At 55.3% G+C, this 137,902-nt stretch overlaps 3 protein-coding genes and 1 long non-coding RNA gene across 20 annotated transcripts; 2 read left to right on the top strand and 2 right to left on the bottom strand.

Annotated features, from left to right (window-relative positions):
• Window positions 1-7,415: 7,415 nt before the first annotated feature.
• Slc7a5 (solute carrier family 7 member 5) lies at window positions 7,416-25,230 on the bottom strand. The gene is made up of 11 exons (XM_090357159.1): window positions 24,623-25,230; window positions 15,406-15,531; window positions 12,966-12,980; window positions 12,523-12,628; window positions 11,877-11,921; window positions 11,397-11,520; window positions 10,839-10,942; window positions 10,444-10,540; window positions 8,794-8,943; window positions 7,978-8,155; window positions 7,416-7,521 (listed from the first exon to the last, which is right to left on the bottom strand). Exons 1-11 carry the CDS (start codon window positions 25,155-25,157, stop codon window positions 7,466-7,468), a joined length of 1,536 nt encoding a protein of 511 aa, XP_090213285.1. The 5' UTR covers window positions 25,158-25,230; the 3' UTR covers window positions 7,416-7,465.
• Window positions 25,231-26,027: 797 nt separating this feature from the next.
• Window positions 26,028-29,873, top strand: LOC150046763 (uncharacterized). Its single transcript, XR_016539469.1, has 4 exons — window positions 26,028-26,938; window positions 27,199-27,258; window positions 29,346-29,474; window positions 29,713-29,873. It is a non-coding gene; the product is annotated as an uncharacterized LOC150046763 (long non-coding RNA).
• A 4,629-nt stretch (window positions 29,874-34,502) lies between these two features.
• Ca5a (carbonic anhydrase 5A) lies at window positions 34,503-53,900 on the bottom strand. Of its 3 annotated transcripts, none has more exons than XM_090357157.1 (7): window positions 53,727-53,900; window positions 47,884-48,078; window positions 40,456-40,574; window positions 39,034-39,129; window positions 38,843-38,905; window positions 35,631-35,786; window positions 34,503-34,731 (listed from the first exon to the last, which is right to left on the bottom strand). In XM_090357157.1, the coding sequence occupies exons 1-7, from the start codon at window positions 53,845-53,847 to the stop codon at window positions 34,570-34,572; spliced, it is 912 nt and encodes a 303-aa protein (XP_090213283.1). In that variant the 5' UTR covers window positions 53,848-53,900; the 3' UTR covers window positions 34,503-34,569. The 3 variants fall into 3 exon arrangements, with proteins under 3 accessions (XP_090213283.1, XP_090213282.1, XP_090213284.1); XM_090357156.1 differs by lacking the exon at window positions 53,727-53,900 and adding an exon at window positions 52,415-52,665; XM_090357158.1 differs by lacking the exons at window positions 47,884-48,078; window positions 53,727-53,900 and adding an exon at window positions 52,415-52,666.
• A 105-nt stretch (window positions 53,901-54,005) lies between these two features.
• On the top strand, window positions 54,006-109,760 carry Banp (BTG3 associated nuclear protein). 15 transcript variants are annotated; one of them, XM_090357149.1, is made up of 14 exons: window positions 54,016-54,126; window positions 70,271-70,412; window positions 73,943-74,034; window positions 75,254-75,453; window positions 81,360-81,476; window positions 82,935-83,110; window positions 89,216-89,455; window positions 95,275-95,448; window positions 99,332-99,462; window positions 100,750-100,821; window positions 101,714-101,752; window positions 107,613-107,756; window positions 108,783-108,850; window positions 109,205-109,283. In XM_090357149.1, exons 2-13 carry the CDS (start codon window positions 70,325-70,327, stop codon window positions 108,819-108,821), a joined length of 1,512 nt encoding a protein of 503 aa, XP_090213275.1. In that variant the 5' UTR covers window positions 54,016-54,126; window positions 70,271-70,324; the 3' UTR covers window positions 108,822-108,850; window positions 109,205-109,283. The 15 variants fall into 15 exon arrangements, with proteins under 15 accessions (XP_090213276.1, XP_090213277.1, XP_090213278.1 ...); XM_090357148.1 differs by having other exon boundaries at window positions 54,018-54,126; window positions 109,232-109,760; XM_090357140.1 differs by lacking the exon at window positions 108,783-108,850 and having other exon boundaries at window positions 54,014-54,126; window positions 109,205-109,760.
• Window positions 109,761-137,902: the final 28,142 nt, after the last annotated feature.

The following is a 137,902-nucleotide window of genomic DNA, read 5'->3' as shown; positions in this document are numbered from 1 at the left end:
TGGTTCTTTGGAGATAAGGGTCCCACAGACTTTTCTGCCCAGGCTGGCTTTGAGCCTTGATCCTTAGACCTCAGCCTCCTGAGTAGCCCCTGCTGCCTGGTCCCAAGGAAACTTTCTCAGCACCACTTACCCAGGCCTTGACCTCCCGGTGGCCGGGGCCCAGGCTGTGAACTCCCCTTGCCTCCGCCTTCACCCCATTCAGGCCGGGGGGCCGTGGTGCCCGTGCTGCTGCGGGCGGAGGTGGACAGAGAGACCAGACCACAGCCCTACCCTGGATTTGCAGCTTGGAATTGTCTGAGAAAGAATTCAGAGTTCAAAGGAAGTAAGGACGCAGGCTCACAGGGAGCCATACTGCAATATAAAAGGGCACAGCTTTCCCAGAGACAGGAGAGAGAGGAGGGGGAGGGGCGCCCAGGATTCTGGTGCAGCTCGGGGTGCTGAGATGCCATCGCAGTGGGGTAGACTGTCAGTGCTGGCCCCTGGCGGGTTGGGTGATCTTGTTTTCACTGGTTGTCATGGGACATCCCCTGGCCACTCAGCTCGGTGGGTCCGTCCGTGTGCAGCCGGCCACCACTCTGGCCTTCCTGGGTAGAGCTGAGTCGGGCCTTATTCCACGGCTCCAGGAAACTCTTTCTCAGGTTGCTGAGGATGCCAGGGGTGTCGGCTGCATCCATGTGGGAGGGGAGGGGCTGAGGACAGAGCTGTCACAGGCACAAGGGCACAGGCCCCTGCCATGTTCTCCCTTGGCTGCTGGCCCACACATGGGCAGAAGCCCCCGACACCGCTCTCTCCTGGACTGGCACTCATGTGCCTGGAGATGAGTGTGAGGCCGGTCTATGCTGCCCAACCCTGTGGGATGCTGCTCCCAGCTCCTGCCCGGCTCCTGCCCTGGGGGAGGCATCATTCCGCCTTTGATCCTTGAGGGAACTTGCCTCTCTGCCTGTGGTGGCACAGCGGAGGAGACATTCTTGGCTGTCACCATTAGCCAAGGAGAAGCTGCAGCAGGCATCTTGTGGGCAGAGGCCAGAGGTGCTGGGAAATGTCCAAGTGTGCAGGTCACCACACAAACCTGAGCTTAGAGCGAGAGTACATGAGTGATTGGTGATGTCTGTCACTGACAGGGCAGAGCCACAGAGCTCATCCCTTCATCTGCAGCCCCAGTCAATCTGCCACTGGTTTTTCCACACACAGTACTGCTGTGCTGTCTCCAGGAGGACAAGGAGGGAGGAGGGGAATAGAGGGGAGGGGGGGAGGAGAGTGTCTTTACTTGGGTATGGGGGCTTTGACATGAGCCACAGGGTAGAATTTCAAATACAAGAATGTAGCACTTCTGAACTGAATACTTTAAAATGGTTACTGTGTGTGTGTGTGTGTGTGTGTGTGTGTGTGCGCACGCGTGCACACACATGTGCCAGTCCTGGGGCTTGAACTCAGGGCCTGAGCACTGTCCTTGGACTTTCTCAAGGCTAGAGCTCTACCACTTGAGCCTTAGCACCACTTCCAGCTTTTTTTTTTCTTCTATGTATATGGCACCAAGGAATCGAACCCGGGTCTTCGTGCATGCTAGGCAAGCACTAGGCCACACGCCTGGCCCCCTACTTTACTACGTTTTAATCTTACTTTGCTGTAGAGGTGATGTACAAAGGGGTTACAAGTTACATAAAGTTCTTTTTGAACAATGTTACCTCTCCCTTGGTTTCTCATGTTCCCCCCACCAAGTGGTTACTTTTGTGTTCTATGAATTATACCTCATGTTTGAAAAACCTCCTTTAAATGACTATTACTTTGTTACTTTTTTTGGTGGTACTGTAGTTGAAGTCACAGCCTTGACCCTGCTAGGATCACGGGTGAGCTTCACTTTCAACTTTTTTTCCCAGACCACGTTGGGCTGTGGTTTTATTAATGTTTCCTTATGCCCGGGGATGATGGATGTGAGGCCATGTGCCCAGTGTTTATTGGTTAAAATGGGAGGAAGAGTCTTTTTTCTTCTGTCAGTCGTGGGGCTTGGACTCAGGGTGTAGGCACTGCCCCTGAGCTGTGCTAAGGCTTGCGCTCTACCTCAGAAGTCATAGCAGCACTTGTGAATTTGTTTCGTGAGGATAAGAGCCTGACAGACTTTCCTGCCTGGCCTGGCTTTGAGCTGTCGTCCTCGGCTCTTAGCCCCCTGGAAGGTTAGGGTTACAGATGGGAGCCATTGTCCTCAGCTTGTCCTTTCCATTTTTTTTTTTTTAAGGAATCTGGGAGGGAAGATTCTGGAATGTTTTAGACCTCTGAGCTGAGACCAGTGAAAGGACGCAGAAGTCTCGTGATGTTTGGCACTGGGGTGCCGTCACAGGCAGGCTCAGAGGCCTGGGACCCCGGGGCACCGGTGATGAGAGCTTTGAAAGCTTCCCCCGAATCCAGATCAAGCACCAGGACGGGCAGTGCCTTGGGCTTCCGCCTGTTCCTTGGCTCACAGCTCCTCGGACAGAGCTCTGGCTGTGGGAAAGCGGTGGACAGAGTTGGGGAGGCTCTCATAGGATGTTTGTGAAGTCTCTGCAGACCCAGGCTGGGGCAAAACCCTGATGGCACGGAGGTGATGTGCCTTGTGCCATGGCTGGGTCTCTCAAGCGTGTAGGACTTCAGGGCCCGCGCAGGGCAGGGCCACTGGAGGAGCCGACCGCCAGGAGAAGGGCCAAGCTCCTGTCCCCAGAGCCCCATCTTCCGTTTACTGAGTGCCTCCTGGGTGTATGCAGACTGCTTCATGTCCTCTCACCCAGCCCAGAGAAACGCCACAGCGCAGGGCTGCGGGACAGCTGTGAGGGCCCAGGATGGCCGCGAGCACGCGTGGCACGCAGAGGGTCTGTGCACACGCTGCTGGGCTCACCTGGGTAGCTCCGAGAGGGAGAGGCCTGGGCTCGTCTCAGAAGCCCTGGCCGGGAGCCCCTGAGTGCCAGGCCTCTCTGGACTGGGCAGGAGAGGCAGCAGGTCTCCAGCCCCACCTGTCCCCCCCGGGAGGGGTTTCACTTCCAAATGTCACAGCTCTTGCTGTCCCCAGTGGAGGCATGGTGACACTCAGAACAGCCAGCAGGGAGCCAGTGCCTGGCCCGCCCCACTCCCCACATCTGTCTTGTGCCCAGAGTGCTGCGTGCAGGGGCTGTGGGCGTGCCAGGCATCCCGACGTGTAACCTCACAGGCTGAGGGGGTGTGTGATGCCCTGGGTCTCCTCTCTAGGCAGGCAGGCAGGCAGGCACACGTGTGTGCACGCACGCACACACACACACGTACACTGTAACATGCACATACATACCAAGAGAGCCTCCCTCCTCACCCCCTTGCCCTGCCCCCCGCCCCCCGCCCCCCGCCCCGCCTCGAGGCGGACAGGAGCTGTCAGGGATGCAGGGATTCTCTGGAGGTGCCCGCAGAAGATAGGCTGGCTGGGTGGCTGTGGGCAGCCAGGGCCGCATGTCAGAGTGGTGGAGAGCGGTGGGCAGAGGCCTGTGAGAACTGCTCTGACCATAAAAGGCCAGAGCCCTCCTTGAGGTGAAAGGCAAGCCACATGCAGCCTCACAGTTAGCCCTACATTGGTGAAGCAGTCAGGAGGAACGCCTGGAACCTTCCACCACCTTTCTTGACCGGGGGAGGACCCTGTCTGCGATGAAACAGGTAGAGACCAGTCTGGGAAGGGTCTGTGGCCAGGCTCTGAGTTGGAAACCGTCTTTCATCATATAGTTGTTTGCTACTTGCAGGATTTAAGCACTCTCTGGCTTCAAGGAAAGAACTGCGTCCTGTTAGCCCTGGACCCTGAGAAGCCAAGGTCCAGGATAGCAGTTTGCACGGTGGTGCACAAACAAGCAACAGGGTTGGAGAACTTTCTAGCAGGAGGTGAAGCCTTGCCAGAGCACGAGAGGGCCCCGGGGGAGGCTCTATCTGTTTTCTTCACTGGAGACTTGAGCAGTGGCTTTCCAGGCTGGCCCCCTCAGCGGCGGCGGCCAAGTGGGATCCCCTCACCGCTGTCTCCAGCACCCATCATTCCAGCCGCCCTTCCAGGCTCCTGGGCACGGGACGCCAGGACCTCCGGGACCTCCGGTTCTCTGAGATGGGCAGCACAGCACCTCTGGGCCACGCGCCTGAGGGACGGACCCGCTGTCCCCACTGTTCCCGCTGTCCCCAGGACAGCACCATGCCCCACACGGGGAAGCCAGAGCTCTGGATTCTAGTGGAGGCCTGCAGGCCGGGGTCGGGGTCCTGGGTTCAGACCCCGGATTGTCGCCACCGTAAAGGCACAGAGCAGGAAGTTTCCCTTCACTGAGCTGGGCTTGGTCTTGGAAGGGCTCCTGGGGAGGGGTGAGCTCCCTCCCCTCCCGCTCCCTTGAAGGAAAAGCAGAGGGAGAGGGGGCGTAGTGCCAGGGTGGTTGGCCTGGTCGCAAGTGTCTTCTATTCTTAGAAGCCCGGGCTGGGAGGCCCTGGAAAGCCTGGCTAGCCCCAAGCCTCTCATAGAACAGATGGGGGAGGCAGGGCAGCCCTTAAGTAATCCTTCGGCTTAAAGTCTCTCCTTTCTCTTTTTTGTCCATCATGGGGCTTGAACTAGGGGCCCCAGTGTCATCCCTGATCTCTTCTGCTCAAGGCTAGTGCTCTACCCCTTTGAGCTACAGCGCCATTCCTGGTTTTCCGGTGCTCACTGGAGGTAAATTTCACGGACTTCCCTCCCTGGGCTGCCTTCAAACCACAGCCCTCGGATCTCAGCCTCCCGAGTAGCTAGGGTTATAGGTGTGAGCTGTGAGCACCCAGTTGAGTTTCTTCTTAAAAGAATAAACCCTATATTCTCATTTCCCAGCTACCTGCTCGGTCCCAACTCTGCCCACGCTCACCCTTCCCGGGAAAGCGCCAGCTGGCTCCTCAGGCCAGCCTATTTCCTGGTGCCCAAGGCAGCTGTGGCAACCACAGAGAGCCCTGGCCTCGGCTGGACTTCCAGATCCAGAGTCTGGGGTGCCAGCACCCCACCTGGCTCTGAGCCCAGACAGCGGCCAGCAGGAGCTAGCAGGGTGTGTGGCGGCTTGAATCAAGTAAGACACCAGGGAGGACAGCCATGGAAGCGGAAGAGACAGAAAGTGGGGGACTGGGGCTGGGCCCATGACCTTCTCACCATGGGAAGGTCCATTTTTCCAGCAAGTTCCTAGAACATGAAGCTGGGTATTTGCTGGCCCGGCAGGCAGTTCTCAGAAGTTCAGCATGAATGTCATGAGGAAGCACTGGGGGGAGGGTGGGGGGGCAGGGGCGCTGGCGGAGGCAGGGCGGGCGGGCATGCAGAGGCACGGGCAGGCACCCCTCTATCTGTGAGGCATGGGAGCTCACAACAGCCTCCCGAAGCCTGGCCTTTCTCAGCCCCGAGTCACTTGCAGGGCCACTTGAGCCTCGCCGCTCCCTCTCAGGGCCCTGCCCAGCAGGCACAGCGCGCATGCCTGTGTCTTACCAGCTGTCCCTGGGGACAGGGTCAAAGGCCAACATCAGGGAGCTAGTGGTGAACCAGTCCATTCTGGCAGCGTCCCACAGAGGGCCCTGAAGACAGCCAGCCTCCCCCGCTCAGCCTGCGAGGAGGAGGCCGCTGCTGCGCTGCCCCTGCAAACAGTGCAGCGCCACCAGGCAGGATCTCCCTGCCGAGGCCCGGGCTCCCCGCTTCCCAGGTGTGGGGTACCATCAACTCCTCTAGAACCCACGGCAGGTGGCTGAGGCCACCACAGGCTGCACTGGCTCACTCCACCCCTCCCAGCGGAGCTGTCTGGTGACCCCGTGTGTGGCAGATTCTCTGGGGAATCACTGGGGAGAAGCCACCATCTCAGAACTCCAGGGCAGCAGCCCTCTCTGTAGTAAGGTCCGGGTGCTGAAGGCTGGCCCTGGGGGCTCTTGCCAGCCTTAGCGCCTGGCTCCTGTGTGCTGAGAGGAGACAAGATGGCTCTGGATGGCCCTCGGTTCTGAGCGTTGACCTTGGCCCTCTGAGGAGAAATGAGGACGAAGCCGGGTTTCTTTTTGATGTTGGTGGCCCACGGGTCACCCCAGCCTGCTCACGTACCCACCTCCCCTGCCAAACCCACGGGGCCTCCTCTACCCCTGGCCCTCAGGCCTCTGTGGCCACCGTGGGGAAAGGTGACAAGGAAAAGGTGACAAGGATACCACACCCTGGGAAGGAAACACAGGGGACTTGCGACTTCAAATTCCAATTGCTTCTTTAAAAACAAAATCCCACAAAACAAAACTCTACCCCAACCCACCCTTATGTAACAGGTTAGCCATTAACAACAAAAGAACAATGTCACACCAGTTGTCACCAATGCTGGCTGTCACAGTAGATGCCGAGATGGCGTGAACACAGCCACACAGGCCCACATACCACAAAAACCGTGGCCACGGGGTGAGCAGGTGGCGCCCAGGGCGTCCTCTGCGTCAGCAGGACATCAGGACAAAACAAACAGTGAAGGAATGGAGGCGACGTGGTCACGTGCTGCCACACCAGAACAGCCGTCATCTATAGACGCGCCGGCAGCTGGCACTGGCTGTCCAACCGCCAGGCAGGTCAGAGGTCACGGCAGGGCACCCGTAGGGCAGGGGCTCTGCGTCTTCAAGGTGTTCCGAGCTGCCTTGTTTTTCAGGGCCCTCAGGTTTGGTGTGGCTGGACGAGCAGCCCTCGGCTGGCCGGAGGACCTGGGTGGCCCCGGCACAGGGGACAGGAGAGGCCCTTGCTGCCACAAGGAATCAGGGAGGGGATGAAGACACCTGGGCTAGGAGCTGTGCGGGCAGAGGCTGCAGTTCCCAGGGTCTCCAGAAAGGCGCAGCACCCTGGATGGAGACCCCAGGGTCGCCCGCGTGCCAGCTGCTCCAGTCTATCTGGAAGAGCAGGACGTAGCCTGAGGGAGCCAGGGTGCCACCTCCCCAGGGCGGCACCTTGGGGCTCACAACAGGGCAGGTGCCAGCTATTGCCGCTGAGCCGTGGTCTTCACTCAGCCATGTGGCGAGACCTGTCCCAAGACCCGGGTGAGGGCCCGGTGTACCCCCGCCCCCATACAGCCAGGGCCTGGCAGGCTGTGCAGGCTGGGGCTGTGGGGTCTCAGCAACTTGGCCCCTTGGCCACAGTGATCTGGTCCCAGGCCTGCCACTGTCCCTTTTAAAAACCACCTTGGTGGTCTCCACCAAGATGCTGTGTCAGACATGAAAACTTCAGTTAAAACAAAAACAAAAACCGCAAACAAAGGCAAGAGGAGGGGCCTGGCGAGGCTCCCGGCCAGCGCCCCACGTCCAGGAGCCGTCAGCAGCGATCCTCGACCACAACAGACTCGTACCACAACTTTCCCAGCTGCCTTGAGTGCCCTGCACACAGGACGGTGAGGGAGGCCGGTGGCTGCAGACCCCACGGGTGAGGCGTTGGAGACCCCACGGGTGAGGCGTTGGAGACGGCGCGGTGTCCTCTCCCGGCGGTGCCTGGGCCGCCTGGCTAGTTCTCCTGTGGGACCACCTGCATGAGCTTCTGGCACAGGACAGTGGCCGAGACTGCGGAAGGAGAAGCAGCCAGTGAGCACAGCCCACAGCCCAGCCCCCACACCGCTGCGAAACCCGGAACCCTGACGCGACCCCTGTGCACACGTGTGTGCTAGAGACCCGAGGAACCTTACTTCCCCCAGGAAGGACTGGCGGGGCCTAAACCTGGTCCCCAGCCAGGCCGAGGAAGGCGCTGCTCCCCAGCTCTGCCTTTCTGGGTGGGGCTGGCGGCTGGCGTGGGGTTGGCTACTTGGCAGAAGCTGCCTGGGTCTCTGGAACACGATTCTGAGAACAGCCGGTCCCGAGTCTCCTCCCTGGATCACGCCATCTCCCTCCCTGCCCACACCAGTGCCCCGGAGTCTGCGTGCGGCTGCAAAGCCCACTGTGCAGGAGGAGACGACGGACAGACGGACGGACGCTCTGCAGGCAGGCGGAAGCAGGGACCAGGAACGGGATGGCCACACTTACAGATCCCCTGCAGGAGCCACTTGGGCTTGTTCTTCCACCAGACTCCGAAGTAGTAGATGGGCAGCCCGCTGAGGGTGATGGCAAAGCCGATGCCGCACTCCACGGGCGTCTTCCAGAAGGACACGGCGATCAGGAAGAGGCAGGCCAGGATGAAGAACACGGGCAGGGCCAGGTTCACCTGTGGCACCACGGTGGTGAGGTGACCGCCCAGGACTGTGACACCACCGCCCGCATGCCCCGCTCCCCGCCCCGCCCCTCGTGGAGCAGGCTGGACTTGGTCGAGGTACCCCGTGTAGCTCCCCGGTGTTGGCAGGGAATGAGCACAGCCAACCTGGCTTCCAGACTTGGCAAGGGCGTCAGCGCCTGGCTCCCCCAGTCCCACATGGTATCAGCCACAGTTCCCACCCACAGTGGCCACCCAGGGCTCTGGGCAGGCGCTGGTCACTCTCCAGCAAGCAAGGGCCACGCCTCAGTGTATCATTTGTGATGGACCAAGCCTAAGTCCACAGCTGCAGGGGACAGCAGGCGCCCGCAGGGAGCTGGCAGGGGCTGCGCCTTCTGCTACTGGAGGCTCGCCGTGGGGTCAGAGTTCGGCGACCCTGGGGAATGGGTCACAGGCCTGGATCCCCAGGGGATGGAACAGACTCCCTGCTGAGGCTGCCCGCGCTGCCTCCCTCCAGCCGTCTGGGGCTTCTGATGATCAGAGACGCCCAGGAGCTCGAGGGGCCATCTTCCCCCAGCCCCACCGCGACCGCCCAGCTCTCCCCAGAAGCACCCGAGGAGGACGCGGGGCACGGGACATGGCCAGACACTCGCCTTGATGGGCCGCTCCAGCTCCGGCTTCTTGAAGCGAAGCCACATCATGCCAATGATGGCCAGGGCCACGCAGAGCCAGTTGAAGAAGCTGAAGAAGTTGATGACGGAGAAGATGTCTTTGGAGAAGGCGTAGAGCAGGGTCATGATACACTGGAAGCAGAGACGGGCCGGTGAGCCTTGCCACGCCCGGTGTCTGGCTGAGCGCCCTTGCCCACTCCACTCCTAGCTGCCACCAAGCCTCAGGGGCACCTCTACCTCAGGAGGTGAAGCCTTCTCCTCTCCTGCAGGCCTGCTGCGCAGCGACCCCTGTCTAACAGCTCCTTCACCCCGCCCAGCCCCAAAGCCACTGCACTACTGCCTCCTGCGCGGGGTGACTGTCACACAGCCACATAGACCTGGTACTGGGCACACCAAGACAAGCTGGGAAGAAAGCTGGAGCCCATTAAGGTCAACAGTGGGGCAGCGTGGGACTGCGGCCGAGGCCCTGCAGGCGGCTGCCATGGGGGCTTTGCCTCACAGGCTCTGGCTCCCCAACTCTCACCTGGCCTTGACAAAGCGACATTAAATACAGAATTAAAGCCTCACAATGGCAGAGTGGGGACCGGGAACCACTGGCTCTGGGGATGGGGATGGAGATGTGAGGATGTATGTGTGGGGCTGTGGACGTGGATGGAGGTGGACGGAGGTGTGGGGACGTGGATGGAGGTGTGGGGACGTGGATGGAGGTGGACGGAGGTGTAGGGACGTGGACGGAGGTGTAGGGACGTGGACGGAGGTGTGGGGACGTGGATGGAGGTGTGGGGACGTGGATGGAGGTGGACGGAGGTGTGGGGACGTGGATGGATGTGGACGGAGGTGTGGGGACGTGGATGGAGGTGTGGGGACGTGGATGGAGGTGTGGGGACGTGGATGGAGGTGGACGGAGGTGTAGGGACGTGGACGGAGGTGTGGGGACGTGGATGGAGGTGTGGGGACGTGGATGGAGGTGGACGGAGGTGTGGGGACGTGGATGGATGTGGATGGAGGTGTAGGGACGTGGATGGAGGTGTGGGGACGTGGATGGAGGTGTGGGGACGTGGAAGGAGGTGTGGGATGTAGACGTGGATGGAGGTGTGGGGACGTAGATGGAGATGGAGGGGTGTGGACGTAGACGTGGATGGAGGTGTGGGGACGTGGATGGAGGTGTGGGGACGTGGATGGAGATGGAGGGGTGTGGACGTTGATGGAGATGGAGGTGTGAGGACGTAGACGTGGATGGAGGTGTGTGGGCATGGATGGAGATGGAGGCGTGGGGACGTGGATGGAGATGGAGGGACGTGGATGGAGATGGAGGGGTGGGGACGTGGATGGAGATGGAGGGGTGGGGACGTGGATGGAGATGGAGGGGTGGGGACGTGGATGGAGATGGAGGGGTGGGGACGTGGATGGAGATGGAGGCGTGGGGACGTGGATGGAGATGGAGGCGTGGGGACGTGGATGGAGATGGAGGGGTGGGGACGTGGATGGAGATGGAGGCGTGGGGACGTGGATGGAGGGGTGGGGATGTGGATGGAGATGGAGGTGTGGGGACGTGGATGGAGGGGTGGGGACGTGGATGGAGGGGTGTGGACGTGGATGGAGATGGAGGGGTGGGGCTCTGGCCAGGCTCACCGTGAACACAAGGGACGGCACGGGTGTCAGGAGGTTCGGGTGGATCATGGAGAGGACCGATGGTAAGTGGCCCTCCCTGGAGCCCACAAAGAACAGCCTGTGGACAGAGCAGCAGGCGGTGAGGCCAGGCCTGCCCGCCGGACACACGGACTGGAGAGGGCAGTGGGTGGGGATGAGGCCTCCTGGGGCAGAGCCGGGAGGGCAGAGCGGGGAGGGCTCTGCCTCCCTGTCCCTGAGCTCCGGGAAGGCAGGGATGGAAACGTGGGCGCCCCCAGTCCAGCGGCACAGGGTGACGGCCCTGGAGGAGAGAGGCCTCGGGAGGGCTAGGCCTGCTCCCTCTGGCTCCTGTTCTCCTCGTGCCGCAGCAGATGCAAAGCTCCGCGAGCGGTGCTCACCTGGAGGACGTGAACAGGGACCCGTTGACAGAGCCGAAGCAGGACAAGCCCACGAAGACCGGGATGACCCAGGACATGATTCCCAGGTGGTAGTTCCCGAAGTCCTGGGGGACACCGCGACATGAGCCGTGGCCTCCCCCCGCCCCCCGGACCCCCTCAGTGTCAGATGCTGGGACGCGGGGACCTCCTCGCCCAGCCCTATCCCCTGTGCTTCCCAGAGGGAGGCTCTGCCGGGAAGCAGGCTGCCTGGCTCCGCAGTGCCCAGCACCCCTCGTCTAGAGACCGAGTGTGGACGGGAGCCCTAGGTCCACACCTAAAGACGGCCTCCAGATCAACGGGCAGCCCCCGCCCTCAGTGCTGCCAGGCCCCACAGTGCCAGGGCACAGTTCCTCTGTGCCCAGGGCTGTCGCCTAGACGCAGGATCTTGACAAGGATCCTGATCCACGCAGTGGCGGGGGCCTCCGCGGTCATCTCTAGCCGACCAGCGGTAGCTACGGAGCCCTCGGGGTGAAGCAAGGCTCAGCCTCAGGCCAGGGGATGCTGGCGGCTTCGTCTCACCACGGCCACGGCCTCGGACGTCAGCATCTGCTCGGTGGACAGCGTGGTGAAGTAGGCCAGGTTGGTCAGCACGTACACCAGGGTGACGATGGGTAGGGAGATGATGATGGCCAGGGGAAGGTTTCTGGAAGGAACGGGGCACCCTTCAGGCCTGGGACCCCACCTCCCGGGCCAGTGTGCCTCAGCGGGGGAAGCTGGGAGAGCCGGGCTAACACTTCTGCCCTGGAGGCCCAGCTACCGCCCCAGCGGAGCCCCTTGAGCCCACAGGAGGGGCAGCAGGCGGGGCTGCCCCTGGGGCGTTGGGCGCAGACACTTGTGGGCCACCCTCGGGTGAGTCCTGTTCCAATCACAGTCCTAGGAACCGGTCCTGCCCTGTGCCTTCCTAAGCACAGCCCCTGGTGAGGACATCTGCAGGGCTCTAGACAAAACGTCTCCTCTGAGGGGAAAACCATGAGATGTGGCCGCCCGTCTTGCACATACCTGTAGGGGTTGATCATCTCCTCCGTGACAAAATTCAGGTAGTTCCTAGAATCCAGACAATCGTCAGGTTATCCACCACCCCGGGGAGCGGCTCGGGGAAGGCGGGGGTCCAGGGAGCACCGGGAGGAGCCACACTGGCTGCCAGGAGGGCACGGGCGCATGTGGGGGGGGGATGTGCCGTGCCCACAGCCGCTCACCCACCCACCTCTGTCCTCTGCCAGCCTCAGCTTGAGCAAGCCCCACCCTGCCCAGCCAAATCCAGGCCACTGTCACCAGAGAGCTGGAGCCCCGTGTCCCGACCAAGGGGCCGGCCACCCAAGGGACTTCAAACAGTCCAGATGGGGTCACTCTCCTGCCCCTACCCCTGACCTCTCCTGACTTCCAGAATCTTCCAGTACCTTCTACTGGCATGAGTCTTGAGTCTCCATATAGCACCCTGAGTGCACAGCCAGGGCTGAGCACCTGCAGAAAACCACAGTAGGATCCTGGGTGTGCTGTCACCCAGGGTGCACTGCAGGCCAGGCCAAGGTGCTGCACGGCGCCCTTTTGGGCAAGCCCACCAGCCTTTCCAGCTGACCCAGCGGGGCTGGAGACCTGGGATTCTAGACACGTAAAGGCCGAGAAACCCAGACTTCCTGGAACCTACCATCCTCCATAGGCGAAGAGACCACTGTACAGGGCCAGCACAATGTTCCCCACATCCAGATTGGTGCCTTCAAAGGAGAACTTGGGGTCCAGATTGGACACAACACCTGGGAACACCAGACAGAAGAATTCCGGTCAGAGGTCACGCAGCAAGTTCTGGAATGCACCTGGAGCGATATACTGCAACAAACCAAGTCAGGGCGAGGGCCTTTCATTATGGCAAGCTGACTTCATTTGGTGAGACATCTGATGGCACACCCCACTGTCCCTGAGGAGGAATGTGGCCCAGGCCTCCCCGGGAGGACAGTGCCGCAGACCCAGAGGCTGAGGCAGATGGGGGGAGAGCAGCCCAGGCCCCAGCCGAAGGACGGAGATGGAGAAGGCAGCCCTGTCACCTCCAGAACATTGCCCTCGCCCTGAGCTGGGGCACCCAGGGCTTCTGACCCTGCTCTCCCAGCTCTGAATGAGCTCACAAAGGGAGGGGCGCAGGCCGCCCTGCACCGCGCACGTGAGAAAGAATGGTGAGGGTGGACACACATGGCTGAGATGCCATGAGGCTGTGCATACCAGGCAGCTCCCTGCCCCCACCCCACCCCAGGGCAGGGCGGGGGGGGGTCCTTGCAGCCTTGGCCTCTGCCATCTGCTCCAGAGCCCAAGCAAGCGGAGGCTGCTCACATGAAAAGAGGACAAACTCCAGTGATGCCGTGGGGGGCAGAACAGCTCCTGGCACAGCTTTCCACATGCAAGAGTGCCGTCCACTCTCCTGCCCAGGAGATCAGCCGTCCTCCACTGGTGGGCACAATAGGGCTTTGTGTGTCCTCCTAGGCCCCATGGCCCACCTCAGAGGAAGTCTTCTGCCCCCACTCCCACGCCTGGGAACAGCCTGATCTCCTGCTCCTGATCCCTGCCCAGCCCCTGCCCGCTCAGTGGGCGAGGGGCCAGCTGACAAGAAAGGCATGCAGCAGCAAGGGCCAGCAGGCGCCCGCCCGCCCGCCCGCTCACCATGCACACCCACCTGCCTGGCCTGGCGCCCCAGGCCCTGCCCCAGACCCCTGGGTGCTGACACTCTCCCAGCCCACCGTGGCCGTTGGACCAGAGGCCAGACTGAGCATCATCTGCTTCCAGGGGCATTGGACTGAGTCCAGACACCTGCGCCTGGCCTGCATGTCCCCATGTCACCACCAGTCCCCTGCCCAGCAGAGTGGGGGTCCAAAGTTCCTTCAACACCCCAGTTGCTGCGTCCATGCTGTGGCCACCCCGGCCTCAGGACGCTTCCAGCCTGAAGAGAGTTTTTTTTTTTTTTTTTTTGCCAGTCCTGGGCTTGAGCTCAGGGCCTGAGCACTGTCCTTGGACTTTCTCAAGGCTAGAGCTCTACCACTTGAGCCTCAGCACCACTTCCGGCTTTTTTTTCTATGTATGTGGTACCGAGGAATCGAACCCGGGTCTTCATGCATGCTAGGCAAGCACTTTAACCACTAGGCCAAACTCCCGGCCCCTGAAGAGAGTTTTGCAGGCTCACCCCCGTAGTTCTGCCCATGCATCTGCAGCTATCTGATGGCCACTGTGTGACACCGGCTGTGGACAGGTCACGCCCTCATCAGTGGGAGGCACAGGGGCTGAGGACAGAGTGCTGGGTGGGACAGCGGCCCCCTCAGGACCTTGGCGTCTGTGCACGGCTGCAGCCGAGCCTCTGCCTGGAAGCCCCAGGACCATGGCCACCCTCTGCCCGGGTAGCATTCCAACGCTTCCAAGGAGGCAGGCGTACACAAGGAGAACAGCACGTGGGAATTTCGCCGATGCTGCACTGTGTTCAGTGCTCAGCAGGAGGCTCTGGCTGGGGGGGGCCCTCAGCCCCTCCAGTGATAAACACACCGCGTGTTCAAGCTGAACAAAAGCTCTCTGCCATCTTTACAGTGCTCAGGGAGGCCGCCCCAGCCTAGTCCACTGTGCCCCTCCTGCTGTGAGACACAGGGCGCCCTGCGCCTCCTCCCCAACCCACAGCCGGGCTCCTGTGGCCTGGGGCTGCCTAGACAACCTGCCTGGCATCTGGAGCCCCAGAGGGCCTTGCCTGCCAGTCTCGGGAAAGAAGATGGAACCTGAAGGTGTTCATCACCCTGAGGGGTGAGGGGAGGGGCAGGACGAGCCAGGACTGCAGGTGTCCTGTACCCCAGGACCCCAAGATCACGGATGGGTGCTCACGGACCAGGTCAGGCTCAGAAGCAGGCCCTAGGCCAGGCGCCAGGCCCCTTCTGCAGACCACTGGGGTCCTGGACTGATCCCCCAATGGTGTCAACTGCGCTGTGGACTCTTATGCCTCTGTGGTCTCCACTTTTCACCCTGCTGGGCCTCAGATGATTTTCTGGCAGAGCCCCTGTGCAGGCGGGCACTCACAGACCTCTTCCTCCTCAAGTTCAACAGGGCAGAGCTCCTCGTCCTGACCTGAGGCACGCCCTCACCCTGGCACTGGCTGTTGTCCCCCTAAGCCTGGGCACAAGCAGGTCCCCACCCCAGCCGCCTGTTCTCTAGGTGTCACTGAAAACCCTCTGGGCCTCATTTCCACAGCTAGAGGTGCAGAGACAGCCCCCATGCAGCTCGGTCCCAGAGCGTGCCCCACCCAGAGGCGGCTGGCTCAGCACTGCGGGGGGGGGCCCTCTGAGGCGTCCCCCCCACAGGATTCACCCAAGGGACACTGAGAGGTACTGGCTGCAGCTGCACCAACAGCCCAGAGCGCCAGCACCCTGTCCATGCTGCATGGGCAGGGCTGTCCTGGAAGCTCAGCCACCCCAACCCAGGGGTCAGGGCACAGCCTCACCCACCCCTCCCCGGGGGTCGGGGCACGGCCTCATCCACCCCTCCCCGGGCGTCGGGGCACGGCCTCACTCACCTCTTCCAATCTGGACGAAGCCCAGCAGAATGATCAAGGCCAAGGCCAGCAGCTTGGCGGCGGCGAAGGCGTCCTGCACGCGGGTGGCGGCCTTCACGCTGTAGCAGTTCACGGCCGTGAGCAGCACTGCGGAAAGAGGCCAGCGAGCCTGAGCGAGTCAGGCAGTCACAGGGCAACTTTTCAGCATGGGGTGGGGGGAGGACTGGCAAGGCCAGAGAGGCACAGCTCTAGGCCTTGAACTCAGCCTCATGCTTGCCTGCAGGCTCCTGCTCACGGCTGGTGCTCGGCCACTGCCCCATGCTGCCAGCCCAGCAGTTTGCTAGTTAACTGGAGACCACATCTCAAGGATTTGTATACAGTCTGGCTCTGAACTTTTATCCTCCAGGTCTCAGCCTCCTTAGTAGCTAGGATTACAGATGGAAGCCCCGGCTGCCTGGCAAGATCTCATTTCAAGTGACAGGGACACCTCTGTGACTGCCACGGCCCCTCCCTCCCTGCAGCAGAGCAGGGAAGCCTGGCACCAGCTTCCTTCTGGTTCAACCTGGATGGGGGAGGGGCTGCTCCACCTCTGTCCCCACCCAGCCACACACAGCTCAACTCCTCTTGCCCCAAGACAACAGGCAGCCCCTGCCTCCGCCCCTGGCAGGTCCAGAGGCAGCCATGTCAACCCGGGCTGTGCTGGGTGAGAGTCCCAGGGAGACTGATGTATGCCCCGTTCTGTCCTGGCTGAAAACCACACAGAATGTTTTTCAGATAATCTTAGGCTCTGCACCCCAGAAATAGCAGAGGAGACTCTGCAGACTAGATGCTCAGGGAGCTGTGGCTGCACCCCACGGCCGAGGGTCACAGGCGGACACATGGTCTCATGACTGGGGGGGGGCAGGGGGAGCCCGCCAGCCTCAACAGCTCCACTGGCTCCAGGGCTGCCCATCAAACATGAACCCACAAGACCAAAGCGCTGTCTGGCTGACCCTCCCTTCCCCCCTCGCCACACAGCCACAGCCAACTCAGGCCGCAAGACACCAGGCTAGACTAATTATATGTAACTTTTCTATTTGAAGAGCAGACTTCAAAGAAACAAACGCACACTAATTAACTGGATATGACCGGACATCTCAGGTGAAAAGACAGGAAGGCCCCTGGAGCGGGGCAGGACGCAGCCCGCTGGCACTGCTCCTCTCTGGGGCCTGACTGGTCATGCCCAGTGGTTGGGGACGGGACAGCGGGGCAGTTATTTTAGCTGTTACTCCTCCACCGGCTGGAGGCCTCCCTAGAGCCCCGGGTGTAGCAGGGAGGGGGATGAGCCCCGGAAGTCACACTTCCCAGGAAGAGGAAAATGTTTCTGCTGGGCGCCGTGCCCAGCCATCACCTGGCAGCTGGGGCCTGGGGCCTGGGCCCTGGGTCACCATGCTCTCTGCTGGGGGTTGGGGAGGAGTGGGTGTGACCACACAGCGGCGGGAGTGTGCCAGGCCGTGAGCCCCTCCCCCAGCCGCCCGGATGCAGCAAGCAGCCAGCCGATTGCATCACTTGCCCATTCAGGCCCAGGTGGCAGCAGGGGAGGTGTGGCAGAGCCAGGGTGGGTGACTGCCACCACGCCCACAGGCAGATCCGCTGCCGCTGTGCTCTCCTCCCTCCAGTTTGCCATCTCAGCTCTAAAGGGAGAGGCGTGGCACTGAGCCCTGGCTCAGTCTGAAGGGGCTATCTTTGTATTTCTGAGGAGGCCCTGGGAGGGAGGTGACAGGAGCATCAGGACACAGTGGTGTCACCATGGGCCCCTCCTGTGACACTCCAGGGCCAGTCTTGAGCCAGTGCCACAGGCCAGGTATACAGAGGAGTGTTGACAGCAGGCAGGGCAGGGAACAAAGGAAAGGGCCTCTCGTGCTTACTTCTCTTGGGGAAGCGTTCAGGGTGAAGGCACTTGCTGCTGAATGGCGGAGGGCTGCATTTTCCCCAGGTCCTTTCCTTCCACCCACGTAGCCAGGACGCGCCTGTGTGTGTGTGTGTGTGTGTGTGTGTGCGCGTGCGTGTGTGTGTGTATGTGCGTGCGTGCGCGTGTGCAGCTGGGCCTCTGCACCCTCTGGAAGACGTCCTCTCCAGGGGCACTCCGTGTGGCACCCCCCGATAAGCATGCCATGATGGCCACAGCAGCAGCTGGACGGGGAGATAATGCCCGACACCCGCACTGTGTGTGGACAGCAGGGCAGGCCCAGCCCTGCTCCCACCATCACTGCGCATCTTCCCATCACGTCTGTCACCTGCCTCTAACTTTGCTCTACCATCACAAGGCCACCCAGCTGGCTCCAAGCGGTGACACATCCCCTTGGGGGCAGCAGGCCGGAGGGCCCCTATGGCCAGGATCTGCACTGCCCTGTCCCCTCGGCTTCACCTGCGCGCCCCCCCCCATCTGGCCACAGGGCCCTCCACAGCCGGCTTGCATCTCCTGACTCCCCGTCCACGCCGGCCAGGCCTCCCCTGCTCACACACAGGAGGAACCCGTGGGCACCTGCAGCACTCAGCACAGACAACACAGGCACCAAGGCTGGGCAGGGGGCCTTGATGCGCTATCTGATACGACAGCTGGGCCGTCTCCCGAGCGGTGGCATCACCCTGTGGTGACCCTGCCTCCTGGGGTCAGGATGGCCAGGACCAGCTGTGTCACACCAGAGCTGGCACACTCACTCACCCAGGCTCTGCTGTCAGCACTGCCTCCTAAGGCTTCCCTGGCTCCAGAAAGCACAGCCAGGCTGGTTCCAGGGCATGGGGCACCCAGCCAGAGCAGCACCAGCTGAACACCACAATCACAGCTGGCCGGAGACCTGGGCCCACGGTAAATGGCCATGGCTTTAGCTGAACCTGCCCAGCACATAGGGACTCTGAGTTTAGTGGCTGCCCAGTGACCGTGGGGCTTCTTAAAAGTCAGTCCCCCCACCCTGCTCCGGTGGAGACCTGCCAATGAGGGAGCCCTGCCCACAGGCACTCAATACTACCAGCAGCAGAAGGCACAGCCCTGAGCCAGCCAGCTCTGTGCCACACACCTGACTCCAATCCCCAGGCACTGAATGGCCAGGGCTCCCCGAGCTGCTGGCCAGGCAGGGCTTGGCCCAAGTTCCCAGGCCACTGGGTGCCGATTCAGACATGGTGGGCCATGTCTGGAAGCATTATTTCCTAAGCTCCAGAGGGTGCAGGTGAGAGGCCACACACTGTCCCTGACACATGGGCAAGCCAGCTCCAGACCCGTTGCTGGTCAGGATGAGGGCGGTTTGGAGACCAGAAGGAAACCTAAGCGACTCCATGGCTAGAGTCCTTCCCAGCCGTGCTCTCACACCCCCTGCCAGTGTGTGTGTGTTTCGGGGGGGGGGGAAGGTCTTATCCCCCAGGCCTCTCTCTTGTGCATTTCCACGTTTGGTGGAAACTAGTGACCGACAAGCTGGTGGCATGTTTACATTCTGGCCCCCACGCTCCGTCTCCATAGTTGCATTCCTCATTGGTGCTGGGATGGGCCCAGGGCCTTGAGCAAAGGCATCCAAAGCCCCTTCTCCATTTATCCAGCTGATTCCTGCCTACCCACACACGGCTCCTGCATGCCAGGGGGCAGCAGGGCGTCACCTACACACGAGCTGCATATCACTAAGTCAGCCTACAAAGAGAAACGCCTCGTGAGCCAACCTGGATACGACAGCCACTGCCCTCCCGAGCCCCCGGGACAGGCTCCCTTGGGCACTGCACAGCTGTTAGGAGCTGAGTGTGGGCAGGCTGTGTGGCCTTGGGCGAGGGCACCTGACCTCTCGGAGCCTCCTCTGCGTCCCCCGTCACACACAGGGGACGCCTGTGCGTCCTGCCTCAGCTGTTCACAAGCTCTATCTCCAGAGCACACAAAGCCCTGCGCACACATGATAAGACCTCTTCCTCGCCAGCTTGTGGAAGGCACAGTCCCTGGGAGGAACTGAGGACGCCAAGTCCCCTGAGTCTCCTGGGGCCCAGGGCTTCTGGGAAGCTCTGAGCAGGGCCTGGCTGTACTTTCTGTTGAGATACAAGCCTCCTGGGCTGTGGCTATGGCTGGATGCTTGGTCTCTGGGGCTCCTGCGGGGGGACGGGTGGCAGGCCCGGTGAAGTAGTGGCCAGCAGAGAGGAAGCCTCTAGAGGCAGGCTCAGTGGTCAGCGTGCTGCAGCCATGCCTCTTCCTGAGATGGCCTCCCATCTGGCTCCCGATCAGCCACTCACTCAGCCCGGGCCTCCAGACCTGTTCCCCTTCAAGCCTCTGACTAGACCACCCGCCCAGGCTCAGGGTGCACAGTAGGGAAACCAGTGGCAAAAGGGTGGAAGGCTGGCTGCTTTGATACCCATGGGCAGAGCCAGCCTTCCAGAACTTCTAGAGTTCTAGATGCTGCAGGATCAACACAGAGCTGTGGGGATCAGGGTCGGGCCGGGAACAGGGCCTGCAAAGGAACATGCAGGGGTAGCAGAGCAGAGCTGTCACAGGGCTCTGAGCAGCTCCCATCGGCTCTGTAGTCCCACATCTCAAATCCCAGGAGGGGGTTGGGGGGGAGGGAGAGCACACGGGCTCCCCCCTCTAGGGGGTCCTGGGACGGAGGGTCTGGGGCTCATTCCCTTCCCAGTCCTGCTAGAAGTTCATTTTCATCACTGAGGTGGCCTCTCCCTGCAGATAATGGGGGGGGGTTAGGCAACACTGTGCCCCCACTGGCTAACTAGGCTTCCTGGATATGGTGGCCTAAGCCACTCCAGACCCAGCAGGTGCCCAGCTCTGAGCCCCAGCCTGCTCCTGCTTTAATTTTCCTCGTTCTAGGACCAGGATGAGAACACCAATTTCGACCCTTGGGCAGAGCATGTGAGATGCCAAATGCGACTGACCGAGGCTGGGCCCCCAAATCTGACAGCCCATGGCACCACTCTGCTGCAGGAAGGGCTGCATTTCTGGGTGGAGATCCCGCATGTGCTAGGGGTTTCCCAGGGGTCTACGACCCAGATAATAGAAAGAGTGAGAATGTCTGCCTCACCTCCCACTGCCTTGGGGTCACATGCTCGGCCTTAGACCAGGTCCTGTGACTAACAAGGCCCACTCGAGCGTGCCAGGCTTTCAGGGCTAATGACCAGGCTGTTGGCCTTGAAAACACAGGCCCTTACTTCTCCAGGGTCCCAGCTGTGGCCACAGGACCCAGAAGCCTCATCGGGTTCAGGTTTCCCAAGGTCTCACTGGATGGACCCAGGGGGAGAGCAGGACCCCAATGGTGGCTGACGCCCAGGGGCATGGGGTGGGGGTGGGGTGAAGGAGATCAGCCAGCAGCATGAAAACAGGAAGCCATCCTCTATCACTGGACAGTCAGCTGACCCCAGGGATACTCACTGTGGCCCCAGCCCTCCAGGGAGGGGCCTGACATGTCTCCATCCAGCTTGCCCTGTTTTCCTGATGGTTGTAGATAACATTTGCCCCTTGGGTAAGTCATACCCTGGAGCCAAGGCCCAGGGAAAGGGAGGCCTGTGGGAATCTTCTTCAGCTCTCTTCTCTCCTCTCTTTTGCTCAACAAGCAGAGCCAGTTCTAGGGCTGCTGCGAGGAGCACAGAGCCAGACAGTGTTGAGAATGACAGATATGGCCATGTTGCACATGAATTAAATCCCCATTAGCACCCAGGCAGGGATGGGACAAATCCAGTTTACAGATGTGACAGTGGAGACCCAGAGGCTCCATGGATTTAAGAACATTATTCCTGAAAAGTATCTCCATTCAGGAGTCCTCAGACGGGAAGGCAGGTGAGCTAGCTGGCTCTCCACAGCCCTGCAAGAGTGGCCGCCACCTCAGGAAAGGGCTGGCAGAGCGCTCAGCTAGAAGAGGACCTGTGCCGAGACCATGAGCAAGCCAGAGTGGGGTCACAGAGGCAGGCAGGATCCCACCCTCTACCCACCAGAAGTGTGCGTGTGAGGCATCCCTGCCTCCAGCGTTACGGAACTACGGTCTGACAGCCACATCCCTGCCACCACAGGCTGGCTGAGTGGCTCGGGGGACAGGGAAGCAATCAGCCGCTCAGCCCCCTTCTCCCAAGAGCTCCCCTGGGGGAGGAGCACGGAGCTTCTGAGGCTATGCGCCACTTTCTTTACAGAAATTAGAGAAGCTTCCGGATCAAATCCTGGCCGGTCAGAATCTAAGCTCCAGCTTGTGACTTCCAATGAGGGGGTAAAGCCCAGGACCCCCTACCACGTTTTCATTAAGCGATCAACAAGGGCCCTGCACACGGCCATCAAGAGGGACCTGGGTCTGTCTTTACAGCTGACCAGGACTCGAAGACACCCCAGCACCTGCCACACAGGGACCTCATCCCTGGGCCTCCCACGTCAGCCCCGGGGGAGCGCCTTTCCCGCCCTCCATGCCGAGACCAAGCACCTCACAATGTAATTTTAACAAGCACCTGGAGAAGAACTTTGCTCTAGAACACAAGCCCGCTCCGCAGCCCCCAGGAGCCAGCCACTGCGGGTCCCTCTCAAGCCACCTGGAGTCCCGCTCTCCACAGGACTGCTGACATGCACTAGAGCTCACGCCCAGACAAGTGTCCACGAGCCACAGGGGCCGCCGGCCCTTCAGGGCTGTAGGCTGCCCTCACTGCCACGGAACCTGTTCCAGGGCATCTCGGTGCCCCTGCCCAGGACTTCAGCAGACTTGTCTGAGCCAGGTCTCCCACCTCCACAAGCCTTTGGACATGTCTTCTTTCACGTCTTGGGCAGCTGACAAACTGGGCTCTCCTGCTGCTATCCCATCCAACCTTTGCGATTGAAAACCCTGTTCCAACAGTAGGACAGCCACGACTGCGGGAGCTGCATGGCGTGGGGCCGGGCTCCACAGGGTGGAAAGGCACGGTGGGGGCTGGGCTATCCATCCCAGGATGCACCCAAAGGCTCCACGATTCAGGGGCCACAAAGGACCTTTCCATCTCTCACTGTTGGTGTACCACAACGTTTCTTTTTCTTTTGTCAGTCCTAGGGCTTGAACTCGGGGCCTAGGCACTGTCCTTGGACACTTTTGCTCAAGGCTCTGCCACTTGAGCCACAGCGCCACTTCCAGCTTTTTCTAGGTATGTGGTTCTGTGGAATTGAACCCAGGGATTTGTGCATGCTAGGGGAGCATTCTACCACTAGGCCACATTTTCAGGCCCCACAATTTTTCTTTAAAAATGAAAGATGGGGCCAAATCTCATGAGACTGAGATTTGAGGATCATGGGTTCCAGGCCAGTCTGGGTTGCTCAGCAGTACTTTAGCAAAAAAGAAAAAAGAGAAAAAGAAAGAAAGTGAGCACTGGTGACTCACACCTGAAATCTCCTAACTATTCAGGAGGCTGAGATCTGAGAATCTCAGTTTGAAGTCAGCCGGGGCACAAAAGTTGGCAAGACCATCTCCAAGTAGCCAACAAAATGACGGCTTGGAAGTACAGATCCAGTGTGCTCCAGCCTGAGTAAAAAAGCTGCACAGGAGCTTGAAGCCTTGAGCCCAAGCCCGGGTGTGGGCGCATGCCCTCAACAACAGTGTGCACTCTGAATGTCTGCCTGGCGTGGCAGAGCCTCCTGGGAAGGCGGGTGGCTGATCTTAGATCCCACACACGGTCAGGGTCTGCCTTCTGGTCAAAGCAGGCATGCTGAGCACACTGCTGGGGTGTAAATGAAACGGTTCTGAGGGGCAGGAGCCTCTGTACCGCCATGTTAACACCACGGCGTCACTCCAGGCTTTCCACAAAGCAGGCGAGCATGCTGTACTTTATGACCCAGTTGAGATTGGAGGGAAAACAACTACATGTGGATAGCACACGCACTGGGGAGAACTGTCAGACAGGGCCTGAGTGAGCCGTGTGACCTCGTGCCTGCTCCATGTCCTGCCCATCACTGTTTCACCCCACCACGTACCTGTGTATTACTTGATGTTCACCAGGAGGAAGATTAGGAAACACTCCATCCTAATCCTTGTTGTTTGCTTACGCAGCATTCCCATACCTTCCAGAACACACCCACTGGCAGAAGGCAATCTCAGCTTTCCATTCCTACAGGCAAGTGCACAGGCCCTTAAAAAGCATTCTGCCAGGTGCCAGTGGCTCTTACTTGTGATACTAGCTACTAGAGGCGGAGATCTGAGGATACGAAGCCGGCCTGGACAGAAAAGCCCTTAAGACTCTTATCTCCCATAATGACTCAGAAAAAGCTGGACGTGGCACTGTGGCCGTGTGGAACGTTAGCATTGAGCCCAAAGGGGCTCAGGGACAGTGCTGGGGCCTAGAGTTCAAGCCCCAAAACTGGTAAAAAACTAAACAAAACAAAAAACACTTGTCATGCCACTATCTTATCTGTCGCCAGCATTAAATAACGCCTCCCCCAATGAGGAGAAGAGAACAAGTGAAACTGTCTGTCTTACAGACCAAAAGAGAAAAGGGCTGCACCTGGCACGGCCCCTCATTTCTGAAGTAACCTCACTGCCTGCACTTGCTCTGGCTGTTAGGATGGCTGGCAGGCCCTCCCATCAAGTGTGGGCTCCTTGTCCTAGATGCAGAAGCTCCGGGTCAGGACGACCCTGAGAACGGCCAAGGGCCAAGGAAATAGAGCACACAACCTATGCAACAAACACTTTTCTTTCATCCTGAAATGACACAAGAACGCCGTGTTAGGAAGAAAGCAGTGGTCCTCCTTGGCTCGACAGCCCTGGATCCACCAACACGAGGCTCCCACGCAACTGCTGATGCTTGGCACAACTGGGGACCGCCAAGCCCGTCTCCCCAACACGCTCTGACCCAGCCTGTGGAAAAGCTCCTGTCTCCCTGCCCCTCACAGGATTTCACTGCGGCTGCCTGCATTATGACTCAGCCCGTGCATCGACTCCTGATAGGCCGGCGTGGAGAATAGAATTTTTTTTTAAGCTGCAATTGCCCTTTAACAGCCCAAGGAAGCTCAAACAGGAAGCTGGCTGTTCAGCCGCTCCACGTGGTGCCTTCCTCGCCAGAGGCAGGGAGCGCGGCTCAGCCGGCCCACAAGGCGGGCACCGGGCTGTGCGCTGGAGACGCGCGGGACGCGCCGGCCACCCAGCTCTCGGGTCTCCGGCCCGCCGGCCCGAGCTGACCACGAAGGAGCGGGGGCCCGTGGGTTCTGGAACCTCGGGGCGGCGCGGGGTGGCGGGAGGGGGATGCGGGCACGCGCCGGGGCCCCGGCCCCCCAGGCCCGCCCCGTACTCACGCACGCACAGGCAGGCCACCAGCTTGGCGGCCTCCTCGGGCACCGGGCAGCTGGGGAAGAGCGGCTTGAGCAGGTAGGTGGCGAAGACGAGCGCCACGATGTACTGCGAGGAGGGCCGGATGATGAGCAGCTCGATCCAGAGCTTGAGGAAGGCGGGCAGCGAGCCGTACACCTCCAGCATGTAGGCGTAGTCGCCGCCCGACTTGGAGATGGTGGTGCCCAGCTCGGCGTAGCAGAGCGCGCCCACGATGGAGAAGACGCCGCACACGGCCCACACCACGAGCGCCAGCCCGGGCGAGCCCGCCTCCTTGAGCACGCCGGTGGGCGTCACGAAGATGCCCGAGCCGATGATGGTGCCCACGATGATGGCCACGCCGTTGAGCAGCGTGATGCTGCGCTGCAGGGTCACGCCCTCGGCCGCGCCCGCCGCGCCCGCGCCCTCCGCCCGCCGGGCCTCCAGCATCTTCTCCCGCGCCTGCCGCTCCTCCTCCGCCGGGGCGCCCAGCCCGCGCCGCTTGGCGCCGGCGCCCGCCATGCTCGCCGCACCGGCTGCTCAGGCCTGGACTCGAGCGAGCGAGCGAGCGCGCGCGCGGCCGGCGGGGACTCGGCGCGCCCCGGGGCAGCTGCGTCGGGCTCCGCACGGCGCGCGCCGACTTTTATCCCCGCGCTCGCCGGCCCCGCCCCGGCTGCCGTTAGACGCCGCCGGGCCGCGGCCGTTGGCCCCGCCCCCGGGCTCGGCCCCGCCCCCGGGCTCGGCCCCGCCCCCGGGCTCGGCCCCGCCCCCGGGTTCGGCCCCGCCCCCGCGTCCCGCCAATCCGCGCTCGGCGCTCGGCGCGCGGGCCCCGCCCCCGCCGCGCCCCGGAGGCCGGCCCGGAGCACGTGCGGCGGGGCGCGGCGCCCGGGCGCCCCCGGATCCGAGGCGCGGGCGCCGGGGCCCGGCTCGCGCGGTGGGCGCGGGCCCCGCCCTTCCCTCCCACCTGCCGGCCGGGTCCCCGCGGGGGCCGGTGGTGCGCGGCGGCGCCGGGCCCGGCGCAGGAAGGGTGGGGTGCGGCCTGCGGGTGCAGCCCCGGCCTTTCGCACAGCGGGGCTCCTGGTGCCCCAAGGCCGCCCTGCCCGCGGCCGCGGCGCGGCCCTCGCCTGGAGAGCCGGAACCGAGTGCCACGCCCGGCCGCACGGACCGGGCCCGCGGCCCCCGGGCCCGGGCTTCGGATGCCCCGGATGGGCCCCGAGAGGCGTGCGCGCCCTGGGCGATCCTCTCCCTCCGTCCCGCCTCTCGGGGTCGGGATGCCCGAGCAGGCCTGTGGGGGTCCAGAACCCGGGGACCAACAGCGACCATGTGCGGAGCCGCGGCCCGGCGCCCGGGCGCGGAGCGCTCAGACGCCCGCCAGCCCGGGCCCGGCGCCCGGCAGCCCGGCCCTCGCGCAGTAGCTGAAGCCCCAGCCGCCGGCCGCCGTCGTTCCCTGCCTCCCTGCCTGCCGGCAAGCCCGCCCGCCGTGCCCCATTCAGAAATGTCCTAGGAGGAAAGGTCACCCAGACGTCCACACGGGTGCGGCGGAGGCTGGGGAGATCTCAAAGCTGACCCCTCGGTGGACATCAGGAGGCTGACATGTGAGGATGAAGGTTCCAAGCCAGCCCTGGGGAAAGGCTTGTGAGGCTCTAACGTGGTGAACCAGCAAAGGCTGCAAGTGGAGCTGCAGCTGAAGTGGTAGAGCTCGCGCCTGTGTGGAAAAGCTAAGGACTCTACCCAGGCCCTGAACTTTTATCTCCCCTCTTGCAGCTGTGTGATTTCTCTGCCCTACAAGAGGTCTGGTCCCTCATCCTTTACATCTACCCCCGCAACACACACACTTCCTTTACACACAACCTACAGTCCTTTTACATCCTCTGGCTTCCTTTACCTATGGCTTCTTTACTTTTAGACCTTATTTTGGTTTCACAAGGAAGACAACTGTTTATAAAGCTCAGAGAGGAGGCAGCCCCTCTATGCTGAGGCTGCAGTGCATGGAGCATCTTCTGTACAGGTGTCCAACAGTGAGCTCTGCGTAGAGGCTTTGATGTGAACTGCAGAGCAAAGCCATGGCTGGTACTCTGCCAGCAGAAGCCAAAAACCCTACCAGAGACAGAGCCAGTCCTGGGATCAGAGGGGACAGGATTGGGCCTTCCCGGCACAGGGCCCTGGAACAGTTGGGAGGGTTGCTTGGAGGGCCATGTCCTGAGCAGCTGCTGCAGCCCCTGTGCAGAAAGCGGGACAGAGCCCCAAGAGAGTTCTCAAGGTACCACAGCCTGACACTGTCCCTCGTCACCTGTGTTTCACAGGTAAATTCCCCTAACTTGTTACTGCAAATTTGCTTTGGCGTATGTGTAGCTTTATTTCCCTCCTTTTATCTGAAGTCTGGCTTACTCCTTTCCTCACTGCTTAGATGCTAAAACCTTTGCAAACACCACCATCTAGTGGTGCGTCCCGCTGTCGTCTGCTTTTCAGCAGCCCCAGTGCTGCCACCCTGGTCCCACAGTGTGGGACCCACACTAGTCTGGCTAGTGGCGGTGTTTATGAGACGCACTGTGTTCTTGCTCAGGCCGGCGATGACAGCAACCAGACATCTCCACGCGTGGAAATGGCCATTGCTGTAAAAAGGGTATGTGCTGTACTTTGGCTTCATAGTTATTTACTGTAGCTCTGAAAGACAATACTGGAGGTAAAATGCTAGGTGTATTTTTTTTTTTTTTTGGCAAATGCTACTTTATCCACATGAAAGTGTAGAGTATAAGCCAGCATTAAGCGTTCCACCATAAAAATCTCCACAGGGCCACAGGGTGTCCAGTTCTGAGGGACTGCTGGAGCCTGGGGGAGGATGAGAAAAGCTGTTGCTCTGGGGTAATTTTTGTTCCTGCTGCAGCGAGTGTGGATCTGGGGAAAATGGCCTTCCAGAAGCTTCAGCGACTCTGGAGGTGACTCCGTTGACTGCTGTGTTGGGCTGGGGTTACATCTTTAGGGGCCACAGCTGCTGTCAGGAAGCCCTTTTCATAGTAGCAACAACAAAACCACAACAAAGCAAGCCCCTCTCACCTTATGTGTGCACGTGCGTGTGCATTGGTGCATGTGTGCTCGTGTACATGTGTGCGTGCACATGTGTGCATGTGCGTGTGTGGTGGGGTTCGAGGCCCTGTGGCCTTGCAGGTGAAGAATATGCTGCACCTGAGCACACTGAGGGGGAGGAGTTTCTGCCTCACAGATGAGCTTTTCTGGGTCATTGCCAAATGATCTCCAGATTCTTGATGATGAAGCAGGGCAGGAAGGAGTCTTCCGGCACAGGGTAAGCCCAGCGTGGGAGGCGGGCGTGCCCCCGGGGAGGCCCCTCGGGTGGCCTTTGTGCAAAGCCTCTGAGTCTGTCAGTGCCTCACCCAGTGCCTTGGCCTGGGCAGGCTGGGACCCGCGCCTGCCCAGGTGAACTGGCTCACAGCACTTAGGATGTTCTCAGACTGCGGCCAGCACTCCCCAGCTTGTTCTTTGCGATCTCTCAGTTGCTTCTTAACTCTTCAATGAGCAATGCTTGCCTTGCACCTTGCTAATCGTTCTTTAAATTCTCCTGTGCAGGTCCCCAGTCCTGAAAGAAAACAGAGCAATTGAGCCATGTATACGGTGTTGTCTAAATAGAGCCATGGTTCTCCTCACACTCCCAGTCCAAGTGTCCGCTCCCTCCTCCCCAGAGCAGACCTCTGCTCCCTGCAGCCGCCCTCCCTCCCCGCTCTGCTCCTAGGGACAGACTCTGATACTTTTAACCTTGGGCAGGAGGAAGCTTGGTCCCCTTGCCAGGCAACGCAGAGCGTCCTTGAGGACCTTTTATCCCCTGGGACAGATTTGCTTCTGTCACAAATCCTCTGAGCAGGACTGCCCCCACGTCCGGCCTGTTTCTGGAGAAATAAGCCTGTTGTTTCTCTAAGTAGGGCCTGGGCACTCTCCAAACTAAACCCTGGAGTGATTTTCTAATGCTCTGTGCAGAGGCTCATTTGCTGGCCCGTGGGCTTCTCTGTCCATCGCTGTCGTCTTGTCCAGGTGTCGCAGTTCTGGCCTGTCAGAACGGAGAGGAGCACATTTTCTGCTTTCTACTAGGGACCCCGAGCAGCGCTCATCACAGAGCTGCCTGGAGCCCCTCTGTCCTCACAGACTTTTCTCCTCCCTTTGAATGGTTCCCTTTGCCCAGGAAATGGTCTTCTTGGCACTCCTGAGAGCCTGGGCCAGTCCCTGCCTGCCTTCCTGCGTGAGCCCTGCTCTGCCTGTTCCTGGGTGGAGCTTTCGACACAGCAAGTGTCCTTTCATGCCAAGTGTGTTTTCAGAGCCTGGCTCTTTCCTGACACTTGGCACCCGGTCTTTCCTGTCTGTGCTGCAGCCTCCACAGGGCTGGGCCATTGGTCCTTTCGGTGGTCCCTGTCAACGGCTGAGCCCCAGGCAGGCCTTGGTGGGCCTCCACTCCAGTTTTCTGCTGGGGCCACGTCTACCATCCCCACCGCCCAGGCTCCCTTCACTAATCACCTCTGGCAAGCTTCACGGCCTTGCCACCTGGTGAAATAACCCACCTTTCTTGCAGACCCCAGAAGGTCTAAAGCTTCCTGGAGTTCCTGTGGGTAGGAAGCGAAAGTAGTATCTGCAGGGCAAGGTAAAACCCAAGCATAAAATGAGAAGTCAAGTGAGAGCTCATCATCGATACTTTGTTTTTCTGTGTAGGTTAAAACACATGGTTTTGCCTCTGTTGTCAGCCTCTGTGCGGCCCTCCCAGACCCTCGGCCTGCTGTCCCTGGAAGGGGAAGTTGAACAGCCGGACATCAAAGCCCACACTTGTTGGAGCGTGCTTCTGTGAGTTGTCAGGAAGAGACAATCACAGATCAGAAGGCCCAGGGTGGCGAGGGGGGGGACCAGGGCTCACCCCCCTGTTTGGCGGCCTGCTGGGCAGCCTGCCCTGGCGTGCTGTGGTCTTGGAGGTGGCAGGTGGCGTGGGATCATAAGGCTCTCGTGGAGGCGGCCTTGGGGGAGGATGGAGGCCTCACTCGGAGCCATGCCATTGTTTCCACCCGACATGTATCTTCTCTGCCAGAGCCCCCGCTGAGCACCTGGACCCCTCTGGGGACGGGCTGAGTGCATAGAGGACTGAGCCGGAATGGATCCCAGTGGACAAGGCTTCCTGGGCCCTGGTGGACACAGTGTGTGCATGGCCTGTGGGGTCTGTGGCCAGGGCTCTGTATTCTGATCAGAGGCCCCTACCAGACGTGCGTCCACCTTGCTGTGCCCTTCCCCGCCCCACGCCACACACACAGGACCCATTGTGGCTTGCAGTAGTACACTGCCACGTCCTCTCAGGGAGGTCCCCTCCCTCCCCATGGCCTGGAGTCAGGTGTTGAGAGCCCTGCCCATTGCTGGCCTTGGTTAACCATCCCCAGATGTTGGACACATTGGTTCTTCTGCGACAGGGTCCCAGAGGACAAAGGGTCACCCCAAAGGTCATGATGGAATGATGGACAAGCCAGAGGACAGGTTTTAGATCCTCTGGCCTCAGTATAGTTCCTTTTTCTCCCTCCCTTCCTCCCTTCCTTATCTTCCTTTCCTCCCCTCCCAACTTTCTCTCTCCCTCTCCTTTCCCCCACCCCTTTCTCTTTGTCACCATGGGGCTTGAACTCTAGGCCTGGGAACTGTCCCTGAGCTCTTCAGCTCAAGGCTAGCACTCTACCCCTTGAGCCACAGCACCACTTCAGTGTGGTTTCTTTACCTGGGAAAAATGAATCAGGGTCTGGGTCTGGCCGTGGGCCCCACACCACAGCCCACTGCTCGGGGTCAAGTTGGTGCCCACTGGCACATGGAAGACCCCTTACAGGCTCTGGAATGTGACCAATGCAGACATGAGCAGTCAGCACGAGGTCACCTTAGAGTAGGGTGACTCAGTGTCCTCAGAGAACAGCATGTGAAGACACCCAGAGGAGACCCAGTGACGAGGATGGAGACAGCCTTACTCAGACACAGGCAGACAGCAGCAGGGTGCCAGGGACAGGAGGAGCTGGGGGGGGGCAGGGAGGCATCCTCATCTCTGTCCTTTTGTTCTTGCCTGGTACCTTGATTGCTCAAACAGTTGTTGCGAGGTAAATTGGAATGAGGTTGCATGCATAGTTATGAAATACAACAAACAGAGGGTTATGTCACCTGCATGTCTTTCTGACATCGAGGTCCACTCCAGTGTTGTTTGATCCCTGTTTGCATTGGAGCACGTGTGTGGAGAGCAGCCCTCTCTGAATTTCCAGAATCTGGTAAAAGGATCTGCAGCTTACACATTTTTAAAAATAGCTTCCAAGTTCAAAACCAGAAGTCTATTATTAGCCTCGTGGACTTTCCTGCCAGGCTGGCTATGACGCCGTGATTCTCAGATCTCAGCCTCCTGAGTCATCAGTGCCTGGCTCAGAGACTTCAAGCCCCATCTCCTGGGAAGCATGTTAGGTAGGGGGAATCTGAACTCTGGAGCCCTGCAGCTCCAGTCAATGCCTGGGTGAATGGAAGAGCCTTTGCTAAGAGAGGGCTGACATGCTGGTGCTGCAGGGCGGGGTAGGGGGGCTGGGAGAAGAACTCGGTTCTCACCCGTTGCTGTAGTGTTCATGGGAGGTGGAGAGAGCCACCATGTTTGCTGGGAACAAGCAACAGTTCTCACACACTCTTACAAAACGAGAAAATAACATAAAAGCAAAGGGAGGAAGCCTTGAACTTCAAAAGTTGGGCCAGAAATTCTCCAGGACAATGGTGAGGTGGAGTTCCCCTCAGGATGGGGGCTCCTCCTGGGCTGCTGGGAGGCACAGGGCCTCTTTTGTTTACTTCTCTAGGGGTGTGTGTGTGTGTGTGAGTGTGTGTGTGTGTGTGTCTCGCTGCTTTGAGAGTGGCGGGATGTGTTTCCTCTGGCTTTCTGGGTGGTTTTGTAGCAGTGTGTGGGCCTGGTCCACTTCTAGGAATATGTCAGGCCTCGGGGAACACGTTTTTACCCCAGTAGTGGACAAATGAGAACATTTTCCAGAAGTCACAGACCCGGGGAACATCCCCAACCAGACAAGAGACGAAGAAGGGAAGGCTGCAGGCGCCTCTGGCTGTTCCAGTTGCACATGGCATTTCAGCCCACAGAGCTGCATCTTCCTCCTGCTCACACCTTGGTCTTCCTCTGTCCCAAGTCTGTGTGGGAATGGACAGCCCGTGGGAAGGGTCACTGCTCCACCCCAGCCTCAGGTCCCAAGATCGAACCCAGCCCCATTTTCTTCCACAGAGCGGCAGGGCCGCTGCTCTCAGGGCCTCGAGATCTCCTGTGGCAGCTGGAGGAGACTGGGTGACAGAGGCAGGTAGCAAAAGTGGGTGAGAGGAAGCAGCCAGGGGCCAGCCATGCCTGGCAGGCTGTACTTTCAACTTAAGTTCTGAGCTAGGGAAATCTGCTTGGAGGGCTTCGGGCGATTTCTGTCTTGAAAACATGATCTGGAAGACGTTTTCAAGCTATCTCAAAATAATTGCCTGTAAGTGAAAAGATAGCTGGAACTCTTAGTGGGTGGGTGTAACTTTCTCCTGAAGTGGTTTTACTCTTCTTGCAGTGTGCGAGAGATGTCACAGTGCACACAGACCCCACTGCGGGGTGGACCTCTGCAGAATAGAGCCCAGGGCGGAGCCTTCCATGGGCCTTGGAGAGGGAAAGTCCTGGGCTCAGAAGGCAGAGCTGCTGAGGAGGAACAGGAAAACGTGGGCCACTCTTGGCAATATCGTCGTTTTCTGTATTTTTTTTCCTGTCTCTTTACAAAATGTAGTGTTAGATTTTTGCTATGGTACCTCTTACTCACACTGCATGTAATTTTTTTGGGGGGGGCCATGGGGCTTGAACTCAGCCTGGATGCTGTCTCTGAGCTCGTCCCTTGAGCCAAGCCCCACTTCCTGTTTTCTAGAGGTTAATTGGAGATGAGAGTCTCAGGTCCTTTTGTGCTCAGGCTGGCTTTGAACCTTGATCCTCAGATCTCAGCCTCTGAGTAGCTAGGATGACAGGCGTGAGCCACCGTGCCTGGCACCGTAGGTAATTTTTAAGAATTATGGGCCGGGAGTTTGGCCTATTGGTAGAGTGCTTGCCTAGCATGCATGAGTACTCGGGTTCGGTTCCTCAGTACCACACACATAGAAAAAAAGCCAGAAATGGGGCGTGGCTCAATTGGTAGAGCGCTAGCCTTGAGAAAGCCCAAGGATAGTGCCAAGGCCCTGAGTTCAAGGCCCAGGACTGGCAAAAAAAAAAAAAAAGTAATACTTGGTGGTTCAGGGAATTATTTTCATAAATACAACCAATGGCCATAAAGAAATAGTGAAGTGACTTGACATTAAAAAAAAATAACAAATAGGGCCTGGGAGTTTGCCCTAGTGGTAGAGTGCTTGCCTAGCATGCACGAAGACCCAGGTTCGATTCCTTGGTACCACATACTGAAAAAAAGCTAAAGTGGTGCTGAGGCTCAAGTGGTAGAGCTCTAGCCTTGAGAAAGCTCAAGGACAGTGCTCAGGCCCTGAGCTCAAGCCAGGACTGGCCAAAAAAAACCCCATAATAATAATAAATAAAAATAAAAACTGTGGCTGCAAGTGGAGGAGACGCCTCTGTAGTTGCTGCCAGCTCAGACACCCACAGCTGCACCAGGCAGAGCTTTGGGGAGAAAGGAAACCGAGCCAAAGCAAACTGTGGCTCACTTTGATTTTAGAGGCTATTTGTGGATCAGAGTAGTGTTTATTCTTTATCTCCCACAAAGACATGCAGCTCATCACGGTACCTTGAGAGACACAAATGCATTTGCTTATTTTCATATGCCGTTTTGGGTTTTTTCCTCATTGTGTATCTGATGGCAAGGATGTGTTCCAAGATAACACAGGTTGCTTACAGAATTTTGTCTCTACTAGATGAAAATATTTTCATCCCACAAAAGTAAAAATAAGTATATGTGTGTGTGTGTGTGTGCGCGCGCGCGCGTGTGTACGTGCACATACACCAGGAGTGGGGCTTGGATGCAGGGCTTAGGCACTGTTGCTTAGCATTTTTGCTCAAGGCTAATGTTCTCCTCCTTGAACCTTTTGACTTTTTGCTGGTTTACTGGAGATAAGGGTCTCAGATTTTCTTGCCCAAGCTGGCTTTAAACCTCAAATCTCAGCCTCTTGAGAAACCAAGGTTACAGGTGTGAGACACTGTAACCCAGCGTGATTGGGAGTTTCCCCCACCCCAAGCAAACAACGAGAAAAGAAACCTGAACTTGGAAGGGCTCTTTTGGCTTCTGAGAGGGACTGGGCAGAGGTGCAGGCAGACTTGACCCACGGCACAAATGACACCTAAGCCCAGTTCCCTTTTCTTCATGATACCACTCGGGTCTTTCAGGAGAGTCCAACAGGGCATGTTCAGTTCCTGCTGTGTGCCAGGCTCTGCTGTTGCTGGCGGGGACACTGCCATCCCAAGATGGCCTGGCTTTGCCCCTCGAGCTGGTGTTCTAGGGGCCAACTGTGAATGAGCGTACCCTGTTGGTAGTGGAGTCACAGAAGAGAGGACAGAGGTGAGGAACAGAGCCGGCTCAGGCGCTGTCCATGGGGCATCTGAGGACACACGCCTGAGGACAGAATCCAGGCACAAAAGATGCTGGCACACGGCGTGGGGTTGGAGTTAGAGGAGAAGGGTGCTTAGCCTGTCGGTCACCTGGGAATGCTGGAATGGTCTTGGGAGGGAACAGACAGAAGACACCGCTGTGTGGAGAAGGGGCGAATGGAGTAGGGAGAGGTGGAGGTGACAGGGTTACGGTGGCTTTGAGGCCCCAGAGGCAACCGAGCAGCTGCCTTGCGCTGCTGAGACGCTGACAGATGAGGTGGTTTTGTTTCCCTTTATTTCATGGGTGGTGCGTGAACCCACAGGGAAGCACATTTCCCTCTCAGTTCATCCAGCCTGGGTGGACCCGGTGATGTGAGCACCCTCAGTGGTCTGGAAGGAGGAGCGGACCTTCCTGTTCAGCAGGGGCTGTAGGGGGCGGTAGTTGTCGGCCATCATCTCCTCTTCCTCACCTTGTGCAGAGACCAGGAGCTTTCGGAAGGCTGACAGCTACAACAGAGAACAGGCCAAGGCTGGGACAGGGGCTCCCAGCTCCCGGGACCCTGCCCCACCCCCACAGCGAACCCAGTGGCTCTGCATGGCCCTCAGAACCAAGCGGAGGAGACCGTGAGGGGCTCAAGGGTAGGCCATATGTGGTTTGGGGGGGGGTCTGTAGACCTCTTGCTCTCAGGGAAGCAGGGCCCCATGAGCTCCAGCAGCCCTGAAGAGAGGCCCACATGGAGGGAAACTGAGGACCCAGCAAGAGCCAGATCCCACTCACCAGCCCCTCCAGTGGGCCATGGTGGGAACCGAAGTCAGGCTGTGTGGTTGCTCTATGCTTGAGCCATGCCCCAGCCCACTGTGCCTTGGTTAGCCTTGAGGTAGGGTCTCCCTCTTCATCTATGCCAACCTGGGCTGTGACCCTCCCTTCCACGCTTCCCTGATGGCTGGGAGAACAGAGGTGACTCCTGTGCCCGGCCACCCAGCCATGGAATGAGATGGAGTCTTCAGAGCTTCATGTTGCCCTGACTGGCCTTAAACCATGATCCTCCAATCGTCACATCCCAAGTAGCTGTGCCACCAGCTTGAACTACACCCACCCCAGCCCTCACGGCTAGACTTCCGCACTGACTTGCCCACACAGTGGGGGCTGTGGCCCATTGCCTGACCCAGAGTCCTCGGGGCACTTGCTAGCCATGCTGGACCCTGTGCCCTGGAGCCCAGGGAGCCAGCTGCCCTGTCTCCCCACCACCCTGGTTGATGTCTCCACACCAGCCGGCTCCATGGACTCCTGTGCCCGGGGAGGTCTCCCGAGGGATGCAGCAGGAATGGACTGTGGGTGCCCATTGTGACGTCTTGTCGGGGCTGTCCGGGGGGAGACACCCCCTGTGCCCCGCAGCCCCACTGACCTGGCTGGGGGCCACCTCCACAGGCTGCTTCTGGATGATCCAGGTGACGGACTCCGCCAGCGGCGGGGTGGTGAGGGAGCCCTCGTAGGTCCAGTAGTCCCGGCAGGTGGGCAGCAGACACGAGGGGTCGAAGGGGCCCATGGCTGACCAGGTATCCTGAGAGGAAGAGCCACAGGGCGGTCAGCCCTGCACAGGGGCCAGGACAGGGGAGCAGAGGAGGGCAGAGCCGCTTACCTCCTTCGGAGGTGTTTTCAAGTAGCGGGTAAGTGGCCCCACTGGCACAGTGAGAAGCAATAGTAAGAAAATGTGAGCCCTCCATACACAAATCCACCTCCTCGTGTGTGTGTGTGTGTGTGTGTGTGTGTGTGTGTGTGTTTGCGCGCGCGTGTGCGCATGTGCACATGTACCTGAGTGGGACTGGGGCTTGAACTCAGGGCCCCACACAGGCAATTGCTCTACCATGTGAGTCGTACCCCGGCCTGCATTTTTCCTTCTAGTCTCTCATCTCTATCTACCTTGGTGGTAGACCTGGTAAGTACCCTTTTTATTATGATAGAATATAGTTTATATGAAAGTGACCACTTTGCCATCTGTAAGTGCAAGCTCAGGGGTGAAGCCATTACCCTGTGTGGTTGTCCCCATCTCCACAACATTCTTATCCTCAGAGTGAAGCCCTGGCCCCATGAAAGCCACCTTCTGCCTTCTGACCCTGTGGCTGCGAGCCACGTGCCTTGTGGAAGGGGGGATCCTATGGCTCTCACCTCATTTCACTGGGCTCATGTCCTGTCCCTAGGGTCCTCACATGCCCTCGCCTCGCTCACATAGTCAGCTTCGAGAGCATCCCCAGCCACCCCACAAGGCCTGGGGTCTGACATTCTGCCATGTGCAGGGTGCCTGCAGGTCACAGGGCAGACGTGCATGCACTGAGCCCTTTCCCTATCCATGGTACACCAGTGCCAGGGCCCCATGGTTTACCAATGGCCAGGCTCGTCTATGCCCTTTCTGTCCTGATAGGACTGACCCCGTATGCCTACAGTTCACACATCTACCTCACAGATGGGGAAACGGAGGCTCTCACGGGTGGAGTCACTTGATCAACGCCACAGGCTTGGAGCCAGGGGGTTCAGGGCTGAGGGCACGGGCAGTGTGACTGTGGGTCACCCATGCCACAGTAGACATGTCCCAATGTCCTGCACTGTCGACAGTGACCGACTGGGCACCGGAGACTGGACCCTCCAGGCTCCTCATTCCCAGGCCTGGGAAGCCCTGCAAGGGCTGGCTTGTTCTTCCGGGGTAAATGGAGGCCCAGAGCAGCGTCAGGACCAGGCCTTACCCCGAGGGATGCTTCTTTTATGTCCTCCAGCTCCACATGTCTCCCCCCTTTGCTCAGCAAAGTGTCAGCTGAAGGAGGAGCCACTCCTAAGCCTTGCGGGAAGGAAGGGAACAGACCCAGGCGAGCCTCGCTCCCCGCCAAGTGTCAAGGACCACCACATGTGAGGTGAAGGCAGGCAGGGGGCACCGGCCCGGTTTGTGCTGGCTGTGGACCAGCGAGGAAGCCAGCCGCACAGGGACGCTCAGCACCACGGCCTTGAGGTGTTCCTGAGCCGGGGACAGAACAGTGGGGCCCTGTCACGAGGTCAACATCAAGGCATGCCCTGCACAGATCAAAGGGGCCTGGAGCTGGCCAGGAAGGCAGGGACGGCTTTCATGCAGGGCCAGTGGCTCTCACCATTGTCTCCGCACTTCAGATGCCACCTCTACTCTGGCTGTGGGAGGCTTTTGTGCGGCAGAGAACAAATAAACTCCATGGCTGTGGAACTTCTGCTTCTCCTTCCAGGACCCCTGGGCTGGTCTTGGAGAAAGGTGACGCCATCACCTTGACTTCCCCTTTGAGCCTCCCGCAGGTGAGGCTCCCGCAGGTGAGGCTCGCCAGGCCACTGGACAGCTGGGCAGCTGTGCCCCCAGATAGCCAGGCCCAGGCGACCAGCTCTCCTTACGCAGGGTTAACCCCAAGGTTATGTGGGGGATGCATTGGTCAACTGCCAAATGTTAGCAAGTATACACTTCAATTTGCCTGAAAATAAACAGTGTCTGCCAGGTGCTGGTGGCTTATGCCTGCAATCCTAACTACTCAGGAGGCCAAGATCTGAGGATCAAGGTTCAAAGCCAGTCTGGGCAGACAAATCTGTGTGACTCTTATTTCTACATAAGCAACAAAAAGCTGGATGTGGAGCTGTGGTTCTGTGGCTAGCCTCGAGCACAAAAGCTCAGAGACAGTGTCCAGGCCTGAATTCAAGCCCCAGGTCAAAAAGAAAAAACGAGGAGGCCGGGAGTTTGGCCTAGTGGTAGAGCACTTGCCTAGCATGCATGAAGCCCTGGGTTTGATTCCTTGATACCACTTGCTATGGCTCAAGTGGTAGAACGCCAGCCTTGAGAAAGCCCAAGGACAGTTCTCAGGCCCTGAGTTCAAGTCCCAGGACTGGCAGAGAGAGAGGAGTGGGGAAGGGAGGGAGAGGGAGAAGGACAGAGAAAGGAAGGAAGGTAGATAAATAAACTTTATCATTAGTGGATGCCATTGCTTGGAACTAGGCTTAAAGATTTTTAAGTTATGGTTTTTTTTGTGCCAGTCCTGAGGTGTGAACTCAGGGCCTGCCCTCTGTCCTTGAACACTTTTGCTCAAGGCTAGCATTCTGCTGCTTGAGCCACAGCACCACTTCTGGCTTTTTGTGTGTGTGTGTGGTACCACAGGATTGAACCCAGGGCTTTGTGCGTGCTAGGCAAGCTCTCTACCTCTAGGCCACATTCCCAGCCCGCAGGCTTAAGATTTTTAAAAAGAAAATCTACCTAAAGTAGTAGGTAACCAGAAAAGCTAACAGTGAGCAGACGTGTCCACTCTGTACAGTGCCGGCTGCCTGCCTGGATTTAGGGAGACCTCAGAGCAGCCTAACGTGCTCATCTCTATGGGAAGGGAAAGAGGCCCTAGAAACTGCAGTAACTGACACTTTAAATCAGTGTCGAAAAGTCACAGCCCAAATCCAGTTCAAAGCACCGCTGGCTCCACGCACCCTGGATGGAGTTCTGCCTCCAGACCTGCAGCTTCACGTTTTCTCAGAAGTTCATTCTACTTAACAACTGTATTTCCTTGCAAGCCAGCCTTTGCTCTCGGCAATTCGGTTCATCGAATAATGCCTCGGTTTACATCCATCGCTCACCTTATGCTTTATCTCTGGCAAGATGTCCACCAGTTTCTGCAGGGCCTGATGCCGGGCCCCGAGCTGCATAGCACAGACATGGGAGCGTTAGCGCGAGAAGACAGTGGACCCGGTGAAGGCAGATCTCGCTGTGGGCATCCCAGGTGCGGAACCATTCCTTTGTAGGAGAGCCACGCCCAGCAAGCGGTTACCTTTAAAAACACACCCATCACAGCCAGGCCAGTCTCCCCTGTCACAGCTTCCTTGTAATTTGCATACTTTATGGAATTCCAGTGAACTAAATGCAGCTGAAACACAGTAGAAAGACAATTTAAGTCTATCTCTCCATTTTCTGTGTGGGAATTTCAGTGAGCCGTGTGGTTCTGTCTGTGGCACACTTGGGGCCCTGTGCCAGCCATGTCTTCAGGGAGCCCAGGGCCTCTGAGGTCCAGGCTGGAGAGAAAGACAAGACCACTCTGGGCTCCAGTGACGGGAGTGGGCAGGTCTGTTGCTTGGCTCCTAGACACGCCACGTGTCAGAGGAACACGGGATCCTCAGAGAGCGAGATTTCAGTAGAAGCTTCTCCCTGACGCTGCATCCCTGCCTGAGGCTCCATCTGACCTTGGCCTCTGCCCATGTGGACTTTTCATTCCTCCTCTGGCTTTCCCGAGGTAGAAAGCGTGGCTGGGAGACAGTCACATCCCTGGTGTGGTAGAGACAGGACTGTGGTCCCAGGAGCACAGGCCCTGGCTGAACTCTGCTCTGGTAGGGATGTGGTGGCTTCATCTAGAAGGGGCCTGGGTCTGCCTGGCTTCCTGTCCACACGGCCCTCCCTACCCAGGGCCAAGTGCAGATGGAAAACAGTGGAAAGAATGGCTATGTCCGTATGCAGGCAGGCATTTTCCTTATCGTGACTCCATAAATAAGGGGGCAAAGCCACTAGGCAGCTCGCACATTGCTTCAGGCACTGAGCATGATCCCCTGGCAATGCCCGGTCATGAGCAGGTGGGACAGGATGGGGACCAGCCTGTCCTACCCGGAGTCCCTCCCAATTAGCCACTGTGGTCTTGTTCAGCAACTGTCCACCATGCCTGTCCACCGAGCCAGTCCACAAGGAGCAAAGCTGGGGGCGTGGAGTTGTTAAGGTGGGAGGGATGGTGAGAGGGGCTGCTGGACTCTCTGGCTGGACTCTGGCTCTGCTCTAACCACACTGTCAAACTTGGGGGCTGGAGGGTGAGGGGCAGGTGGGGTATGGCAGGGTGAGCTGAAGGGTGAGGGGTGGTGGTGGTGGGATGGCAGGGTGAGCTGGAGGGTGAGGGGTGGTGGTGGTGGTATATCAGGCTAAGCTGGAGGGTGAGGGGCAGGTGGGGTATGGCAGGGTGAGCTGGAGGGTGAGGGGCAGGTGGGGTATGGCAGGGTGAGCTGGAGGGTGAGGGGCAGGTGGGGTATGGCAGGGTGAGCTGGAGGGTGAGGGGTGTGGCAGGGTAAGCTGGCCCAATCCCACGGGAGGACCACGATGGCTCTAGCCCCAACTCTGGACAGTGTGATTAAGGGGCCAGTGGCGTCACCCAGTGGGCTTTGGGAATGGCGCCTCTCGGGTCCCAGGAGACCCCGGTTCCCAGGCATTTACCAACCTCCGCGGGGAACACCTGGCCGTCCACCGCGTGCTCGGAGCCCCGCTCGTTCCCGGCTCCCCAGTGGAAGTGGAACTGCTTTAGCCGGTAGTGGTTTTCCAAGGGCCCACCACGGATGCCTGGAAGGGGGCGGGAGACCCGTCACACCCTCTCCCGTGCCCAGGGAGATAATCACTGGCTGAACCCTGCCTGGGGTCCCAGGAATTGCCAGCATGGAGGCAGGGGCGAGTGCTGCCGCTAGGTGGCGGTGAGGACCCCGCTCCCCGGCCCTCCTGAGAGTCTGAGTTCCAGAGGGTTCCCAGGACTCTAGCTCACACCCTACCCCACATGCACGCATGCTGCACGCCGTCGTCGCCATCACCGTATCTACACCGCCAGGATCTGAGACGGGACGCGCCACCCCACCTCTGCTCCCTCCTCTTCTCTGCAGGAGGAGAAATGGGAGGCGCCTGCCTCGCTGAGAAGAGCCTTCCAAGGGTCCTCTCCCTCACTGGCCAGGGGGCGTCTGGTCATAGGTGCATGAACAAGGACTTGCTTGTTTTTAGTGGACACCTGGGCACCAAGAGAGCTCACAAACCCCTAAAGGCTGCTGAATATGTCGACAGAAACGAGGGAGAGATGTGTGCTGGGCTTTCTGGGCAGCTGTGAACAGGCAGGGCCTCCGTCTTCTGGCACAGAAAGTCGCTGGAGGAGGACATGTCACCCAGATGGGACCGCAGCAGCCCCAGGTGAGTCTGTGGACACAGGCCAGGGCTTGTAGCCCCCTTTGTGCCAGAGGAGCACTGGACAGAGGGTTCTAGCTGTGCCCAGCCTTTTGACCTCAGGGTACTGCTGATACATTTCCCAGAAGCCTGGATGGCACAGAACCCAGTTCCCAGAGAGCTCTTTCAAGTTGAGACAGGAGAATGTACATGAGGGCTGCCAGGATCCAGCAAAATGGCAGGCCTATTGATTTAAAGCTACTTCCCTGCCTCCCGCCCCAGTTCTGGGACCTAAACTCAGGGCCTGAGCAGTGTCCTTGGGCTTTCTCAAGGCTAGCACTCTACCACTTGCGCCACAGCACCACTTCCAGCTATTTCTGTGTATGTGGTAGAGGAATCAGAGCCCCAGTCTTCATGCATGCAAGGCAAGCACTCTACACTAGGCCACACTCCCAGTCCAAAGCTACCTTTTGTGGAAAGCCATACTTTGTGGCTGTTTCCATGAGCAGTGCAGCGTGGTGTTCAAGATTGGGTCTAGAGACAGCCATGGCTTGTCTTGGAGCCTCTCTCCTGGCCACAGTTCCCCTACCTGTAAAGCGAGGGGGGCTCCCTTTGGATGGGGCTGCAGCTCCCTGAGGATGGGGATTCAAACGCAGCAGCGTGAGGTTCTTGAAGCAGCACAGGATCACGGGAATCCTCCAGGAAAAAGACACTAGCCTGTCGCCGGCAGTCCATACAGGACCCCAGCCCTGAGGGACCTGTTCCTCACCCGGGCCTGTGTGGCGGAGCTCCGAGGAGTTAAGTCACCAGTCCAGGCCTGCTAGATCCGATAGCCCTTCAGCTATGGTTAGCAGCTGCTCCTCTTCTACCCAACAGACTTAGGGGCCAGATTTAAGGCGATGTATAGACGTATAAAATAATTTCGATCGACTTTCCACAGAATACAGTGTTAAGGTAACTTCCTCCAATGAACAAAAGAGGCAGTCCAAGTCACAAGGAGGAGACTCTCGGCTAGCCAGTACCATCGGCGGCGGCTGGTCATGGGAGGCATGACTGCCCCCCACCTGGTGTCCCCATCCATCAGCCCCTGCCAAGCAGGTGCATCTGAGACTATGGCACTCACAGAGAGTGGGAGCCAGGGCCCGAGCCCCGACCTAACAGCAGCTGTGGGTCCAGGCCAAGCCCCTGCCGTGCCGTGGGCTCTCAGATAGTATTGTCTCTACTGTTCAAACAGACGAGGCTCACAGAACAGCCACCTTCACGGGCTCCAGGATGAGCAGGCTTTCGGTGACCATCATGGTTTGAAGGCTTAAAATTAACCTAAGGAAAGTTTGAGATGGGGCGGGCGTGGGGTTTAGTGGCAGAGTGCTTGCTTAGCATACATGAAGCCCTAGGTTCGATTCCTCAGTATCTCATACACAGAAAAGGCCACAAGTGACGCTGTGGCTCAAATGGCAGTGCTAGCCTTCAGCAAACAAAGCTCAGGGACAGTGCCCAGGCCCTGAGTTCAAGCCCCAGGACTGGCCAAAAAAGAAAAAGTTTGAGATGTCCCCATTGGTCAAGACTCGAGGCGACGTGATCTTGTAGACGAGCAGCTTGTTCCCAGCCTGTTCGTGGCCTGGTGCCTCTGGAGCTAACAAGTGCCTAAACTGTCACGCGCGGGGCCATAGGCTTTCCTTTCCCAAGTCTTTGTAACTTTGCCCAGGCAAGGTGGCGGAAGTCTGTGCTGTCGGGGCCCCGTGGGCACCCAGAATTCTGGTAATAGAACAGTCTCTGCTTCCTGCACATGTTGGCTCTGGTTTGAAAGCCAGGTGCACTTGAACTCAAGCCCTGGGCTCAGGCAGCGCGGCTCTGCGTGGGTTCTCGTCTCTCTCCTTGTTCCCGGCCTGACATCTGTTCAAGGATGATGACGCATATTCCGTGGGAACAAGGCACAGATCAAACAGGGCAATGTTTACAAGTGCTTCCTGAGCCAGGTTCCTGGCACCTGCCAAGGCCTCTGCAATGGCAGCCATTTTATTATCCAGGTGCCTGGTGTTACTGTGACTACCGAAGCATCTGACCATCAGAACAGAGATCTGCCATTGGCTAAAAGAACCACCATTTCTCCACTTCTCCCAAGACAGGGCTGGCACAAGAAGACCTTGCCTTAGCTAGCTGGGGGGATGGAAAAGATGACAAATCATTCGTTCACTAGATCAGCGGTCCCCGACTACTGGTCATAAGCCACACATGCACAGATCGAGGCGGTTCCAGAAGAATGCAGGCCCTGGCCTCTGCTGGGTCAGCAGTGGTTGTGGCCAGGGCAGGAAGGCCTTGGGTCTGGGGTTTGGGTTCTCGTCTTGGAAAACCCACCCAGCCGTGGCAGCTCATTCCTGTCATTCTAGCTACTTAGGAGGCCGAGATCTGAGGATCTGAGGATTGTGGTTTATAGCCAGCCTATACATTAAATTAAATTAAATTAAAGCTGTATGTGGACTCGTGGCTTAAGAGGCAGAGTGCTATCCTGGAGGAGCAAACCAGTTCAGGGACTGTGCCCTAGAACTGGCACACACACGACAAAAAAGATACGTGTACAAGATCGTGCAAGCCATCAGCCATGTGTCAACTCCCTTGGCTGGGATTGCAAAGTCAGCTCCTAGGTAGGCTGTCACTCTGGCAGGTGCTAACTGCCGCTAAGCAAGGACTGCACTGCTAACCCCTGCCTGGGCATGAGCAGCGAAACTAGAGCAGTGAGCCTGTGACCTGAGCACTTTTAGCCATAAACCTCTGGCCTCCAAAGCCTGCAACCTTGGCTCTAGTTTGCAGGACAGGAACTATCAGCTCCTGTCCGCCCAGTTCCTAAGTCTTTGGCAGTCAAGGGCCCAGATTTGCCAGCACTGGAAGAACGACTCCTTATCTACTGGTGATTTCTGCCCAAATAGAACAAAAGGGCCCTGACCACAGGACAGGTAGCACATTTACTTCGTTCCCTCAGATGGTGACTGACAGGGCCATCCCTGCGTGGGTCAGAGAGGGACTCTGGCTTGAGCGGCCAGAGGGTGGGCCGGCTGGCAGAGCTCACTGAAGGGGTGCCTCAGGTAGTTCTCTGTCCCCCTGTTGCCACCTCCTGCAGCACAGGGCTGCCCCTCCAGAGCTCTGCAGCCTCCTGCAGAGTAGTCGTTATGGCAGCAGAGGCCCTGCTAACTAACACAGCTAACTTCCTAGTGGAACGACCGCGTGCAGCAGCCATGGGCTGGATTTGGGTCAACATCTGACTGTAGACACGATTCTGGTCGGGAGATGAAGCCATCTGGGTTTGTAATGCAACACGCTGGTGTTTACACTGTGATGAAGTCACCTGCTACCTCTCAGAGTCCATCCCTTCCGTGAGTGATATGTCAACAGTGACAGGTGTGGGTACAGGATGCTCGTGTATGCCTTTGCAGTGGAAATAACTGTCCCCAATAGAAGTGCCCAAGCTGTGTTCTTCCATTTCAGTCAAGGGATTGGGCCTGAGCCCTGGCAGTGCCACCATGTCCAGTCTTGGAATGCCTAGTCCAAGGCCCGCTGTAGAGTGGCAGCACTCCCTGGGGCCTCCTTGTCTCTCCTGGCGCCTCGTCACCTCGAGGGGCCCCCGGAAAACTCCTTCCAGGGTTCCTCGGATCCAGGCTTGGATGGCACAGAGGTTGGAGAGCTGATAAAAGAACTCTTGCTGCAATGTTCCTGCCCTGTCTCCAGGCTGTCTGTCCAGTGAAGGGCCCCACATTTTCTTAGGTGCCCATTTTAATGCTCTTCTTACTGGAGCCTGTTTCTCTCATCTGTAACCAAAGATCCCTGACAGAAATCTGCACACTTGAAACTCTTGTCTGCTGGCCGTGCCTCCTCCGCTAGGAACAAAGGTTCACTGAGCCCATGCTGTGTGCACAGGAGCTGATTCTGCCATGGGAAATGGCCCCCTGCCACTGGGGCTCTCTCTCTTGACTCTGAGTCTCTTGGTCATCGTCACTTAGAGGCTCAGAGGCCATGGGGGAACCCTACTTATGACTCTGCATGACTTCAAGTTTGCGTTCACCCTGAAGTTTGGTCGCAGGCAAGAGGCCTCCATGTCCGTGGCTGGCCTTCTGAGGCACAGGAACCACCGTGCTGCCACCGGGCTCCGAGTTCCCAATTTTCCCTTCTTCAGCAGGTTGACGGGCGTGTCGCCCATGCACTGTATCCCCTTCGTCAGAGGAAGCTGAGTCAGGCCTGGCCGGCTGCGGCTTCTTAGCTTTGCTGTGCTCCTCTGACGGAAACCATTCCAAAGAGCGGACGGCCAGCACCTGGTCCCTTAGGCCGGGCGTGCCATGGCCACCACGCAAGCCTCCGGCAAGGTGCGGTCACTCCACACAGGCAACTCCAGCAACTCCAGCCCCCTGCAGGGCCAGCGCTGGCTCAGAAGACAGCAGAGGAGACGAGGAGTCAGAGAGGCCAGCTGGCTTCTCATGCCAGCTGCAGCGGGCAGACAACCTGGGGTACACAGCGGCCCCAGGCTCGCCCCTCTGCGGGGCCCTCTGCCGTGGTCAGGCCCCCGGGTTTTCCATGCGGGCGTGACTGCCTTCTCCATCACAGCTTCCTCTCCACTCTGCCTCTTTTCCTCCCTCTGTCCTTTCCTGCCTGGCCTGTTCCCTGGGCCTCCAGCGGCTCGCACTCCTTGGAGCCACTCGTCTCCCCTCCTAGAGAAGCCCTTGGAAGCCGTGCTGACTGGCGGGAATCTCCTCTGCCTCTTGCTTCCGCTCTGCTCGTTGTTTCTGGCATTCCTCAGTTGGCGTAGCTGAGGCCAAATCAGCCTAGTTTTTGCAAAATTACTTGGGTGCCACGTACCTTCCCCACTCACTTCCTGTCTTGCTTAGGAACCATTTTCTCCTCCTCCTGTGCTGCTGCTCCTCCTCCTCCTCTTCTTTAATTTCCTTTCTTTTGATCCAGCTTTCTTTTTCTTAAAGTTTTAGGTGAGTCTCTGAGGGCCTGCCCCTCTTCCAGCTGTGTGTGTGTGTGTGTGTGTGTGTGTGTGTGTGTGTGTGTGTGTGTGTGTGTGTGTGTGTGTGTTGTGGGTCATGGGGTTTGAGCTCTGGGCCTGGGCCCTGTCCCTGAGCTCTTCAGCTCAAGGCTACCACCCTACAACCAGCTGTGTTTTCCAATGAGTTTTTGCTCCCAGTTTCTAACGGAAGAGAATGAAGAGGACAGAAAGCCTGGAAAGAGGCAAGGGGAGCCTGGGAGTAGGGTGACAGAGGCGGGAGGGGCGCGGCGCCTGTGAAAGCACACAGGACACATGGGAAAGGAAACTGGGTTTCTGGGAAAATAGAGAATAAAGTAAAACCAGATTGATCTGCGTGGACGCAAGCCACAGGGGATTAGCCAACTAATTTATACGGCAAGAGAGACACCGGGTAATTCTTCTGGTCTGTGGCGAGGTAGGGTGCCGCCCTTGATCCAGATGGGGAAGGGGGAAGCCAAGTGGGTTGAGGGAGAGGTCAGAGGAGGAGTGTGTGGACTGGAGACGGAGCAGAGCCTTGGGCCTCGAAGCTCCCGAGCCAGGGATGGGCCAGGGTCAACTCGGGCAAGGTGTCCACACTGGAGTGCCCAGCCTGACTCGGCACTCCCTGCCTGGCTTCTGGGAGCAGCGGCCTGTGGTCCTGAGTCTATCTACTCCCTTCTCTCTCTGCAGGGAAGCGTGGCCTCCAGCTGGCTGAGACTGGCAGTCATTTGGTCTGCTCAATCCAGACTGCGGTCAGTCTCGGCAGCGTCTGTGGCTGGAAGTGCCAGCAAGGGGCTCTTCCTTGAGAGAGGCGAGCTGACTGCTGGCCTCTACCAGGTGGTATCCAGCCGATCGAGACTCCACCAGGAAAAAGTGGAGCAGCTGAGGGGCCCTGGTCCCTCGGATCAGAGGCCCTGCCCTTGGCAGGACCCAGCGGAAGCATTTCCCCTGTGTAATCCATCAGAGCTGGCCTCTTCTCACAAGCCACCAGAGCTCTTACTCAGGGCAGGGGACTGCTCACTGGTGGGATAAGGATGAGATCAGAGGTCTGGGAGGAGGGGGATGGAAGAGGACTGGCTGGCGGAGCCAGACCAGCCCGTGCAGGCCAAGGGTGACTGCACAAATCCTCTTTCCAGCTGGAGCTCACTGTGCCAGAGCTGCAACACTGTGCACGCACCGAGATCATGACTGCTGTCCCATTGCCTGGCCCCAGACCCCGGCCTCAGACAGCCATTTCAACACTCCACTCGCAGCTCTGTGTACACGTGCACGTATGTGTGTGTGTGTGTGTGTGTGTGTGTGTGTGTGTGTGTGTGTGCACGCTGCTCCAGGGCTTGAACTCAGGACCTGGATACGGTTCCTAAGCTTTTGTGTCAAGGCTAGCACTCTACTATTGAGCCACAGACCCACTTAGGCTTTCTGGTGGTTAGTTGGAGGTAAGAGTTTCATGGACTCTCCTGCCCATGCTGGCTTTAAACCAGGACCCTGAGGTCCCAGCCTCCTGGCTAGGATTACAGACATGGATGACAGGCATGAGCCGCTAGCCCCTGGCTTTACTCATGGCTTTCGTGGGCTCTTCTTCATCCGGTCCTGGGATGGAAGCCCAGGAGGGAGGAGCTGGTGTTTTCCTTGTGGCTTCACGTGTGACAGAGCCCGCCAATGTGCCTCTCCCTGTTCCCTGCCCCACACAGCTTCAGGAGGCAGAGAAGGCCCTGGAGCCCTGGCTTGGCCCACCTGATCTCTCGGCATCTGCGTACTCCACCTGGAAGAAGTAGCCCGTGTTCCAGACGTAGCGGCAGGATGCCGGGTGGTAGGAGATGCTGAGTGGCTCCAGCTGTGGGTCGTACACACACTCTCTCAACTGGATGTTGATGGGAGACTGTCGGGTGCCTCCAGGGGCAGGAGCCGGCCCAGTCCAGAAAGGGCGCCCTGGGAAGAGGGGAGACTCGGACTGAGGCGCTGGCTGGAGGTGGCAGGGGCAGGGCAGAGGCCCTGCAGGACCCAGCTTGGGGGAATGTAGAAGTGGGGAGCCCTGAGCCCCACCTAGCCTCTTCATTCCTGTGCTCTGTGCTCCTCCTTGAATGTTCCGGAACATGGGTGTTCCATCTACTGGTTCTCTACCTGGGAGTTGTAGTGTTAGCGTTGTCTGCTTCTACCTACTGGCACTAGCACAGAGCCACAAAGCCCAGTGCAGCCAGCCTCCAGCCTGAGTGTCTCGAGCCCCGTCTTTGGCTTCTGAACCCTGCAGCCATGGACCCCTAGTGCCGAAGGTGTGGGGCTGTGGACTGGGGTGTGTCGTGTCCGTCCTGGGCTCATGGGCCAGGACCGCCAGCCCTGGAGCAGCTTCTCTTCACCTACTCACGATTTCCATCTAGACAGAGCACCAGGCCCCGGCCAATGATTCCTGGCTTTCTGTGCAGGAAGCGTGGAGGGAGGGAGGGCCCGGTGCCCCCCAGCCCTCTCTGCGGTGGGTGCTGAGTTTGCCTGGGAAGCAGGCTCTGCAAGGTTCCTTCTGCATTTACCTCCTGTGTGGCCTGCCCGCCCAGGTGTGTTCCCTCTCCGGATGGGTGATCAGGCCCCTTAGCCTCACAGCTGCCGGGAATGCTTCAGCCTTGCAGGGCCTGTCTTCCTGTCCACCCTGGCCTGAGCTCTGTCCAGCTGACAGCAGCCAGGGGAGGGCTGGCAGGGAGGACACCCCGCGCCCCCCAACATCCAGTCCTCCCAGTGCAGTGTGAACTGAGCTCAGCTGCACAAGCCTTGGTTTAGACCAGACCCCTAGGAGAGGCGCTCAGTGAAGCCGGAAGCATAGGTCTCCCAGACTCAGAAGGATGGGTATTTTAGGATTCTGCCTGCAATGATGTAAACAAGTGAGACCACCAACAAGGAGGTGTCTGTGCGGGGCTGGTGTCTGCCAGCATGTGAGAGGCAGCTGCCCGCTGCTCCAGGCCAGGAGGAGATGCCACCTGATTACTGTAGGCACGGCACAGCGAATCGCTGTTCTGTTGGCTGTGTGCAGCAAGGTGGCCTGGGAGGAAGCCCGGGAACAGGGCCTCCGGTGCAGGCACCGGACACATGTGCACAGCGCCTGCTGAGCAAGGGCGGCGGCAAGGCCTAAAAGCAGTGGGTATCCCCAGCCCTGATGATGTTGTTTATTTTTGCCCGATCTGGGGCTTGAACTCAGGACCTGGGCACTGTCCCCGAGCCTCCCTGTGCTCAAGGCTAGTGCTCTACCCCTTGAGCCACAGCACCACTGCTGACCTTTTCTGAATAGTTTATTGGAGACGAGAGTCTCATGGACTTTCCTGCCCAGGCTGGCTTTGAACTGTGAAGCTCAGATCTCAGCCCCTGAGCTGCTGGGGTGGCAGGTGGGCACCACAGCCTGGCATATTTGAGACCACAATTCCTCCCTCCGTACCACTGCCACTGGGCCTCAGGCTTCCAGCTGCTTTCTGCTAGAAAGGGGCAGGAGCTGTTCCTGAAGACATATGTGTGTGTGTGTGTGTGTGTGTGTGTGTGTGTGTGTGTGTGTATCAGAGACTTCAAATATGTTTGCACAGTAAGGAGACTGCAGTGCAAATGGCTGCTGGTCAGGGAAGAAAGAGGCCGTGATTCACCCACAGCCCAGGGCTTGGTCCAGCCTAGCCCTGCCTGGGCAGAGCCAAGCAAAGCCCACACAAAAGTGAGCACAAAATACCCATTGAAAGAGTCAGGAATGTGCAGCGGGGTCCAGCCAATGTGTACGAGATGGCTCTCCCAATGACAGGGTTGTGTCTCAGTTCTGGCACTATGGGTGTTCCCTCTGGAACTGGGCTCCCTTCCCCCCCCGCCCCTGCAGGTGGAAGTGGGGAGTTGAGGAGCTAAAAAGCGCCCCCATTCTGAAGCAGCAACCATCTTGTTGTTTATATAAACTATGAGTGACCCAAAAATGCACATAAATTAAAAAAATAGAATTGTGGTGCCATTAAGTCCCAGGAACTGCCCTGTCTGTGTTAAAATTAATCAGAACTCTCATAAATTCAATCGATGGCATTTGTTTTCTAAGCCATAAAACTACCCTCAGACAGCTCATTAGGACTCTACTTGGCATGGGGACCTCTCGTTAGCTTCCATTGACCTGAAATGTCCCTAACCCCCACCTCATCTCACTCAAATCGCCGATTGCTGTGTTGATGTAAATCTGTGGTCTTTGCCTTTAAAAGCCCTGTAAAAATGCAGCTCAGGGCCTCCTCCTAAGCTCCCACTGTATGGGTGAGCAGGACAAGGCCCAGGCGCCTGCCTGAATAAAGCCTTGCTTTTGCATTTTGGAATGTCTGGCTCTCGGTGGTCTCTTTGGTGGTTGTCCTGAGACTTGGGCATTACAGAGTATGTGAGTAAGGGGCTCTCCTGTTTACTGCACCACAACCAGAGATACCTCATCAAACCAACTGGGACATTCCATCCTCCCAAAGCCAAACCACTGGCGCTTTCCATTGTTAGTAGCAAGCTTCTTTCCCCTACATGAAACATTCTGCAGAATAGCCAAGAATAAGACCCCCTAAGTCAGCAACAGATAACCCAGAGGTACAGCCTTTCCTGCTTGGCAGAGGGCGCTCTCCTCATGGTGAGACTAGGCGATGGCTGGCAGAGCCTGCTTCTCCCAGGAGCAGTTCTAGGGCAGCTTCTCCAGACACCAGAGGCTATGGCTATGCCGGCCCCACTCCCAGAGTGGCATGTGCTAACTAAGGACTGGCCCCACTGGTGACCAGCATGGTGATGCCAAAAGCAAGGACATCACCCAGTGCCCAGAGCCAAACCACTGCGGGAGCTCTCCGGGGACCTCACCCGTCCAAGCCTCTGCAGTAATGGGGACAGGTCCTGGTCACTGGCTCCAAACACTGGCAGAGTGCTGCAGCTGCCAGCCTGAGGGTGCAGAGTCACAGACATCCCAGATCAGAGAGCTGTGACACCAGCCACTGTCCCAGCCTGAGGGCTCTAGTGACAAGAGCTGTGCTCCTGGACGCCACAGGAGCTGACCTAACCCAGTGCCGCCCAGGAGCCATGACCCCGCAGACCCTATGTGCTGCTGCAGCCTCTGGAACCGGAAGGGCTCAAAGCCACCAAGTTCCAGAGCTGTTGCTGGCTATTGCTTAGAGCTATTAGCCCCCAGTGGAAGAGCTCTGCAGCCTCAGGTCCCTGTCTTCTGAATCCCAGCTTGCAGTCAGGAGCCCCTAGGCCCAGGACTCCAGGACCCCGACAGCCAATGCCTCATCTCCCCACAATTCACATCTGGAGACACTGACTGGTAAAGCAACCACCTCATTTCAGTCTCCCATAAGTGCTCCACGGTAAGTTCTATCAACCACCTGTACAGACGAGGTTAAGACACCTTCCCGTGGGCACACAGCTACGGAGTGAGGAGGTCGGGATTGCCGCCTAGGAGCTCTTGTGGCCTTGATCATGCTAAGGGTCAGGGAAAGGTATGGGAAGAAAGATGGGTGTTGATGCCTCAGGAAGGAAAACCTGCAGAGACACAAGAACAGAGCAAGCTGGCCCTGAACTCCTGCATAGTCCAGGCTGCCCTTGAACTCAGACTCTTCTGCCTTGGCTTTCTGAGGGATGGGGTTAGTGCTGTGTACCACCATGCCGGGCCCAGCACAGCACTTCCTCCAGGCTGTGGGAAGTGTGGGGAGGCAGTGTCCTGAGTTCTGCACAGCAATACCTCTGGGCACCAGAGGTCAAGCCCCTCTGCATGGCTTGGACCTTACGGGTGGGTCTGGGCAGGGCCAAGGGCTCTGCATTTCCAAAATGCTCCCTCAGGATGCCAGTCTGGGGCTCCAAGAGGAGCTGCTGTGTCTTTAGAGCAGGAAACTGAGGCTGGGGCAGAGGGCAGCTTGGCCAAGCTCTTCTGTCTCCAGTGTCATTAGAGTCCCCAGTCAGTGGGTGTCTGGGCCTTTCCAGCTACCAAAGCCCAGAAAGTGACGCGTGCGGAGTTAGAACAGAGCTGAACAGCTGTGGCTGCAGCCCACTCTCGCCTTGCCGGGGAGGCACTGGAGGTCAGGAAGGGGAAGGCCTGGCCCAAGGAGGTGACATGCTCACTGCCCCTGCTCCCTGCCAACCCAATTGTGGTGACCCCTGGACGGGGTTAAAGGGCTCAGGGCCACCAGACACCAGAGGCGGACCAAAATTCAGAACCCAAGCATCTGGGTGGCACACACCGACTCTCATCTTGAAAGGTCCTGAAACCATACACGCCTGGAGTCGCCTCGGGAGTTTGGGGACTACTTACAAGCACCATTTCCATCTCCCAGTGTGCAGGAATGCCGGGAACTCCATCGCCCCTGATTTGCAGCACCACTTTGGGGAGACCCCCACATCTTCCTGACCAAAGGGAGCGCCCTGGGGGGCCGGCAGGGGGCCCTGGCCATCACCAAGGCTCTGAGCATCTCGAGTCACCCAGGATAGCTGTGGTCGGGGTACACTTGTCTTTAGAGGCTTTCACACAAACCCCTGAGCTTGGTGGTTAAACTTCAACCTTTGCCTGTCCCAGCTGAGGGATCCTGTTTGGCGTGGCCGCGGCCCTCGCTGGGGTCATTGTGACAGTCTGGGGTTATACCATGGCCCCTGCACAAACATGACTCGTGCCCTTTGGTGCACAGGGGCTGTGTGCGGACAACGTGTTATCTGGTCACTCTGGCAGGCCCCCGAGGTCTCTGTCCTTGTGGGCACCGGGTCACAGGGGCCGAGATGACTGCTGCGGTTTTTAGTTTAAGCCTCCCGTGCGTGATGGATCTGCAGCTCCAGCCCCTCACCGCCCGCTCGGAGGGTCCCTCAGGGGCCTCGCCGCACTGCCTGAGGGTGGGCTGGAGGGATAGACGGACGGACGGACGGACATCTCTCCCCAGGCCCGGCTGGGCCGGAGGGGGAGGGGGAGGGGGAGGGGGGAGAGGGGGAGGAGGAGGACGAGGAGGAGAGGGAGGAGGAGGAGGAGGACGAGGAGGAGGAGCAGGAGGAGGAGGAGGAGCAGGAGACCGCTTCACCCGGGCCTCCCCTGGGCCGGCGTGCGGGGCGCGGCTCCAGGACTGGCCGAGGCCCGCGGGGGGGCGAGGCGGGCGGGCGGCCGCCGCTGCTCCGAGGGCCCGAGGCTGCTCCGGGGTGCACCCGGGCCCGGCGAGGCCCCTTCCCGGCGGCGCCCAGGCTCCCGCCGGGGGCTGCGGAGCGGGCTCGGGGCCCGGGGCTGGACGCCATCCTCGGGGACGCGGCCCTGACCCTGGGGTAAACACGTCCGACCGGTGCTCAGGACGCGGGCCGGGCCTTCCTCCCGCGTCCGCGTCGCTGCCCAGCCCGACGGCAGGCGGGGCGCCGGGGACCCGCTGGGGGCCGGCAGCCCACCCGAGGCAGCGGCGTACTACAAGTCCCAGCAGACCTCGGGGCGGGGATGGCGCGCGGAGGCCCGAACCGGACCGACTACAAATCCCAGCAGGCGCGCCACAGACCCCCCCCCGGGAACTACGGCTCCCAGAACGCACCGCGGCGCGCGTGTAGGGCACCCTGGGAAATGTAGTCGTCGCGGGAACGCCGACACCTCAGAGAGGGCGTACCTGCCTCAGATGGCTCGGGGAAAATACTTGGTCTGTACCGGCTGGAGGCGCCCAGCGCGCTACCCGGGAAAGGGTGTCCCCGGGAGACAACCCTCCGCCGGAGGGCAAGACGCCTGCGCATGCTCCTCGGAGCCGGCCGGTGAAGGCGCGAGTGTGTGTGTGTGTGTGTGTGTGTGTATGAGGGGGCGGTGCGGAAGCCCCGCCTCCTCCCCCTGACCCCGCCCCGCGGCCGGCGGCCGGCGCCCGGCGAGGCTGCGCAGACGAGGCTGCGCAGAGGGCGGGCCGCGGGCCGCCGGGAGCCGCTCGCGACGCCTGCGCAGAGCGGCGGCTTCTCTCGCGAGGACGGACGCCATTATCGCATCTCCCCGACAAACACCACGAGAATTCCGCAGCCCACACGGTAATTGCAGCTCCCGCAGCCGGTCGCGCCTCCACTCCCCCTTCCCGCGGGGCGAGAGCGAGAGCGAGATCTCCGTCGGCCCCCGCCCCGCCCCGCCGGCCGCCAACCGCCGCCAACGGCCTCGGTCCTCACGCCGGCCTGGGCCGCCGGGCCGGGCCGGGCCGGGGCGGGGCGGGGGCCGAGCGCGCGGCGGGGCCGGGGCCGGGGCCGGGGCCGGGGCCGGGCCGGGCCGGGGCCGAGCGCCTCGGGGCCGCCCCCTCCCGCTCCGCTCCCGCCGCGCCCGCCCGGCCGCCGCCCGCGCCTCCGCGTCAGCCCGGACCTGCGAGAGCCACAAGGACGCGTTGTGCGGTGGCCGGTGTCGCCTCGGCCCCGCGTGAGCGGCCCCCCCGCCCCGGCCCGGCCCGGCCCGCCCGCGCCCCGCCGCGCGCCCGCCCGCCCCGGCCCCGCGCCCCCCCCCGTCGGCCTTGGGGCCGCCGGCCGCGCCTCCTCCGCCCGTGGCGCCCGCACAGCTTTTGTCTTCCCGAGGCTGGAGAGAGGCCTTTCTTCCCCCGCCCGCGGGCTCCTGGCCGCGCCGCCGGGCCCGGGGGGTCCGACCCCCGGCCTGGGGCCACCCCGGAGGCTCCCTCGCTACCTCGATGGCAGTCCCGGGAAGCCGGGCTCCGCGCCATCCGGGAGTCCACCCCTCCTGCGCGTGACGCCTCCGTTCTCCCGTCTGTCCCCTGTTGTGGAAAAGGGACCCAACCGCAGTTTTTCATTTCCACAGCCACACTTCTAGGTTCTGCGTTACCGGGCCTGAATTCAGCCCTGTGCTTGCCAGGAAGGTGCTCTGCCACTTGACCCAGCGTGCCAGATCTTCCTTCGCTCTAGTGATTTCCTGGGTGGGGGCCAGCCTCAGGACTGCCGTCTCTCTGGGTGACTGCTGTTGCTCCCCTAGCCCCTCCTTCTATTGGGGATTACCGGCTTACACCGCCAGGCCTGGTCCCGAAGTTTCCAGTTTCTGCCTCTGTCATAGTCGCTGTTTCAGAAATGCAGTATCTCACCTTGAGGCTGAGTAAAATGAATAAGGATTTTTTTCCAGTTCTCTTGTTCTGATTTCTTATTTTACCCTAGTAAGTAGTACTTTTTCTTTGGTGAGCGTGGGCTTTTCATGTGAGGGTCAACTCTTGCTCACTATTATCCTTTACAGCTAGAGGAAGCTGGTGGCACCTAGGACTGATCTAGGAAATCGGTTTTCCCTCTGATGATTGGCTGTACAGCAGATAGAGACACATTTTCTGGGCTTTTCATGTGGTTTGGCAGCTTCTCTACTTTGTAGGGCTATGGAGACAGATGTTCTGCTGAGGGTCCTGGTCTGCTGAAGGTGAGGGTTCTCCCACACTAAGAAACCTACTTGGGTGCTCCAGATTGCCTTGCTTTTGTCTGGATTGGATCCTTTCTGTCATCTATTAGTGAAGACTCCTGTCAGTGTCTGTTTTCTTTATTGTGGGTATATCACACTCCTTTAAAACTCATTTTAATGGGACAAGTGGACATTACCTTGTAGTCACTCACCTTGAGCAGGAATTCGAAAGCTGTTCTCTTCATGCCACCAGGCTCTTTCTCCCTGTGGGCCTGTATCTGCTGACAGGGACAGGCTGGCTGCCAGGTCATCAGGCCAGGGTCCACCGTGAGCAGAACACTTGGTTCTGCTCTGCAGCCTTGGTGGGGCGCTGGGCTTACAAGGGAAAGCTGGTCACCCACAGGCTGCCTGCGGGGCAGAGATAGCTGTGCTGTCAGCACAGTTAATGATCTCTGGCAGACGGTGACCCTTCTCAAGTATGCTTGCCATGCTCTCCAGCAAGCCCCCTGCTCTCTCCCTTGCTATCAAGTCTCCCGTGGCTTATGAAGTCACCCTGCAACCTAGTAAACTTAGTTCATAAGTAAATTTAATCTTTCCAGAAAAGTTGCAGAAATATTTTAGTGAGTTTCCCTTTTCCTTCCCTTGCCTCTCTAATGATCATAAATAATGAAATCTTCACCTAGTGACAGCATGGTACTGTCAACTAATTTATAGCTCTTACTCTAATTCAATATTTCACTTTTTTTTGGCGGGGGGGAGCGGCGGTGTTGCTCCTGGGGCTTGAATTCAGGAGCTGGATGTTATTCTTGAGCTGCTTTGGTCAAGGCTAGCATTCTACCACTTGTGCCATAGCTCCACTTCAGCTATTTGCAATTAATTGGAGGTATTTTTTTTCTTTTTAAAAAGATTTTTCTGTTTGGGCTGCTTTGAACCTGAATCCTTGTATCTTAGCCTCCTGAGTAGGGAGGATTTTAGGCGTGCACCACCTGTGCCTGGCACTAATGTCCTTTATATGTTTCTGAATCTTACACTGCATTTAGTTGTCATACATCTGAGCTCTGATATTTATGTCCCCAAATATCTCCCCCAGAACATTTATGAATCTCAAAGAATCATAGTAATTTCTCAGTGGGAAAACCCATCAGGACCTGCCTGTAGGCTAACATGAGCAGGAGTGATCATATCAGAGCCACAGCCACTCTTCTTGTGCTGCAGTAATGCTGTTAAGTCATGGCTGAGGGAGGTCTGTTGCAATCTGGTGTTTCTTAAAAGCATCTGCAGGGAAGAAGGTGGCCAGGTGGCATGCATGGATATTTGACCTCCTATGCTGCAAAAATGAGGAATGGCAAACCATCTTCTGGAGATTATAAGGAAGGAGGCCCCGTGCTAGGTGCCATTTGCAATCAGTTTTAGTGATATAACCATCCCATGTGTGTAGTGACTGTAGAAGTGTCATCTGTAGGGTGTAAATCCTCTCAGGGCATACAACTAGTAAGTTACATGACAATTCAGACAATTCAAGGCAGATGTCAAAATGTCCATGTGACTTGAGAGTACACTTCAGCTACTTAAATCTGGAAAAAACCCCATTTTGTCTCAGAACAAAAGATACCTGCACGTTACGTATTAAAGGTCCCAACAAGAGTGTCTCGGATTAAAAGCTTTAGAAAGTCCTCATACCTGTGGTAAATAAAGATTTTGATGGTTAAAAAGTCCTGAAGAATTGCTCAACAGAAGTGTTGTGAACTGTTCCTGTGGCTTTTCGGGTGGAGCTTGGGAAATGGAGAGCAGGTCTGGAGTCCCAGGCTGCACTTTGCCACCCTGCCTAGAGATTCAGTAGGAACCCAAGCTGTCTGTGGGAGCTCCTCAAGGTTGAGGGGCTTCTCTGCTGTTATTCAGTGTCCCAGTCCCAGTGAAAGCTGTGTCCCCTGGGCCTTGCCTTGGCTGGGATCCATTCCATAGACCATCCTCCCCTTTGCCCTCAGATTGGCTGGGAAGGGGAAGGTTGGGGGGCCCCACATATGGAAGTGCAAGATTTGAAAGAATAAAGTTGAGCAGCAAAGTACTGAGATGGAGAGGGGATCTGGTTTTACACTACTGGGAACGTTGTGAGGCAAAATGGAATGTGTGTGTGAAAATAGCCCTTTCAGGAGTTCTGTAGAATGTGAGTGGGTGGGCTTGTGCAAGTTTGAGGCTGGGTCCTGTTCTGAGTAGGAAAGGCATGTTTGCCACTTGTGGAGGCTCAAGCCTGTATGTAGTCCAGGCCAGCCATTTGAAAGACGTCTCAGTGGCCATGACCAGGTTCACGCCTGTTACCCCAGCCACTGGGGAAGTGCCAGGGCTGGGCCCAGTGGCTCACGTCTCTCCCTAATGATAGGGGACTACAAGCAGGAAGGCAGCCCAGGCCAACCTGGGCATAAAGCAAGACTACCTTGACCATATCCAAGGCACAAAGAGGCTGCATTTGACTGCAGCTGTGCTTTGTGGTTCAGACGCTCCCCTGCCAGTACTGAGCGAGTTGGACACAGATGGGAGGTGGAAGTTGACAGCTTGAGGGCCCCTTGGAGTTCAGGTTGTAGGAGCCTCTGGCTGGCCACTGCTGACTTGTGGGGTTTGGAGTGACTAGAGGAAAGCACTGATCAGCTCATTTCACTGGCAAAAGCATTGAGTGTATTTTAGGGACTTTTAGTCTACTGTGGGGAAGACATACTTGAACAACCTCTCAGAAGTATGGTTAGTCACCATTAAACTTAGAGAGAACATAGCTATTCTCTTTCTGCCACTTCTTTTTTCAGAAAAAGCCCCAACATCTTTGAATATGAATTGGGTTTGTTTCTTTTAAATAATTCAAGCTGAGAAGTTACAAGAAAAATGTAGGGAATAGTTTTCTCCTGCATTCTCAAATGTCAGCAGTTTCTCCTGTAACTCTCCCTCTTTCCCTCTCAGGCACTGTATGTGTACATGCTGAACAGTGTGGGATGTGGCTTTCCTTGATTTAGAATCAAGGACATTCTCTGCAACTGCAGTACAGTTATATCAGTCAGGAGCCTAGAATCTCCACATCTCTGTTGCCTAAACAATGTATCTTAGATTCATAAAAGACAAAGACTCCTGGGCCGGGAGTTTGGCCTAGTGGTAGAGTTCTTGCCTAGCATACATGAAGACCCGGGTTCAATTCCTCAGTACCACATACATAGCAAAAAGCCGGAAGTGGTGCTGAGGCTCAAGTGGTGGAGCTCTAGCCTTGAGAAAGTCCAAGGCCAGTGCTCAGACCCTGAGCTCAAGCCCAGGACTGGCAAAAAAAAAAAGAAAAGAAAAAGACTCCTTTATCAAGTTCCCCCCATGACTATCTGTGTGTGCCATTCTAAAGTAGGCACTGTAGTGTGTATAAAAGACAAGTTCAATAAAATAAGAAGTCTGGGTTTCTTTTTGACAGAACCATTTGAATAGCTGTTTCCTCCTGCCATTGTATTGCTGGAGAGGCTGGGGACCCAGGCTGAGTGGCAAGAGAGCGGCAGCCAGAGCTGGGGGAGAGGGGGAGAGAGTATAGCCTGACATGCACATCTACTAGGTTAAAAGGAAGGTGTGGGGCTTCAGGCTTGGCTCCAGTGGTAGATCCCTTGTCTAGTAAGCCGGAGGCCCTGTATTCAAACCTCAGTTCCACAACTCGTATGCACACACAGATTCAGTTGGAGTGACCTGTGCTTCCATAGCATACATGTTCTTTCTGGGGATTGACTTCTGAGCTGGGCTGCTTATCAAAGTAATCTGAATATTTTGAGTCATATGCTAAAATTTGTTCATCCAGAAGGTCATATTACTAGATTAAGGTGAGAAAAGCATTCTGGAAAGGCAGAAGAATTAACGAATCACCACTCTTTTTTTTTTTTTTTTTTTGGCCATTCCTGGGGCTTGAAATCAGGGCCTGAGCACTGTCCTTGGGCTTTCTCTAGGCTAAGCACTACCACTGAGCCACAGCACCATTTTTGGCCTTTTCTATGTATGTGGTACTGAGGAATCAAACCCGGATCCTTGTGCATGTTAGGCAAGCACTCCACCACTAGGCCACACTCCCAGCCCTGAATCACTCTTAAGTAAGTCATATTGTTTGGTTTGAAACAAAATGGACATAGGGTCTCCCTGCATAGCCCAGGCTCCTGATCCCGCTGCTAAGTCTGTAATGATAGACATGCAGCTGGGCTTTATCCTTAAAAGGAAGCTTTACTTGGTATTTACCCCAGTGTAGCAGATTTTTTGGGGGGGGGGGTGGGACTGGTACACAGTGACACCATCCCAATTTGTCAAAAATTTTCACTGCCTTTCATACAGGTACAAGAAGTCTGGTATTTTTAAACATTTGAATGCGTATTTTGGCTTCATAAAGACACTTTACAAACTTTGTATGTGGGCTTTGTGATCACTTAAACTCATTACTTAAACTTGTTCTCAGTCTTGGTCTGAGCCCATCAGTTGTCTTTGGGCTCCAGTGCAGTTCTGTCTTTTGCCTGTCCTCCCCAGGAGAGAGCTTGGACCACCCACTGAGAGCTGATAAACACCTGTTCAATTCCTACCCAGCATGTACACTTGGCTTCCTGGTCTTGAGGCAGCTGCTGGAGGGATGTGTTCACTGCCACCGACAGCAGGCGATACCTGCACATCCTTCTGAGTCTAGACTTATTGGGTCAGTGGAAATGCCTGGCTGCATTTCCCGGCTGCCTGTTTTCAGATGGGTCCAAGGCAGCAGGAAGATTAGTGTGAGCCAGTGCCAGGCCCGGAATCTGCATCTGCTGCTCCTTCTGCCATGTTTTTAGTAACTATTCAAGGTGGGAGTTCAGTTTTCTTGCTTTAAGGTTGCCTGGTGAAGGATACAAATTTCCTTGAGGTTTTGGTGCATGCTTTCTTGTATGGGATTTCAAGTGGCAGCATCCTCGACGTCCTTGGTCTTGAACAGCTGTATGTTTGCCCGAGGGAGGTGACTTCTCTGGTATATTTGTTGCAAGATTAGGGAGTGGCACAAGTGGTGGAGTGCTTGCTTAGTATGCACGAGGGGACATTTTTGTTGTGACTTGGGATAGGTTCTGTTCCTGCATGGTGTTGTAATTTTGGTATATTATTTATGGTCTCTTTATTTTTGTTTATTTATTTGGACACAAGGTGTTTAGCCCAGTCTGGCTTTAAACTCAGTCCTGCCTCAGCTTTTTTTGGTGTGCGTACTACCTTTCCATGTTCCAGTGTTTTACACAGTAATGCATTTCAGTAAAAAATGACTTCAAAGGTTTCCCCCGCCCCCTTCCAGTCCTGTGGCTTGAATTCAGAGCCCGGGGCACTGTCCCTGGGCTTTTGCTCAAGGTTAGCACTCTACCTCTTGAGCCTCAGCTTCATTTCTGGCTTTTTCTGTGCATGTGGTGCTGAGGAATCGAACCCAGGGCTTCATGTATGCTAGGCAAGCACTCTACTTCTAATCCACATTCCCAGCACTCATAAGTTTTGTTTTTTTTTCCTTAAATTTATTATCTTAGTAGCAAATGGAATGTAGTTGGACTTCTGCATCACCAGAAGTCAACACAGCATTTGGAAGCAGCTTTCTCCTTTCAAGGTGCGGGTTGTGGCCTGTCTTTGAGCTCCTCCTCCCACCTTCAGACCTTTCTGTTCAAATCAGGAAGAGCAGTGGCTCACATGTGGCCGGAGTGGAGGTGAGGTGGCCTGAGGCTCACACAGTCACCACACATGGTTTCCAGTGCTCCCCCCCCCGACCCCCAGTCCTAGGGCTTGAACTCAGGGCCTGAGCACTGTCCTTGGCCTTGAGCCACAGCACCACTTCTGGCTTTTTCTATGTATGTGATACAGAGGAATCAAACTGGGTCTTCCTGCGTGCTAGGCAAGCACTCTACCACTAGACAAAACTCCTGACCCCTTCCACTGCTCTTGAATAAAGCTCTGGTGTTCTTGAACTTGGGATCTTTAGAAATTGATATTGGCTTTATTTCAGATGCACTTGTTTTCTGACCTTGGGTCTAAACTCAGGTCTGCTTAGTGTGCCATGGCTGGCACTAGAAAGTGCATACAGTTAAAAAGGAGCCTGTATCCATCCAGGAGGTTAGGGGGCAGATGTTGATTCCTGGGACTTTTGTTTTGCCTGGTACCTTCCGGTCCAGGAGGTGTGTGCTGTTTCTCAGGGCATCTACTTGCAGATTGTTGCAAGTAGCATATGACGGGTCTCAGATACTTTGGAAGTTGTAAATACAGTTTAAAAAACAACTATAAAATCATATTTGAAAACTGCTTTGGAGGGTATGGTGTTTGGCATAGGTTAAAATTTAGTTTCTCTTCCAAATTGTTTATAATCAGTGGCGATCTGACTAGCAGCCTTGCAATAGTAATCCACAGTGAGCTCAGGGCCCAACCCCACAGCAGGCTATTCAGGACTGAGATCATTTCTCAGAGTGTAAATGTCGCAACTCTGTAGCTCTCTGGCCCTGTGTTGTATCATTATAGCAGCAGGAGGCAATGCAACATAGCGGGCCTGGCTGTGTTCCAGTAAAACCTCAGTTGGGATCATTGAGAGTTGCCTATAATCTTCCCTTCCTGAAATGTTAATTCTTCTTTTATTTATTTATTTTTAGGCATAAAGCCTATTCTTGGTGCATGGGGTAGGCTGTATCGGGCTGTGGGTGGGTTTGTCCCCATGGCCTAGGTGCAGCCCTGATGCTGATTGAAGTGCCAGAGCTCTGGTGCTAGGAGTGGAGAAGGCCATTCCTGGGCTGGAGCTCACTGAAAGAGTACCACTCAGAAGTCAGTGATGGGCTGCATCTGGAGGCTTGGGTTCCTGTCCAGCTGCAAGTAGAGCTTGGAGGGTTGTCGAGACAGGCAGGAAGAAAGATGCCCCAGAACACCAGGTGTGCGCAGAGAAGGGTAATTCAGAGGACCCAGTGGGGACTTGGCTGGACTACACTGAGAAGGGCAGAACAGGAGGGCAGACAGTGCTTCTTAGCCATGGACTGGGAGATGGCAGCGTCCTCTGGGCAGTGCCAGTGGGAAAGGGAGCCAGTACCTGAAGGAGAGCCAGTGGGCGGTGCTGTGGGGGATGCTGTGGCATGGCTGCAGCCCATACCCGGTGCTGGACTAAAGACGGCACAGGCGAGAAAGGCAGGAGGTGGTGGCCAGGAGTGATGGGGAAGTGCTCTCCAGGATTAAGTCACACGCCTGCCACAGGGCTCCTGCCGTGGTTATCTCACCGTGGCCCACGGAACGCAGAGGCAGCCTGGAGGCCTTCCCCGGAGGCCTGTGGGGTCCAGACAGTGACCTTAATGGTACTGAGAGCTCACCCACATTTTTCTCTGTGTCACCAGCTGCATTTGATTGTCCAGAGCAGGTGGTGGGTAAAGTTGCTGGAGTTCCAGCGCTGGCCAAGGCCAAGGCCACACCCTCTGTGTTGTTCTCTGGTGCCAGGCAATGGAAAACAGATGCCATTTTCACCCAAGAATGTTTTTGGTGCAGCAGTGAAGTAGCTAGTTGTATCAGGTCTCAGCTCTGGAGGGCACCTCTTCTATGTCCTCTTCACAGCTCTGGGGGCACCTCTTCTATGTCCTCTTCACAGCTCTGGGGGCACCTCTTCTATGTCCTCTTCACAGCTCTGGGGGCACCTCTTCTATGTCCTCTTCATAGCGTGTGGGGCACAGCTGTCTCTCTAGGTTAAGTGGCTGTTTGAAGCATAGCCCTTTTTCAGTTACTTTAGTTTCTAGATGAGCTGGCTGCTCTTCACATGGTCCACTAGAAAAGAAAAGTGGACGAATTTGATGATTTTTCCCCCCAAACTAACAAAGCCTCCCAGGCAAAGAAAAACACTCATGGTGTACTAGTGATGTGATCTGAGCTGCCCCGTGAAACAGGCACGGGGGAAGCTGGTGGTTGCAGTGATGGACTGGATAGCTCCCTGGGGACATGCCTTGGCAGGGTCAGTAGACAAGAGATGTTGATGCTTGTGCAGTGTACGAGCGTGCATGGGGTCGCATGTGTCAGAGAGCAGGTCTTTCCAGATGATGGATCAAGGTCGTCGCGCACTGAAAGGATGAGATAGACCAGTGAGCTCTCAAGTAGTCAAAGTCAAGGGTTTCAGGCTCCACACTGCAGTCAGCGTTTGAGGAAAAAGGAAATGTTCATTGTGTTTTGGTGTTTCGGGAAAGGGGCATATCCTTGATCACATGACAAGGCCATACTCTTTCCTTTCCAGCAGTTCCCCTGTGAGCCTGGGTTTTGGTCACAGGCATTGGTCACAGCTGCCCATCTGGATGGACAGAAGCAGGAGCAGCTGGGAGAGCCCAGCTGTTGCTTTAGTCTGGCATTAAAGAGAGTTGTAACAATGCAGAATAACTCCCTCTTCCTCATGTCTGTGGTCGGCACTATGGTGCTGTACTTCAGTCTGTGTCCAGCCCTCCTTCTCTGAGTCTCTGTGCTGAGAAGTGTGAATAAAAGTGATACACTTAAGAGCTGTTGTATAACACTAGCACTCAGGAGGTTAAGACCTGGAAGGTGACCGTTCAAAGTCCACCTGGGCAGAAAAGTCCTCCAAAATAACAACCAGCAGAAAGTAGAAGCGTGGGAGAGTGGCAAGCCAAGAAACCATGAGTTCAAACCCTGGGAATGGAGGGGAAAAAGGGCCCATTTAGTCAAAGATGTTACCTTAAATAAGAAGCTGTGGGAGCTGAACTCAGGCTGGTTTGTCCTTTTTCCTTTTCCTAACTGAAGTTTAGTTCCTTTTGTCTTTTTTTTTTTTTTTGGTGGGTCATGGGGCTTTTAACTTTGAGCCTGGGCACTGTCCCTGAGCTCTTCAGCTCAAGGCTACCACCCTACCCCTGGGCCACAGCCCCACTTCCCCTTTTCTAGTGATTAATTGGAGATGGATTTGAACCATGATCCTCAGGTCTCAGCCTCCTGAGTAGCTAGGATTACAGACGTGAGCCATCATGGCTGGCATCCTTTTGTCTTTTGTGGCTTGCTTTCTCTCCAGGGGTAATGAGGGAACGGGGTGGGCGTGGGGTTAGGGGAGAGTTTACTTGCTTTTTCAGGCTTCCTTGGTTGCTTCATACCTGACCAGCTACTTGTGTTCTTCTTTTCTGTTTTTACTCCCTTTCATCCCCAACCGAGCTGGAGGGGAAACAAGCTTGGTCTTTTCCACACATATCTTAGTTTTGTAAACATGAACGTCTTTGCTGAGTGCATCTGGCTTTGTATGTATCTTGTATCTTGTCAGTCCTGCTCTAGCCTTAGTGAATGAGTGACTGGTGATCCACCAGACATCTCTGGAGACTCGCTTCCGAGCTAGAGTCTGAGCCACGTCCTTAGGTCTAAAGGAAGTGGAAATGTCTGACTTGATTTGTATGGTGTTGTGGACCTGACATTCCAGCACAGCTTGAGGGGAAGCTGAGTGATCGGGAATGGTGTGGGATGTGGGGATAGTGCTATCTGCACCACTGTTTCCGAGTGCTTTTTCTGTGAGCGTATATTTAGAATTGATCTGGTTTATAGTTGGGAATTCAATTTTGTCTTCGCCAGTGTGGGGCTGGGTGAGCATTGGGGGCCTTGGGCACGTGTGAGGGGCATGGCAGGTTTCACCCGTGGCGGGGGGTGCAGTGTGCCTCCAGACGAGCTGCCCTCCAGGGGTCTGGTGACAGCCGAGCTCTTCCACAAGAGCAGTGCCCACCCCAGGAGGCCATGTGTCTTGGCTGCATCGTCCTGTTTCCTGTGGAAATAACCTCGGTCCCAGATCATATACAGCAGGGGGCCTTTCATTGAGGGCTGACTCCACAAACAGCTCCTGGAGGAATGCCTAGCCTCAAGAAATTGATGGAAAAAGAACCCATTTTGTTGGGACACCCCCACAGAATGGAACATGTGCATCATGGGGTGACCAGCAGGAAGCACAGCAGCAAGCCTTTGTATAGTTACCCCTGCTGCCATCCGTTAGCCCTCATCACAAAAATGAAGGTTGATTGACACTTAAAATAGCTAGGCATCCTTTTATTTGTTTTTTTTTTTGTTGTTGTTGTTTGTTTGTTTTGATTTTAGTAACTTGGGGTGGGAGGGTCCATTACATCTCCACATATTTACACTATATTCCATTCAATTTCACCTCTCCATCATACTTCCTACCTCTTTTCCACCAAATTGTACCCCAACAGGTCTTCTTGTTTGGTTTTTAGTTGCAAATAATCTGTTTCAAAGGTATTCAACTTCCTCTATCCTCCCAGTAAAATAGCTAGTTTTCCTGTTTTTTTTTTTTTTTTTTTTTTGCTAGTCCTGGGCTTCAGCTCAGGGCCTGAGCACTGTCCTTGGACTTTCTCAAGGCTAGAGCTCTACCACTTGAGCCTCAGCACCACTTCTGGCTTTTTTCTATGTATGTGGTACCGAGGAATCGAACCCGGGTCTTCATGCATGCTAGGCAAGCACTTTAACCACTAGGACAAACTCGCGGCCCCTAGTTTTCCTGTTTTTATACCTTTGGTTTTACTTCATGGATGCCCCATATGTTTAAGAAATAGCAAAATTAGGGCCGGGAGTTTGGCCTAGTGGTAGAGTGCTTGCCTAGCATGCACGAAGGCCTGGGTTCGATTCCTTAGTACCACAAACATAGAAAAATCTGGAAATGATGCTGTGGCTCAAGTGGTAGAGTTTTAACCTTGAGAAAGCCTAAGGACAGTGCTCTGGCCCTGAGTTCAAGCCCCAGGACTGGCAAAAAATAATTTAAAAAATAAAATGTACAGCCAGCACAGTGGCTCACGCCTGTAATCCTAGCTACCCAGGAGGCTGAGATCTGAGGATCTTGGTTCCAAGGCAGCTCGGGCACAAAAGGACCTGAGACTCTTTATCTCTAATTAACCTCTAGAAAATAGGAAGTGGGGCTTAGCCTTGAGCTAAAGAGCTCAGGGACAGTACCCAGGCTGAGTTCAAGCCCCATGACCCACCAAAAAAAAAGTACTTAACATGTTATTCACAAACTATTAAAAAAAAGAATTAGCAAAATTAAAAATGTATTTGCCATTATATCACCTTTATTATAGATATATAGTGCATATGTGCAGTTACATCACCTTTACTATATGTGTATATATAGTTTATATGTGCAGTTAAATATTTCAACTGAGACAGCTACTGTTGTCCATTGCTGACAGCCAGTAGACAGCCCAGTCCAGCCTCACTGTTAACAATGTATAAAGTAAGCTGTTACACGCAGTGATAGTTAATTACATAGCAAACAGAAAAACACAGACACAAAGAGCTTTAGTTCTTTAAAATCTTCCCTTCCCCCGCCCCCCACTAGGATTTGAACTTAGAGCTTGTACTAGTTAGATGCTCCACACTCCGTATATCTCCAGCCTGTTTTGCTTTTGATTAGGATGCCCCATCGGCATCAGACTGTGATATTCCTGTTTATGCATCCTGACTAGCTGGGGTGCCTGGCCCTGGCACATACCACCATACCCAGCACTTTATTGGTTGGTAGGAGTCTAAGCTGTCCCCCTCCCCCCCACTGTTGATTCCTTCTGTGACCCTCCTTATCACCATCTCCTGAGTGACTTGAGCCACGGTGACTGACATGCACGCCAGTACCTGTTAGGATGGATGTGGACGTGGACGGGCACAGTGTGCTGTTCCACACACACGTGTCCTCTGCTGATCATGTCAGGGTGAACAGGTCATCCTCTGCCTGTAGTTTTTCGGTAGATATGCTGGCGTCTGTACCTGCACCCTTGTGTGGTGTTAGCAGGGTCTGTGGTGAGCTCAAAAGCACTTTTGTGCCTGGCAGTGGTGATGGAGACCCAGCAGTGACAGGGCAGTGGCCTGAGATAGGCTAGCCTGGAAGAGCAGGGTCCCCTAGGAAGCCCAGGGAAGGGCCATGAGAGCAATGGGGCTGGAGCTGTCTTGCTGGGGGTAGGGGTTGGGAGTATGGGTGAGTGAGGGCAGAAAGACAGTGAGGTATGTGAGGAGAGGGGGAAGAGATGGCCTGAAGGGATGTAGGGTGGGACTGGAGTGGAGGCAGAGGTAGGAAGATAGCACCTGCCACACTAGAGGAAGTAGCTGGGAGGGGGCCAGTGAAACCAGGAAAGGGGAGCTGGAGAAGGTATAACTCAGGGTCCAGAGGAGGGCACCGGGATTGGGAGGCCTGTGGAGGGCTCCAGTAGTCCTGTCTGCAGCCCTTCAGCTGGATGGCCCTAATCCTGGGGCTGAGGTATGTGTGAGGCGGGGCAGAGATCTGCGAGCATGCTTCCTGTGATTTGATTCACCTGGCCTTGCCTGCACCTGCTCACTTTCCAGCACTCTGCTCTAGAGAAGCAGTCTCAGGGCAATCAGTACATCATGAAGTAAACTGAAGCTGCCCATGGTAAAGAAAACAACCCGGAAGGGTGGAGCAGGAGAGGGACCCTTCTTGCTATCGGCCTTCTTCCTTAAGTCTGGAATGGCACATTCCAGACTCTGCTTTTACACAGACCTACAAAGGTGCATGCATTCAGTTATTAGGAAAAGAATGGTATTCAGTTATACATACTGCGCTGGAACTTTCCACCAGTGCTCTTTTCTGTTGGTGTGTTCTGGAGATCTGCCCATCTTGGTTTGTGTGATTAAACCACTCCCATTCCATGGTAAAGACTGTGGAGTTTCACCATGTGGCAGTGCCACAGTGCGCCATGCTTGTTCTGCCAGACATTGGATCTTCTCTCTGGGTTGGTTGGGCGCTCTTCTCTCCATGTTCACCCTGGGAGACCCAGGGTTCTCAATGGTAATTGCAGAACAAGTCTTTATTGAACATTAATCTTAGTCTTAGCTGTTTTATTATATTAGGACTGGACTAGCCCCAGGACTTCTGAGAAACAGCAAACTTAATTTGCCAAAATGGCAACTGCATACTTTGCTCTATTCCAGTTTTCTTGGGCTTGTTGCCCTAATTTTTTCTACTGAAACCTTTACTGTTACCAAAACTTTTTAAAGGGCTCTTTATCCTGGCGACAGAAGTATTTGAGTAAACAACTTGGGTAACAAATGGCGGTATCCTCATTTGGAAGATGTTGGGATTCAGGGTTTTATGATGAGTTTAAGGTATTTTCTTAAGCCGTCACTGTTTCTACTAGTCCCATGTGAGGCAGACATTTAACGTGGAATTCATGGCTCTGGGGCCTTCTGGGAATGAGCATTGGTGTCACCATTAAGTGGTTTTAAACCAAGTACTTGGTTATTGTTCTTTCCTATGAGGAAGTCTAGGGTGGGATAGCCTAGGGACAGTGGTTCCATTGGTGTGAGGAATGCAAGCTTTTGGCTCCCGACTCTGGGCCCTGGTCTCATCCTCCCTCATCCCAGGCCTGGCACCAGCAGATGCAGGTATGGACTTGTCTTGAAGTTTCCCAAAGGTCCTAAGCTCCTGTCTCCTTGGCTAGACCTCAGCCTCGGCTTGTTGCGAGGGAGCTGGGAAGGCAAGTCTGTCTGTGTCATCTGCCCTACACAGAGCTCTGTGCATGAAAAATAGATTCTACCAGCCAGCCAATGATGCCAGGTACTATGCAGCCTTGGAAACTGCAGTTTGGCTTTATCCTAGAAAACGTCTAGAGTACTTTTCCATTTGTTTGAATTATTAGGTCTGAAAACATCCTGCAACTAGTTTTAATGTCTTAAACCTACCAATGCAGAGTTCAGAGGGGCAGCATCTTCAAGCCAAAGACTTTTATTAAGAAATTTAGTGTAGTCTCTAATAATCTTAATTTGGAAAAGGAAAAGTGGGATTTGGGGCATATATAGCCTTGTCCTGAGCTTATCCTCAGAGGCCCTGGTCAGAGGATGCAGGTTAGCAGGAGCATGTCACACCAGGTGGCTTTACGGAGTTTACAAGGGAGCTCCAGGTCTAGGGTACTTCCTCAGGATTGAGGACGGGCCCTGCTGGATCAAAGCTGTGGTGGAGTCACTTTTTGTCACTTCCCTGCCCTGACGCGTTCTGTTGATCGTTCTTAAATGTTTAGTTTTTGAAATGATGATAAATACACAGGATAATAGTGTACAAGGATTGGGACTGTGGCTTAGTGGTAGACTGCATGCACAAAGCCCTGAGTTCGATTCCTCAGTGCCACATAAATAGAAAAAGCCAGAAGTGGCCCTGAGATTCAAGTGATAGAGCACTAGCATCTAGCAAAATAAGCTCAGGGAGAGTGCCTAATCCCTGAGTTCAAGCCCCAGCACTGGCAAAAAAAAAAAAAAAAAAAAAGGGAGTACGATATTATTAAAAAGTTGTAGGAAAATGAGAAGCTCTCAGGTACAGGCTGGTCTGAACATTAAGGAAAATGGCCACTAGTAGTATTTCTGGAGCTCTTCTTCTTCTTCTTTTCTTTTTTTTAGCTGTTCTTATTTCTCATAAACACTAACCTTTTAGTGGTACAAAGAGCTCTACATTAAAAATCTACAGCTAGGCGTGGTGGCTCACACCTGTAATCCTAGCTATTCAGGAGGCTGAGATCTGAGGATCAAGGTTCAAAGCCAGCCCAGGGCACAAAAGGATTTGAGACTCTTATCTCTAATTAACCTCTAGAAAATGGACGTAGGGCTTGGCTCACTGGCGGGGTGGTAGCCTTGAGTTGAAGAGCTCAGGGACAGCACCCAGGCCAAGTTCAAGCCCAGTGACCCACCAAAAACAAAAATAAAAATCTACAGACATTAAAGTCCTTTTGGATATGCAGAGTTACTTAATTTAGTAGCTCTAGTCTTTCACATACCACAGATTAAATCTATGATGGCTGATTTTCCCCTTTCTTTCCTCTTGTTTTGTAGCCTCCCTGTGAACTGGGGTCTTGCTTGTGGGCGGCCCCTCTTTTCGTGGTCTGGATGATGTCCGAACAGGACCTGGCGGATGTGGTTCAGATTGCAGTGGAAGACCTGAGTCCTAACCACCCAGGTACAGAGCTGTGGGACAGTAGGTGAACGATTATTACTATTATTATTCTCCTTATGCCTTAAAACCTAAAAGCTACTGCAGCTCTTTCCTTTCCTTTTTGCAGAAGCTTGATGCCTGCTCTGTATGCAATTTGAGTGTTAGATTGGCTTGGTTTTTGTTTTCTTGGAGACAGGGTCTTTAGCCTGGTCTGGCCTTCTGCCATCACCTTTTGAGTGTTGGAATTGTAGGTGGGTGCCACCACGCCTGACTTGGTAAATATTTTTACAGGGTAAATGCCCAGAAATATGTGTAACATTTTATGTGTGTTTAACAGTTTGATAAGACATTGGCAGATGTTCCAGAAAAGCTTCATTAACTCATTTTTCTACTGTGCTTGGAAACAACTTTTCCCTTCATTTCTGTTCAGGCAGGTAATTTTCTTTATGTTAAAAGCACAAATGTACTTTGAAACTTTAAATATTTGTTTCAAGGAGAGTCTTTAGAAGTAAACTTCTAAAACTTGAGGATTGTCATCTGTGAAACAAGTTTGTCTGCCTGTATTATTTTCACAGTGTCTTCACAGGACCCCTCTGCTCTGCTGGAGTCAGTGTTGTTTCGTTCTGCTGAGTTTGAACGGCAAGTGCACATGAGTCTCAGAGCATTTGGTTATTCTTTCAGGAATGGTAAAATTGAAAACAGAAGTCTAAAACTCTGATTCTTATTTGTGGGACGTCTCAGGACGTTAGCTAAAAATGCCACATTTAGAACTTAGCTGTGGTATAGAAAATGAGAGCTCTTGAACTACTTTTGGAATTAGAAGGGCAGTCATAAAAATCCACAGGACCACTGTCCTCCAGTCAGTTTATGTTGCCTCCAGTTTGTTTGAGAAGTGCTGCCACTGCATATGACCATTTGAGATTGGTCTGTTCATATTTCAGCAGGTGATGACAGTTTCTTTAGAAAACACACTGCTGTGATATGAAAGAAAAATGTTCCAATGCCATACATTTTGAATATTAAAATTCAGACAGAGAAGGGGAGCTTGGCCCAAGTGCCAAGGGCACATTGCTTCTTTCTGTAGTTATGAAGAAAGTGGTCGTGTGGCCTCTAATAAGCCACCAACCTTTTCTGGACTTGTGTCCATTCTGCAAATTGTAGGGCTAAAATAGCAGTCGCCAGAGCCTTTCTGCGTCCCCATTTCAGGATAGTTATCAATTTGCAAGTGGGATTAAGGAGGCCCCGCTGGGGAATCTGCAGCAGCTGGGCACTACTGGCTTGGGTTCATTGGTGAGCAGGCTGAGGCGGCCCAATGGTGGAGCGCTGCTCCCTGGAGCTGTGGCCCAGGCAGAGTGCTCCAGGAGGCTGTGTACCTCTCCCTGTCAGACCTCGCTGTAGCTGCTCGGAGCCTGTGTCCAGCTGCTGGTCCTGAAGTTTACAGCGAGGAAATGAATCATCCAGCATGCTGTGCCTTTCTTTCCCCACTGAGGTCTTGTTTGGGTAATGGCTGTGTCCAAGAACAGCTGCTCTGACTGAGTGGGGCGGAGTTCATGGAGGCTGTGCAGCTGTGTGTGGAAGACAGTCTAGTCTGCCCCTGGGGTGGTGCTGGGATTGTTGGTGGCACAGTAGCGTGCCTGTGTGAGTTCCTGCTCATTAGAGGAATGGCTGCTTAAGCAAGATGGCCTCCGGGTGGAGATCCACCTTTCCCAGTGGAGGTGGCTGGTAGCAGGAAAGGGGGGAGTTAGAACTGCTAGAATCAGGGCACAGTTGCCTTATCCCTCTGACTGCAGTGGGGTGCATGTAAGAGCATGTGGAGGGGTATAAGGTACGTGGCACTATGGGTTGCTTGTCCTACCCAAAATGCTTCAGTAAACATACTTGTGTGTGCATACAAACATGCATATGGCACTTGTGCCTACATGTGCCTATTTAACATGTTCTTGCATATTGACATGTTAGTGTTAGAAGTGAGTCAAAGCCATCAACATCTGTGGGTAACTGGGAGGAAGAAAGGTGCAGACAGACCTGTGGATTAAGTGGCTGGTTGTACCCCCTCCTGGCAAACCTGTGACATGTTAGATAGAAAGAGGGGCCAGGAATTTGGCCTATTGGTAGAGCGCTTGCCCAGCATGCACAAAGATCCGGGTTTGATTCCTCACAACCACATACATAGAAAAAAATCTGGAAGTGGTGCTGAGGCTCAAGTGGTAGAGTTCTAGCCTTGAGAAAATCCAAGGACAGTGCTCAAGCCTGGAACTGGCAAAAAAAAAAAAAAAAAAAAAAAAAAGTCATAGAAAGAGGAAGGGGAAGAGTACCAGGTAGTGTTAAGTATTCAGGCAAGGAGTTGAAGTGAAATGAAAAAGTACCAATGACGGCCAACTGTACCACCCCTCTGTAATCACAAAGGTGTAAATTTGTGAAGAGGTGGTATGGGAAAGGTTGGGAGTGGCTTACACAGAACTGGGCTTTGAAGCCCTGAGATCACTGTGGGCTGCATTGGCCTTAGACCCTTTTATGTCCTGCCCAGGACTGGGCCTCAAACTCAGTATCTAATGCTTGCTTTAACTCATTGGGCTGGCGCTCTCTGACCCGAGCCATTCCTCTAAGCCTCTGTTATCTTTTGATCCTGGTTTGGAGTTGATTGTGGACGAGATCAATGACAGACCTGGAGTGTGAATGGCCTGCTTGGCTGAGGCAGGCCATGAAGGTCTGCTAAACCTTGTAGGGACAGCTTCTGACGGCAGCCCACTGTGAGGGCAGGCTTCTGCAGAGCTCACACAGCATGTGGAGGTTCACTGAAGCCCTTCTGATGATCCACATCTGAACCACGTGGCATGCAGAGGCGCTGTCTCCCGCTCTGCACTGGAGATGAACACTGGACCTCGCCCTGGGCAAGGCCTCTACCACTCAGCTGCCTCCCAAGCTATAGGGGGCTTTGATTTTGCAGTGATTTTGGGTTGGAAAGTGGCGGGGTGAGGGCTTTGTAGTGATGCACACTTGAAGAATTTGACCCACTGTCTCAGTTTGCCTCGGCGTGGGGAACATGCCTATTTTTGCCTCACTGAGAATTTCAAGTTTAACTTCAACAACATGAAATAAGAACCAATTCTCCTCGGTACTCATGGTCTTATTGGTGTCTTAAATATATTACTTGTTATCTTTAAGTGGTTTTATAAAGGAGATCAGTTTGTGAGTATAGTGCCTTGTGATTGCTCTCACTCCATTCATTATTCTCTCCTATGCCTCCCAACCCACCTCTCCCCTCCGTGTTCTTAGTCTCATAGGATATGCATTGACTGCTATGACTGCATTCTCTTCCCTTCCTGTCTTCATTCATCCATACCCCTCCACTTGACCCCACCTTTCAAGTGCCAGTTTCCTGATAGTCATAATTCTAAGGAATTATTCCATTTGAATTCTCCCCCTGCAAATACCGAATTTTGGCTAATTCATTTGTGTATACTTGCACACAACCCCGAATGTGTTTATTTGCTGCCTCATTGGTAAAAAAAAAAATTCAAAGAAACTTTTCAGGTTAAGCTCTACTTTTTGTCTCTGCTATTGGTTTTCAGTTGTTTTGGAGAATCATGTAGTGACAGATGAAGATGAACCTGCTTTGAAACGTCAACGACTAGAAATCAATTGTCAGGACCCCTCTATAAAGGTAACATGATGGAGCCGAGTGTTCTGTAGCTGAGTTTTCTTCCATGGACTGGGGGGCTCTGAGGGCAATAGAAAGGTACCCTCTAGCAGTTCTGGAGGCTGGAAGTCCAAGTCCAGGTATGACTGTATTGCTCCTCCCCTGAGGTCCTCCCCCCTCCTCCCCTACTCAAGTACATCTGCAAAGATGTTCTCTAGGTAATGTTGTTAGGGTGAGGTGCTGCAGATGGGGTGTCTTCATGTGGCTGCACAGGCCCACCATGGTTGGGAGGAAGTAAGCTGTTTCTGGGCTCATTCCATAAACAGATGCATGCATGCACATGTACACACACACACACACACACACACACACACACACACACAGTCAGTGGGTTTTTCTCAGATCATTTGGTAGAGGCAGAGGTAAACACCAGCACTGGAGGAGTTTATAAGAGCAGCACAATTGGAGCTCATTCACTTCCTGTGCATCCTCTGCTCACACACGGTGTCTGTTAGTGACATGTGGGTCACTGCAGTGTGAGCTTAAGTGTGTGGCTATAGTACATGCACCATTGATCTGTGAATAGAAATCTTACATATGTGCCCCATGACCAAGCCTGCTTTATGGGTATCTTACACAGCAGAATTCCTTCCTGATTCATGAGCCTCCCTATGTGTTCCTGGCAGATTCTGGCAGGAATGCAGTTGAGGGAGTGAAGCTCTCCTGTCTAGTCTCCTGCACTTGGGTGTTGACTTGAACTTGGCCCCTGTACTGGCCTAGGCAGTTTAAACATGAAGCTACTTCTTTAGACAGCCACTAGGTGGCATGCTTGAGATTCAGAAGTACCCGGGAAGGTCAAGGCATCTTTTCAGGTCAGCTGGGCATGGTGAGGCTATGTAGGACTGTGGGTTTTAGGCTATTTAGGTGTTACGTGTACTCTGTTTTTGTCATTGGAAATGTCTTGTAGCTTTATGTGTAAGTTTACTGATCATCACCACAGGTATTCAGGATGACAGAAGCAGATCTGCATCACAGACTTGCTGCTCCATGTGGAGTGGACCTTGAAGGAGACCAAAGTTCAGGCACAGAGGGCCTCTGGTTGTCACTGATGAGCTGGCCATAAAATAGGGACCTTTCTGCAGGAGAGGAGCCATTGAAGTTAGGGATCAGCTGCTCACCATCCTCAGAATTGTCTCCCTACAGTTGAAGACACACTTGCTGAAGCTCTTCTCTTTTCTTCCAGTCTTTCCTGTATTCCATTAACCAGACGATATGTTTACGGTTGGATAGCATTGAGGCCAAGCTGCAAGCTCTCGAGGCAACTTGCAAGTCCTTGGAAGAGAAGCTGGACCTGGTGACCAACAAACAGCACAGTCCCATCCAGGTCCCCATGGTGGCAGGCTCCCCACTTGGTGCTACTCAGACCTGCAACAAAGTACGATGGTAAGGACGAGGAGCCACAGTTAAGAGGAGCTCTTAGGAAAAGTGCTCCAGGCTGGCTCAGGCTCTGCTGGAATAGGTTAGCCATAGACATCAGCTATCGGCCCTGTGATTCCATGGCAGGTTCCAGTTAGACTGAAACCAGACACAGGCTCCCAGCTGCAAGGACTTGAGTCGTTTCCACTTTCTGTGTGACATAAGTCAGATAGAGGTATCTTTTCCATGCACTTGACCACCAAGTCTTGACCTGGCAGATTATGTGTGCTCCTTTTCCTTTTCCACCTCTCTTTGGCTGGTCTTGAGGTCTTCCCTCCCCCCCCGCCCCCCGCATCTTAAAATTTACTTGAGTATATCAGACTTTCCATTCAAGTCTGTAGCTTCTATTGTGCCTACTTAAAAGAAATGTAGAGAGGTGTCATAGTTTCCGCACCATGTAAGTGGAAGCTCTGTGAACAGTTGGATTGGAGCAGGGCCTCTGAAGGCTTGGCCTGCATGTGCAGGGGGAGGGGAGCAGCCTGGGTGGAGGAGGTGGGCATGATTCCTGTGCTCTGTATCTGTACTGTGCTGTATACCTGCCATCCCCACCCCCCATGCCAGACACTTGTCAATATGCGTTCAGTTCAGGCTTCTATTACGCTTGCAGACTTTCCTATCCTTTGGTTTCAATAGGACAACTGCTTTTAAATACCCCCTATCCTAAAATACAATATTTAGACGGTGGCCTAATGTACTAGAAGGAGAAGTAAAAGGATAGTAGTGTATAACACAATACTATGCATCAATATGTAAGTGAAGCCATGGCCGGTAGCTTCCACATGCAATCCTGTCTACTCAGGACGCTGAGGATGATAGTTCCAAGGCCAGCCTGTGCAGAGAAGTCTGTTGAGTCCATCTCCAAAATAGCCAAGAGCAATGCTGGAAGCATGGCTGAAGTAGTAGTGCCAGCTCGACTAGCCGGTTGAATGCTAAGTCTTGAATTCAAACTCCTATACCTCCCATAAACCTGAAAAAACCAAGATCATACAACAAAACTTGCAAAGGTTGACAGACTGAGCTCCCATGTTATGTTCTGGTGGCTTGGGCTTCAGGAATCAGCTGGTTGGTGCAGTGTTACAGAATGGTGAGCAGCTCTCTGTGGAGTTTCAAGGGAAGTACAGTGTAATTTTTCTTTAAGCATTCCTGGAAAGTTTCAGACTGCAAGTTCAAACTGCAAGTGCTTTATGCATTAATGTCATATGGAGTAGGGTTCAGAGTTCAGGGACTTAGAAGCATTCTTTTCACTCCAGTGAAGGCTGGTAATTTGGACACCTATGCAGAAGACTGTGTTAGCTGTGACTCTCAACTTGGACCATGACCTTGAGCTCCTGGACCTGCAGCTCTTAGCCCTCAGCCCTCAGCCCTGTCTATCCAGCGTGGGTTTCCAGCACTCCCACTGAGCCCGTTGCTCCGAGGAGTGCTGTGGAGGTGATGCTGTTTGCGCTGCAGACGCCTGCCTCACCCTTTGTCACTTCTGCACTGTTTGGGACAGGCCATTCTCATGAGCTGACAATGTGGACAACACCTCTCTCTCCCATGGTCTGTGGTGACCCTTGTGCTGGTACTGCCAAGGTCTGGTGAGGTGGAGGAGCCGGCATGAGCCTCGAGGGCTCTTTGTCTTAGTTCCCTCCATGTGGAAGCACTGGTCTCTGGCATCACTGTCACTCTGGCTGGATCCGAGGCCTTGCAGTTATTCCAGACACACAAAACATGAAGTGGAGGAGAGGATGATTAGGGTGTGACTCTCAGCTCTTCCCCTGGTAGCCAGGCAGGAGATGCACACAGGAGCCTTCGGGAAGTAGAGGCTAAGAGCCTAATTCCAGGACTGCCAAGTGAGAAGAGTGTGCACTAAGAGTGCGTGCTGTGTAAACAGGTGAAGACTGGCGTAAAGGAAACCTCTAGAACAGCCAACAATTGGACAACATTCTCAATGACTGGGTACTTCTATGAACTACTTAAAAGAAATATATAAACCAGAGACTGCCTTGTATCCAAGTCACGTGCTCTTAACAAAAAGAGCCTACTTCGAAGCACAGGCCCTGCGTTCAAACCCAGTATTAAAAAAAATCCCCCCCCCAAAAAAAACCAAAGAAAACAAAAAAGCCAAATCACTGTAGATTGGTGGGTTTGCCTCTTGGTGGACAGGAAGAAGGAGATGTGGATAGTCTTTGGGTTGTAGAGAACACGTGAAAAGCTGTTCAATGGAACACCACCTGCCTTTCGGAGGAAGATGCATGGAGGCCTTTTTTTTGCACTGAAATCTCCTCACCTGGAGTGTTTTAATGAACTGCATTGTCTGTACTGAGTAATTTATACTTTTGGCTCCTTGCAACACAGAAGTCAGTGGACTCAGGCCAACCCTAGCTGGCATCTTGGATCCAGATTTTCAGATTCTGCACCTGAATGAGATTCTTTAAATAAATTCATGAACAGAAAAGAAAGGGAGATCTGTTTTCTTTAAGCCAAAGCTTAATCTCTGTCACAAAAATGTGAGATTGCTCAGATGGGGTTTTGTCTATAGCAGTGTTCTACTTTAGGGCAAGGACAACAGACTTAAAGTGCCCTTCCCCCACCCCAGGTGTGCTATGGATTTGGATCTTGTGCAGTTGCAACTCTCAGGGAGTGGCATGAGGTTTGACTTCGTGTTTGGAAGAAGTATTGGCAGCTGTAGATACTCTGTGAGTCATTGTGGAAGCCTGTGGTTTCACAGGACAAGCCTTTTCACGGGTGGGAATCAGTTTTCTGCTGTGGGCCATTTGGATATTTGTAGCACATTTGTGGGCTATACAAAATTTATCAATACAGGTGGATAGCTGCTGGCAGCTGATAAGATGCTTATGTGCCTGTCCACGTACCAAATGATTTTGTGAGCCTTGAACCAAGTGTGGGATAGAAGTTCTCTACCATTTGGGGAGAGGAAATAGGGCCAGTGAGGGCCAGGGCATCGAGTGAGTACCCAGGCACATTTGTGTGGATAGTGTGAAAGCCATATCCTGTACTCGAAGCTAAGCGTGGGCCTTGAAGGGAGTTCATTGTGAACTAAGCACTGGATCAGTGTCTGTGTGTGCAGTGCCCAGTCGAGTGAGTGACAGGGCACCACGCCTCACGTGGCATTGTCCAGTCAGACTGCTTGCAATTGAGCAAGTTGACTTCAGGGTTTCTGCTGGACCTGTTTCTATCGGCGCGAGTAAACTGGAAGGCTGCCATGGATGGGGTCATCGGAGTCACTGCTGAGTGCTCCGTGTGCTTCCACAACCCTGGCAGGTTTAAGTGATCAGGAGTGTGGCATCTCCCTTCAAGAGGTGCCTGCTCACCCCAGTAAGCCCACAGCACTGCAGGCCTCCCCCAGCGTAGTGTCTTCAAGGGTCAAAATCACTCTCAGCTCAGTAGATGAGCAACTCTGTATGAGCTCGCCTAGTTTGCAGTACTCGTGATAGGCATTCTCAGGGGCCTCGTGCTTGGCAAACAGTTGGCTAAGAGTGATAAGTCTCACAGGGAAGCAGCCATTCAGGGGAGCATGAGAGAGAGTTGTATCTCTGCACATAGGTAACTTGGAGGTTGTGGCTTAGTGTTAGAAGCCAGAGGTACACTTGAGAATTGCCCAGAAGAATTATAAAGGTTACAAAAGAAGGACCCACTCAGAGGTGATGGGCGCATGGATCTGGCTACCCAGAACCACACATGTGCACACTCATGGAAGTGACGTGGTTTCCTTCACAGTTTGTCTAACGGTGCTGGTTCCTGCTGTGGCTGTGCAGGTGCAGTCTCACAGGATGCCACCGCTGGGGAGGGGTTGAAGGAGGAGGAGCCTCCGGATTCCATGTATCATTTCTTCCACAAGCCCCTGTGAATCTGTGATGATTTCAAGGTGTGCATTAGGATTCAGCAGAGCAGGGGCTATGCATGGGTGCATATGCATGTGGTATATGTATGTGTGTGTGTATTTGTGTATCAGAGTGAGAAAAAGAGGCAAAGAGCGGAAAACAAAGGGAAAATATATAGAGAAACAGAGCGGGGGAGGAGGGTGGGAGAAGGAGAAAGAAAGAGACAGAAACAGGCGGTCTCAAGGGATTCACTTCCAGGGGCTGGCTGACATGGTGTGGAGCTGATGAGCATGTGTTAGGCTTGTTGGCCCTAGGGGACTGGGTCACAGTCAGGAGCAGTGGAGGGAGTCTCAGCCTCGGCTGAAGGCTCCATAGACGTCAGGCCCACCTGGGGTCACCTCCTTTTGATGGACTTAGATGGGGTAATGGCGATTTGTTAAACCTCTTCCTGTAGTAGCTGGTTTTGTGTTTGTCTGAGTCACAAGGACTGCAGCTCCGCCCAGGCACCCAGAAAATCACAAGGGAGAATGTGGTAATATGAAGACGTGTTCAGAAAGTCTAAATCCTACAGAAGTGAAAGCACCTCTGTCATTTCCCATCTCAGGTTCTTAAAGATGCTTCCAGAACCATTTGCATGCACACCGGAGCCCACTGGCTGGTACATGCAGGCAAGTGCTCTACCCCTGAGCTGAGCCCACGCATCTGCTTCATTCTTGATGTGATGTTGAGGCTCAGTTGAGGGTGATAGGGTCGTGTATATGCTAAACCCACATAAGCCTCTCTTGCCTCTTGTCTTGTATCTTAGAGGAAGCATGACCTTGCATAGTTGCTGGGTTGCCATTGATGGTAGTGAACAACTTCTGGTTTCGTGGTCACCTTAGGTCTTGGAAAAGGACAAATAGAATGATGGAAAAGTGACATGACGTCGGAACAGCAAGCAGCCGAGTGCAGTGGTTCTGAGAATGGACAGCATGGAGCTATTTCTTACACCTGTAGGGAGGCAGTTACAGTTATGTGACAAGAGGTTCAAATCACTGAAAAACATTCCACCCCTCCACCCCTGGGAAAGGGTGACAATTTATTCTAAAATAATAGTGACTATTTCAGGGGCTAGTACATGCCGAGGGTTAAAAAAAGACTGAAAAGTGGAATGAGTATGTGCCTTGAGAGTCTGCTGTGTTGGACGCACCCACAACGCCCATACGCACACCTGACTAGGGCTGCCTCTGCCAAGTTCACCTGGGCCTGGTTGGTCCTGGATCATGGCGGGTTCTTTCTTTCTTCCTTTTTTTGGTGGGTCATGGGGCTTGAACTTGGTCTGGGTGCTGTCCCTGAGCTTGTCGGCTCAAGGCTGCTGCCCTACCCCTGGGCTTGGGCACTGTCCCTGAGCTCTTCAGCTCAAGGCTACCACCCTACTCTTGAGCTAAGCCCCACTTCCCGTTTTCTAGAGGTTAATTGGAGATAAGAGTCTCAGGTCCTTTTGTGCCTGGGCTGGCTTTGAACCTTGATCCTCAGATCTCAGCCTCCTGAGTAGCTAGATGACAGGCGTGAGCCACCGCGCCTAGCTCATGGCTGGTTCTTTTATAGAATGCTTTTTCCCATGGTCCATGTGCTTTTTAGGAGGTCCGCAGATGGGACATGTGGCCATCCAGCATGCTGGCTGCCCCTCTCTTGTGTGTGGACAGGCACACTGTGAGCCTCTAGTGCCTCAGCATCAGCCAGGGTGGGAAGGAGGGGAAGGCGGGAGGAGGGGAAGGTAGCTTTCCTGTCCTGCACGCCTGCTGCTGTGGGCGCTGTGCGAGGCAAGGGACAGCTTCCATGCCTCAGCTGGCTTTTCCTCTTCCTGTGATTGTGTTGACAGTCTCCCAGCCAGCAGGAAGTTGAGCCCTTGTAGAGTCCCTATCGGCGGTGTGTTCTCAGTCGGCCTGGTCCACCTCCTCTCCAGTACAGGCCACTGGGAGTGACTATGTTGCATGACTCTGATGTGCTCTGACAATGAATGTTGTTGTTTTAAGGTCTTCTTTTTCTTGTGATTCTTTTGTTTCATAGCGTCGTCCCCCAGACTACAGTAATACTCAACAATGATCGGCAGAACGCCATTGTAGCCAAGATGGAAGACCCCTTGAGCAACAGGGCACCGGATTCCCTGGAAAATATCATTAGCAAGTCAGTAGCCATGCACCACCCCGCCTTCCCCTGCCACTGTGATGCCACTAAGTGAATGTGTCAGGGACAGAGAGCACATGGCCGTCTCTGGCCCCTGGGATGGTTCTGGCAGGCTCTACCCAGTTCTGTAGGTGCTCAGGGTGGGCAGGGTGAGGCTGCCCAGAGGGTGAGTGGCCCTGGGATCTTCCAGGTAGAGCTGACGCGTGGTGGAGGGGTGCGGCAGTGTGTTTTACAGTGGTCAGCTGGTCATCACCATCTGTCGATGTAGCACTATGTCAGATAAACAGACTCTGAATTCAGAGTTTGCGGAATGATATAAGCATGTTGCATTTGTGGCTTTTTCTTACCCTTTATCTTTTGAAATGTCTTGGTCATTAGTGGGAGAGGACACAGGCCCCGCCCCACCCTGTGTCCAGGTTGCTGAGGGTAGCCCTTAGCCCAGTGGTCTGGGTTCTACTCACCCCACAGGCTTTGTCACTCTCATTTCCCATCTGTGTCTTCACCGCATCCTGTTTTTGCTTTCACTCTCAACTCTTCTGCAGGTGTCGCTACTTTAGCTTCTGCTTAGCTTCCATTTTATCAGTCTAGTGCTCTAGGATGCAACTGTGGTCTTGGGCCTGACATGTGGTGTAAGAGGTGGAGGCACCCAGAGGTGAGCCAGGCTCCCTTGGGGTTTGCTCGTAGAGGTCAGCTACTCAGGGACCCAGGTCAGCTTAGACAGAGACCTCAGGGTCCAGTCCAGGGTGTGGGGTGCACGCGCCCCTGGGATGGCTGGGATTTTAACACCCTTTTGACTTTGTGAACCGGGACCAGTGCTTTCCCTCCTGTGCTTCATAGGTCATGTCTCGGCTGCTGACAGAGTCTCTGAGTGGTCTTTTGGGAGTGTTTTAGTGCGGCTGGCCATGTGGCCCTGCACGGCCACTGTACATCACTGCCCATCGCTGCTCCTGGGCTGGGCAAGAAGAGCCCTGGGGGCTCCTGGGACTCCTGAGGGCCGTGGGAGCCTGTTCCTAGGCTTGTCCCTGGGAGTGGCTGGGTGGGTGAGGCCTTTGGAGGCCGAGTCCCCCTCTGGTGTCTGACAGGGTAGATGGGTTGCTCATGGGGCTGTGTGCCCCCATCCTCTTCATTTAGTCTTTCTTTGGCATGGCTCTGAATCTCTCTGGCTCAAGTCAGCACTTGAAAGCAGCATTGTAGGCCTGAGTCACAGAGAGTTATAGTTTTGCTTCTTTGGTGATGTAAATTTTTTGTAAACATGTGTTTTATCCCATCTCTCTCAGTCTCAGTGTTTCCATGTTAAGTTGCTTTCATCTTCATAGAGCTATGTGGGGAGACTGCAGGTGCCTGGTCCCTGCTCAGTCAGGTGTTGGGGGAAGTCCAGCACAGCACTGTCAGGGAGTCAGGCTGACCGTGGCGGCCTCTGCCCCCTCTCACCTGGGCTGCTGTGCTTGTCTCCATCAGTGCGGTTCCTGGGCGTCGGCAGAACACCATCGTGGTGAAGGTACCAGGTCAAGATGACAGCCACAATGAAGATGGGGAGAGCGGGTCAGAGGCCAGCGACTCTATTTCCACCTGTGGCCAACCCGGGAGCCAGAACATCGGGAGCAACGTCACACTCATCACCTTGAACTCAGAAGGTGTGTTTTCTGCCCACACGGCCAAGCCCAGGACCAGGAACAGTGTGTACCGACAGGAAATAATGTGCATTGATTTGAAGCAGAGTCTTCTTCTGTGAGGATTTGTGTGCCTGACCTCTTAGGTACTCAGGAATTACAGACACCCTTTGGGTCAAGTGAGGAGTCACTTTAATCTATTGCAAAGGCACAAAGTGTTTTACTTAGGTAATTTGTTGTTGATGAAACTCAGTTTGGGTAAGAAAGAGTGACCGCCACTTGTTGCTGGGCAGGGAACTGTAAACCTGGTCTTGGGCTTGCCTTTTGTTAACGGCTGGATCCTGGTGTCTTCTTGTAGTGGGTTCTGGTATCTTGTTGGTGGTGAGTTCTGGTATCTTTTATTGGTAGCTGGTTCCTAGTGTCTTTTTTTTTTTTTTTTTTTTTTTGTGTGTGGGTCCTGGTGTCTTGGTGGTGGTAGTTGTGGTGTCTTGGTGGTGGTGTGGTCCTGGTATCTTGGTGGTGTGGTCCAGGTGTCTTGGTGGTGGTAGTTGTGGTGTCTTGGTGGTGGTGTGGTCCTGGTGTCTTGGTGGTGTGGTCCAGGTGTCTTGGTGGTGGTAGTTGTGGTGTCTTGGTGGTGGTGTGGTCCTGGTATCTCTCAATCAGAATTTAGAGTAATAATCAAACATTTAAATTCTACTTTGGGCATTTGCTAATTGCTATAAAACTTGACTCCATATGAAATGGCGAGCACTTGTACTGGGGAAGGATTGGACTTCAGTCAGGAGTGTGCTGAGCAGGGGCGCCTCACCTGGAGGTTGTCAGGAGAACTGGTAGAAGCGGCAGGGTGTTGATGGCACAGAAAGCCATGCAATCAGACGATGACAGTCACTGTGTTTATAAACTACTCAGCATATTCATGTAAAGAAAGTTTCCAAAAACATTCCCTGAACATTTGTTTGTGTAACTTGTCTTACTTAATGGTCCTGACATAGATGCTTGTACATAAGCATGCCTTTGTGGTACTTGCAAATTGGATTCTAGGAGTAGAATTGCAGACAAAGCGGCATGAAGCCGTTGGTAGGTCCCAAGTCTTACTGTGCCTGAAGTGGGCAGCCAGGATGGGCACCCTGGGATACTGTCTTCTAGGCAGCTCCTGCTCCTTTTATTTCAGGATGAGGCAGCTAGCTTGGAATACTTGCCCTAATCACAATTGAGCTTGTGTCCCTAGATTCACTGATTGCCTGCAATAAAAGACAGAAGCCCTTGTGGCCCTGCCCCAGACAGGAGCTGAGTCATGCTCCTATATCCCGGTGACAGCCATTTGTACCCTGCCATGGAGGTGAAATCCCCTCCAAGCATCCTCAAGTCTAGCCGAAGGGTCCAGTGCATGTGTTGACCCGAACGTGGCGTGATTTCTGGAGTACCCTGACCATGATACTGTTTTTTGGGGCAGACAGTTGTGAACAGTTCAAGAAAGTGTTCTGTGGACCCCTCAGCGAATTCATCTTGTCCACCTCGGTGGCAGACAGGAGGTTTTCATAGTTACGATGGATCCACGTGTTGGGGCTGGAACATTTTTGGACTGTGAAGTATACGTACTAATGCAGCCTGTAAGGCAGTAGAAAAGGGACCTTTGGTTCCCTGTTGTGTGATTCCTGTGGGTGTATTCTGATTACCACACATTATTGGGACTGTTTCTTTGATTTCATGCAGTATGTTCCCCTCGAGATTTGTAAATTGTTTGGGCAAGTCTTTGGGCAAAGGTTGGTTAAGAATGAGCTTTGGGTCTGGATGAAAAATATAAACTGACATTGGCCCATGATTGAGTTGGTTCTCTGAAAACTTGCCTGGAGGTGACTGTGGGGACTGTGCTGTGGAACAACCCCAGCACCTTTAGGAGATCTTTGTCTAGTGAGATTTTGCATATGGCAGTCACCAGTGGTGGCTGCTCTCAGCCAGAACCAGCAGCACTTGAGAGGCAGGGCTGTGCAGGTGCCCTAACAGCCCTGTGTCCTGAGACTGAGACAAGTTCCCACTCCACTCTTTGAGCTGGAGACAGTCCCCATGGCGGATGGCGGCACACTGGTGGTATCACGGTGTTTTTGGAAATGACAGATGGGCATTTGTAGTGGCCGTTTTCTGGGCTGTCCATTCTGGGGTCAGTGATGGACAGAGGGTGATGGTATGTCTGTTGGGTGTGCCTTGCTGCCCATGCTGTCAGGAGGGGCCTTGAGTCCCAGTGGACTGGCTTCGAGGAGTAGCAGGCTTGTGCTCAGCTGGAGCAGCATGTTTTGTCTGTCTGCTCCCCTGATTATCTCATCTGAGGGGCAGGCCAGGTGCAGTAGAGGGAGGACACAGCCGTGCTGCCTGGGGCCCGAGGAGGAGAGAGCCTCTGGAATGGTTTCCTTCCCCTTCTCTTTCCCATGGGAAGAGGAGGCACAGAGCCAGGACCTTCCTTTGTGTGTGCTGGTACTGGGGCTTGAACTCAGAATCTCATGCACTCACTTGGCTTTTTCACTCAAAGGCTGGGGTTCTACTTTTACCTGAGCCACACCTCCATTTCCAAGGTTTTTCCTTTACACTTGGTGGTCAGTCTTGGGGGCTGTTTACAATCTCATTCTGATGTTTTCTTCTGTCCATTTCAGGGGTTTTGGAACTTAAAATAAAATCTTAAAGGAACTGCTTGTATTATGAACTGCTTTAATGACAGGGAAATTCAAGTTATTACTGAAGGTTTCCCCCTATTCTGCTTCCTTTCTTTGTGTGTGTGTGTGTGTGTGTGTGTGTGCACACATGTCCATAGGGGCTTGAACTCAGGGTCTGGGTGCTGTCCCTCAGCTTTTGCTTAAGGCTGGTGCTTTTCCACTTGTGTCTCAGTTCTACTTTTTTTTTTTTTCTGGTTAATTGGAGATAAGAATCTCTTGGGTTTGTCTGCTTGGGCTGACTTTGAACCTTGATCCTCAGATCTCAGCCTACTGAGTATCAGCTAGGAATATGGGTGTAAGCTCTGGAACATGGCTAGATATTTGTTTTAATAGGTTTTCCAGGCAATTTTATTGAAGATTTAAATGACAGGAATAGAAAGCAGGTTTATTATTTTTGTACTTTAAAAATAAATCTACTAGAGTCTGTCGTTTCAAATGTCAAAATTGGAGCAAGACATTTTAGTAAAACAAATAGATCTTTCTGAATTATCAAAAGGTGCACTTCTCAAATATCTGTGTGAGTAGATGTTGTCTTACTCCTTGTGGGGAAGCAACATTCGGTGTCACCTGTAGGAGGGTGGGCCCCACACCCTGTCTCCCCAGGTCAGAAGGCATCATGTCTGAGCACTGAGGAAGACACCCTGCCATAGTACCAGTGTGGTCCGTCACTGACTGAGACATCTGTTCCTAATCACACGTGGTCCTCAGCACATTGGTCCTCCCTGCCCGGCTCCAGTGCAGCCCACATGATGGCAGCAGGCCCTAAGCCTCTCTTTGCCCATCTAGATGGCAGTGACTCTCACCTCTGTGGGTAGATTTGCTGTGCCTGGTGCCCACCCCACTCAGCCTTCTTGTCTGCCAGAGGACCTTGCCTCCAGGGTTCACAGGCTGCTACCTAAAGCAGGAACTCACCATGAGGACTGGCCACACTCACAGCACCCTGTGTCTGCAGGGGCAATTCGTGACCAAAGGAATCAGAGGTGGTTGGTCCTTCTGGGTGGAGTGCCTGCTGAAAAGGCTTCTCCCTGGTCTGGCAGTGCCAGCTCCAGGCAGGAATCTTCATTCTCTTTACTTTCTTCCTCATAGGGAGTTTTAAACATATAGAAAAGTGAGCACTCAGCAGCACTAAGCTCTTGTCCTGAGTTTGCTGTACAGTGAACCTGTAGAGCCTGGCTGGGCTGAATTCAGCATTATTCTTCCTAGGAAAGGCTACTGTGACCTCTGGCTGCTTTGAGAGCAAAGCTGAGCAGCCCTGCCCATTATTCTTGCACCCTCTAGTGTCCTGGAGGGGGGTAAGGGTACAGCATTCCGTGTCCATGGGATCAGTAAATCAGATGGGGCCCTTGTACTCCCCCCCAGTCTTTAATAAGAGGTTCAGCAAATACCACCTTCTGTTTACTGGGGGTTCTGTTGAGTTCTAGAGACTACGTTGCACCAGCTTGTGGCTCAGCCTTCCAGCTTCTTAACTGGACACACAGGCTAGAACGGGGCAGCTCCCCTGGGGAGCTTAAGGCCTGGGGTCCTTAAGACCTATACCTGACCAGGCTTGGGATTTTGAACATACATACACACCAGGTGCACACTTTCCAGAAATATATGTATATATTTGTCAGTCATGGGGCATGGACCCAAGGCTAGTGTTCTACCATTTTGACCCACAGCGCTCAGAGGAGGTCAGAGTCTCATTACGGACTTTTCTTAACTGGGCTGGCTTTGAACTGTGATCTTCAGATCTCATCCTCCTAAGTAGCTAGGATTGTAGCATGAGCCACTGGTGCCTGGCTCCAGAAATTTTTATTTCTATTTTTTGCCAGTCCTTGGCCTTGAGCTCAGGGCTTGAGCACTGTTCTTGGGTTCTTTTTCTCAAGGTTAGAGCTCTACCACTTGAGCCTCAGTCCCATTTCTGGCTTTTTTCTATGTATGTGGTACCAAGGAATTGAACCTAGGTCTTCGTGCATGCTAGGCAAGCACTCTACCACTAGGCTAAATTCCTAGCCTGAATCTTTCCTTTTTTTTTGGTGCCAGTCCTGGGACTTGTACTCAGGGCCTGAGCACTGTCCTTGGGCTTTCTCGAGGCTAGTACTCTGCCACTTGAGCCACAGCACCACTTCTGGCTTTTTTCTATATGTGGTACCAGGGAATTGAACCCAGGTCTTCATGCATGCTAGGTAAGCACTTTACCACTAGGTCAAACTCCCAGCTCAAGAAATATTTGTAAGCAGATTAACAGGTGCTCTTGAGACTCCAGATGGGCTGGAGTCATGCTGTCTTTAGAGTCTTTTGTTGTTGTTGTTGTTGTTATTACTACTACTACTATTTTGAGACCAGATCTTACAATGGGCTCAGACAGGCATTAAACTTGAGATCTTGTCTTAGCCTCCAAGGGCTGGGTAACGTAAGATTGTAATGATGGCTGACTGACTTTCAAGGCAGTGGCTATGCCTAAGCATATGTCCAGAAAACCTTCCACCGTGAACCATTGATGTCCTTTAGAAATGATATTCCTTTTTTTTTTTTTTTTAAGTTTTTTTAAAAAATTTTTCAGGCAGAAAAGAGTTTATTGGCGGGGGGGGGGGGGGCGGAGTGTAAACTTCAGGCCCAGAGAAGATGGAGGTGTGCAGAGACAGAGGGGAAGGAAAAGGACAAAACAGCAGAAATGATACCTCTAACTGATCACTTACTCTACATTCCAGAAATCAGCGCTATACCTGATTGCTCAGTTCTAGCCCCCAACCTCCTGTAGAGATTCTGTCTGTGTGGACAGGGCACCCAGCCTCACCCAGATGTTCTATGGCTCAGGGGGCTAGGAGAGGTATACATGCTCGAGGCACAGCATAGACATGGGCACAGACTAGAGTTGTGGTCCCAGAAACCTGGTATTCCAGGCTCTCGTTCTGTTCCTGGCAACCTGTGAGATAATGAATCGAAGTGGTGTGACTTGCAGTGTTAGGGAAATTATGTGGCAAGGAAGAAATTTCCAGTTGGACATGAGGGATGGAGTCACCATGCTGTGAACAGGGGTCAGAATTGTTTGCTGGTGGTCTGAGGTCGACTGGAGGGAGCCAGGTCTCATGGGACGGGAAAGGATGAGGCCTAGAGTAGCCTGACATACTTGGTCTCAGGGCTAGGCAGGGCTGTGGAGGTCACTCATCCCTGGGGATGCAGCAGATGTCAGCGCATAGCGATGGTGTTTGCTGAGATGGAGTTGAATGTGGTGAGTGTGGTAGAAGGAGAAGAGTGTGGGTAGGTCGGCTGCCACCTGTATCTGAGATGGAGGCTGCCTTTGGGGGGGTGACTCACTGCTTCTGCTCCCTGTAGCAGAGGGGTTCTCATGGCTCCAGGCCTCCAGGGGGATGCTCGGAGCTGAGGCCGAGCCCCTCCCGTGCCTTGGCCCTGCTGATGGAGGGAGCTGTCTCTCTTTCAGAGGACTACCCCAATGGCACATGGCTCGGCGACGAGAACAACCCCGAGATGCGCGTGCGCTGTGCCATCATCCCCTCCGACATGCTGCACATCAGCACCAACTGCCGCACGGCCGAGAAGATGGCGCTGACTCTGCTGGACTACCTCTTCCACCGCGAGGTGCAGGCCGTGTCCAACCTGTCCGGCCAGGGCAAGCACGGGAAGAAGCAGCTCGACCCACTCACCATCTATGGGATCCGGTGTAAGTGCATGCCTGGCTTCCCGCTGCACTGGGCTGCGGTCAGGGTGTTCAGAGAGCGGGTGGGGTGCTGGCCTGGACTGAGCGTTCCCTCGGGGCAGGCAGCGTCTGCTGCCCTCTACGGAGGACCCCAGCCTCGCTGAGCCTCGGGCTGCTCTTGAGGAAGAGAGGCATGCCAGGCCTCCGATCTCCTGCTGGCCCCAGCACAGGTGAGCTGTCCAGTGGCATGACTGGACTGTCACTTGCCTCCTTCTTTCTGAGAGCAGCATCTGTCTTGGTCCTGTGCCATGCCCATGTCTGACCTGGTTGAGCTGGAGGCCAGCAGAACCTGACTGCAGTATCACAGAGGCCAAGCTGGTTGTTGACACCCTGGCTCCTTCGCACTCATGGCCTAGGGACCATCCCCTAGTGTCCATTTCAGAGCCTTCCACCTTCAGAAGCCACACAGTGTGGCTTGTTATGAACACAACATAAAGCAGGCCTTTAGAGTCCCTCTGCGGATTGTGACATTCGCATCTCCTTCAACAAATACAGTGATAGAGCACGAGTTGTCCCCTGGAGGTGGCATCTGCTCCAGCAGAGGCCCTGTCCTGTATGTGCACCCCCTGAGGCTGGTAACAAGAGGCCCTTCTGGCGATTGTGGAGGTCCTTTGCACATGTCAAGATTGAGGATGCCCGACAGGCTGGCGTTTCCTGGGTTGCTGAGGAATGCTGATTGATCACCCCCTATGGTAGGGACTCGTCCTTATTCCAGCCCTAGGAGATATCTGTCATAGAATCAGAGAGTCATTCAGATAACGGACTGAAAGCTACGTAAAGGGGCTGGAGGAACAGGGCTCTCTCACTGGCTTGAAGCAGCGTTTGAAGACCTTTGCTTAAGGGTTTCACGGCAGACACTCTAGGCTCCAGGTTGTTTCTCCACTGCAAGAGCAGCTATAGACAAAATGTAAGCAAGTAGACACAGCTGCATACCAGGAGAGTGCTGCCTTCAGAGGCATGCAGCCATCCTGCCCAGTTGGAGGGTGGTGGTTGGCTCTGATTTGGAGAGGCAGGCACCTCAACATCACTGTGGGCTTTCTGGACAAAATTAGGACTTAAGGCTTTTTGGAGGTCATGGAGAATGTTCTGCAGAGGTAATAGGCACAGCAGGATAGCACTTCAGAGTAGAAGCACATAGGGACAGGGCATGCTGGCACTCAGCAGGTCTGTGCTAGGTAGGTAGTGGTGCTCAGATGGACTGTGCCAGCTGGTGGAGGCTGAGTGCTGGTGTTTAGATGGTCTGTGTCAGCTGGTGGAGGCTGAGTGCTGGTGTTCAGATGGTCTGTGCCAGCTGGTGGAGGCTGAGTGCTGGTGTTCAGATGGTCTGTGCCAGCTGGTGGAGGCTGAGTGCTGGTGTTCAGATGGTCTGTGTCAGCTGGTGGAAGCTGAGTGCTGGTGTTCAGATGGTCTGTGTCAGCTGGTGGAGGCTGAGTGCTGGTGTTCAGATGGTCTGTGCCAGCTGGTGGAGGCTGAGTGCTGGTGTTCAGATGGTCTGTGCCAGCTGGTGGAGGCTGAGTGCTGGTGTTCAGATGGTCTGTGTCAGCTGGTGGAGGCTGAGTGCTGGTGTTCAGATGGTCTGTGTCAGCTGGTGGAGGCTGAGTGCTGGTGTTCAGATGGTCTGTACCAGCTGGTGGAGGCTGAGTGCTGGTGTTCAGATGGACTGTGCCAGCTGGTGGAGGCTGACTGCTGGTGTTCAGATGGTCTGTGCCAGCTGGTGGAGGCTGAGTGCTGGTGTTCAGATGGTCTGTGCCAGCTGGTGGAGGCCGAGTGCTGGTGTTCAGATGGTCTGTGCCAGCTGGTGGAGGCCGAGTGCTGGTGTTCAGATGGTCTGTGCCAGCTGGTGGAGGCTGAGTGCTGGTGTTCAGGTAGACTGTGTCAGCTGGTGGAGGCTGAGTGCTGGTGTTCAGATGGTCTGTGCCAGCTGGTGGAGGCTGAGTGCTGGTGTTCAGGTGGACTGTGTCAGCTGGTGGAGGCTTGGTTCTGGTGTTCAGATAAACTGTGTCAGTTGGTAGAGGCTGGGTTCTGGTGTTCAGATGGACTGTGCCAGTTGGTGGAGGCTGGGTGGTAGTGCTCCAGGGGTTCTGTGCCAGCTGGTGGAGGCTGAGTGCTGGTGTTCAGATGGACTTTGCCAGCTGGTGGAGACTGGGTTCTTGTAGAGGCTGGGTGGTGGTACTCAGGGGTTCTGTGCCAGCTGGTGCGAGGTGTCAGATACAACAGGGCAGATCCTGGTTTCCTTGGCTCCAATCTGCCTGCCTCTCCTCTGTATGTAGAAGGTGTCAGGAGATGTGGGATGCACCATGAGCTTGGGTCCTCTGCCTTCTCTGGGCCTACAGGCTGTACTCCTTAGGCGCTGCTAACACTAGCGCCTCAGTGCCACCTGGACCTGCATCCTTGAGCCTCTGGGATGTCCCCGAGTGCCATCATCCAGAAAGTAAGTGCAGGTCCCCTCTGCAGTGTGTGCTTCTCCATTGTGCAGCCCCATCCACATCTGCACCCACACTGAACTCAGACCCTAGGCCCTGGGCCAGTGCCCAGAGAGGCTTCCCCACAGCACTGCGGTTGATGAGGTGAGGTCAGGATTGCCCTTCAGAAGGCTTAGAATGGTGGCCTGGTGACAGGGCCAAGTGGAGGGAGGGACTGGAACACTCTTAGTGTCTGTGGACATAGGAAAGGACGAAGTGCAGGGATTGTAGAGACAGAGCGAGGCTCGGCCGCAGAAACTTGATAGCTCTCTTGTCCTTGCCTGTGTCACTGTGGTGGTAGGCTGTCTGTTTTCTACATAACAGTAACCAACTCACTGTCACCAACTCCTGGATCACAAGCAGAATGCTTGTGTGCACAGCATGGCCCATTGGCAGGGTTGAAATCTTGTAGGGGAGCTTGTGGTAGCTCCTCAAGTCTTTTCATGAGTGCTCAGTAGAGGCAGCTTTGCTATGCATGGGGTGAGTGGGGCTGGAGCTCCTTGCATGTGGCTGCCTCCAGCCAGCTGTGGACTTCTTTGTCTCCCTTTTCAGGCAGAGGGAACAGAGGTACACAGTAATGGGAGGACACTAGGCATACATAGGTTTGTGACACACTTAATCCCTAAGGAGCAAAGAAGGGTCATGTAGACACTTAAACCCAGCTCCAGTGAGCTGGGAGGGCTGTGACGGGCCCCTCATGTGCTGCCCACATGGCTGTGGTTGTGACAGTGTAGAGGGGAGATGGGTGAGGTGTTAGAGAAAGAGGCAGATCTGGCCTGTCAACCTGCTGAGACTAAACCATGGCTCTCAGATTGTAACATACAGGCTGATTCCTGGGCTGCAACCCTGGCAGGGGCAGTGGAAAGGTGACAGTGGGGGCAGGTGCCTCTGTCATTACAGAAGGGCTGGGACTTTACGGTACTGCACCTTCATCTAGAGAGAATTGCCCTTGAGGCCCAGAGCATGGCTACTATGCCCTGCAGTGACGCCTGGGGCCAGGCTCCAGATTGTGCTGTCGGGCCAGCCAAGAGATGGCTTCCAGGCTGTGCAGTCATGGAGCGCAGGCTATTAGGACTGCCCACCTGTGGCCGCGGGCCCTTCTTGCCTCCCAGTATTTGACTTCCTTGATTTAGTAGCTTTTATCAGAGGTCTCTAGGCATTTGGGGGAACATTGGATTAATTTGTACAACTAAAAGGAGTTCCAGGTGTTGGCAGGGCCTTCTTACCCTGAGGGGCTTTGTGAGGGTAGGTGATTCTTGGCATTTCCTGCCTCATAGCGGCATTGCTCCCTTCCATTCCCCTTGTCACATGCCCATCTTCCCCTTGGATATCACTGTCTCTCCTCCTTATAAGGACACTCACTGGTCACTGGAGGGAGAGCCCACTAGTATGACCTCATTTTAATTTAATAAATCACATCTGCAAAGTCCTTGCTTTGCAGTGAGATCACTTCTGAGGCCCTGGGAAGGCCATGGGTGTTGAGGGTGTCTCTTCAACCCTGTGCACAGGATGTGGCTTGTTCTGAACTTCAGTAGTCAGAGGCCAGCTCTCATCTAATATCCTCTCCAGAAAAACGGCAATGCTGAGCACATAGTTCAGCTTTGCTCTCACTTTGACCAGAGCTGGAGGCCTTGGTCCTCCTTTGCAAGGGGCCTGGACAGGGTCTGGGCGCAGCTTTGGACATGGTGGAGAGCAGCTGCAGGAGCAGGGAAAGCAGCTCTGCTTTGCTGGGGGACTGGGGAAAGGGCAGCTTTGATGTCTGGGAATCTAGAGCACCGGCCAAAAGAACGTGTTGGCCCATTTTCCCGTCCGAGGGGTTTGGATTCCGGTTGTTCCCCTGAGCCAGCCACTATCATTAGGTTTGTAATTTCAAGAAAGGAGTTGTTGGCACTTCGTTTCCCGCTTTACTTTCTCCTTAAACTTGAGATTACATTGGGAGTGATAATGTCTCCATTCCTTTGTGACTGATAAATCAAATATGCCATCCACTGAGGGTGTGAGCCTAGACATTCTGTCCATTTCCTTTCATCTGCCCCCTTTTCCACAGTGACCCTTAGGGCCCTGAGCAAGCTTGGGAACACTTGCATGGTTGGAACCTTCAGAGTCAGCGGTGGCGTTCTGGAAGGTGGGAGGCCAGCAGCTGCACTGAAGGACACCCTCCCCAGGGCTCAGAGGAAGCACGGCGGTTGCCCTCTGGACTCCCCGTGGAGCCCTTGGCCAAGGGGAAGGGCTGTAGCAGTCCCACAGGCTGCAAGTTGCTCTCCTGAGCTAAGTGCTATGCTCCTCAGGTGACCTAAGGGCCAGTGGCTGAGGGTGTCTGGTCTTTGTGCCCTGAAGACTGCAGGTGCCACGTGTAGGGTCAAACTGGGGCAGCCTTGTGAGCAGAGGTCCATGGAGAGAGCAGCATGCCTTTTCTTGCTTGTTCTCCCTGGGTTGTCTTGCCAGGGGTGCATGACTGTTCCTCTTGGCCTGGGTGGGCAATACAAAGCTGGGGTTGCTGAGCTCGTTCTTAGGCCTGACCCATAATTTGACTTGGACAAAGAATGTCTTTTGTCTTTGGCTGCAGCCTGAAAAAGAATGTGAAAGTAATGACATTCTTATTTCATGTTTTTTTTTTTAAATAAAAATGTGCATCAAAATATAAGGTAGTGCTCAGTGCTGGGCTCTGTGACAGAGGCTGGCAAGCTGATCACTGTGCCCTGGAACGTTGTGAGCACCGACGGCACACACAGCACATGGCCACCCCTCAGTAAGTACTGAGTAGTGACTGTGATTGTCTCAGAAGTGACCTGAAAGTCCGAGTCAGAGCTGCTACTTCATCTGTGTACTAGGCTGGAAAGCTGCTGCCGCCGCCGCCGCTGCTGCTGCTACTGCTATGGGAGAGCACTGTCCTAGGCTGCTTAAACCTGTTCCCTGTCCACCAATCACACTGTCATCCGTTGAGTCAAATGTGTCCTAAGCATACGCTCAGAAAAAGTCCAGAAGGAACTTTCTAAAACAAAAGAAACTCGTGATACTTAATATAGCACTTAAAAAAATAAGCTTCCTTTGTTTAGATTATTACTAGATTTTTAGGGCAGTAACTTAACTCTCAGTAGCTGGTCTAAATCCATTGTACTTACTAGTCAAAACAGGAAGTTTTTCAGCTTAGTCCTGTGATTATTGTAATTTTGAATTTCTTCTATTTATTTTGCTGTTGATGAAGTTGTGTGAGCCAGCTAGGCAGACCCTGGATAGAAGGAGAGAATGTCTCGTCTGGCCCGCCCAGGCCCGGGAAGACGCCCTGTGCTCACAGCGTTTGTCTGGAATGTGTTCCTCCAGGTCACCTTTTCTATAAATTTGGAATCACAGAGTCTGACTGGTATCGGATCAAGCAAAGCATTGACTCCAAATGCCGGACCGCATGGCGGCGGAAACAGCGAGGCCAAAGCCTGGCAGTCAAGAGCTTTTCACGCAGAACGCCGTCCTCCTCTTCGTCCTCCTTCAGCACCACAGGTGGGCTCTAGACGGCGTTCTGTCTCCACCACTGGCGCTGTGTGCTTTCCTGGGGGTTAGCAGGGGAGCAATGGACTCAGGCCTTGCATTCTGGTGGGCACTGCGGAAGGCTGTGTGTCCCTGCAGGACCTTCCCCACTCTTGTCTGGTTATTTCATTCCCCAGTGTCTTGCTGGCTTAATAGCCACAACAGTAAGTGTGTGTGTGTGTGTGTGTGTGTGTGTGTGTGTGTGTGTGTGTGTGTGTGTGTGTGTGTGTATTTTTGGGGGGAGTGGGGGGTGTCAGTCATGGGCTTGAACTCTGGGCCTGGCACTATCCCTGAGCTCTTCCAGTTTTCTGGTGGTTAAGTGGAGATAAGGTGTGAGCCGCTGGTGCCTGGCTTGCACGTGTGTACACACACACACACACACACACACACACACACACACACACACACACACATTTTGTCTTTTCTTTTTTGGTTGGTATTGGGGATCGAACCCAGGACATTGCTCTTGCTAGGCAAGCGCTTTACTACTGAGCTACATCCCAGCCCTGTACCCATATTTTTTATGGTAGCTGCAAGTAAGGGTGTGGGGAGCACCAATCACTGTACTCTGTATTCTGAGTTTATGGACTCATAATGTGACTTTAATGGGAGCAGAATCTGCAAGCCTGGCGTAGAGGCGCTGTTCTCCTGGGAGAACTCACTAGGAATGATGGGAGACTGTACTGCCTTTCACCCAACACTGTTCAAGACACCTACAAAGAATGCGATTAAAATAATCTTTTAAAATTCCCACAGTAGTTCCCTTGGCAGCAGCTCCTGGAACTTGAGACCTGCGTGGGGTCGGCTCAGGCCCTAGGGCAGCGTGGGCCAGGCATGCACTCCTCTCAGTGCTGTCTTTGTCCTGGGACTTTGTTCTGAAAGCTACAAATCAGATCACCTGGAGCTCCCTCCAGCCCCTCCAGGAGCAAGTTTTCTTCCTGGTGTTTTGGTAGTTATCAGATACTTAGGCTAAGCTAGAGCCAGGCTCCCAGGCAGGCCACACAAGTTGTGCTCCTGGGGCCGGGCTTTGTGAGTGGAGTGCAGGGAAGACGTTCTGGGTGTGTTTAGTGGCTTAGTGAGGCAGCATGATCTGTGACTTGAGATGTGTGCTGAGCACTGTGGGCAGGGCAGCAGACACCCACGCTGTGCCCCCATTTTCATAAGAAATACGTGGCTCTAGGTAGAAGGTGGTTGAGAATTGGAATGTGAACAGCTTAACGGTGGCTCTCTACCAGAGTTACAATTTTTAAACCTCTGTGTAGTTCAGGAGGAGATTTCTGTCCTAACACAGTTGCCTTAGGGACTGGCTATGTAGCTGTTGGGCCCAGGCAGCCCAGGGCTGGTATCCCTGAGAAGGAAGCAGGGGCTGCCCTCCCTCGGGACTCCTCTGGCGTCTCTGGAGGGGAGGCCGCTTGGCGAGGCCGTGAGTGTGGTGGAGGGGAGGTGGTGACTATGGAAACCCCACAAGGTTCCTCAAGGACAGGTTCCCTGTTGGATGGCCTCCCAGCCTGATGGTGGTCAGCATGCAGCTGAGCCCCTTCAGCTCCAGTTCTGTCACCTGGGGAGCCGCGGCCTGCCACCCTGGGGTGGTGCCTGCATTGCTGGCCCAGCCTTCCTGGGGGTAGAGATGGGAGGGCCTCAAAACGTGCAGCGCCATGGGCCAAGTGACCTGGAAGTCTGTGGAAATTCGGGTGCTGTGCCTTTCAACGTAGCTCGGGGTCTTGTTACTCAGTTTTACACTTGCTAGCATCTTCTTTAACTGTGTGACGACTGAATCTGGCCATGGTTGTACACTTCTTTTGTGTCAGTGTTTTGACGAAGATGTCGGGACAGGTCTCTGGTGCCGCAGCCCTGTCTGAGAAGCCCCGGGGCTGGTTGATCGGGTGACTTTGAGGCAGGACAAACCTAGCACCACCTCTAGTGGCATGGCCAATGGACATGGATCAGACGTGTACCAGGCTGTGTCCTGTTGGCAGGGTCTGAGCATGAGAAGAGCACTGCCTCCGTGGCTAGCTTCTGTGTCTTGGGTGTGTGGACAGGAGTTCAGGTAGGCACGGTTAGGCAGCGGTGCACTCTCCCCATGCAGAGGCCTTTCTTTGTTTCTGAGCTCCAAGCTTGTTCCTGCCACTGCAGTTGGTCAGGACTGCGATGGTGTGCTGGCCTGCCACCTACCAGACACCTCCTCCCCAAGCACTCCGCTTTGTAATCGAGTGGCTCTTTGTTCTGTTTTAATACACTGGGTTCTTGGCTAAAATTAGATAGAGCCAAATAGGTGGTCAGTTAGGGACTCCAGGGACTTTTGTTACTGTCCTTTGTGCATCTGCCCTTGGCTCATTAAAGCTATTCTGGCATTTGAGACTAGTTTGCAGACAGAAATAACCCAGTAACCTGTAATTTAGCCAGAATTATGTTAATTTGGAATTAGTGATTCCTGCTGGTTGTTATGTTTACTCTTGAATTATCAACTGATAGAAAAGGAACTTGCACATATGTACCCTAAGATTTAGTATCAAGGCAAATGTATTTATTTACGGACTGACAGTGTCTATGTAGCCCAGATTGACCTTGAACTCTTGAACTTCCTGCCTTCATCTTTCCAGGGCTGGGATTACAAGGATGCACCACTATATCCTGAGAAGCTAGTCTATTTAAAGATGAATTAGTTACCATCAAATTGAACACAAACCACAAAATCACTCGTTCCAAGAGGGTTCTTAAAAGTTAGTTTATTGAAGCATCTGTATTGCATGCTGCAGTTGTCAACACTGTAAACATTGTCTTGTCCTTTAGTTGGGGCAGCTAGGGTTCACATTTAACAAGCACTTTGAGTCGGCTGGTGCCAGTGGCTCCTGACTGTATGACTTGGAAGGCTGAGATTTGAGGATCTCTGTTTGAAGCCAGGCGGGAAAGTCTGTGTGACTTTCAGTTAACCACTGAAAAAGCCAGAAGTCAAGGGATGCTACGGGGATGCTGCTGCCCTTGAGTGGGAAAGCTCAGGGATAGTGTCTGGTCCCTGAGTTCAAGCACCAGAACACCATTACCTGCGCATGCAAACCCCTTGCTCACGCAGAGCCTTGTGGGTCTTCCTGGAGAGCACCTGTGTACAGTACAGAGGACTGGCTCTCAACAGCAGCTGCCTGCAGTTTCTCATTGTGTTATTATCAAACATACTTGGTGGAATCTCTATGCGATGGTAATTAGTGACTAAAATATTGTAAAAAGCCTTTTGTTAATAATTAGAAATTTTACATCTTTCATATTTCTCCTTTCATTCATATTAACATTCTGCTTTTCTCAGTTTTATCCTAGTGCAGTGTATTTATTCCTAATAATTTCATTGACTAGTCATCACAATTCCACACAAGTATGTATATACAGTGACTTTTAAAAATTTAAGAACCATTTAAAGTACTATTACAGTTCAAATGAACAATAAATATATCTCATTCCAATTAAACATACAAAGCAAAGTTTGTTGGACATGCGTTTTGAGTGGATGAGTGGTTAGAGTTTCCCTGGTGAAAGAGTACACATTGCTGGTGTTAAAGATCTAACCCCAGCAACACCCACTGTTCGTTCCCACAAGCTCGTCCTGCGGTCCCGCATGCAGTTGGTCAAGCCAGTGAGAGTACAAGAGGTTTGTTAGAACAGTGTCGCTGAGTCCCGTGCCTGCCAGCCGTTCAGAAATCTTACTCACCCAGGGCCTGTGCTGACCCCACAGATAAGTGCAGAACTACTGACCCAAGTGGAGAAGCGTGGGAACAGAGGGCAGGATGAGAGAAAGAAGGCACTGGAGCCTGGCGCCGCCTGTGGGGCCCTGCCTGAGTTGTAACGTCTGTTCTCTGTTCCCCGACAGAGACCCTGATGGGGACCCCGCCACCTGCCCCCGAGCTCCAGCAAGCACAGCCCCAGGCCCTGCACTACGCCCTGGCCAACGCCCAGCAGGTGCAGATCCACCAGATCGGAGAGGACGGACAAGTCCAAGTAGTATGTACCTTCTTGCTCGTGTGCCAGGGAGATGAGGGGGGCCGGCTTGTGGGTAGCATCGGGAGTGACGTGTACGGAAGAAGCAATTAGGAATCCTTTACGTCTTAGGGACAAACAGTAGTTGCCGCATGGCCTTATACTGAAAGTACCTCGTGGGACCTCATGGTCCTCCCCTTCCATCCTTCTGTGTCATGTGTGTGCACAGCCTGCATGAGAAACATCATGAGTATTTCTTAGTTCATAAACTGAGGAGCAGTCTTCCTTCCTTTCTGTGTCAGCTTTCCCTGGGGTTGCATCACGTGCCTAGGCTCATCCAGGCCCTTCGAGACCAGTCCAGCCTGCCTGAGAGTTCCTTTATGCTGGAGTGTGTCCCATGGCTGAGGTTCTAGTCAGTGCAGCTGGGGAGTGGTGACGGCCCTTTACCCACTCTGGGCTTCTGTGGCAGACGATGAAGACTTCTAGAAGCTGTGTGGGGAATGAGGAGTTTTACGGATGCCCTGGGATTTTGTGACAGGTTTTATCATACCCAGCCACTGGTGACTTTGAAGGTAGAGTCACTGTCATGGGCACAACCCAGGGCCATTTCCTGGAGCCAGGCACTGTCCTTTGAGAAAGAAGTCCTGCTCTCACCCGGAGAGAAATCCTGGATGCACAGGGCAGGCTCATGTAAGGTAGAGCTTTCCTTCCATCCAGGGGAGGTGAAACGCTTGTAAATAGTGGATTTAATAAGCTTGCCGAATTTGCATGATCAGCATAGGCACCCAGGCGCGTTGCCACAGAGGCAGTTATATTCTCCATAGTAGGAAGGCTTTTAAAAGAATTTTGAACCAGAATGAGATGGTTTTAAGATCCATTTTGATCAAAAGAGTATTCTTTTTTTCATTTAGCCAGCTTAAGATTTATGGACATGGTGAATTTTAGTTGGATTCTTTAATTTATTAGTGTTTAATTTGTTTAAATAGTCATGTGCTTTCTTGATTTAAAAAAAAAAAAGCAGCTGATGTTGGTGTTGTATACACTTGACAGCCTTTAACCTTCCCAGCATCCCTAGAGCAGTCTGTATGTTTGTCATGTCACTTAACAAGTGTGTGTAAAGCCATGTGAATGAGGGGCTCTGTGGGGCCACAAGTGGGGGGGGGGGCGCGGGGACGACTAAGTGCAGCTCCCGTGTGTTAGCAGGGCCTTTCCTGAGGTGTGTGGAGACAGTTAAGAGTTGGGCAGGGAGTGCTTCTTGTTTTCTTTGGTTTGTTTTCTTCTGATGCTTCTTGGTGTCTTCTCTTGTCGCGGATCCCACAGGGACACCTCCATATTGCCCAGGTGCCTCAGGGAGAGCAGGTGCAGATCACGCAGGACAGTGAGGTAAGTCAGGGGCCGCCGTGGGGAGTGAGGACCACACATTGAGTGTAGCATGGCCGCATCTGGAGCAGGCTTGTGGGCTGGGCCCCGAGCTTTCTCCAGCATCCCCCTCCTGGCTTCCTGCTGCTTTGGGAGATGCTTGCCTCATGTTCCAGCACAACATTTCCAAGTGTGTACCACTCTCAGAACAGTGTCTTAACTAACAGCAGGAGCGGCTTTTCTTGTGTTGCCTCCCTGCATGCAGTGTCTTCCTGTCATGAGGACACAGTGCCTCTGTGCAGCGGTATTTGTGGGACATTGTACCAGTGCTGTATTGTCTTCTCATGAGTCTAAATTGTTTCAAATAGTTAAAAAAATAATAATGATAAAAATCTCATTCTCATTGAGGTCAGAGTAGATGGGATGGATCCATGTTTTGTGTGGATGAGTGTGTGTGTGTGTGTGTGTGTGTGTGTGTGTGTGTGTGTGTGTGTGTTTTGGTCAGTTGAGGAGCAGGAACTCTGGGCCTGAGCTCTTCGGCTCAAGGCCAGTGCTCTACCCCTTTGAAACACAGCGTCACTCTCAGTTTTTCTGGTGCTTAACTGGGAGATAAGAGTCTCATGGGTTTTCCTGCCTGGGCTGGCTTTGAATCACGATCCTCAGATCTTGGCCTCCTGAGTAGCTAGGATTATAGGTGTGAGCTACTAGCACCTGACTCTGTGTTTTTTTTTAATACAAGAAAAAGATGCCTATAGACTCAGCTTAAGATATTTTATTGTGTGGGCTTTACTGTGAAAAGGCTTCGATTTCATAGAATTAGTGGTTTCTTGGCTATTTCTGGAAAGCGTGGGGAAGGTCTTCTTCTGCCTGAACATGTCATGGAGTCCCCTGATATCTGTCTTTATTTACTTTGCAGGGCAATCTCCAGATTCATCATGTTGGCCAGGACGGGCAGGTAAGTACTCACCTCTCCTCACTGCTCCCGCTTAGTGACCCGCCTTCCCTCCAGCCTGCAGGAGGCAGCCTGTGGGAGGCAGCCTGTGGGAGGCACAAGAGCGTCCTGTAGGCCTGGGCTCAGGAGTCCCATTCACAGCTTTGCAATCTCCTAGTAGTGTTGCCTCCTAGAGAAGCCTCTCATCTCCATCATTACTGTCTGCACACGTGGGTGAGGTTGCTGAGGGTTCGTAGGACATGGTGATGCCACACGTAATCCCCTTTAGTTTTCCTAGCCTAAGAGATTAGCAGCCCTTCCTTGAATCTGATTGGAATTCTGAGTCCGGCTTGGTGCCCCAACCTGTGAGCGCCCAGAAGGGATTGCTCTCTGTGGGGAGGGAGTGTGCTGGTGGCTGTGAGCATTGCATCCTGTGAAGACAGTTTCTGTTGGGGAAACTGTTTTCACCTCTAGGTCTGTGACAAGAACCTGGGAAGTTTTCCAGTTTTGTAGGATGTAATTTCTAGCTTGCTTATACCAATACAACTTCTTGCTGTATCCTCCTTTGCCAGTCCTGCGTGTGCTGCCTCTGAGAGCACCCAGGACGTCAAAGGACAAGCACATGGCAGGTAAAGGGGCAGACCTGGTGCCCTGTCAGGATGCATCCTGGACAGAGGGCTGCGGGCCCTGCTGAGTATGCCTCGGGGGAGTTTCGTGGATGACAGGACACATGCCGAGGTCTGCTGGGATGCAGCAGTGCTAGTGTGTAAATACAAAACTGCTGCTTTAGCTGGCGGATATATAAACCAGGTATATAAATGAGTCACCAGAAGCTAAACGTGGAGTCTTACACCTGTAATCCTAGCTACTCTGGAGGCTGAGATCTGAGGATCTTCTTCAAAGCCTGGCCTTCAAAGCCTGCCCGGGCACAAAAGAGACTCTTATCTTCAATTAACCTCTAGAAAACAGGAAGTGGGGCCCAGGCCCAGGGGTAGGGCTGTCGCCTTGAGCTGAAGAACTCAGGGACAGTGTCTAGGCCCAGAGTTCAAGCCCCTTGACCAACCAAAACCAAATCCAAAACAAACAAAAAGACCAGTTGCTTTGTCAGAGATACCCAGAACAGAAGAGGATCCTCGGTTTTTTGTGGCAGTTTTGTGCTGCTGGTGACAGGTGAGTGGAAAGGGTTTATAGGGTGAGCTGGAGCAGCAGATCCGCTCCGTTCCTGGTGGCTTACCTCTGGGTTGATGGTTGGATGGTTCTTGATTGTACTGGCGGTAGAATTTTATCATAGTTAGGGTGAGTCTAGACTTCAGTGCAAGACGTGAGAGTCACTTTATGTGTATCCTAAACAAACTTCTGCTTAGAATTAAAAAAAAAAAATCCAGTCAGGCCTTTACTCTCTGTTAGTGTGCTGCTCATGCTCCGACTTTACACGAATGCCCCCTCCCTCTGATCCTTTTTTCTATAAACTTGGCCTGAGGCTGGAGACCCCGGAGCCATGGCTGTCTGTAGACTTACAGAAGAGCAGAGCAGGCCTTTGCTGATGCTCTGCCTCTGCAGACTGACCACTCATTTATGGTTCCTCCTTGTTGCAACACATTATACAAGTCGACTGTCTTATCACCTTTCAATCACAAGTCTCACTTCCACCACCTGGTTCCCATCCTCGCTGTGGGATGTTGTACGCATGAGCACGCATGAGGACAGCCCGTCACTCAGGGCCGTGACACTGGGGACCCAGCAGAACTTCAGGATGGGTGTCTGCAGCCATCTTTCTTTTTTTCTTTCTTTCTTTCTTTCTTTCTTTCTTTCTTTCTTTCTTTCTTTCTTTCTTTCTTTTCTGATGATTTCTTAAAGGAAACTCTGCCTTCCGACTCAAATAAACTGTTATGTATTTGCAAGAAGCTACTTTTTTTCTGGTGAATCTATTAGCTAGTCCTCTCCTTTTCTGTTTGTGGAGAATCTAGTTTTATCACTTGGCCTGTTCTTTTTTTTTTTTCTTTTTTTTTCTTTTTTTTTTTGCCAGTCCTGGGCTTGAGCTCAGGGCCTGAGCACCGTCCTTGGACTTTCTCAAGGCTAGAGCTCTACCACTTGAGCCTCAGCACCACTTCCAGCTTTTTTCTATGTATGTGGTACCGATTGAACCCGGGCCATCGTGCATGCTAGGCAATCACTCTACCTCTAGACCAAACTCCTGGCCCACTTGGCCTGTTCTTAAACCTACCCTGCTCATAGTAGCTTTGCTTTCCAAACTGAGAAGATAATTGAGAAAGAGAATGATGTTTCAAGAACCTCCCCTACCCCCAGTTGATGGTCCAGGCCTGTGCAGGGGTGTCCCCCGCAGCCCCGCCACTCTCCCTGCTCTCAAGACCATCCAGCTCTTGGCTCTGAGGCTCTCTCCGGCCTTTTGCTCTCATCTTCTCTGCCCTAATGTGAGTGCTGATGTTTGGTTTTACTGAAGGCTGATGACACATTCTTGTCCCAGACTTACAGAGAAGAGGTTGAATTAAAGAGTGCTTTCTGGAACCATGAAAGCACGTGATGATGTTTATTCCATTGTTTTTGTGGGCAGTAGATCCACTGCTCTTTCACTGCAGATGTGGTGGGAGATGGAGTCTGGATCACTGACTGCAATAAGACCTGAGCAGGAGCAGTCAGCATGGCTCAGCCATAGGAGAGAGATGACTCGCAGCAGCTCAGGGCCTTGGATGCTGGAGGTGTGAGTCTAGTGAAGTTGGAGCCATTTACTCTCTGCCCTTGGGCTTTCTTACTGTGGGCTGTGACCAGCTGGGCACCCTGACCCCTGAGCAGGGTCCCGCAGAAGATAGCAGAGGGTGGGAGGCAGGTCGGAATCTCTCCTTGCTGCTTCTGCACCAAGGTATTCAGGCTTGGACAGGGCCAGTTTAGCGGGACGGGTCTCTTGAAGAGAACTGGAAAGGTGCTATTGATGGTGCTGATTTATGGGGCTGAAGAGAGGGAGGTTTTGTTCCATGTCTACTCTCAGCTTGGGATGTGTGGGGGCAAAGTGGCTGCCCTGTGCAAGGCTCGGCTGGGCCTGTCATCCCTGGTTCTCCTTGCAGGTTCCCTGTATGGCCTACCTGGCCCAGGGGCCTCATGGCATGGTTGCAGGGTTTGGGAGAGATTGCTGCCATGGAGGTTTGTTATGAACCCAGCAAACCTACATGGAAACCGTTTGCCTCTGGGAATGGAGGCAAACCTTAGGTCTAGAGGTTGAGGTCTGGGCCCATTCTTAAGAAGGGGCAGGATATCCCTCAGCCTATTTCTCACCTGTCCTGTGTATACTCTTGGGTTCCCAGAAGCATGGCTAGAGGACAGCCTGTGTTTCCTTCTGGCACAACCGACTGCGGTAAGCCCCAGCTATGGTAGTTTCAGAAATTACCCTTAAAAACTCACACATCCAGTTGTATACTCCATCCCCTCGGCTGAATGAGACTCCATGGCCCTGGACAGCTGTCTCTGATCTTGCACCCTGTTGGAAGGGCCCAGAATCCCCCAACAGGACAAAGGAAGGTCTGATGCTTCCTCTAACAAAAGGATGTGACGCAGGTGGACTCCATACCCAGCCGCCAGGGCATGCCATTCAGCTGTTCCTGGCTGTTGTGGTGGGAAGAGGTTCACTTCAGGCTGAGTGGCGATGTCGTGAAGTGTATGCATCTGCAGGACTCTCATTTCTGTCCCAGTTGATTTTCAAGTCAGGCAAGGACCTAGGAAAAGCCAGACATAGGTTTTTCTAAGAAGGATATTTTCTTAAGCGAGAACTTGGATGAAATGATTGCTTACATTTACATTTTCAGCATTTTAGCTAGTTGGAACAATTTGTCTCCAAAGGCACTTGCTGTTAGCTGAGACTGCAGTAGCATTAGAACAACCCCAGATACCACTGGAGGTCTGTCTGCGCTGATGCTGGCCTCCCCCTCGTGGCCTGAGCCCCTGTCTTGTGACTGCAGGTTCCCAAGGCAGGGGCAGGGGTCCCTGGGATTGGAGGGTCCTGTTTGGTCCATTGAAAGTCATCTTTAAAGGCACATGGTATGGATTCTACTCCACCAGCACCCGGCATGGCGATGCAGTCCCTGTGGGCACTTGTGTGAGTGGGCAGGAGAGCTGCGTTCATTGAAGACACTCCAGCTGTCGCTCCAGTTTAAAGCTGTTTGGGAATATAGTCTGTGTCCACTCGTGCTCATTCTCCAGCCCTGGCAGGCCCCAGTGCTGGAGAACATGTAGTGATGACTGTCGGGCCCCCTCCCTGGCTCCTCCAGCATCTCTTCTACTTAGCAGAAGTCAGACTCTGTACCCAAGGCATCGGCCAATGTAACTGGTCTAAGTCTTCTTGAGGTGGCACCGCTTCTTTCTCACACACCTACTCATGGGCAGTCCTGAAGGGGAAAATGGAGTGGCTGAGCATGCTTTTACACTGTCATTCAGCCAGAAAACCACACTCAGGCCTGTCCCCATCTGTACATGTGATTTTAAACTGGAAACCTTTAGGGTTCCAGTGGTACAGCTACTGGCCTTGTCAGGGTCAACTGCATCCCTCCTGAGGGTGAGGCAGCACTTACCTGCAGGGGCCCACATGTGGAGACAGTGGTGACTATGTGGCCCACCATGGAGCCCAGACCAGGGCCTGGGCCTGTGGGAGGCAGCTGTCCCCTGCACAGTGAGTGAGGAGGCTTACGTCTCTGCAGTGCTACTGGCTGTCTTTTTGAGAGTGCCTCTTTTTAGAGGGTGCTCCTTGGACACCTGCCCTGCCCCCAGTATTGGGTTTCATGCATGAGAATCAGTGGGCGTCCAGCTAACAGACGGCATTGGAAAGAAAGCCAGTCTTAGTCTGGAAGCTGAGGCAGAAGGAATTTGGTGAAATAGCTTTCCTTATTTTAAAGTCAGATGAGGTTCTTGAGGTTTCTTGGTGATAGGTTTGCTGTGCCATCATTCTTGCTGTTTTCTAGCAAGTCTGTCACAGGCGAGCAGAGGCTTTGGCACCGAGGGCAGCAGGCCGTTGTGGGGATGGCTGCTGACAGGCAAGACAAAGCATCTTTAAGGCCACTTCCATTTCATTCATTTTTGTTGGCCTCATGCTCTTGAACAAAGACATTAGCCTCACTGGCAGCAGTAGAACTAATAAAAACAAGCAAAATAACAACTGGGTCAAGTTCCCATCTCTATGGTTGGCACTGACCACTGCGTCCCTGGCAGTATTGGTCGGAGGCCCCAAAGCCCCTAACCGGCCAGCTTACATAAGCCTCTCCTGTTCTCGTTTCCTGCTCAGGTTCAGCCTGACTGATAGAGCTGCAGTGTCTTCTTTTTGTTTATCCTGAGACCGGGCTAGGGTTATGTGAGGACCTGGGGGCATCACCGTGCTGAGTGTTTTCCTGGCACCTCGTTCTCCAGCTTCCCTGGCAGGGCCCCCCTCCTTGGCCTTTTCCTGCAGAAAGCTTCCTTTTGTGCACTCTGCACTCACATCTGCGATTCTGTGTTTGAACTCACCTGTGCATTGGAGGACACTTTTTTTTTTTTTTTTGGCCAGTCCTGCATTTGAGCTCAGGGCCTGAGCGCTGTCCTTGGATTTTTTTCAAGGCTAGAACTCTACCACTTGAGCCTCAGCACCACTTCCAGCTTTTTTTTTTTAAATGTATGTGGTACCAAGGAGTCGAACCTGGGTCTTCACGCATGCTAGGCAAGCACTCTACCTCTAGGCCAAACTCCTGGCCCCTGGAGGACACTCCTGATGTTCTCACCAAACCCACCTGTCCTTGGGTGATATGCCCTGAGAGCCAGAACCCAAGTCCTTGCTTCTGCTGGTCGGGAGCAGGCGTGTGGCCAGCTTGCCAGCCCTGACTGTGCTGACCAGCCTGGCCTTGTTCCCCAGGTGCTGCAGGGTGCTCAGCTGATTGCCGTGGCCTCTTCTGACCCTACTGCAGCAGGAGTGGATGGCTCCTCTCTCCAGGGAAGCGACATCCAGGTGCAGTATGTCCAGCTGGCGCCTGTGAGTGACCACACAGCTGCTGCACAGGTGAGTCCTCGGCTCCCAGGAGATGTCTGCCACTGCAGTATGCAACATGCATGCGGAGCTTGGGGCAGGAAGGCCACCACTGAGAGGTCTGTGGGCAGGCACAGTCCCTCGGGGCTTCTGTGCACTCTGGGTACAGCAAGGGCAGAAGTTTTCCTGCCCAGATCCTGATTTCTAACTTGTCCTGGAGCTTTCTGTCTTGTGGAAATGTTTATTTGTAAACTTGAAAACAAGAAGCTCTGCCCAGGCCTCTGGGTCCTGTTTTCCTGAGAAGCAGTGTGCTTCCTGTGCAGGGAGGGGCCGTGACCTGTGTGAAGCCTGGGGAGTTTCAGAGTCTAGGGTGGGGACAACGAAGGCCCATGTATGTCTCTATGGTGCCCAGCTCCAATAACCCTCACTGCGCCTCCATCTGCCCTGCCTTCCTAGCGCTCACCGGGGCGTTCCCAGCCTGGTTGGCATGGGGGCAGAGAGTGCCCCATGCTGGCTTCCCGCAGCATCTCAGGTCCTCTGGCATTGAGGACTGGGCTTTGCTCCCCTCAGCCCAGTCAGTGTTCCTCCAGGACCTGTGAGGCTGCATCGGCTCGGTGCTCCTGAAGCTCCCCAGGCAGGCACGGGGGAGTGGGCACTGTGGATTCCCCCCTTACAATCCCTGTGATTTTCGGCTTTCAAGGGCCTTCGTGCCCTTGCTGCTCCCCGTGGCAGTCTCCCAAGCTGCACTCGAGCCCACAGTGGAGCCTCCAGCTCTGACACAAGTTCATCCCCGGATTCTTTCCTCCAAGCCAGAGGTTTTAGAGAAGTGGGATGTCAAGTGCCTGAGCCCAGGAGAGTTGTCAGAGCTTTCAGGCCCTGGGCCTCTGTGGCTTCCGCCATCTCCTGCACAGGCCCTGTCCCTGGCTGGCCATTCCCATCCTGGGGCTTTAGTGCCACCGGGCCATGCCCGTGGTGACCAGAATGGAGGACTAAATAGGGAGGTAGTCTTACACGACAGTGAGGCTCGGAGTATATATGTAGTCTTTCTAATGTCCATAGGTCATTGATTCCAACTGGGTCTTCAAGGAAGAATGGTAGCTGCCCATTGAAATGCTTTTTGGAACACTGTGAGTTTGGGGTGGGGGTGTCATGAAACCTGAGATGCTAGGCAAATGTGCCAGCTTAGGAACATGATGTTAACCAACCCCAATTATTCCAGGACACCCTTAAGGTGAGAATAGGAAGTAGACAGCAGAGGTGGCCGAGGTAGCGCAAATGTGCCTGGGGGCTGGGTGGAGACGGCCTGGACTCCTGTCCAGCCCGACACGGCCGCTGAGCACTGGGTCCTGGTGTCTCATTTCATACAAGGCAGGTAGAGGTAGCCTTGTGATCCCTGGTCTCTGCTGTGCATGGAGGTCACTGGCTTGGTAGCAGGTGAGTGTTCTGGATGTGTATAGGTGCCCGCATTTTCTTTTTTCTAGAAAAGCCCTTTTGTCTCTCTGCTGCAGACAGCCGATGCTCTGCAGCCCACCCTACAGCCTGAAATGCAGCTTGAACACGGAGCGATCCAGATCCAGTGAGACAGAGGCCATGCCACTAGCCCCATGCTTCCGGGGCGGGCTCACGCTCCAAGCTGGGCAGCGCAGGAGTTCTGCAGCTCGTGGAAAGCGGCCTCCGCCTTGGGGAAGGGTCCTGGCCGCCCTGAGGTCCTCGGCTCGGAGACACGCCGCCCATGTCCAGAGGAGAAGCACGGAGTCGAGTACACTCAGAGAAATAAGAACTGCGATATTTTTGTTTAATGGCTTTTTTGTTAATTTGCTATGGTGTTTATAACAAAAAAGAAAATGGGGGGAAAAAAAACAAAATGAAAGAGAGGACTAGCAGAAGCCTTGGCTGTGCTCAGCGGCGGGAAACAGGTATTTGTGGAGACGAGTGATTGTGCGGGAAAGGAAAACTTAACTACTTTTCTAGGGGAGATGTTCCCACACACTGTAATTATGAATTTTTAATGAAATAAATTGTATTTATGACCATGCACCTTCAGCACCCTTGCACCTTGTAGACAGCCCCCCACAGGTCCCCATTCTGAGGTGGGCAGAGGCCCTCGCAGGCGAGGCCCCTGCAGCCCCAAGTATGGTGTCGTGTCTTCCTACAAGCTCTGTGGGTCCGGGGGTGCAGCTAGGGCCCTGGGGGAAGTCCTACCCAGATCACCCCAGGTGAGGAAAACAGTTCCAAATGGTAGTGTGGGAGGTGGCTTGAACTCGTGACTGGCAGCGTCCTGTGCCAGAAGTCGTGTTAGTGGGGTGGGGAAATTCCAATAAAATGGAGCTCACTCACTGAGTGCACAGGACTTGGTGCCTTCTCAAAGCTGCCATGCAGAGCTGCCATGTCTGCTCCCCTCCACTCTGTCCAGACTCTGGCACAGCCAGGGGGAGAGGTCAGGGGTGGACAGCTTTCCAAAATGCCTGGCATAATGACTTGAGCGTCATCCTGGTGGGAGCCTGGCCACCGGTGGAGGTGGCTGTGAGAGGAGAGGGCTGTCTGTGGCAGGCTGTGGGGGAGGGCCATTTGCGGTGGGTGATGTATGGGGGAGAACTGTCTGGGGTAGGCTGTGTGGGTTGGGAGCCATTTGAGGTGGGTGGTATCCCGGGTGGCAGGAACTGGGCCTTCTGGGGTGGGTGGAGTCCCAGGGGTCATGGGGACGGCCGCCTGGGGTGGGCAGTGTGTGTGGCGGGGGTGGGGGGTGGCCTGAGGCTTAGCCGCTGGTGGTGGAGTGTGCAGCATGGCTGGGCAGGGCCAGGAGAGGGTGGAGAGCAGGAGGAAGCGGTACGAAGGGTCCAGGGAAGCGCAGGCACCCCAGATGGAGGGGTGAGGAGGACGACCACGACTGAAGCGCTGTGGGATTTTAGGACTTGAAGTTCAGTGACAGACGTTGAGGAAGCGTGTGTGAGGCCTGGGGCCCATGTACGTGGTTAACAGTGAGCACCGTGGTCCCAGCAGCCACACGGGGAACCATGTCCACAGCCTGGGTGAAACGCCGTGCTCCCTGGAGTGTTGTGAGAAGGATAAAGCAGGTCTTAGCTGGTGCTGCCAGGAGCATGGCATGACGTAAAAGCTCTCTGCTGACCGGTGGAGTAGGGTCACATTTCAGAGCGAGTGTTTGGAAGCGGTGTACTCCTGTCGTGCAGCCTGAGAGGCTCCTCTGTCCAGCTAACCACCAGAATGCTGGAAGTAGAGCTGTGGCTCAAGTTCAACCTCTACAACTGACACCTCCCCCCCCAAAAAAGTGGGTGTGTGCCCATGTTTTTATGCTTTATGCTCTATGTGTAGTGCTACTGGTGCTTGAAATCGGGGCCTCATGCCTGCTACCACTAAGCCCTTGCTAGCCCTTTTATAGGATATGTGTGTACACACACACGTGTATATCCATACACACATACCTAACATGTTTTGGTGCTTAAACTCGGGCCTCACACTCGTGCTTTCTTGCTTAGCGTATTCGCCCATGGCTGACATTCTACACTTGAGCTGTACCTTCACGTCCAGCTTTTTGCTGATTAATTGGGGGTTTTGTTTGTGCTGGCTGGCTCCAAAGCCTGGTCCTCCGGTCCCAGCATCCTGAGCAGCTGATTCCAGGTGTGAGCCCTGCTTCCTGGCACATGCCTGTGTTGTGATGGGCCTCTGTGGACTTCTTGCCAGGATGATTGGCTCTCACAGCCACATTCAGTTTCTTCCTTTGGATGGAGACTCATGGACTTTCTGCTGGGCTGTCCTGGAAATGTGATCCTTCTAATCTTGGCCTCTCAAGGAGCCAGGATTAAAGGCGGGAGCTGCTGGTGCCTAGCTCAAGGCGGTTTTAATTGAGTGACGAATTGACGTGTCAAAACTTGTGGCCTGCATGGAAATTTCAACACAAGCAGAAGCTAGCGAGAAGGAAAATTAAAGTGCATCGGCCAGGGGCCGGGAGTTTGGCCTAGTGCTTGCCTAGCATGCATGAAGACCCGGGTGATTCCTTGGTACCACATACGTAGAAAAAAGCCGGAAGTGGTGCTGAGGCTCACGTGGTGGAGCTCTAGCCTTGAGAAAGTCCAAGGACAGTGCTCAGACCCTGAGCTCAAGCCCAGGACTGGCAAAAGAAAAGAAAAAAAAAGTGCATCGGCCAATGAAACTGTAGTTGACCCTTGCAAACAAAGACGAGCACAGGTGGAACAAGAAGTCAAGAAGAAACTCAGCCACATGTGTCTGGAGCCACAACCTCTAGGCCCTGAGCCACGGCTCAGCAGGAGAGCGGGGCCTCATCTTGTGCTCCGCACAACTGCTGGAGCTTCACCCTGCCACCGAAGACAGCAAGCAGACACCAGGCACCAACGGGCACACCCAGCAAGATCTTTGAGTGGCCAGTGGGTGAAAAAGTGACCTCATCTGCGCTAGTGGAAGCCACACGCACACTGTGGAATGGGGCCTCCGTAGACTGCATTGCTGTCTGAGAGAGCTAAGTCCAAGCCCTGAGCTGTGTCAGGGCCCACAGAGGCATGGGGCAGCGGGGTGGAGAGGCAGGGCCGGGTGGCATGGTTTTGTCTTAGTCTGGGGCAGCCGCTTTGTGCCACACTGGCTTGTGATTGACATACTGTTCTGTGAGCGCTGCGCTCAGAGGGCGGAGCCGTCCACCTGCGCTAGAGGGCGCTGCACCAGCCAGCTCTGGGCGGGAGGAACTTGACCTGGGCAGAGGCTGGAGATGTGGGAGCTGTATTCCAACACGAACATACACACACGCGCACACACACGAGGAAGTGTCTCCTGAAGTGAAGCAGGAAGAAGGCGCAGTCACTAATGTAGGGCAGTTCGAGGGAGGCAGTGGACAGACAGTACCTGGGACTTCCCAGCCGGCAAAGATGACAATGAGAAGAGCTGCTGTTGTGAGCCTAGGGCAAAGGGGTGGGGGCAGGGATTACCAACAGAGTGATGGAGAGCTGAGGGAAAGGAGGAAGATAAACCTGGGCCTGCTGAGGCTCTGGAGAGCCCAGGCAAGGACGGGGCACTTGGGAATTGGGTCACTTCCTGGCAGGTGCTAAGCCAGTGGGAGGTGACAGTTCATGCCTCTCCAGCCTGGCACAGGTGGCAGGCACTGGGTAACTGGGATTGGGCTTTGAGGGTCCGGGCCCCCATGGACCCCTCCATTGTGGGCAGGGGCCCAGCAGGGTTGATCCCTGAGTCTCAGGGTCACCCAAGACTTGCAGTGTCTGTACTTGGCCTGAGGCTGCCAGAGGCTCAGATGCTGGTGTTGCAGCTGTCTGGTGGGAGCCAGAGGAGACAGAATCACATCCGTGGGCAGTGTTGCAGACAGCAGACACAGGTGAAGACCTGCAGCCTCAGCAGGCAGTGGGAAGAGCACCGAGCTGGCTCAGATGAAGCTGGTGGAGAAGCCATCAAAACTGCAGGCCTGGAAGCAATAGCAGACACACCTTACTTACCAGGGCCAGCAAACAAGGCAGCAGGAAATGCCCAGGGTAAGGCAAGCTCCCGTCAGCCCTGGAGAAGGCACGCCGCCTGTGACCGGGGGCACTTGCTCCACTTCAGGCCCTGAGAAGGTTCAGCAAAGAAGGCAAGTTGCAGGGTGGCCCAGCTTAGATGGAAGTAATTCAAGACAAAATACTAGTATATTCAATCTGGTGACACGCAGATTGTCTCACCTGCTAGCTTTGTATCCAACACCCTGGCCTACTGCCCCTCACAGTTTGCAGGGAATGGGTTTTGATCAAGTCCACTCTGCCTTAACCATTCGCTCCAACAGAAGCCATCTCAGCAGCAGCCTTAGCTAAAAACCCCGCATCCATTCAGTGTTCCGCAGATGAAAAGCAGGCAGTGCTGATGTTACCCAAGCCTGGAGCCACATGAGCGAGCTCCAGCCCCCCCTGGATGCAGGTGTGCACAGGAAGAGAAGGAAACCAACAGGGGCTCAGGGGCCCAGAAAGGAAGAGATGGCACGCATGTGCAGAGGCTTTTAGAAAATGTGAAATACTTCAAAGATACAATCTGACGTTTCTTCCTGAGATTCATTTATTGGAGGGACTAAGTCTCAGCAAGGGTCGGGGCCCGAGATCAATGAATAAAACGTTACCGCCTTTCCATTTAGCACTCTCAATCACTTAAAAATAAAGAATCCATCATGAAAATAGCCTGGGCTCAGCCCTTGGGTCGCTGAGGCAGGAGACTCGTGTTTGAAGCCAGCCTGGGTCATACAGTGAGACTGGCTTTAAAACCTGTAACATCCCATGGCTTTAAACTCTGCGTAAAGGTTTAGGAAGAAATGTAAACGACGGTCCACATGGGGCAGTGGCACTGCTGGAAACAGTTGGGAGTTATTGAGCGTGGACCCAGGCCACCAGACACAGGCGGGCTGGGGTCCTTGCCCTCAGAGCATCCCACCTCCCTCACACCCGACGGCACCAGAGCCCCCACGCCAGTCAGTTCGGGCCGCCACCCCTGTCCTGTGAAGTGGCACCCCTCTCCTGGGCAGAGCACCCTGTTCCTTTTTTTCACACATCCCATCCTCACTCCACTATGCCTACTTTGCTAATCGGGAAAGAAATGCCATGCCTCCTCAAAGACATTTGCCTCTGCCATCCACTCCTCCAGACCTCTCCAGCATGGCACCCACAGGAAGGGAAAGGAAGGGGGCCCTCCCGGCTCTCACCCCAAGCCGCAGTGGACAGCAGGTCAGCCCTGCCCATGAAGCTGAGGAATGCCTGGTCCCACAGGCCCAGGACAGGGTAGGGAGCTGGTTCCCCAGAGTCCAGAGGGCTCAGAGGTGTGACTGGTGCCCCTGTTGAGTTTCATCTGAGACCCTCGGTCCAGCCGCTGGACCACGCCAGATGGGTCCCAGATCACCAGTGGAAATGAGTTGAGCACAGAGTTGCCTGGTGGCCGGTGGGGGACACTGGGACATTGGCCCCTCTGCACATCTGCAGGGCCCCTCCTGCTTTTATGTGTGGCTCCTCAGCAAGATGGGGGACACATGTAGACAAGAGGGGCCTCCTCTCTATGGGTGTCTGCTCTTGAGTGTTCACTTTGGGCCTGGCCACCTCCTGGAGGACGAGAGGCCACAAAACCATCACTGTTGTGTTTCCTCACTCAAGGGATGCTGAAGACCAATGCCAACAGCCATAGCCAGGACACAAACGAAACAGCGACGAAAGGCAGGGTCTGGGGTCGCAGTCCAGGCTGGCCCGGGCAAAACGTGAGACCTCCACCTCAAAAGGAACCGCAGCAAAAATAAATAAACAAATGCCAGAGGCATGGCTCAAATAACAGCGCCTGCCTAGTAAACAAGGCCCCAAGTTCAAACCTCTGCACATCCAACAGACGGACACCAAGAACAGTTCTCCAAAGCACAGCTCTGCATTCTCAAGTGCATCCTAGCCGGGGCCCCCACGGCGGGCAACACAGCCAGCGCCTGCGTGCTCGGCAGTGGAACCCTTCCACCCAGCCCGCGGGGGGCCCGTGCCGCTGCCTCGGCAGCCTCACTTCTGGCATGGCTCATTCTCTGTCACCGAGCGGAGGGTCCCATCAGGCAGCAGAGCCTGGTCCCTGGTCTCGCAGCCCTGGCCGGACCCCTCCCCTGCCGGGATGGCCACCTCAGCGCTGCTCTCCTGTTTGCTTGGAGACACCTACTAGGTGGTGGCCCTGCCTCTCTGGGAAGAAGCAGCCTGGCTTGGTGACAGCACGCGAGCTTGCCGGATCTGGGGGCCCATGAGTAGGACGGAAGGGCCTTCTGCTGGGAGGTCAGCGTCCTGAGCGGACAGGCCCTGTCTAGAAGACGACCAGAGGAGAGGGGGAGACGGCGAGACAGACGAGCCGGGGAGACAGAGCACTTCCCCTTCCTCTCCAAACCCTCCAAGGGGGCCGGGGTGATGCCCTAGCCCCGGGGCCGGGGCCTGGCCAGGGCCTGGCCGGGGCCTGGGGAGTCACACGGGCTCCCTGGGTGGATGACTTTGCTTTTCCAGCTAGACGTGGGCTGCAGCTGCCCCCACAGATGCCAGCTCCCCATTGCGTGGTGACAGACAGGTCACCAGGGGCTGGCCAGGGAGCGCTGGCCTCGGGGGAAAGCCTCATACCAATGTTCAGTTTGGCTGTAAAAGAAAAGGAATTGCTTTCACGTCTGGACTCTCCCTTGGCCGAGTCGTGAGTGTGGGGAGAAGTGGCTGAGCCCCACTGCACAGGCTGCTGCCCCAGGTCCTCGGAACACTGAGTGTGGGGACATGGGTGGCGGGGGCTGTGGTTGGGGATACCAGACCACAGGGACATGGCTCAGCCTTGCAGGTTTCTAGGTGAGGCCTAGAGCGACCACAACCCCTGTCCTGTGCCTGGCCAGCGGCGGGCGGCTCTGCCCCTCCCCGGCAGAGCCACACACAGCACACAGCGGTGGACGGAAGTTGCTGTCCCCTTCTGTCCCTTACTCCTTGCTCGGAGCCAAGAATTGTGCTAAGAGCTTTCTCTGTCGGTTACCTCCTGACTGGTCTCAGGTGGTGCCAGCGCCTGAGTCCTTTCTCTGCTCCCTCCTCCCTGCAGGGTGCTCCACGCTGGGAAAGCCACCCATGCCCCATGACACTGCCTCCACCCATGTGGTCTACAGAAATGCCACCCTGCCCAATCCCCCTCCCCAACCCTGGGGCAGCTGCTGGGCTCCTGCCAGTTTGGGGAAGTGGTTTTTTTTGGGGGGGTAGGGGTCATGGGATTGAACTTTGGGCCTGGACGCCGTCCCTGAGCTCTTCAGCTCAAGGCTACTACCCTACCCCTGAGCCACAGCCCCACTTCCCATTTTCTAGTGATTAATTGGAGATAAGAGTCTCAGGAACTTCAGTGCCTAGGCTGGCTTTGAACCTTGATCCTCCGCTCTCAGCCTCCTGAGAAGCCAGGATTACAGGCCTGAGCCACCACGCCCAGCTGCTGAAGTGTTTTTTGTACACGTTTGGGTCTTAATGTGGCCATGTGGCTAGGGAGGAAAATCATGCAATCCTCTCTCTCTCTCTCTCTCTCTCTCTCTCTCTCTCTCTCTCTCTCTCTCTCTCTCTCTCTCTCTCTCTCTCTCTCTCTCTCTCTCTCTCTGACATCTATGTTCTCTGCAGTCTCAACCCCCCCAGGCAGATAGACAGACAGACAGACAAACGCAGGGAATTCGGGGATGGTGCATGCCGAACCACACAGAACCTCTCGTGTGTGGCCCAAGGCCTCTTTCCTCCTGTTCAGAACCTTATTTTCGGAAGGATTCCCATTGGCTAAGCAGTGGCTCGGTGCAAGTCTGTGTCCCTGTGCGAGGTCATTCAGTCCTCAGCTCAGACAGAAGCCATTTTCCAAGCCAAAGGAGCTTTTTCTGGCTGGATGGCAGTGGCCCAAAGACCACACACTGCATTTCCCAGCCATGGCTGCAGGCCCTGTCCGCCCCCGCGCTGCTGCCCTCCTGAGGGTTGGGGCGGGTTGGGGCAGCCTGGGCCGGGAGCAAGCGGGAGGAGGGAGACGTGTCCTGCAGGGCCAGATGGACAGAACCATTTTCCTGAGCTGCAGCCAGGAAGCTGAGCTGTGGGGCCTGGGACCTCACCTGCTCCCCAGCCCAGCTCCTTTGCTGCAGGATTCAGGGTGGGTTCCCAGCCCAGGTGACATCAGCACACCCCCCCCCCGCCCCCAGCTTCTTCTCACCAGGGCAGAGGGAAGGAGGGGCTCCCAGTTGGGAGCGCTCTGCAGAGCTCAGGACAAGCTGAGGTCGGGGGTGGGGGGTCCCCTGCGGACACCAGCTTCTCCTGGGTCCCAGCCTCTTTCCTGGGCCCGGGGCAGTGGACTGCAGGCATGGCTGGGGCCTGCTGGCGCTGGCGAGTGTGCTGTGGAATGGCAGAGTCCGCAGCTCAAGTCCTGGTGTGGGAATGTCTCCAGAAGAGTCACACCAGCCCGGGACCACACACCTGACCAGGGCCCCAGGTGAGACCTGCTGACACCCTGGCAGCCGCAGGCCTGGTCCCCGTGGTGGGAGAGGCTGCTGCCTCCGGCTGGCTCAGGGCAGAAAGTGGACGGGAGCCCCACCCCGCAGGACTGCTGGGCTCAGACCCTACCTGAGGTCATTCTGACTCATGGTGCCACCCTGCCCCCACTTGGGAGGGCAGGTGCGGGATGGGGCTGTCCTGGCCCTCGGGCCCCCGGTGAGGCCTCTGGGCGTGACCACACAGGCCACTGGCTCTGGGCCAGGCTGAGTGGGCGCAGGGTGTCTGAAGTCCCAGGCTCCCCCCACCCCCAGGACCAGGGTGCCCAGCCCAGGCCCCCACCCCCGCCTTTGCCCCGTGCCTGCCACTCGGGCTTTGGAGAATGATGTCACACGGCAGACATGGTGCCTGTGTCTTGAGGGGGACGGAGAAGGGAAGGGTGGAGGACAAGAGCCCACCGGCCCCTCTCTCTGTCCACTCAACCCCTCCATTCCAGATCCCACCCTTGGTGGGCAGGGAGGGGATCTGTGTTCTGGAAGTTTCCAGGAACCACAGGGGGTGCTGGAGGCAGCGCAGAGACGTTCCCAGCTGTGCCCACACCTGTGCAGGCCCACGCTGCAAGCTGTCCAGCACACGCTGCTCCGGGCAGCCCCCGGGGCTGAGGGGGAAGCCACGCAGGCGCGGAAGAGTGGACTCACTTTCTGAAAGGAAATTGAAGGAAAGGACAGAGCGGAAGAACGGGAGGCGAGTCTGCAGGGGGGCTGTGAAGGGAAGCGGGGGTGGGGGGGCTGGCATCCATCTGCCTGGGGTCTCTTGGCCATCATCTGCCCAGCATTCACAGTGACTCCCAGATAAGGTATGTCCGTGTCGTCTCTCATGACTCAGTTTCCCTGGAAGGCCTGAGAGTGGCGGAGGCCTGTGGTGGGAGACCAGGCCGCCTTGGCTCCGAGGGAAGCGGGGTGCCGTCTCAGTGACCCTGCACCCCACGGCAGAAATCCCCCTCCCCCCCCAGCCTCCCCCGTCCTGCGTGAGTGGGTGTGGCTTGTGTCTCAAGCCAGGAGGAAAGAAGGCTCTGGAAGAGAACCGAGCCGGGAGAGGGCTGTGGTTAACTCTCTAGACATGCAGAGCCAAGGGTGAACCTCCCAACTGGAAGGCTGAGTGTCCCCCAGGGCTACTGGGCAAGGCCCCCCTGCTCCCCAGGAGAAGACGAGTTCAAGCCCCAGGAAGCTTTGCACCCCAGGGGAGCCGCGCCTCTGGCATCCCAGCCACGCGGACCCTGTCCACTCCCCAAAGGAGCCAGGGGGAGGGGCGTGGGAAGCCTGGAGGACCCCGTGCTGCGAGGGTGGTGGGCTCACCCTGGCCCACGCCTGGCCTGGCTGCCCCGGCCCCTCCTAACCAGGAGAAGCAGGGTTAAGTGTGGAAGGGGAGAAGGAAGCCCAGGCTGCCTGGAACTTGAAACTTCCCCGCTGAGAGCCAGCGAGCAACAGGCCGTGGACCCAGACGCTCGGCATGGCCGCCGTGGAGGGCACCTGGCCGGCGAGACCGGCTCCCACACAGGCCTCACCCAGGTAAGTGCAGGACCTCTGCAGCCCTGGCTCTGGGCACTGGTCTGGGCAGGGAGATGGGCTTCCACTAAAGCAGGGACGTGGTGCTAGCCGGGCAATCTGTGTTTCTTATTAATGCATCCAGACTTGCAAGCGAGTCATGTGAGCCGCAATCTGGAAACATCTTCAAGGCAAAAACAAAGCGTTTTGTTTTCTTGTTGAAAATTCCGGATCCCAGACCGAAGGCCAGGGGCTCGCAAGGCAACATTATTTGGTAGGAAGAGAGCTCTTGTGTGTCTGATTATTGGTGGGAAGAGAACTCCTGGTGTGTCTCTGATTCGGGGCGGCCTTCCGCAACTGTTTCCTGTCGTGTGCCCCACTCCCTTCGCTGCTTCTGCCTTCCGAGCGGCGGGCTTATTTGGGCCTCTGATGCTGAGGTGCCACAGACAGAGCCCATTGGCCGAGCACGCCGCATCCCAGCTCTGTGGACTGCGGAGGGGGGCTGGAGACTGGTGCCCTCGCCAGCCCGGCAGATGCCTGCATCCGCAGCCTGCGTACTCAGCGCATACAACCCGCATTTAGTGTGTGTTACCAGCAACCAACCCCGTTTAAGATTGTTCTAAGCCGACTGGCAACTCTTGATTGTGGACGCAACTCAGAGCAGACCCTCCCTGCCGCCGCCTCCATGGGTCTGTTTCCCATTACAAAGTTGTATATAGCCGGGTCGTGAACCAGAGTGATAACTGCTGTCTTCCTGGGATTCCCGGGGCGGTGGGAGGTGGGGCCCCTGCCGTGGTGTGATGTGGCATGGTGTGTCGTGGTGAGCATGTGCAGCTGCTCAGCTTGGTGGGGCTGGCTGCGGGGAGGGTGAGTCCAGAGAGCCTGGGCGACGTGAGTGTGCAGCAGAAGAGAGCAATGGACGATGGCCCCAGACCACCATCACAAGCCAGCCCCCGTGCCTGTCATTGCTCTGTGTGAGCTACCCTGTGGTGACTGGCCCCACGTGTCAGTGGCTTCCGGTGGCCCCTTGAGTCCTCAGCAGTCACAGGAGAGAGCACAGAGGTGGATTTTCAGGCAGCTCTGGATGCCGTGGGTCCTGTCAGGTTGGCGGTCAGCGGGCAGTGACATGGCGCCTGCAGAGACAGACCCCATGCTCACTAAGCCAGAAAGGGTGAGAACCCCCGGGGCGGGTGCACGGCCAGGCGCCTGGAGTGTTGGCTCCACACCCAGCACTGTGGGCCCTCTGTGTGTTCTGTGCATCATGCAGCCCGAGGGTCCAGGGCTCTCCCACCCCTGTCATCGACTCAGCCGAATGGCCACATGCTCAGTCCCCCAGGCTAGTCTCCGTCACTGTCCTCCTTGCTGTCCCCGAAGCCCAGGCTGCCCACCGCAGGCGGGCAGTTATTTGTGGGCCAGGCAGTTTGTCAGGCATTCGTTATTTCTCCTACATCAGGATACGTGGTCAGACCACAGGCCCTGGACTACGGCCTCCATGGGGAGTGAGTGAGGACAGAAGCAACCCCAGCTGATCAGAGAAGCTGTTGGGGGGTGGTGCCCAGAGGGGACACGTGCCCATCATCTGGGGTGCTCTTAGAGGGACCCCAGATCCACACTGTCTCCTGTGTCCCAAGCAGTTTGTACCAGGGCCCCAAACAGCCCAGCAAGGCCAATGGTTTATAACCTCTGTTTATGGTAAAAGAAACTGGATCTCAGAGAGGCGTGGATTCTGGCCAAGGCCACCTGGCCAGGAAGCCGCCCCGTCACGCCCGCAGCCCAGGCTGTCCAGCAGAAGCATCTGCCTTCCAGATGGTAGCTTTAAATTTTATTGAGATATAATTCATGTACCATACGGAGTGTGCAGTGCCCTGGCTCTCAGTGTATTCTAAGTCCTGCACCTATTACCACTCTTGATTTGAGGGTCTTTTTTTTTAATCACTCCAATCTGAAACCCCATTTCTGTTAAGTAGTCGCTCCATGACGCACCCTAGCCATGTCCTGCCTGTCGTGTGGACGGGTTCTGGAGGGACCACCGGCTGTGTGGCCTCTGAGCTGGGCAGCTCACCCTGAGGACTGTGGGCTACGACCCCAGGCCCCACACAGCCTGTGTCCCCTCTGTGTCCCCTCAACAAGCTCTGAATGGCTCTGCTTCGAGGGGCAGAAACTTGGGAACCCTCACAAAAGAGCCTCTGCCGTCCAGTGGCTCTGGGTGGGGCATCTATGGTCTGACATGGGGTCTGAGGGGCTCCGTGGAAAAGGATTCTATCCTGGTTTGGGAGATTGACAAGAGATGTCTGCCAGCATTCTATCCTGTTGGGGGGATTGACTAGTGATGTCTGCCAGGGACCAGGTTGAGAGGAGCAAGGATGTCACCCGGGCATGTCTGCTACAGACATGGTCAGCTCGTCACCCCACCTCAGGGCCAGTTTGAACCAACTTGTGGGCGTGACCCCGAGCCCCGGGAGCTCCCCTCGGTCTCCGTCCACAGCCCCGCACCCGGCGTCTGGGTGCTGCATGAGGAAGGGGCCGGTGCGTCCCCGAGGGAGCCGGGATCTGAAGGCATTGCCCTGGGCCCCAAAACCCCTCCTAAGGAAGTCCCTCCAGCTCATATGCCCTCACTGTGGATCTCAGCAGGCAGTGATAAAGCCATAACACAGTTATAACCAGTGGTAATCAAGTCTTGCGCCCTGCTTTTGCGCCTTGCCTTGTCTCCTGCCCCTGCCTCTTGCGTGTTGTCTTGCCTGTCAGCAGAAGGTGATTCACCCTACCGATGACATAGCTCCAAGTTACACATGGCATTATCGGCTCCCAGCAGGGAGGTGTTGTGCTTTCCTTGCTTTGAGCAGTGACTGTGGAAGACTGAAAAAATTCCCACTGTGTCCTGAACCCCCCACGCCACCACCTCTACTTTTCATGTAAGTGGGTTCTGCAGGTGAGCTGGGGACTGGGCCAGCCAGGTGACCAGAGTCCTTGCAAGAGGACAGAGGGAGGCTTAGACAGAGACAGAGTGAGCAGCCACGGGGTCGCTGTGGTAGGAAAGAAAAGTGATGCAGTCACAGGCCAAGGAATGCCAAGCTACCAGCGCCAGAGGAGACGGAGGGGCGGCCGACACCGGACAGGGCCGTGGCCCCCACCTGTGGCCTGCGTCGGGCTGTACCCTCTAGTCGTGGGAGAGCTTGTTTCTGCGGCCCTGAGCACTGAGGTCCCAGGACCGGCTTGTCGGTGTCGGCCATGCGGGCCAGCCATCTCCCCGGATCGGATCCAGCCTTTTTACTTCAGCTGCGCAGTGGTGCCCAGTCACCTCTCATTGTGCACTGACTTACATCTAATGGCCTGCGTATCTTCCGTGCCCTGTGTGCTGTCTATAAACGCTCCCGGGTGAGGTGTCTGTCCGTGCCTTTTGCCCAGTTTCCATGACTTCATTGGCTGTTGCGTTTGAGGCTTCTCTCTCTATCTCAGATCTTAGATGTGTTTGTGAAGACTTCCTCCAGCCCCAGCTCTTCTCAACCCTTTCCCGGGGTCTCCCGCAAAGCACAAGGTTTTCATTCCCATGAAGTCCAACCAGCAGCTCCCCCTTTTACGAGCTGTGTTTGTGAGTCCCGTCTCTGCTCAGCCCCGCATCCAAAGATTGTCTCCTGATTTCTTCTGTTTTCGATTTGGGCTCGGCTTTGCCTTCGTCTCCGGGCTGTGGGGTTGGAGGGAGGCGTGCTTCTGCCCTGCGAGGCTGGCCGTGCCGCCATGGGGAGAGCCTGCCGCCCAGCTGGTTCCAGAGTCTGCAGACACATGCCGCCCAGACCTGGTGTGATAGAGCACCAGTCCTGGGCAAACAACGCTAAAGAACAGTGCCCAGGGACTGAGTTCAAGCCCCAAAGCCAAAACACAAAAAGAGAATCAAGTCAACCGTTCCAGACCCTGGACTTTCCCATAAACATCTTAGAGCGAAAGACCCCACTCAGGTTTGATTTTTCCTTCATTAAAGTAAGCCTTTGCTCGGTGCCGGCTTCACACCCAGCCAGTCGCAGGCCAGCAGCGTCTCAGGGCTTCCAGAGCTCCAGGTGATGCAAGCTGAGTCTTCTTGGCCGGTGCAATGTGCTGCACGCTCTGCACACTCTGCTGTGGACAGAAGACCCACCCTGCTTGACTGCAGCCAGAGGCGCCGGGCTGTGGGCCCCTGCCCTCGCCTCCTCCTGCGCGTGCAGACTTGCCAAGGGAGAATCGGCACACAGGTCTGCCAAGCCGGAGCGGTGCTTGTCCCAGGTGCGGGGTCAGGCCCGAGTCCCGCCTCACTCCACGCTGGGCAGGAAACACGGGGCTCCTGTGACCCCGGTGACGAGGCCTGGGGATGCTTGCGGGAAATTCCCCCTTCCCGCCCCACGTGAGCTTGCGGGAAAGCCCCCCTTCCCGCTACGGCTGAGCAGGGAGGAGGCGATTTTTTTTTTTCTGAGGTCCCATGACCCCAGATGGGATCATGGTGGGCTGTGTGGAGGCTGTGTCCTGTGGAGGCTGTGTTCTGTGAAGGCTGTGTCGTGTGGAGGCTGTGTCCTGTGAAGGCCGTGCCTCGTGGGCCGGGCCTGAGGCCTGTGGTGCAGACCAGAACAAGCCAATCTGTTCTCAGGAGGAGCCCGGAAACCTGCATTTAGAAGCCGGGTCTGAGCGGTGCTCACAAATCAACGTCCGCCGGTGTCTGAGGACGTGGGGAGAACGTTACAACGACGGAGCCAGAGGAGGACAGGTCCACCGGGGCCTTGGGCAACCCCAGAGAGAGGGTGCCATTTTAAAGATGAACACAGAGCATGTCCAGTGCAGCTGGGCAGCAAGGGCAGAGGAGAGCATGGCTCCGCCACACGCACAGCGGGCAGGAGGCTGAGAGCGTAACGCACGGCCGTCCAGCCACCAGCCACGGCACGCTCACCGTTCTGTACACGGAGCCCTCGCTTTCCTTGTGTTACTCCAAGACGGGGGCCGGCAGGGCCCATGCCAGTGTTCTGCCCGCATTTCCCCCAGTGATGCGGCTCTGAGCCCTGGCCCTCTGTGGAGCCACCTTGGCCTTGGCAGGGTTGCGAGCCCAGGGTTGTGAGGGGCCAGCCAGGCCTGGTGTCCCACTCTAAATAAGTCCTCTGGACTTGGGGGTGGCGTCCTCCTTCCTCCAGTTCCCTCTCTTCCTTTGAGGCCAGATCTGAGGCCCAGAGGCCCAGAGGCCCAGCCACCAACGTCCCATGGAGCATCAGCAGGCCCACCGGTGCCCTGGGCGCCTAGTGAGAACAGCTCTGCACCCCCGGCGTTCCCCAAGGCTCCGCCTAAGACAGCCGCCAAAACAACTTAACTCTGAGTTTCCATTGAATCCTTGGCTCCCTCGCAGCCACAGACGCCCGGCTACCGGGCCCAGGGGCTGTCTGGCAGGCTGGCCTGCAGGGCTGGGGTGCCCGGTATGTGTCCCCCATGCTCTGACCAGGCTCTGTGACCTGGTGGAATGGGAAGAAGTGAGGGGAGCAGGGACAGATGGAAGGCTGGGCTCTCACCACCCTCAGTGGGGCCTTGTGTGCAGAGGGGAGGAGGGTCCCGGGCCCCACAGGCAGCTCCCATCTGCCCTGCTCACTAGGGGCCAGACCCCAAAAGGTGGGAAAGGCCTGTCTCTAACATTTCCCCGTTCCCCAGTTCTGCCTCTTCCTTGGGGCCCAGGGCAGCTCAGATCTTTCTGGAAAAACCAAGCAGCCTCCAGAAGGAGCCCACAGCCCGGAAGCTCCCACCGTGTCCAGCGTCAGGACCGGGAGGACACAGGGCCTCCTCGGCTCTGTACCACAGAAACGGCAGCTGATAAACCAATTCAGGCCTCTGGCTCGGTCCTCGGTTTCCAGGGTGACGTCATGGAGCTGCAGCTGGGAAAGGAGGTCCCCGCGGCAGCTGGAGGAAGTGGCTGAGGTCATCTCACCTCCGAGCTCATCACCACAGGGGCCCGGTCACCCCTCAGCTGCCAGTCTGTAGGCTGAGCCCGAGGTGGGCAGGGGTGGGCACAGAGAGGGTGCCAGGGCCCCCAGCCAGCAAGGAGCCCCAGCTGCCAGGAAGCGAGCGTGGGGATTGCTGGGAAGCTGGCAGGACCTCAGGGGCTGGGCCCCCTTCCCCCTCCAGGTGGAGGCCAGCTCCTGGCAGGAGGGAGGCCGGGACGCCAGCCCAGGCCACTCATGGAGGTGTAGACTAGTTTTAGGGGCTTGAAAAGCCGGGCAGAGTGTGCTGGGGCTTGGGGCCCCAGCTTCCGGGGGACCCCACTGTGGTGGTGGGGAGCTCTGCCCCATCCAGGTGTGGGATCCCGGCCTGTCATCTCATGACGTGTGTGTGTGTGTGTGTGTGTGTGTGTGTGTGTGTGTGTGTGTGTGTGTGTGTGCGCGCGCGCACGCGTGCACGGTTCAGTGCCACGCCCCCCATCGCCCTGGCTGTCTGCCCTCCCGGGGCTCCCGTGGAAGGTAGTAGCTCAAAGAGAAACAGAAAATAGTAGCCATGGCCCATCGTGGCTGCTTCCCCGGGTATTCAGAAGTCATCCTTGAAGGAGACGCGGCTCTGGCCAAATGGTCCTAAAAGCCCGGCCACAGCACCAGGATCTTGGCTCACACGTCTAAGCCCGGCCCTGGGCCCCGAGCGAGGTGAGGAGGTGAAATTCCGTAAATGTTTAAGCCGACCTAGGCTTTACTCCAAGGAATAAGACACCGCCTGGCCGGCTGTGCAGGACGTTTGCCGTCTGCCTTCCTCATCTCTGGCTGGCAGAGCGGCTCAGGGCTGCCCACGCCCCCGTTCCCCTCCTTCCCCCGTGAGGACAGATCCGCCTGCCAGCCCACAACTCGGTTGTGTGGCAGAATCCTTCCTTGCCATTGTTATCTCACCAGGCCTCACCCTACCTTCTTCCCAGGTGAAACCAGGCAGGCAGAGCCTCCCCGCTCCGCTGAAGAAGCAATCTGGCTCTGTCCATTCTGCCCCACTCACGCCAGGCTGTGAGGCTTGCTCCCTGTCCCTAGAGGTGAGGACGGGGAGACAACCATGCGGCATCAGGCCATGGTCCTCCATGCCGGCTGCCTCACAGCTGGCCACCCCTAGCCCGGTCAGGGCACCGCTGCCCTCGTTGGTTAGGAAGTATTTGGGGTTGGACCCCGGGCAGGACTGCGGTGGCCTTTGAGGGACTCCCTGCCCTGACCTGTGGGTGGCAGACACTCCACCTGCCTCTGGCCTGTTGGTAGTTGTCCCGAGGCATCCCGAGGCCGTCTGGCACCTGTTTCCACCGCAGAGTGATGTCCTAAATACCCTCCACCCCCGCCCCAGCTGACCCGCGGTCGAGAAGGCTGGCTCCTTACCACTGCCTTTGGGTCCCCAAATGGCCAGATGCCGGCTGGAGGGAGGAACCGGGTGGTGACCTGCTGTGAACCAGAGACCTCCAAACAAGGGTGGCTCTGTGTGGCTCTGTGTGGCTCTGTGGGGTCCTGTGGGGTCCTGTGGGGTCCTGTGGGGTCCTGTGTTCTGTGTGGCTCTGTGTTCTGTGTGGCTCTGTGTTCTGTGTGGTTCTGTGTTCTGTGTTCCATGTTCTCTGTGGCTCTGTGTTCTGTGTTCTGTGTTGTGTATTCTGTGTTCTGTGTGATTCTGTGTTTTGTGTTCTGTGTTCTGTGTGGTTCTGTGTTCTGTGTGGTTCCGTGTTCTGTGTTCTATGTGGCTCTGTGTTCTGTGTTGTTCTGTGTTCTGTGTTCTGTGCTCTGTGTGGTTCTGTGTTCTGTATTCTGTATTCTGTGTTCTGTGTGGCTCTGTGTGGTCCTGTGTTCTGTGTTCTGTGTGGTTCTGAGTTCTGTGTGGCTCCGTGTGGCTCCCTGTGGCTCTGTGTTGTTCTGTGTTTTTCTATGTGCTTCCTGAGTTGTTCTGTGTGTCTCCATGTGGTTCCTGAGTTGTTTTCTGTGGTTCACATGTGGTTCTGTGTGGCTCCGTGTGGTTCTGTATGGCTCTGTGTGGCTCCATGTGGTTCTGTGTGGCTCCGTGTGGTCCATGTGGCTCTGTGTGGCTCCATGTGGCTCTGTGTGGTTCTGTGTTCTGTGTGGCTCCATGTGGCTCCATGTGGTCCGTGTGGCTCCGTGTGGTCCGTGTGGCTCCATGTGGCTCCGTGTGGTCCGTGTGGCTCCATGTGGCTCTGTGTGGTTCCGTGTGGCTCCGTGTGGTTCTGTATGGCTCTGTGTGGCTCTGTGTGGCTCCGTGTGGCTCCGTGTGGTTCTGTATGGCTCTGTGTGGCTCTGTGGTTCCGTGTGGCTCCGTGTGGTTCTGTATGGCTCTGTGTGGCTCTGTGTGGCTCCGTGTGGCTCCGTGTGGTTCTGTATGGCTCTGTGTGGCTCTCTGTGGTTCCGTGTGGCTCCGTGTGGTTCTGTATGGCTCTGTGTGGCTCTGTGTGGCTCCGTGTGGCTCCGTGTGGTTCTGTATGGCTCTGTGTGGCTCTGTGTGGCTCCGTGTGGCTCCGTGTGGTTCTGTATGGCTCCGTGTGGCTCTGTGTGGCTCCGTGTGGTTCCATGTGGCTCTGTGTGGTTCTGTGTTCTGTGTGGCTCCGTGTGGCTCCGTGTGGTTCTGTATGGCTCTGTGTGGTTCCGTGTGGTTCCGTGTGGTTCTGTGTGGCTCTGTATGGCTCTGTGTGGTTCCGTGTGGCTCTGTGTGGTTCTGTATGGTTCCGTGTGGTTCTGTGTGGCTCTGTGTGCTTCCGTGTGGTTCTGTGTGGCTCTGTATGGCTCTGTGTGGTTCCGTGTGGCTCCGTGTGGTTCTGTATGGTTCCGTGTGGTTCTGTATGGCTCTGTGTGGTTCTGTGTTCTGTGTGGCTCCGTGTGGCTCTGTGTGGCTCCGTGTGGTTCCGTGTGGCTCCGTGTGGTTCTGTATGGTTCCGTGTGGTTCTGTGTGGCTCTGTGTGGTTCCGTGTGGCTCTGTGTGGTTCTGTGTTCTGTGTGGCTCTGTGTGGCTCCGTGTGGTTCCGTGTGGCTCCGTGTGGTTCTGTATGGTTCCGTGTGGTTCTGTGTGGCTCTGTGTGGTTCCGTGTGGCTCTGTGTGGTTCTGTGTTCTGTGTGGCTCTGTATGGCTCTGTGTGGTTCCGTGTGGCTCCGTGTGGCTCCGTGTGGCTCCGTGTGGTTCTGTTTGGAGTGGGGAAGCTCACACTCATTTATATGTTTTACTCACTTATGGGTTTCTGTTTCAACACTTAAATGCCCCCCTCCCTCCATCGGCCATCACTTTTATTTTATTTTACTTTATCATGCACCAGTCCTGGCGCATGAGCTCAGGGCCTGAGCACTGTCCTTGAGCTTTCTCAAGACTCGAGCTCTACCTCTTGAGCCACTTCCGGCTTTTTCTATGTATGTGGTACCAAGGAACCAAACCCGGGTCTTCGTGCAAGCTAGGCAAGCGCTCTACCACTAGGCCCCAGTCCAGGCCCCATGTTGCATTCTTTTAACCACTTGGCTCGTGCTTTCTGCTGAGTCGGAGGCCTCGCACTCGCTCCCTCAGCTCCCTCATGGCGGGGGCCCCTCCCTCCGCCCACCCCCGCCGCTGTCACCGGGTGCGTGGTCTTGAGCAGAGCTCTGGCTACTTGGGGACTGCACTTGATCTGCGCCTGCTTTCTCTCACCCAGCCTGTCACCATCGAGACTCACGTGGCCGTGTTTATGAGGGGCTCAGCGCTCCTTACCACTGAGCAGTGTTTTGTTGTCTGTGCTGCAGTCAGGTCAAGTGTTCAGCCGCCGGGAGCCTCTGGGGTCGGCACACGCTGACTCTGAACAACTGGCAATGTGATCTACAGCTCCCTGCCCCGCTTTGCCTTGGTGGGACCAGCATGAGGTGGACCACCGTGCAGCTAATGCAGCTCCCATGGCCGGGCCTGTGTGAGCGGAGGCCCAGGCGCTGTCCCCACCTGCCATCGCCCTGCCCTCGGTGTCCTGGTAGTCTCCTGAGGTTGTTCTCAGTGTCTGCCGATCTTCCTAGCCATCCTGAGCGTGTGCAGAGTTTTGCCTTCTGTTTCTGCAGCTGTTTATTTTCCTCTTGGCTAGTGATTCTCAGCGCCTTTCCCTGCGCTGTGTACAACCTGGGGCACAGAACCTGTCCCCGTCCTCACTCACTTTCGTGAGAGCTCACGTGGGGGCTCCGCTGGGTGCCGAGGGCCCCCTGAGGTGCTGGGCCAGCTTCATCTGAGCTGCAGTCTTCAGTATTTTCTTCCAATCCGTGGCTGGCTTTTCCATTAAAAAAAATAAATGTCTTTTGAAGGGGGAAAAATGGTTTGATGCCCAATTTACTGGCTTCTTTTCTTCTTCTTCTTTTTTTTTTTTAGTGGTTCCTGCCTTTTTTAGTCTTTTCCAAGAAATATTTGTCTCTCTCAAGATCATAATTTTTCCTACGTTTCCTTCCAGGAGTTTTATAGATTAAGCTTTTATAAGAGTAGATCCATGATCCGTTTCAAGATAATTTGCTGTGAAGTAAGGGTTGAGGTTTCTATGTTTTCCATATGGACACAGGACTGTTCAGCCCTGTCCACGAAGACGGCTCTTCCCCAGAGGGCTACCTTGGAACTTTGTTGAGAACAGTGTGTGTGTGTGTGTGTGTGTGTGTGTGTGTGTGTGTGTGCGTGCGTGCGTGCATGTGCGTGTGCATGTGTGTGTGTGTGTGCTGCTGGCCTCTCTTCCACTGACTCACGCTTCTGTCTTTGCACCAATGCCATACTGAAGATTGCTGTGTATAGTAGCTATTAAAATAGTAGATTGCCTAAACTTGTTCTTCCTCTACAAGTTGTAGATTGTTTCCTTCTCCTCCTGTCCATCCCCCTTATCCTCTCTCCCCTCCCCCTTCCGTCCCTCCCTTCCTCCCCCTTTCCCTTCCTTCCTTCCATACTGAGGTTGAAACTCCAGGCTTCATACATGACAGGAAATTGCTCTACTACTAAGCTACAACCCTCAACTCTGTTTTACAATGTTTATCATCAGATCTAGCTCCCACTATGTTAAGAATATTTTTTAAAAGTATTTTATATTCAGCTGTAAACGATACAATAAAGCATTTCTGACTTGCTGGTGATCCTGTAGAGAGGATCAGCATTTCTTTGGAGGCCCTGCTGAGCACTGGCCCTTGCTTCCATCCGCCATATTGAGGAGGTGGCCCCGGCCACGGCCTGCTCTTGAATGGGTCCAGCCATCAGTGGCCGCTCCGTGGCTGCTCTGGAGGCTTCTGGCTCTAGGTTCTACAGCCTCTCTGTCAGACTGTGAGCATTTTCTTGTGTCCATCTTAGGGACCATAGTTGGACTTTGAATTTCAGCAAGGTTTACTGCCTCTTGGAAGAGATTGCTTCTCCTCCTCCTCCTTCTCCTCCTCCTCCTCCCCTTTCTCCTCTTCTTCCTCCTCCTCCTCCTCTTCCTCCTCCTCCTGTTCCTCCTCTTTCTCCTCCTTCTCCTCCTCCTCCTCCTCCTCCTGACCTCCTCATGCTCTTCCTCCTGCCAGTCCTGGGACTTGAACTCAGGGCCTGGGCACTGTCCTTGGACGCTTTTTGCTGAAGGCTAGCACTCTGCCACTTGAACCACAGCACCACTTCTGGCTTTTTCTGAGTTTGAGTTTGTCGTATCTAGGAATTGAATTCAGGGCTTTGTGTAAGCTAGGCGAGCACTCTACCACTAGGCCATGCTCCCGGCTGGATTATTTCTTCTTCTTTGGTGAATTGTGCAGGTTTATTTTCAGATGCTAAGCCAGCCTTGCATTCCCGAGACAGGTGCTGCTTGCTGGCAGTGTGTGGAGAGCAGCTCAGTTTCTGGAGGACAGTCCCACACCTTGCTAAAGGATTGTGTCTTGCTCAGGATGGCGTCACTCTCTTGCTTTCCTGGCAACACAATTTTGGAATCAGTGTAACAAGTGTAACATGAAAACGTAAACGTCCCCTCCTCCTTTGTTTTCTACATGAGTTTGCTTACATTCAGTTCCTCTCACCCCCTAAGTGTCTAGCAGAAGTTGGCAACAAAGGCCGGTCCTCCTGCCAGGACTATCGCACCTCCTTTTTGCCCTTTTAGTTTGTATGGTGGCTTTCTCCATAGTCGATGCTGGCTTTTCCATGCTCAGACGCAAGGCCACCTGTGAGCCCTCTGTGTGTGTGCTTCCGTTTGCAGCAGGTAAGATGCCTGCACTGGGTCCTGGCAAGGTCACAGGGGCGTGAGAGCCCCTGTGCAGGAAGGCGTTTCAGGGTGTCTCACAGAACGCAGCCTCACAAGGTGGAGCGGGTGGTGGGAGGAGTCCCGGGCCGGGCCCACAGCGAGTTGGCAGAACCCACCTCTCTGCTCTCCATCTAAGAGGGGCAGGAAAGGAATGCATAGCTCTGCAGTTTATTGGACTGATTTCCTGGTCCTAATTTCCAAGTCTGGCCCTTGTCACATTGATTTTAGTTTCGCTGTCTCTTCCTCCTTCTGTCCATCGCACTTCAGTGAGCATGGCTTTTGCAAGCCCCGTGCCCAGAGGTGGGAAGGACAGCCCCGAGGCCAGTGGGCAGGGCCCAGAGAGGGGAAGGACAGCCCCGAGGCCAGTGGGCAGGGCCTTGTTGCGACCCCACCTCCTGCCGGGCCCCCATCAGTCTGAACCCACAGTCCTGTTGTACCCCTAAATCATTGAGGATTCCATGGAGATGAAGTCATCTCCACCCGTGTCCCTGGACAGCGGGCAGAGGCTGTCAGGTGACTGATGGCTGGAGGGAATGTGGACCTTCCACGATGCTTGAGTGGGCAGAATGGGGACGCTGGCTATCAGCCGACAGGAGGCCGTGTCACGGCAGACTGGGACCCCCTTGTTAGGGAAGAGTGAGGCCATCGTGGAGACACTTCTGGTGACTGCAGACTTGGCATCTCCAAGTTTTACATTTAGCTCCTTTCTTCCAAAGTGAAAACTATGTTTTCAATAACTGACAGGTGGAATTCTTTTCTCTCTCCCTTCCTTCCTTCCTTCCTTCCTTCCTTCCTTCCTTCCTTCCTTCCTTCCTTCCTTCCTTTCTTTCTGTCCTGGGGCTTGAACTCAGGGCCTGAGAACTGTTCTTGAGCTTTCTCAAGGCTAGAGCTCTACCACTTGAGCCTCAGCACCACTTCTAGATTTTTTTCTATGTATGTGGTACCGAGGAATCGAACCCGGGTCTTGGTGCATGCTAGGTAAGCACTTTAACCACTAGGCCACACTTCCGGCCCCATAGAATTCTTTTTATTGTTCCTTCCAACCCTCAAATAGAATTACTGCTCCAGGAAGTGGGGCATTGTGGTTGTGGAGCTTTCTCCACCTGTAAGGACCTGTGTTCCCAGGGCCAGGGGTGGGTGGGCCCTGTGGGTGAGGAGACCCACACCCAGACCTGGCCCTGCCGCGGGGGAGCCGCCTGCACCTCAGGTGCCCTCCCGTGACACCTGCTGCTAGCTGCTCTTGAGCTGTCCTCAGCACGCAGGCTTTCCTCCCGAGGCTGGGGTGGAAGCTAGGTCCTTGGCATGCTAAGTCGCCACTTGATTGCTGCACGCGAGGCTTAGTCCTCCCGTGGCTATCTCGACTATGGATTCCCAACGTGGCAGCTGGGGCCCTGGCCACCGCGGAGGCCACGAGGAGCGCCCCGAAGCTTTTCCTCCCTGCCGCGTTCTGTCTGGCATGGTGTCATGCCCCAGTGCCATGCGGCGAGGGGCCACCCTGGACGCTCAGCCCGCACCTGGGGGCTCCCCTAGCTGTGGGGAGCTTCCAGGACCCTGGGCACAGGGGAAGCGAGCGCTGCCTGTCCCTCCCAGCCTCTCCGCCTCAGCAGGCAGCACAGGCTTTGTGCGGGGACAGGAAGAACACAGCTGCTGCCTCGGTGCCGTGGGGTGGAAGGCCTTTGTAGAAGGAGCCTTCTCTGCTGTGGGAATGTGTGAGACGCATGAGCTTGCCTTGAGAATAGTCCACAGACAGTCACGGTGCCATGTTGAGAACGTCGTAATAGAGCCCACCCATCAGAAAGTGCCTGCTGCCCCCGTGCAGGCTGTGTGGGAGAGAGGCCACGCTGCGCGCTGTCTCTGTCAGCCTCGGTGAGACCTGGATTCCTCACGGGGAGACGCTCGGTGCGGCAGGCCCAGTACTCGACCTTCTCCCCACATTGAGCCTAGGGGACAACAGGCCGCATTTGACCACCATCCACTTCCTGGCTTTGAACTTGCGTTTTTAATCATCCTGGGCGCATGATTGCCTCGTACAGATTTATGCCAATACCTGATTCTCTGTCTCGAGGGGTATTCTTTCTCATGCTTAGAATTCAGTAGATGAAAAATACCGTTTTGTTTAATGGAAGCAGTTGTTTAGCCAACCCTCTTGCTGGTTTTGCACAGAGCACTTCTTACTTGTGGTCAGAAGTCTGTTCCAGGGCAGCAAGAACTTTATGTCCTCTTTGCTGTGATGCAGCTGGAGAGGAGTGACCAAGCACGGCCCGGCACAGGGCCTTACCCTGGGGTCTGGTAGCCTCTGGTCACAAGTGATCTGAGCAGAAGGCTCTGGAAGGGGGAAATGCGTGGATCAGCCTCTTCCCGTGAGCAGGGACTCTGACCCAGAGAGCCGGCTGGCCTGACACCACGGGTGTCAGGGGACACAGAGTCCCGCTTGGGGATAGAGTCCCACGTGCAGGGGGACTCAGTTCAACGCGGACTAAGGAGTTGAACAGCCACGGCAGGGGCTTGTGGGAAGACGGGGCTGAAGCCCAACCCTGGGGAACTTTGCCAAGGGCAGGCGCGTCGTAGCACATTGGGAACCCGGTGGAAACGCAGCCTGGCCTCCCCTGGACCGAGAGGTCAGCCTGGGGCCTCAGACGCGGCATGCCTTGGGCTGCTGGGCTCTGAAGGGGCCCGTCGGTGTGTGTGCAGGCACGCGTGTGTGTGCGTGTGCGTGCGTGTGCATGCGTGTGCATGCGTGTGTGCTGCTGCAGGGCGGGGTGCCTGCCGTGTTCACCCCTCTTCCTGGAGGATGAGCTTGCGTACGCGTGAACCCAAGTCTGTGCCCGCATGCTCAGATCACTTCCTAATAAACGCGTGGTTTTGGACCTGATTTGCGTTTTGGGATCACGTGTGGCGGTGGACGGGGTGTCTGAGGAGCCCCAGGCCATCTTCTGGTAATGAAAAAAATGAATGCCTACAATCATCACTCCCCACTGGAAAAAACATTGGAAATGACCGCTTGTCTCAGCCAGAGCCCGTCGAAAAGTGAAAACCAAAGCAAAACAAGCTGGTGCATTGTCAGGGCTCTCTGACCCCAGCAGAGGTGGGGAGGGGCTGAGCTTGGCTCATCTCCCCGCCCTCCCTTCCCAAGGGCGGCCCTCCCGCCCCACACCACCCCTGAGGGCCCAGTGTCCCGTGACAGTGTCTGGGGACAGCGGGGAAGTGGTGACAGGAGGCTGGGGCTGGCACAGAGAGCAGCGCCTCCACTCGTGTGCCACACCCCGGGGCTGGGCACAGAGAGCAGCGCCTCCACTCGTGTGCCACACCCCGGGGCTGGGCACAGAGAGCAGCACCTCCACTCCTGTGCCACACTCCGGGACTGACACAGAGAGCAGTGCCTCCACTCGTGTGCCACACCCCGGGGCTGGGCACAGAGAGCAGCGCCTCCACTCGTGTGCCACACCCCGGGGCTGGGCACGGGAGAGCCTGGTCTGCCCCGCCTGTGGACAGGTGTCAGCTGCCTAGAACGACTCTGAAACTGTCCAGTGGGTGGCCTCGGGCCTGCTTCCCAGGCACAGAGCGGCCGCGCCACACAGGGTGCCACCCTGCCAGCCCCCGGCCGCCCAGCCTTCGGGGGAGCGGAGGACAGGGCACGCACTCCACCCGAGGAGGCCGCCCTCTGTGGCACGTGCCCAGCCTTTCCTCTGCTCTGAATCACGGCCTGGAGTGGGAGGCGTCGTGATCCCTCTGCTCCATGTACTGTGGAGATTCCCCTCCACCGCCCAGCCCCACGCGTGGCCTCCGCTGGCTTCCACTCCCCCAGGGCAGGACAGGCCAGCGCCTGCTCACGCCAGACCAGCGCCCCCACCCAGCTCGTGGGGGCCGGGGCCTCCGCTCCTCCTTCCCGAAGCTTGGCTGCCTTGGTCAAAGTGCTCCTGGAGTTGTCTAAAGGCTCCCACCTCAGCTGAGCTGAGGGCGCATGCCTGTAATACCAGACACCTGGGGGGCAGCAGCAGGGGGGTGGCACGTTGGAGGCCAGCCAGGGGGGAATTAGCATGACCCTAACTCAAATATGGCACACACACGCGTGCATACACACACACACACACACACACACGTGCGCGTGCACGCGCATACACACACACACACACACACGCTGTGCTGTGGCTACGTGGCAGAGTGCTTGCGCAGGCAGAAGGCCCTGGGTTCGAGCCCCAGTGTTTAGAATCCACACCTCACTCTTGTGGTGACCGGGTACTGGCCAGGGCTGTCCCTGGCCAGGAGACCACAGGCGCCGTGTGGACGCCATGGGCAGGGGTGCACAGGGTGCGCTGAGGGGACCTTCAGCCTTGGTCCACAGAGGGTAGCAGGCTCAGACACGGGGTGGGAGGCATTGCAGACCACGGCAGCGGACAGGCCCGGCTGATCAGAGCCGGCAGAGCCACCGGGCGGACTGACCACCGTGCTGGACCAGCGGCAGCAGCTCTCTAGGGACTGATGCCTGCTGTCCTGTGACCACTGCCCTGGGAGAGCTGCCCAAAGGAGAGGGGTGGGGAGAGGGGGCCCTGGGCTCACAGGACGTGCACAGGGATCCTCAGCTGTCTCCGGGCTGTCCTTACTTCTCCCGGCCAGGACAGTCCTGCTGGCCGGCCCTGCGGGGACCTGGCTGCGCTCTGCAGCTCTGACAGCCGGCACGCGATGGCGCGTGCGCGTCCATCCTCCTCCTCGTGGTGGGTGGTGCAAAGGGTTCCGCCCACGCGAGGCCTCTGGGGATTGTCGGGTTCCTGTTGTGTATTATTTACCAACAAGCATTGCAGTGTCCTGGACGTCAGGTGGGGCCAGAGCTGAGGCTGCTCCCGGTCAGGGGAATGGCTGCCGTTCTTCCGTGCTAGGTTACTGGTGTTTCCAGGCTTCTCGGGGCTTGCCTGCCTTCCTCACGGCTACTTGAGGACCTTCCTCTGTGGTGGGGTAGTGGAGCTCAAGGCCTTGCACTTCCAGGAAGGTGCTCTACCATCTGCGCCATGCCCCCAGCCCTCATCTAAAGGACCTTCTCCTCTCCATCACTGGACTCGTGTCAGGAGTCAGGGGCTGGCCTTGCATGGCTGCATGACCGTGCCGGGCCTGGCTGGGGGGCTGTGCCGTGCCCAGGTGGCAGAGCTCTCTGGAAAGGTGGAAGGGAAGGGCGCCATGGTCCTGGGCTGAGTTCATCTTCTCCGTGGGCCTCATGGCCTACTTTCTCTCCTCCTTTATCTCTGAGTGCTTTCTTGTCCATAGTCTAACACGAGTCTTCTCTGGCTCAACTCATCTGCTGATGCTTTGTTCTGAGGCTCAGAGTTTGGCATCCCAGGCACATGAGATGCCATCTGAGCACCACTGTGACTGGCCTCTGTGCTGTGTTCACAGGTGTGAGGAGGTGCTGTGCTGTGTCCACAGGTGTGAGGAGGTGCTGTGCTGTGTCCACAAGTGTGAGGAGGTCCTGTGCTGTGTTCACAGGTGTGAGCAGGTCCTGTGCTGTGTTCACAGGTGTGAGGAGATCCTGTGCTGTGTTCACAGGTGTGTGCAGGTCCTGTGCTGTGTTCACAGGTGTGAGGAGGAGCTGTGCTGTGTTCACAGGTGTGAGGAGGTCCTGTGCTGTGTTCACAGGTGTGAGCAGGTCCTGTGCTGTGTTCACAGGTGTGAGGAGATCCTGTGCTGTGTTCACAGGTGTGTGCAGGTCCTGTGCTGTGTTCACAGGTGTGAGGAGGTCTTGTGCTGTGTTCACAGGTGTGAGGAGGTCCTGTGCTGTGTTCACAGGTGTGTGCAAGTCCTGTGCTGTGTTCACAGGTGTGAGGAGGTCCTGTGCTGTGTTCACAGGTGTGAGGAGGTGCTGTGCTGTGTTCACAGGTGTGAGGAGGTCCTGTGCTGTGTTCACAGGTGTGAGGAGGTCCTGTGCTGTGTTCACAGGTGTGAGGAGGTCCTGTGCTATGTCCACAGGTGTGAGGAGGTCCTGTGCTGTGTTCACAGGTGTGAGGAGGTCCTGTGCTGTGTTCACAGGTGTGAGGAGGTCCTGTGCTGTGTTCACAGGTGTGAGGATGTCCTGTGCTGTGTTCACAGGTGTGAGGAGGTGCTGTGCTGTGTTCACAGGTGTGAGGAGGTCCTGTGCTGTGTTCACAGGTGTGAGGAGGTCCTGTGCTGTGTTCACAGGTGTGAGGAGGTCCTGTGCTGTGTTCACAGGTGTGAGGAGGTGCTGTGCTGTGTTCACAGGTGTGAGGAGGTCCTGTGCTGTGTCCACAGGTGTGAGGAGGTCCTGTGCTGTGTTCACAGGTGTGAGGAGGTCCTGTGCTGTGTTCACAGGTGTGAGGAGGTCCTGTGCTGTGTCCCCAGGTGTGAGGAGGTGCTGTGCTGTGTTCACAGGTGTGAGGAGATCCTGTGCTGTGTTCACAGGTGTGTGCAGGTCCTGTGCTGTGTTCACAGGTGTGAGGAGGTCCTGTGCTGTGTTCACAGGTGTGAGGAGGTCTTGTGCTGTGT

The sequence above is a fragment of the Megascapheus bottae genome, chromosome 24 (genome assembly GCF_031878675.1).
Source record: "Megascapheus bottae isolate mThoBot1 chromosome 24, mThoBot2.hap1, whole genome shotgun sequence".
In the NCBI taxonomy this organism is placed as follows: domain Eukaryota; kingdom Metazoa; phylum Chordata; class Mammalia; order Rodentia; family Geomyidae; genus Megascapheus; species Megascapheus bottae.
Note: the sequence above shows the minus strand (reverse complement) of the source record. Positions and strands in the feature narration are given on the sequence as shown.

Coding starts and splice junctions, on each gene's coding strand:
- Ca5a (XM_090357156.1), bottom strand. CDS start 52,571: ATGCTCAGAGCCTTGGTGATGGCCAGGGCCCCCTGCCGGCCCCCCAGG. Junction 39,130..40,455: donor GCCAGGTGTTCCCCGCGGAG/GTTGGTAAATGC, acceptor ACTGTGTTTCAG/CTGCATTTAGTTCACTGGAA. Junction 34,732..35,630: donor TGGAGGTGGCCCCCAGCCAG/GTCAGTGGGGCT, acceptor TCTCTGTTGTAG/CTGTCAGCCTTCCGAAAGCT.
- Slc7a5 (XM_090357159.1), bottom strand. CDS start 25,157: ATGGCGGGCGCCGGCGCCAAGCGGCGCGGGCTGGGCGCCCCGGCGGAG. Junction 8,944..10,443: donor TGCCGTCCCTTGTGTTCACG/GTGAGCCTGGCC, acceptor CTCTGCTTCCAG/TGTATCATGACCCTGCTCTA. Junction 8,156..8,793: donor AGCTGGAGCGGCCCATCAAG/GCGAGTGTCTGG, acceptor GTGGTGCCACAG/GTGAACCTGGCCCTGCCCGT.
- Banp (XM_090357140.1), top strand. CDS start 70,325: ATGATGTCCGAACAGGACCTGGCGGATGTGGTTCAGATTGCAGTGGAA. Junction 81,477..82,934: donor CTGGAAAATATCATTAGCAA/GTCAGTAGCCAT, acceptor TGTCTCCATCAG/TGCGGTTCCTGGGCGTCGGC. Junction 95,449..99,331: donor GTCCTCCTTCAGCACCACAG/GTGGGCTCTAGA, acceptor GTTCCCCGACAG/AGACCCTGATGGGGACCCCG.